Genomic DNA, 133,077 nt, shown 5'->3' on the forward strand with positions numbered 1-133,077 from the left:
CAGTGCAGTGTACAGGGGCAGAATGACCTCCCTGCTCCTGCTGGCCACACTGTTCTTGATGCAGGCCAGGATGCCATTGGCCCTCTTGGCTGCCTGGGCACACTGCTGGCTCATGTTCAGCCTACCATCGACCAGTACCAGTTGCTTGGTAAGAGAATTCACATGCAAGCAGATGCTTATTTTTTTCTTCTGCTGAATAGGATCCTAATTTATGTAACATTTTAGCCCACAGAAATTCCCTAGTATTGTTGTATTATGTTATCAACTGTTAAAACAAAATTGGAATCTTTTCAGTCCAATAGCTTTCCTTAAAAGACCCTTATAAGCAGGTTTGCTCTTTACATTATGAATTAAATTGTAAGCACCTACATTTATGTTACTGTTAACATGAATTCTCACTGAAATATGACCTGACAACTTCTACCTATATACTTAATCATGCTAACATATCTGCTTAACAACCAGATTGGTACTTCAAAGGCAAAAGCCCTGCACTAAGCTTGAGTGTTGTACAGTTACTGTAGGAATAATATTTCCTGCTATTTCAGACAATGAAGGTCACACCAGCTTGACATAAAGGAAATATAATTTTTCATGTTTTTCAACTGTCACATATATTTTAAATTCCTTGCTATAATCACTTGTAATAGAGCAGATCTATAATTTACTTTTAGTATTGCTTCACCTACAGGTTAAACCTCTCAAATACACAGATTCAAAACTTACTGAGCAGCACAGCTGGAAAACCCCCAACCAACAAGTCTCAGGCCTGTGTCACAGTTTTATTCAAACAACCCTGCCCTATTAGCAAAATAACTTTACATTTCTGGAGTACAAATTCAAAGAAATTATCACAAACACAGCTATAAGCTGTTAGGAGTCATGTTCTTATTCAACCAGATTGATAAGAGTAACTGCACAAGACTACTTTCATGATGAAAGATAGGCTCAGTTTATGATTCAGTTTTCCCTGCACACTACCGACTCAGTTCCTACTTGGTCATCAGTACCCAGTACCCACAGCTACTGTGCCAACTTCTGTGCATTACTAATTTGTGCATTGCAGTTCCAAAGTTACTGGAAGTGTCCAAGTAACAGATGCTATGACCATGAGAAAACAGCTATTAAACTTTCAAGTGCATTTTTCTAGTTAAAAATATCCATTGTCTTTTTCTTCAGGCAGATAAATGCACTCTGTAAGTATACCTCCATGCTCACAGAAACTTCTCTTCTGTAGGATTTAAATTTAAAAATGCAATTTCAATAGGTGGTAAAACATTACAAATATTTACAGGATAGTTCTTAGAAAACAAATTCACAGTAGGATAATTACATGAGACACCCACTGAATATTCACAGAGCATCACATTTACAACAATGTTACATATTGAACACAAGATCAGTAATTGGGCTGGGGTTTTGTGTGTGCATTTTTGGGGTCTTTTTTTTTTATGTTGCACATTTTAGCTACAAAATGGAGAATGTTCTGAAGCACTTATTCCATCACTAGTTACAATTCCTTATGAAGATATTTTATTAGGAAATAACTAATGATTTCAGCTACACAGGAAATTGTCAAATGTCAACTCTGTGTGACAACATTGCAGCACAGCTGAAATAAAGAGTAATGTTATTTGTGTGTCCACACAAGTGGTACAAAAGTATAGGGTAAAGCATAGTACTTACAGCCCACAGTCAAATTTTGAGCCTTTAACTGTTGCTAAAGTCTCTCAAAAGTTGCATCTAAAAACCTGGTAGCATACTCACTGTGGAACCCACTCCTAACTTTGGATGTTATACATACACAACAAGGATATTCACTAGTTTATATGTAGACTTCAATATTGAGAAGCAGTGTGCAATTTGACAGGACTAGACAAACAGCCACATGATAAAACAGTTTGGCTGCTACTGATACGCTTCTAGGCAAGGCTGCATTCTGCCCCATGGGACAAATTTAACACAGGAATTAGTGTAATGACTCCTCTCCCTCCAAAATGTTTTGACTCTAGAAAAATGCAGACCACTGAGTTCTATGTCTGATCATTTGCATGAATAACCTTGTGGGGAAGGCACATTATGCCCAGATACTGAATCTTGTCCCAGCATGTGGGCAAGTTCCCCTTCCCCCTGGAGGAAGACAAAAGCCAAGTCATTAGCCAGGCTTGCACGCACCCAGCGCATGCAGCGCTCGTGCTGACACCTAGTATGGGCATAACTCTCGCTTCACGCTTTCTATAGGCTGAAGCCAGTTGCTTATGAGAGTGCCCATTGGTCAAGCCCAGCCTCGAGGAATCTAGAAGTATCACCCCAGTTGGTAAACAAGTTGCCCCGTCATTCACTTTGTCTCTGTGCTTGCTCGAGAGAGTAACTCTCGAGCTGCAGCTTTTGCCATTGAGCTTATCGTTGTTAGCTTCGGTTATACATGCACGCATACTGGAAGCGTCTGCATGGTGAGAAGCCCAGAGGGAGGACCTTCACTGTTTCTGAGGCGCTCAGCGTCGCCACCGCCAGTACCCACCAGGAGAGCCCACCGTGCCACCGGAGGACTGGACCAACCCCTGAGGGTAAGATCTGCCCAGTTGCCAGGGAGAAGGGACTTGATCAATACCGAGTCCACGTATGCCTAGCCCCGCCGTAGCGGGAGAGGAGCCGCCGAGTGCCGCTCTGAGGAGCCGCCGAGTACCGCTCTGAGCCCTGTGAATCTCAGGGAAAACCAAAGCATTGTTCGTGCCTATACTGCACCGAAGCCGGGACCACTCTGAGAGTCCTGTTGCTCCTTTAAGCTCATTAAACGAGAATCCGCCGCCTAACGCAGCTGCATTCTCTCCCCGAGGCTGTTTGCATCAGCCCCGAAAACCGCCGTGATCGGGCCGACCCCCGTAGCTTTGCCTGCTTCCGTCGTTCGAGCCCACCTACTGGCCACCGTCGTCCCGCCCTGCCGTGCGAGCCGGCTTTAGAGGGCCGATCCCACAGACCGACCCCGACCAGGACCGATCCCTGTTGTCTGAAGGGGACTGAATATCGTCCACGTGCTTTCCACCCTCTAGCACTCAGTTCAAAGTATCCGCGTCTAGCAGAGTAAGCGCTGACGCATAGAAAGATTGTAATATTGCTGTGTATAGCCAGAAGCCGCCCGCGTCCCGCCGAGTCTCCATCTAGTGGCCAAGCGGCGGAACTGCACCCTTCGTTATATAAATATAGAAAGGGTTTATAGATAGTTCAATTACGTTATAATCATAACACTAAGCCAGTTGTGGAATGTATTTCACGAACGTGCACTAGAACATGTATATAAGTTGGTGATTAATCGGTTATTAATAGTTTGATAATTAATAAAAATTATATTTTCATAATTCATATTTCATATTAATAAACTTAATAACCTCTTCACCACAAACCTGCTAGATAGCAATTGCAACATGAAATCCAGTATAAGGGTGATGTAATTTAATATGTTTCTGTATTAAGAATATAGCAGTTATATATGACTTTTAGAACACCTTCCACACCAGCTGTTCCAGTTGCAGGGATCACATTTTTTTAGTTTGCAAATAACTCATCCAAGTTTATTTCCAGTAAGCATACTTAAAAGAAAACCTTTGCAGCCAAAAGGCTGAATAAAATTATCTTCTTGGGAATGCAAAATTACCCATCACTAGGAATCATTCTAAAATGGCTGGATTTTAAAATAGGTCCAGAAAATACAGTATTGAACTGTCTTAATTTTCTGGGTGATTAAAATGAACATTGCAAAATACCAAGTTGGGGGTTTTTAGCTAGATGCATGAAGATTGGAATTATTTTGCTGCTTTTAAAATTTTCAAAGTCTAACCCACTGCCTCTTAATTTTTCCCCTCATACACCTTTACACACTGTGTGCTTAACAAGTTTTATATAGCAGTTACACTCAAGCTTAGTGCAGGGCTTTTGCCTTTGAAGTGTCAAGAGCTGTTTGTGCTGTGTGTATGACTCGTGAATTTTGAAACCTGGCTTCAATCACAAAACAAAACTTGTTTCATACACTCATCTCTGAAGTATTACAGCAATTAATTACCTTCTTGTATCACAGTCTACAGTATAAACTCATGAATTTCTAAGGTACTGAAAGTATGAAATATAATTCAGATCTCAGAACTGACACATGATGGCTACCAAATCATCTGCTATGCAGACAATATGCACATCTTAATTCAGTACAATTTTCAGATAGAAATTTTGTATGTTTATGATTAATACAAATTTTGAACTATCAGATTCCCTTAAAGGATCCTAATGCATCATTGAATATTCTCAGCCTGAAGTTAAGACTGTACTTTCAACTGTCATTTTGTGTGGGGCATGCAGACTATCTAAAAAATACACTTGTAGTAACTACTAATTCAAGAATATGATTTCCTCACAGAGACTCCACTCTTACTTAGAATGCTGTCTTGAATAGGAAACAGTCTTTAGACTAATCTGTGTAGTCTACAATTTTGATTTTGTAAATAATTTTCTTCATATAAGGTGAGGAGTGCATGTCTCTGGTAGGAGAAAGAGTCTAACAATCTAGCAAACTTACAAATAAAAGCACTAATCCAAGTTTCTCTAACAGCAGGACAAACAGGTCTAAAAAGGTCCATCATATTTATTATTCAGTCAGCTATTCATTACTGGTCTCTAGCAGCTCAACGATTAAGTGATTCACTCATTTTCTCAAAAAAAAAAAAATTAGTTTTTTTTTCTTTAATATGGACATAAGCAATTCAAAGTAACAGGGAAATAAAATAACCACACATCTTTTAAGTTATGTCAAAAGGTGATAAAACTTGTTCAAGTATCAATGCTGAATATGCGTTTTTGGTACTAGCCTGCCTTAGAATTATTTTACATCAGGTCAGATAAGCCTACTGGTGGTCTCCTGTGTAAAATATATTTGTGCTACTCAGAAATAGTTTCATGTTTAAGTTATTTTGTAAGAACATTGTATATACAATGGCCATTTTAGCAAACTAGAAGTTTACAGCAAGAATTAATATCAACAGCTACATTTATGTTTTTGGAAGTTCTAGATTGTTAGTTCATACACTGAGACCCATTACTTTGTATCATCCCTGTAACACATCAGATTCATAAAGATTGAAAGAAAACTTCCACAAATTGAGTGCCTTGTAGTCAAAATAAAACATGGTTTGAATCCAGCCTCCATGACACTAAAGAAAAAGCTTTGGATTGCCCATCTGCACAGCTAGTTTCACCCTGTGTGAATACATCTGCTAAAAGGAGCTATCGAGTATATTGACAGTTTCCTCAAATTTGGCAGCTGTTTTTCTAAAAAGCAGTTGGTAACTGCACTGTAAAACAATATGGCTTTTACAAAATCTGAAATCTCAACTGTCATTTTGATGTCAAAATAGTTTTTCTCAATAGCTATTGCAATTGTTTCAAAGTTATGCCACATATTCCTAAAAGGTGAACTAAAGCACCAAATGACACAAAAGGGAAAAGCATCAAGAAAATAAAAGGAAACTATATACATAGCTTCTAAAAGAAAAATTACAATCGTGAAAATACGATATCTAAAATTAGTTTATTATAAACACAAACTTTCCCTTTTCCTGAAAGACCTAGCTAACTGTTACTGTAAATTGAAAAGGAAGAATTTCAGCAGCATAGAGGTTGAGCTGCCATTAGCTGTGAATCAGACATTTCACCTCTAAGTTTCATAGGACTACAGAATGGTTTGGGTTGGAAAGAGCCATTAAGAATATCTAGTCCAACTCCCATGCCAAGGGCAGGGACATGTTGCACTAGATCAGGTTGCTCAAAGCCCCATCCAGCCTGACTTCAAACACTTCCAAAGATGGGGCATGCACAACTCCTCCGGGCAAATCGCTCCAGGGTCTCACCGCCCAAATCATGAACAAATGTCTTCATTTTATCTAATATGAACCTACCTTCTTTCATTTTAAAAGAATGGTCCCTTTCCCCATCACTAGAGGCTCTGATGAAATGCCTCTCAGTTTCTTTCCAAACTTCCCATAGGTCCCCTTCAGGTACTGAAATATCACTAGGTCTCACCAGTGTCTTCTCTTCTCCAGGCTGATTAACCCCAGTTCCCTCAGCCTGTCCTCACAGGAGAGGTGTTCTAGCCCCTTGAACATTTTCATGGCCCTCCTGTGGAATCTGCTCCGTCAGGTCCACATCCTTGTGTTGAGGGCACCAGAGCTGGAGACAGTACCCAGGTGAGATCTTACCAGAGCAAAGTTACAGAATTGCCTCTCTCCATCTGCTGCCCACATTTCCAGTTCTGGAGTCCCTGTTTCAGGAAAGATACAGACGTGCTAGACAAGAGCCACAAAGATGATCAGAGGGCTGGAGAACCTCTCCTACAAAGACAGATGGAGAGAGTTGGGGCTGTTCAGTCTAGACAAGAGAAGGCTCTGAGGAGACTTTACTGAAAGTGGGTGAGGGACTTTTTAGGATGTCAGGTAGTAATGGGACTAGGGGATATGGAGCAAAACTAGAAATAGGTAGAATCAGATTGGATGTTAGGAAGTTCTTTACCATGAGCATGGTGAGACACTGAAACAGGTTGCCCAGGGAAGCGGTAGAAGCCCCATCCCTGGAAGCTTTTAAGGCCAGGCTGGATGGGACTCTGAGCAATCTGATCTAGTGTGAGGTGTCCCTGGATGATTTTTGCAGTCCCTTCCAACCCTGAGAGTTCTGTGATTCTTTTAATGCAGCCTAGGATGCAACTGGCCTTCTGGGCTACAAGTACCACTTCAGGTTCTAAGGTTAGTTCCAGATGTTGGACCTCTACCTATCCTACAGCTGGGACAGATATATTAGTCCTTGGGAGGTTTGTCTTGGTAGAGATGTCAGCACAGGTAGACTATAGTGCTTCTGTTCGGGTTTCAGCATCAAACCTTGCAGCTGCAACAGGTGGAGACCATTTTCATTCAGCAGGACAGAGTGTCCTCATGATGTCTCAGAGAAAGAAAAGGCCATTTACTTTTTAAAATTATTGTGCTTTTGAAAGATACCAAGCTCCTAATTCCCTAGAGATCTCAGACTTCTAGGTAGGCTAACACAACTACCAGCTACTTTGAGTGACCACAAAGAATTCAGCCTAAGCCTGCTGGTGAGGAAAGCACGTTCACCATCTGCTTCTGCTCCAGATGTTGTTCTTGGAGGCAGCAGACTCAACATCATCTGTCATTCCAGGACTGAACAGAAGAGCAGTTTGTGATACACAGTATCTATAAAGAATGGAAAGGCTTTCCAACCTTGCAGAAAAGATGGACCAGAGAAGATGTGTGGCAGCTGCTGTTCTACAAACGAGCTTCTAAGATACATGCAGAACAGATGGGATTATGAAACATTCCCTAGCTGAGGAATCACACACTGTGAAGAACAAAACAATAACATTCTGAGTGTGCCAAGAACAACATCCTGCACGAGCTCAACCTTTGGAAGTGTCTTTATAGGGAAATATTTTTAGTTTGTACACAGGGCTGTATTCTATTGGTTAAATGAGTAAGCGGGTCTTTGGCCATTATAAAGGCTCCATTCCACTCTCTCCAAAGGTTAGCAATGAACGCTTCCTTTAAGACCTCTTCTTTATGCTTCTTTTAAGACTGATGGACTTGGGGTTGTTCTCCACCTGGAGAAGGCCCCAGGGAAACCTTATTGAAGACTTTCAGTACTTTAAAGGTGCCTTCTGAGAAATAGAGGACAGTCTTTTCAGCAGAGCCTACTGCAACAAGACAAGGGGTAATGGTTTTAAACTAAACAAGGGGAGATTCATACTAGATAGAAAATCGAAATTTTACAATGAGTATGGTGAAACACTGAAACAGTGCATTTTCACCAGGCCTGGCTTTGAAAGATAACTTAAAAAAATCAGGGAGTACAACCCCTGTTGTCAAGCCTCACACCCCTCATTTTAGAACCACAGCACAGCCAGGCTTCACATGGCCCCCAGGTGCACCTGCTCCTTTACCAAGCCAGGGCATACCTTCCATAAGTAATTAGACATCTCCAGGGTTGGAGCTTACTGCCTTTCCATCACTGCGGATGCCCCAGGGCTGCCTCCTCCCCACCTTCTGGCACCATGGTTTCCTGTAGTTGTCTATGCTGGAAGCAAGCTCAGCTTTGGCCACCACCATATGCCCAAATTACAGCAACCCCTCAATGCCTGACTTGCACTTACAACTCAAACCCTGCCAGTGCAGTTGATGGACTTGGGGCCACTGCCCATTAGACAAAATCAAGCAGACACACTAGGTACCTAGTTAGTAGAGTGTTAGACTGCTGGGAATAAACTGGTCTCAATAAGAAACCCTTTCCAGTTGTCCGTCTTTACAGCCAAAGAGCAGGAACAACAGACTCATGACTAATTGCATGGTTCCCATGCTGAACTAAGTCTGATCACCTAGTTGTCCCTAACATGCCACATAACCTTCCCTGGCACTGAGGTCAGACTGACAGGCCTGTAGTTACTCAGATCCTCCTTTCCAGATCTTGGGTGTTACATTTGCTAACCTCCAGTCAACTAGGACATCTTTAGGTTAGCCAAGAATTGCTGGTAAATGATGGAAAGTGGATTGGTGAGCACTTCCAACAGCTTCCTGTGTACACTTGGGTGGATTTCACTCAGTACCACAAACCTGTGTGCATCAAAGCAGTCTAGCAAGTCATCATTCATTACCCTTCAGATTATGGGTGCTTCATTCTGCTCTTTGTCTTAATCCTCCAGTTCAATGTGCTAGGTGCAAGAACAACTGGTCTTACTGTTAAAGACTTAAGGGCAAAGAAAGCATTCGGTACCTCAAACTTTTCCTCATCCTTGTCCATTGTATTTCCCTCCACATCTGATAAAGGATATTCTCTATAGCCCTCCTTTTGTTGTTAATGTACTCACAGAAATACTTTTTATTGTCTTTTATGAAATTAGCTAAATTAAAGTGGGCTTTGGTCCTACTAATTTTCTCCCTGCCTAACCTCACCACATCCTTTTAGTCCTCCTGACTGGTCTGAGCCTCCTTCCAAAGGTCATAAACTATTTTCCTAAGTAATATCCTCAGGAAATATACTATTTAATTCAGTGAGACAATCAGTGAAGCTGTACAGGAGGGCTGAGTTCTCCTATAACTAATTCTGCAACTTCATTTGTGAAATATGCCTCAAAAAAGCTACTGTTACTGAAAAAAATAGATAGGGGTGTATTATTAACCAGTCAGGTGTTAAATTCCAGATCTTACAAGAAGTTCTGGTGAAACCTTTAGTTTTAGTAAAATGAAAACACAAAGCAAGATTTTTTTTCTCTGTAGATATGTCAGAGCACAAACGAATAAATTCAAGTATCTACTTATGAAGGCAAAAATGCTAGGAATCTGAACTAGAAGTCTAGCAAAAATTTTTGCCTATTTTGTTCTCAAGTAAATATGCCATTTACAATATCACATCAAATGCTCTAGAGCTAGGAACAATCATCTCTACCGAACAAAAACGTTGTGGCAGAAGAACTAATTGTAAGTCATCCTTTTCTACATATCTACTTGGCAAAATTAAGGATACATTGATTGAAGATGTCACAGAATCTGCAATGACTTTTATTCTATGTGGCACATACAGCACGGACTTTAATCCACGCAGATCCTGAGTAGATTTCTTAGTTGAAAACACATACATTGAAGTTCTTTCACTCCATTCCTTATCATTAGGCATATTAAAGCATGTAGAAGTAACAGCTGGTAGCTACAAGAACATAACTATGACTGCATTGGGGAGGTAGTATTTTCAGTAACACATTCAAATTCCTTGCTGTCCAAAAATGATTAAAACTGCCCAGCAATTCATGAAATAAAAGCTTTCATTATTTCATCTGAAACTGTAGGAAAGGGGGAAGAAAGGCAGATTTTAAAAAACTATCTTTATTTGTTTGTTTTACATTTAAACAGGGCTGCATTTCATTTTTAGACATCCAGCCAATGTTTACTGGTAAGTGGAAATATTGGCATAATTGGAACACACTTGCATTAGTACTGACCACTGTTTTACTAGAAGAAAGCCTTCTTCAGCAGTAAGATCAAACACTTTAAAAAAAAATCTTGATGAAAAGCAAGTGCTTAAATAGTGGTCATTTCAGCAAACAAACAGCTTTTATATTTTAAGTTCATAATATACACATTTCCTTATGTGTATGGAGTTCAGATCATACAAACACTGTACAGGTCAAAATCCTCTGAGAATAAAACTAATCTCAGGTGTGTGAGAAATACACATACCACACTTATGTACAAATCTTACAAAGCAGCAAATTTAGTCAAGTACTACAAAGAAGGATGTGTTTCCATATAAGAATGGTCAAGTAACTGAACTTCATAGCTCAAATGAAAAACAAAAGAAGTAACTACACAAGTTTGAGATAATCCGTAACAAACGGGGAGCAGAAATATACAACCTGTTACACAGCAGGTTTTCGTAGGCCAAATCCTGGTCTTTTAAAAACAAAAGTTTCAGATCATGAAGAGTAATAATGACAAAGATCAAAGTATACATACAAGCACATAAAAGAAAACAAAACAAAACACACATTTGGCTGTAGAGGTAAAATAAATTACAAAATACAATTAAAATTCTTGTAATAATGAATTCAAAGGTGTGCATTTCTTTCAGCACATATTTTAAAGGCTACCACAGAACAGGCTAAAAATAAATAAGTATGCCAAAAGGCATGTATGGGTAGAAAAAAAAAACTAATTAGCTCTAGAAGAACTGCAAAAGAAACAATCCGAGTTGGGGTCATTAAATCTGTCTAGTCATTTCCATTTCTCACACATTTTAAATAACTGGCAGGTAAACATGACAAACCCCTCTGCTGTTATGGCTTTAAAAGAAGCATATTTTCTGAAGAAAATATCAAATAGGCTGCCTTGTCCCTGACACCTCTTTGCCATTCTACTACTATAGCAGTGACACTACACTGAAAGACAAGTAATTTCCAAGAAAATTTTAAAATCTCAGGAAATTTTGGGTGCCACAGGCTAGTACGCAGAGAAGGAAGACACCAAACTTGCTTTCATTGCATTTGTTTTCTAAATTTAAAAGAATTCTCAGATAGATCCCCAACATTATATGGCACATCCATATTTTCAAGTTAAAAATAGTCAGTCATCAATTACCTTAGTGAGCACAAACGTTTTATTATCGACTCCACTTTAACCAGATTCACATTTATGTCTTCTTTTATAATTCTTCTGAGATCTTCATTGAAGGTATTTAAATCTCACTATAATTACTGAAGTAAATTATACAAAATTCTGCATTCTTTGTACACACACTCTTGTCATCTCTACTGTACTGTAATTTCATTGTAGGCATAACAAAACTAGATTTTCAAACCTAGAGGCTACTGGAAATACTTTCTGTTCATTAGAACAGCTGCCATTTAGACAACTGTCAAGAGTTAAATCAACCTCCTCAGTATCTCTAGGCAGGTTTAATGCTGACATACTTTGATTATAGGATCACCAGTAATAGTGGGACAAAAGAAAACAAAAAAGATAAAACAATGTAGGTGTCAAAAAAAAAATCTTAAGAGTTTATTATTTTTCTATCTGGTTGTGCATCTGTGATTTTCTTCCACATTTTTTGAAGAAAACTGCTGTTGATAAGCTGCTACCAATTCAACAGTTTTATGACACCTGTCTTCAGCTGATACTGCCAGCATTTCTTTATGACAGGAGAATGACTTCACAGGTTTGGTTTTGCTGAAGATGATGTCCATTTGTACCATTTCATTGGTCCAGTTGTTGACAGTCAAAGAGGACTCATATTTGACAAAACCTTAAAGCTTTCAGAATCGATGATTTAAAGAAATGATGGATTCAGGAGAACCAAAATCAAAGCATTGTTTCCACAACAGTCCGTGGAAAACTTGTGGTGATTACAGAGGTCTTGGGTTTTCTTAAGATCACAAGACAGCAGTTGAACAAACGGCAGTTTCCCACGTTCAGCATGGTTCTAGTCATTTGTGGCGCTGAATGGTTTTCTTTTTCCTTCGCTTGAAAAAACAGCAGCACCTGCAGGTGTGACATGAATTAGGTATGATATAAAAAGGAACTGCAAGCTAAACTGTTTACTGCATTTGTTACGCTTGAAGAATGTGGTTCAGGTACAGCCAACACCACAAGGAACGCATTAAGCTCTACTGCTTCTGACTGATTTATTAGTCAAAAATTTTACTAGTATAGTTTTGAAACATTTCACTTTTTTTTTGCAAAAAAATTATCAAATGAAAAGTTATAATAAAAATGGCTATTAAGCTTAGAGTATTGTGTGAGGGTATCAAAAGCATAGGCATCATAGGCTGACAACGTGTTTGTAAGAATTAGCAATGTTCCATTGTAGCTGAATACTCTTTCACGTTAACTTATATACAAAATAGAAGCATGGGCTTAAGATTGTGTCACCTGAACTGTGTACTTAAAACCCTGCTGTTGCCAGTACAAGGAAACAATTTGAGCTTCCTGTCAAGCAGAAATTGAAAAAGCCTTCTCCCAGGCTGCTCCCCCAAAAATTTTATAAGAAAATGTTCATTAATAATATAATTAAGATTTTGATTCAGTGCTGTGATGATACCACTACGAAAAACACACAGCAGTAAGTATATTGATGCATGCTGATGTTCACTCTTCTGTTTTATTGCATTCTACATGAAGGAAAGTAAAATTGACAAACAATGAATTTCACTTTGGAAATATTAGAAATCTGAGAGTAACAAAGAAAAAAAACCAAGCAAACCAAACAAAAAAAAAAAAAAAAAAAAAAAAAAGAGGGAAAAGGAGAAAACTATTGGAGTGAGTTAGAAACAGATAACAAAGAACTGCATAAATTCAGGAAGCAATAAAAATACACAAAGAAAACCCTTCATTTGCATGTGATGTTACCCTTACTTTAAGCAACTCCCAACTCCTGACCACTACTTTTAAAAATAAAGCTTCCAGTAGTGAAGTATTCACAATTTTTAACCAAAACTGAACATGCAACCTGTCTAACCTAACAGAGGTTGCCCCACAAAGTTCTGCAGTCATCATCACTTGCAGTGCTACATACTGAAGAGTCTTAGAACTACGATGAACAACAAAAATGAAAATATAAATGTACTGCATTAATAGCCCATCATTAAGTTTAAGTTCACCAAGTATTTTGTCACTAAAATTTAAAAATAATCCTGCCAATTGAGTTTGGAATATGGGAAATGGGGAAAACATTTGAAAACCAGGGAGAAGAAGGGTCTAAAAAACTAAGGTTCTAGAGGGAGTGAGAACAACATCCAAAGTAAGGGGAGACAGAAGTTACCTTCTCAAAATATCCAAGGGCACCCTGTAGTTCAGTCACTGAAAAAGTAGCAGTGGGCAGAGGCAGACCAGAGCTGCTCTGAGAATTACATAACTTTCAGCAGAAAAAACACATTGGTTATTGATGGAGAAGAAGTCCAAAATTAAAATTCAGTAGGGAAAACTACATATATAAGCATTTTTTACAGCTAGCCAAAATATCATACTGCATTTATTGACTTCAAAGTACTTCTAAAAGAGACAATTATTTTTGAATACTAGCAGATACCAACTGCAATTAAAATTCCCCTATATGCCCTAATCCCTTTTTAGCATCTGTTTACAATCACTAATGCCTGTGATTACTTAAGCTTTGAATTTATATGCAGATATACAGTGTTCAGTTTAGTTTAATCTTTCTTTCATCCCAATCTTCTACCAAATATTTTATATATGTATGAATAGCAAATGTCACATCAAAGCAATGCATTTTCCAATGTGGATTGTCCTGTGAAGAAATCCTACTCTGGACTGCTATGGCAAATCACTTTTGTACACACTTCAGATTAAGAGGCTTCAAAGAAAGCTTACAGAAAAAAAAAAAACCCCAAACCTGTTTCAATTCATAATTTAGGTATATATAGAACACAGGTTACATAATTAACTGTAAGAAGATGAAAGCGTGGCAGACAATTTATGTTCTTAAAAAAACCACAAATTAGAATTTTCACTCTTCACTGTTTAACTACTTTTTAAATAAGCTTATGATACGAAACATGTCTGAAGGAACATCAGATCACACTTCCTAAATGTTTAGGACTGCTTAGATCTTCTGTGTAAATCAAAGGCACTTTAAGGTTATCTTGCTTTTCTTCCCAGAAAATGTTAACCCATCCTCGCTGCAAATCATAATCTCATATAGTTCTTTATTCCTTCTCCATAATCTGTTTACTGCTTCTCTGTTAACCAGAGAAAAAGGGTCTCATGCAGAGAGGAACTGAAGAGTTCTATCTTTAACCAGTATAAACTACTGCTTTTTTAAATCTCCTACTCTTCTGAAGTTTGCATAATTCTGTTACAAATAATATAGCTTCTATTAACTTTCTTTGGTGGGTTTAATTGTTTTTTAATTATTCATCTGTATTCTAGTTCACAGGATTTTACTAAATGCTGAAGACTTGTTTGGTGTGGGGAAAATAAATAACTTACTAATATATACCAAGAAAGTGGTAAAGAAATGTAAATTCCATAGAGTATTGTAAACCACAGTACTAGCTTTGAATCTAATTGCAATTTATACTTATCAGCCTAAAAATGCCAGACCTGTCAAATTTTTCCATGAATGTATATTCTATTGCTTGAAGCCAGCTGTTTAATCTCTTTGTGGGTGACATGGACAGTAGGATCGAGTGCACCCTCAGCAAGTTTGCCAACACCACCAAGTTGTGTGGTGCAGTCAACATGCTGGAGGGAATGGATGTCATCCAGAGGGACCCTGACAGCCTAGACAGGTGGGCCCATGCCAATCTCATGAAATACACCCAGGCCCAGGGCAAGGTCCCACACCTGCGCTGTGGCAAGCACAAACAGGCTGGCTGATCAGTGGACCAAGAGCAGCCCTTCAGAGAAGGGCTTGTGGATTCTGGTGGAAAAGGCTCTTAACATGACCCAGCAATGTGTGCTGGCAGCCCAAAAGGCCAACTGTATCCCAGGCTTCATCAAGAGATGAGTGGCTAGCAGATAAAATCGGATGATTCTTCCCCTCTACTTTGCTCTTATGAGATCCCACCTAGAGTGGTGTGTCCAGCTCTGGAACCCCCAGCACAAGAAGGACATAGATGTGTTGAAAAGGGTCTAGAGGATGGCCATAAAGATGATCATAGGGCTAGAGACCTCTCCAAAAAGTGAGCCACCTGAGGGCGCTGAATGTGTTCAGCTTCAAGATGAGAAGGCTTCAGGGAAATATTATAGTAGCCTTCAAGTAAATGAAGGGGGCTTTCCAGGAAAGCTGAAGAGGGACTGTTTTTAAGGGCATGTGGTGACAGAACAAGGAGCAATGGTTTTAAACTAGAACAGGGTAGATTTAGATTGGATACCAGCAAGAAGTATTTTACTGTAAGGGTGGTGAGGAACTGGACCAGGATGCCCAGAGATGTTGTGGACACCTCATCCCTGGAAGTGTTTAAAACCTGGCTGGATGAGATGACAAGGCCTCAGATTTAGAACACATACTGCATGAAAGTACATAAACATATAAAAAATTAAAGTGTTGGATAAATGCCACAAAACAATAAAATGCTTACTGTAAAAAAAGTCCTTATTCTTTCCAATTTACAGCATCTTACTGAAATAGCAACAGAAGATCTAATAGTCATCTAAAAAAATTTGTGTTCAAAGGACACCCTTTCTTCAGCTCTTTTAAACAAAGACAATTACTTTCAGCTTCCAAACCAATGAAAACATTTGGAGAAAAAAATGCAATTTTTCAAAAAATATTTAATTTTGGCTCCTCAGATAAGGAAATGCTACAAACAGAAGGTATCAGCAGAAGAGGTTAAATTTGTTGATATTTTCATGTGGAGAAAAAATTAAGAGGTACAAAGAGAGTCTCCTTAAAAACAAAAATATCTGCATCACAGACATGAATGATCCCAATACTTGCATTTCAGCAGTGTAAAATCTATAAATGGGTGTTTAAATGTCTCAAAATACCTTTGATTAGGCTTGTAACTGTCATATTAAAACATAAAACATACATTGATGTCTGTGGCTATTCTGGGGAGGGGATGGGGAGAGGAGTGTGCATGCGTGCATTGCTTTAGTGCTCACTGCAACAAACCAATTTCTAGCCCCCCAAAATAGTGAATGAATAAAGCACAGTTTAAACAGACACTGATAGGAAACTAATTTGTGTGTTTTATATTAAAAAAAGATTCAAGAATAGGGCATTTAGACTAGATAGTATGTCTGCAACAACACCAGTGAAACATAGGCTAAAATGATCAAGGATAGAAATAACTGATGTACAGTATGCTACCAGAAGAAATTAATGTCCTGGCTTCAACTGAGGCAGAGTTAATTTTATTCCCATTAACTGGTATGGAGATTTGGGTTTAGTGTGAGAATAGCCTTGATAACACACTGATGTTCCAGTGTGTTTTTTATATATACACACACACACACATCTGAGTTAAAGTCTTTTCAGTTTCCCATGCTCTGCAAGCAAGCAAATGTACAAGAAGCTGCAAAGCAGCAGGGCCAGGACAAGTAACCTGCAAAAGGGATACTCCATATCACTGGAGGGAGCTGACTGGCGGGGAGGGGCAGATCAATGCTCAATCATTGGTCAGCAGGTGGTGAGTAACTGCATTGTGTATCACTTGCCTTTTCTTGGGTTTTATTTCTCTTTTTGGTGTATTCCTTCTCAACACAATTATTATTATTACTGCTATATTTTACTGTCATTATTATACTTCATTTTAGTTATGCAAATGTTCTTATCTCATGAGTTTCACCTTTTTCCACTAATTCTTTCCCCCATCCAAAAGGGAGAGGGAAGAAGTAATCAAGTGCCTGCAGGTGCTCAGTAGCTGGCTGGGGTTAAACATCAGCACTGAACTTCCACATTTTTAAAGCAGCTACAGCATCTTGACTTCCGAGATTTCTCTTACTTTCTGCAGATAACTAGCCATAGATTTAATCAGGTTAAACACTCCTTAAAACTCTAGAAATATAATCTTTTCCTGTGTGTATGTAAACTGCATATTGGGAAGGTTATCACTACACTTATGCAAAGGGAGGGTATAGGGAATTTCTCTATGTGCAGCTTATAAATATCCTTGCTCTTTGAGATCTTTTTGATTTAAAAGAAAACTGAATTATCAACAGAAAAAATAAAACAGTATTCTGCAAAGATGGCAAACAAAGAGTTGGTTTTCTCAGTGCTCAGGGAAAATTAATACACGTGACAAAACAGACACCTCCACTCACCAACTTTAACTACACATGCACATATATCTCACACACCAAAAGCAGAACCTGCAGAGCAATCACTCAGAGAAAAAATTTGTACTTTGAGAAATTTCCCCTTGTATAAAAGTTAGAAAACGGGCCCTTATTGCTATGAAGAAATGATTACTAGATTTTTCTGCTACTAATGTACTCTTCACACCTGAGTGCCCCTATTTTATGGCAAACTAAATCCATATCCTTGTAAAAACCTACTCTAACCAAAATTAATATAGAAAACTTTTTGAAAGGTACACTGTCTTTAGCTATCATAGATATTTTTCTGTATTATTTTACAAGTCTTTGTTTATTACTCAAATATGTGTAGATATATTATCCAACCCATGTTAAGAGGCCTTAGTATTTTTCCCTTTCATGGCATAGTAACTTTAAAGAATCCCAAAGTTACATTTTAATAATTAGTTAGCAGGTTGTCCAAGACCACTGCTCTTATACATACTATGTTTATAGAGATAACAGGTGAAGTTCAAACATCTGCTAGTGTTTTATTACTTGTTCATATAAATCAGCTAATTTCTAGCTGATAAAGTACTAGCTGAATGCTACAACATCTGAAGAGAATGTTTGCCCAGTGTAAAAGAGGACAGCAAGTAAGAAAATATATTCTACTACCCACTAAAAAGGAATAAAGCATATCACAGACTGCACAACTTAAAAGTAAGCAAGATTTGAAGCAGGAAGAACAGCTCTTGAGGTGGCTGTTTGTAAAAACACTTAATTGTTTCACAAGATTAAAACATGTTTTGTGATTTCCAAACAGACTTGTTACTTTAAACTTCTCTGAAATTGGTTTTAAATGAAGCAACAAAAATACAGCCTCTAGGGCAACTTCTGCCTGCTTGTGTTGTAGAACTCACCACATGTTCAACACTTTCTGGCAGCTATACAGAAAAAGAGTAAAGGGAAAAGAGAGAATCAGAATACCACATAGAGGAAGAATTTCACATCTTTCATATGTAACTTCTGGTAATCAGCAGACTATCTTAAAAGAAATATTTCCAAACTAGTTGAAATACAAAACATGCACACACTTATCTAGTACAGAAATGTGTTATTGAGGGCTTAGCCTAAAAAGCACAAGCTATAGAAAGTACATGATTTAAAGCCAAAATTAAGTATAGGACTATAGTTTTGCCCCTCACCAGTACCTATTCACTTTAGACAGCAATGTTTTAATAAATACCCAACAAAAATATCTAAGTAGCTGAGCAGACAAAATCCAAAGAACACAAAAAGATGGACATACTTAGTTTCATCCATTACTTCTACTTCTGCAGGAGCTGTGATGGGTGCATTTGAACAGGCTGCAGTTGGGTCATCTGTGTTCAGTTCTCCATTTGTTGAGCTTACTACCTGAAATGATGAAAATAACTGAAATTATGGTAGTGCCAGCCATCTATTTGTCAGCTCCTGCATTACAATATATCTTAAAAATATCAGTACTTTTGTTAAGTGAAAAACACTTCTTATTTCATTAACAGTTATCTTTTTCAAGGTTTTCTTCCTGCGTGCCTGCCATATTTCTTACATGTAATAGTGGAACTGACATTGACATGATCCATTCAAAGTAGGCATACTAAGCAAAGCAATTTGATCAGGTTTGCTGATGCCCCCAATGTCTCTTCAGCACCTTAAGGGATGGTACTAACTTCTTTCCTGATACACATTTGGTCAATCTTATACTATCTCCACTTTTCTAGGGTATTTAAGTGGTAGAATTTTCCTCTTTATGTGGCCTGAATCAGTTCTATTTCAAAGAACAGTCATCAGAAGAGTCAAGAAACTAAGATAAAAACGCAAGTGGTGTTTTTTCCACTCTTAAGAGTGAAATAACACTTACTGCCATTACAGAAAATTTAGAAGTAAAGATTCATCTTTATTCCCACTAATTATGAATTTACTCAAAAATTCCTCTGTAAAATCTTGAGCCACTGAGACAGATGTGTTTCCTCGGGAATATTTGTTCTGACTTTAAACTACATGGAATCCAATAGGGTCTCTCTTCAATTCCTGTCAGTTTTCTTGTATGACAGATGGAGTTATTCAAGAGGCCTCCCACTAATTTAACTCACAGAATCTGCCAGGAAAATGGTTAACTGGATACAGACAAGCAGGCATCTGGTCAGGGCATTTGATAGTGTAAACTGACCCATTCAAGTATCAAGAGGTCTAGTAGCTACATTGTAGTAACAAATGCTTGTCCAAGCAACATTACACAAACATGTCATTCTGGCTAAGTAACAAACACAGGAGTCTGCAGAAAACATCTGTAAAACAATCAGCTGCAGGAAGATGAGCACACAGTAATTCATAGTGCAAGATTCTTCCCAGTTGTTGCCTGAAAAGCAGAGATTAAGGTAGACGAAAATGGAAGGAAGGTAAGTCAGTCGTCATAATGTTACTACTCCCCTCACCCTCCCAATTCTCAATGCAGCAGATGCTTCATCTATTTATAACCAGAGTTAATAGCCCTGAGGTTTACATTGATACCTATTATAACTACAGAGCTTCAGAAGTCTGCTGAACTCAAGCCATTCTTCTGTGTCTACATCAGGCTGATTTTTCTTCCTCAAACCCCTGCCAAAAAAAAACCAAACCAAACCAAAAAACCAACACACCAACCCTTTGCAGCCTGATAAAAAAACTGAAAGATTTATGAGATAGAAGAGCGTAATTACTTAAATTCTGGTCAATGCAACAGGAGGAATTCAGAGAACTGGACTTTATTTCTGTGATGAAGTCAGCAGAGTTTCAACCATGCGGCTTCAGCTTAGTTTCATATCAGGGAAGGCAACAGGATTAAACACTTAGTGACAGAAATAGTAAGTACAGTTTGACAAGACATAAGATGGTGGGTCAGGCATCTTCAACAAAACATCCCTTCTCTAGACACAGTCCAGCATGTCCAGATCCTTCCTGTAATAGGGGCTGCAGAACTAGACACAGTACTCCAGGTGGGGTCTCACCAGAGCAGAGTAGAAAGGAAGAATCACCTCCCTTGACCTGCTGGCTATGCTTCTCCTGATGCAGCCCAGGATATGATTGGCTTTCTAGGCTGCAAGTGCACATTGGTTGCTCTTGTTGAGCTTCTCATCCACCAGCACCCCCAAGTCCTCTCCTTCAGGGCTGCTCTCAAGCCAGTCACTGCCCAGCCTATATCAATACTTGGGATTGTCCCAATCCAGATGCAGGACATTGCATTTGGTCTTATTGAACCTCATGAAGTTGGCTTGGGCCCACCTCTCCAGCCTGTCAAGGTCCCTCTGGATGGCATCTTTTCCCTCCAGCATGTCTGCTGCACCACACAGCTTGCTGTCGGCAGCAAACCCACTAAGGGTGCACTCAATGCCACTGCCCATGTCGCCAATGAAGATGTTAAACAGCATTAATCCCAGTACAGATCCCTGAGGGACTCCACTCATCACAGGACTCCACTCATCACGAACCCATTGACAGACACCCTCTGGGTGTGGCCATCAAGCCAGTTCTGATAATGCAGAGTAAATGAAGCAGTGTTAATACTTGTACACTCCTGATCATGGAGCACATGGGCTTAAATGAGACCAATCATTCGTTTTCTCTCAGACTACATGCCAATAATCTCAAAAATCCACACAACACAGTCAGGAAGATAGGGGACTATAACAAAATAAACCAAGAATGTGTCACTTGGAAGGCAGCATATACACTGAAGGTGTGGAACACCAAATTCTGTGGCCAGGATGTACCACTAACAAGGAACAAAAAAGATTCATCATAGACTATACACACAAAAAAAAGCTGCAACTTTAGGAAATGAGAAAGAATTAACACACAATGCTGACAGTGCGTGAAGAGAAACATTTCATTTATCTACTTAAGCCTGGAATAGGACTGGATTTTCTCAGTAGCATGATGAAAAATGGGAGGCACAGTTAAATTCTTCATAGATTTGCATACAGTCATAGTGAAAACACATTGAAACTCAAATTGTTTTTATGCCTAAACTTTGATAACAAAATGTACTTGAACATTTTGCCATGAACAGTCACAGGCTTATGAAAATAGTATTTTTAACTACATTTCAAATTAGAAGTGTTGCAATGTTGAAGATTAACTTAAGCTACACAAGTAGGAGATTAAGGGCTAAACTGAAAATATAAACCACTTTCAAAAAATTTGGTAACAGATTTTATCCTGGTTTAAATGTAGTTCCTTTAAATTTAATCAGTTCTTTAGGACTTGCACTTGAAGAGAACACAAAGACCCACAAGTCACACTGGGTGTTTCTTGCTACTCTCTATACCATATGGCAAACTTAAAATACTGGACTGACTACTTAGTGACACATATTGTGGAACAGATTTGTTTCTTAGGTATATGGTCCTTTAGAAGCCTGATAAGGGACAGGTATGATAAGATGAAGGTAAACCTGAATAAAAATTCCCCATACATTGTAACAGCCCCATGCTTTGTTTTGGATTACTAATCTTTTACTTGTTGATAATCGTAATAGGAAATCATAAATATTTTAAAAAGATGTAGAAAAGAACCCTTCATTTCATTACCAATCTCAGCATCCAAAGTCGTCATTCTTCAAAAATAGAGACAGCTCTCATGACTAAGAAACTCAGTGATACTACAGAAAGCTGTTATTTATCATCAAAAATCTTACAGTTAAGACAAAAGAATATTTAATTCACAGAATCTTAAGGAAATTATTTGTATCTTCTAATGCACTGCTTTCTCCACTTCTTAAAGTTGCATCTTGCAGCTCAAAACTATTTACTTCACACATTTAACTTTTCAAGCAGTTGCTGAGCACATTTTAAGGACTATGGCACTTTACTGGGGACTCTTATCTAATATTCTTTCAAAGGATATGCAAAAGAAAAAGAAAGGATAAGAGGAAGGAGACCAGCTAGCAAGTGATGAAAAAAAGGTAATGAACAGATTAGTACAGCCTTTGTGAGTACATAAGCAATTTGCAGTTTGAGCAGAGAAGGAAACAATTAGGTGCTGTACAACTGACATTTTTGGGAACTGCAGCAAGCAGCGATAAAGACACAGGAATTAATGACTGAACTAATTGCTGGGAGATAAAAGTTTGTTACTAATAAGGTTATACAAACTAGCAAAACTGTCTGTCACACTACAGGCTTTTTACTTGTAAGAAGAGCATAATAACACAAAGGAATACTACTGGTATTCTCTAGAAAAAATATTCTCCCTGCTCCAAAAAAGGATATTTAAGAGATATTATTGCTGGAATATAGTCTCTTGCAATTGTTATATTTTACCCAAGAAGGAATAAACATTCCTTGAGCACTACGATTGCCAAAATAGCGATAAAATCTAAAAGTTTGAGTAACTGGAATTTTTCAAGTTAAACAGGTGTTTTTCTAACAAAAAAAACAATTAAGAAACAAATACTAGAAGATAGAACTTCAAATCCTATTTTGATTCCACATTACTACACTGTTCTCAAAAGATAAAAATTACCTTTAAAACTGATGTTACTGAGAGCACCATTGCAATTTACAGGTAAAGGTTTACAATGTTGGTTAATGGGAAGCACAAAACAGTTTTTGAACTTTTCCTGATACACAGACGTATTTATAATCTAGCTTTTCTTTTGTGACATGTGGCAGTAGTTCTAAACCAGTAAAATTTAGAAAATATTGAGTTTCAAAGCACTTAAAGAAAATATGCAGTTATCAAACTGGGGAGACTAGAGCACTGTTTTCTTTACCCTGGGCTTCTTATTGTTTCCTCAATTGACAAATCTTTCCCCAAACAAAATTTCAAATCTAACATATATAACTTAAATTGTCAGCATCAAAAATGCAGCAGAATAAAGAAAAACCAACAGAAAAAAAAAACACTCAAACTTTCCCCCCACCCTAATAACTCTTTACCAAGCTGAACTGTTTTCATTTCAGACTGAAAGGTGAAAACATCACATGGACTTTGCAGCTGGTGTTTTGAATCCTTCTACATTACATTTCAATTTCCTTAAGTGTTACCACAACCATCTCACCTCTAAATATACTCAAAAGAGCAAGGTATCAGAAAGTAAAATTAAGAGCAAACCAGGAAAACAAGTTATTTGAAGATGAAATGAACTAATAAAGGAAAACATTTTGGTTTCTATTCATTTTTCCACTGATAAGCTTTAAGTACTGCCCTGGGGAACATTCTTCTAATCAACTATTGTTTGAACAACCTAAGTAAAATTTTAGCAAAAATCATTACCTAACACTTGTATTTGAATTTTTTTTAAGGAACTGTGTTAGTGATGGAAAAACTGTCTGTGGTGGGAAGAATCATCTTTGATCTGTAGTCTGTTTCCAATGGAACACAGGAGATTTCATTTCAACATGAGGAGAAACTTCTTCACAGTGAGGGTGATGGAGCACTGGAACAGGCTGCCCAGGGAGGTTTTGAAGTCTCTTTCTCTGGAGACTTTCAAAACCCATCTGGATGCATTCCTGTGTGGACTACCCTAAGTGATCCTGCTTTGGCAAGGGGGTTGGACCCCTTAATATACTGTGATACTGTCAATAAGATTTCGTTGTACATGACTCCATGTGCATGACCGCTAAACAAGACTATTATTTAACTCCATGTAATGTAGCAACTGAATGTTAAAGCATAACTGAAAGTTAAAGATTAGAGGAAGTGAGCAGCAAAATAGATCTCTACCCATGCTGTATGTCACTGAAACCACAAAGGACAATGTTGGGTGGGGAGAAGATCATTGGGGATGAAAAGGAGGGAGGATGAAGTTATGACCCTCATGGGTCCAGGATGCCCACCCTTCTGTTACAGCAGAAGTGCAGCGGTGCTTTTGCATTACATCATTAAGGGTATGCTTTGCCTGCCTCCTGGCACATACTGGTCCTATGTGACAGGATGCAGAGGGTATTTAACTAACCCAGAGCTACACCACAGTGCAGCAACCAATTTCAACCAATATTGTCATCTTGAAGACACTCGCTAAGTGTTGGTGTCTTGCCATCTGCAAGTCAAGACTATGCTCCACTGTGCTACCATACCTAGTGAGGGTGATAGCATGTGTCTAAGCATTATGCTTTTGCTATGCTAAGTAATAAATTGCTTTTGCTATTATAGTACACAAATTACTTTTAAACTACATAACAGCGTATACAGTTTTCCATTGTGCCTCATCCTTTATGAACTTTTAACTGCAACAGGAACAAAAATTGCAACTGGAACAACACTGTATTCCGTCAGCGGTTTAGTTGCTAATATAACTGAAATAACACATCAAAAGCCTAACAGTTGCCTGCACTGATGTAACTGTACATTCCCTCAGAAAGAGTTCTTTCTTTCTAGGCTTTCAGTAGGAAGTTTTTAGCAAAAATTCTACATACAAAAAGATCCATGTTTTTCTGCACCTCTCAATTTCAGTTTGCCAGTTGTGAAGTAGGGAACAATAGGAATATTCTAAACATTTTTGGAAAATGAATTTAATATGAAAACAGGAATCATGCCATGCACTGCAGGAAAAACTAGTATTATACAAAGCAAAATGACTGATTAAGTCATGTGAAGAGATAGGAAATACCTGTACTGAGCCACCATGTCTGTCAACTGCTAGATGAGCCCTCAAATGATGTGGATTGGCTTGTGAGACCCAAGCTGCCCTATGGTCTGCTGACTTTCATTTTTTAATTTATCAGGAATACATGCAAAAGAAGAAATATTAAAAGTTTAAACCATGCATTAATTATTATATATTAGTTTTTAAAAGCACAGAAGCAATACACACAATTCCTATAAAGACTGCACATCAGTATTATCTGTATAGTTATGCATGCCTACACACACAGTTTCATAAAGCAGCAGCTAAAATTCAAAATTCTGCTGGGAACAAAAGTCCACCAATAAAGCCTATAACAGCTTAGGTAACTGGACACATTTATATTCCAACATTTCTACCACCTTGCTCATTACCTGGTTTTAAAACAAAAGTGACAGTGCTATGTTAGAACCCAAACAGATGATACAGCACACGGGGAAGAGATGGTGATTAAAACTACAGAACTACAAAAACACAGGCTACAGTATATCATAGTAACAAACAAGCAATCTTTTAGGACAGAGTTACACTAACAAGGATCTACTTATATTAACAACAAACAAACAAAACTAAACAAAGAAAACCTGGAGCCAATTATATTTTGGAGTTCTAACAAAAGCAACAATGAAGCACAAACCACTAAACAGAAGATAAAGTAATTCTGGTAATACTACATGGACAGTTTACCTGATTTTTGGATTGTTGCACTTTATGCTGATATGCTTCTCTATTTGATGACTGTGCAGGGTCTGAATGTATTGAACCCATAAGAGTAGGCTACAAATACAAACAATATGTAGCAACTGTTAAAAAAATGCATTTCTAAGTCTTACCAAAATTTATTGGTTTTCAATAACCTTTAAATCAGATAGTTTCCCATAACTCAACATCAAATTAAAGCAAAAGCTTCATTAGATATTTACTAGTACAAAAGAGAAAAAAAATTGCAAACCAAGACTTTGAAAATTTAATGAAGTAGTAATTCTGATACCACCAGACATTATTTTTTCTGAGACTTTAGGCTGATGCAGTTAAGGTATTTTGATGAAAGACTGAAGAAAGGCTTAACTTCTAAATTCGAAATCCTGAAATGAGATTTAGCAAAACATACTGCAATTCTTTCAGAGACTCATATAGGACACTTCAGGGTAAAATGTATAATCTAAAATTGTCCAACTTACAAATATCACCCCTCTACTTATTAAAAAGGAAGGAAGGAAAAATTTGAGGTATTGAGGTTGGCACTGGTACCAATACTAATCAATATATTCAACAGTGACTTGGATGAGGGAACAGAGTGCACTGTCAGCAAGTTTGCTGATGACACAAAACTGGGTGGAGTGGGTGACACACCAGAAGGTTGTGCTGCCACTCAATGATATTTAGACAGGCTGGAACACTGGGCAAGGAGAAATTTAATGGAATTTAACCAGGGCAAATGTAGAGTCTTGCACCTGGGAAAGAATAACCCCATGGGTCAGTAGAGGCTGGGAAATGATCTGTTGGAGAGCAGTGAAGGGGAAAGGGACCTGGGGGTCCTGGTGAATGGAAGGATGACCATGAGCCAGCAATGTGCTCATGTGACCAAAAAGGCCAATGCCAATCTGGGATGTATCAGAAAGGGTGTGGTTAGTAGGTTGAGAATAGCTCTCCACTCTCTGCCCTGCTGAAGCTGCATCTGGAACACCGTGTTCAGTCTAAGGTCAGGGAAAGGCCTGAAAGAGACTAGCGCAGAGCCACAAAAATGATTAAGGGAGTGAAACATCATCCTTACGAAGAGACACTGAGTATGCTGGGTCTCTTTAGGTTGGAGAAGAGGAGACTAAAGGGTGACCTCATTATGCTTGTATGTAAAAGGTGAGTGCCAAGAGGATGTACTTAGGCTCTACTCAGTGGTGCCCAATGGCAGGACAAGGGGCAATCGCTGGAAGTTGAGGCACAGGAAGTTCCATGGAAACATGAGGGAAAAAATTTTCACTGTGAGGATGACAGAACACCAGAACAGCCTGGCCTTGGGGGTTGTAGAGTGTCCTTCTCTGGAGATATTCCAAACCTGCCTGGATGTATTTCTGTGTGATCTGGTATAGGTGATCCAGCTCTGGCAGGGGGTTGGACTAGATCTCTCAAGATCCCTTCCAGCACCTAACATCTTGAGAATGTGCTCTTTTCTTTAATGAATTTACACTGTATTTTCTGTAACTGTAACGTAAGCTGATATTCTAAATCATATCTCATTAAATCAATGCATATAAAGCACAGACAGTTTCTCAACAATGAACTGATAAATATCTCAAGTATACTTCTGATGCAGAGAAATGATTGCTCTAACATTTTAAAAATATTGGGAGAAAGCAAGCCCCCAAAGTAGGAATATGTGTGCAATAAAGACAATGTATCTGAAAGTTTTGAACCCCTCTTCCACCTTAAAAACTAGTCTGAATTCCCAAAACCTTGTTTTGGATTGAACAGAGATGGAGTGTCATATAAGGAGTATGTGTTTGAAAAAACACTCAATATGTAAACATCTCAAGCCAAAAGATAATATTTGAAAATGGGTTTGCAATTGCAGCCATGAGATGCATGTGTGTTGTGTGATCAGTTTCCAGCCAGTGTTAATCTGAATCTCTCAAGACCCTCAGTGTACTATTAATGGCTTAATTGTACTCACCAACTGTTTGCCAATCCAGTCATACTCATAATCAAACGTATAGCCTTTCCGATCAAGTAAGTCTGTGAAGAGCTTTCTTAAGTAGTCATAGTCTGGCTTTTCAAAAAAATCCAGCCTCCTTACGTAACGCAGATAGGTAGCCATTTCCTCTGTATAAATAAGAAATGCACACAATTGCCAAAGCTGGTTTAATGGCACTCAAAACACAGTACTTATTGCATTTTAAAGCATGTTCTACCTCATCAGAAAACATGAACAGTTGTTCACCATAAGTCTGTGAATTACCAGAATGATTCCAAGTATACCCTAAGAAGTCATCCCCCACTAACTTTCCCTTTGCATTACCTGTGAAGATCTTCCATTCAACCTTCTATTCCTGATGCACAGTGTACCAAGAAAGCAAGGAGAGAAATGCCTCTCAACTTTTTCTCTCCAATTAATTGTACAAATAAAAGCCTTAGGAAAGGTAAAGAAGGGGTCATGTGAATATGCAGGGTGGACTATGCCTCAAAAGAACAGCTATTACCAGAATGTAACCTTCCTTTAAGAGAAGATCCACATGTTATGTTCTACAGTGGACAACTTTCCTGACAAAACCCACTCAGATTATGTTGAGTTATAAATGCAGCAAGACTATGGAAGGCTGCAATAGCACTGAATGTTTCAAGCATCACATTATGTAAGGAAAAGTGGCAAATGTTTGGAACAGAAACACTGCAGAGAAGTACTAGGGTTACCTGAGCTCTTGGAGAATGACTTCTGACCAGTGTCAGTTTAATAGCGCTGTTTAAATACCATATCAGCATACAAATGGAGATTCATTTGGGTAGGTATTACATGGAAATTACAAAATTCTCCCAGTAGTGGAGACAAGCAGGGAGATTTCTGAAAGGGCCTGGACCTGTGAAGATAAAATGAAAGAGCTTTCCTACTTGCTAAAAGAGTATGAAGTGCAGATTGTGCAGTAGCAGCCAGAACCTTCTAGTTAAGCCAAGAGTTCCAGTACAAATGTCTTCAAAGGTGAGCAAAGCATACAGATCCCCTATTTTTGATAATGGGTTTAAACCATAAGAGACTTCTGAGAACAGCTCTAAGGAACAAGCACCTTTATGGACAGGAGATTACGAGAATCCAAGGGCTGAAAGGGAAGACCCATGAACACCTAAAGCACAAGCTTCAAATCCCATAAAGAAATTGCTTAGACATCTAACTACATTCGCAGTAAGGCCTTCAGGAATGAAATGAACAGCACGTGTAACTACAACAACCTGAGAAAAGAACTGATGGTGAGAAGAGAAATGTTAACAAGGTTTCACAAAAGACCAAGTCCTACAGGTCCTTCCAATCTAGCAGGTATTATACAGAAAAAATAATGTATTGGAAGAGTGAAGAGAATGACCACCTAAACATACCAAAATTCTGGTTCCTTTAGACTGCATCTGTCCATGCCTTCTGTTACAAAACCAAACCAAATCAAACAAAAAACCCCAAACAAACCAACCCACTCACCCCCCCCCAAAACAACAAAAGATCCCACAAAAAAGTAAACAAAACCAAAACAAGACAAAAATCTACACAACAAATCCCAAACTAAAACAGCCCCAACCCCAAAAACAAACAAAAAAAAAGAAAGTGAGAAAACCAAATCAACAACAATAAAAGCAACACCCCAAAACAAACAAAAAATGACCAAATGAAAGAAACAAAGACATTACAGTGGTTTGGAACAGAGTACTACCACAACTTCTTGCAGTTTATTATGGATCATGTGAAGCACTTGATCTGAGACCCAAATACCAGGTGAACACTGCTCTTAAAAACCTATCTTCTTTAGAAACCTTTGCAGATCACAAGAGTGGGAAAAACCCCACTGGCAAGCCATTCTGAGAGAAGCAATGATACCTTACAGCCAAGCCAAAAAGGCTGTCCTCATGGTTCCAACATACAAAAGAAGATACCTCTATGTGACTAGAAAGTCAGAGGATGAGTAAAGTTAAAAGTAGGTATCGACAACGTTTACTGATTCTGTGAAGAGGTATGTAAGTCAGAAGCAGCACAATGGTATCACTGCACATTCATCCTGTGAAAGTCTGGAGAAGATGACATTTTATGGTCCCAACAAGGTGCTCTAAAGACGACAATCTTTTGATAAAGAATGGCTGAGAAGTGCTAAGAATTAACTATGGTATGTTAAACTCTTTCAGAGATAGTGGGGTAGAAAGAGGGAGAAGTGAAGTTTTGAGATCAGTTTGATAAAAGGAAGTCTTGAGGTAGTATCATACTGGTGCTGTCAAGAACACAGAACAATCATATGGAAACATCCCAAATTACTCACTTTTGACAAATACAGAGTATTTTAGGCATAAACAGATGGAGACGTGAATAGGAGGAAATCCTTGGTACCTGAGATCCAACTCCAAAAACAAGCAAGACTTCAATAGTAGCAGAGGAGAGCAGTGCTTGAAGAAGGTGAAATGATGCTAGGGAACTCTTTAATCAATACTTTCTCAATGTAGACTGGAAATCAAATCATGCATGACATGTCTTCAGAGGTGTGAAAGCTGGAATTGCAGACGAACCTGTTACAATTATCTGACTCAAAAAATCAAGTACCTTGTAATGTACTTGAAGCAGGAACTCCTGAGTTTAAATCTCACTCATATTATATACAAGGCTTAACACATTCCAAAATGGTACAATTCCACAGAACAGGGAATGAAAAAGAAAAGTCTTTCACATGTCCAAGACCAAGTATCTTCCAATGATACTACAGTTATCTTGCCTTATGGAATATCAGTCAGCTAGCTCAGTGTGCTGGCTGCCTGAAAAGAGCTGAAATGATGGTGGGTACACTTCCCATTCTATTCTATTCAGTGTCAAAGGACAGGAGAAGGCAGAAAATCCATGGATATCTGACACACAAACTACCACATACAAGACTATTAATTCTTAATTTAGTCTTTTAAAAGATGTAAGAAAGAAACAAGTGTCAAGTGTCTTTTTCCTGTTCTATTTTAAGATTCATTCCTGTCAACAAGCATGTATCTGGTTAAATTTGGTGGAAACAGGCTACTACATCTATATTGCTACTTGCTTATTTCCAGGAACAGCACCATATATATCTTAAATGAGATATTTAGATGATTCTAGCAACTACATAAAAACTAAGATGCAAAACATGGATGCACTACTGGACGTAGAATTTCTATTTTGTCAATTCACCAGACTTTGTTTTTTAAAAAAGTACAAAGAGAAACATAAGAAAAATTGGTAACAAACTAATTTTTACCAGAGAGTGGGAAAAAACTTCAAAAGGTCACCTAGTACACCACCCTATCCCATTGAAAATTGGTTACAGCCTTTTCTAGTTTGTTTTCACACAACTCCCGTCAAAGAAGCTCCATAGTCTCCCTGGTAATGATCATCTCATTGTGTTCTTCACTATATTTGAAACACAGGAATTCAAGTTTAAACCTAATTGCTTTGTATTACATCCATTACTTTGTTCCAGCTGCTGTGGAAGTAGCAAACTTATTTCTTTGGTGTTTGTAGCAGCCAAAAGGCACAGAAGTTCTTACCCTCATAACCTTGACCAAACAAATCTTTATCTTTGGTGACAGGTATAGCAAATATGGCATGGAAACCCTCCCATTTCATTATGAGATACCCTTAAAACAGGATATATTTTCTTGAAATACAGTTCCCAAAATTTAACATACAGCTTGAGCTGAGGCTTTCAGAATTGAGTAGCATGAAAATGACAGTTCATGCATCTTTCAGGCTACATCCCATTTACACAATCCAATTTAGTATTTGTTCATTTAAAAAAGTAGCAGCATGACACAGTTCACTTGCATTACTTTGTGACTGACTGAGTCATTACTTAAGGAATATTTTCCTACTCAAAATTCTTAATTCAGATTTGGTCCTATATTCTTATACCACCTTGAACTATATCTTATCTTTCTAAGGCTGTATTTGAAATCTCTCAGAATGCTTTCATTCTAAGCCCACATAATTAAAACTTGATATTTGAAAGTTTAATAAATATACTCAATTACACAAAGCACCCAAAAATACTTCACAGATCCAACACAGATCTCTGTGGAGCACCATTTCAAGTTTTGAATTTGGCAACAATGTGCTTCCAATTGTTTTATACTCTTCTTCCTACAGCAGATCCCTTCAATACATTTTAAGATTGCTTATGAGGATATTTAAGGACAGCAGGAAAAGCACTAAGATTTTATGATGTAAAACACCTGTTCTCAAGGCCTGCTATGGACAGGATTTCTTTTCATAAGAGGAAGTCAAATTAGCTTGTTGTGAGCTATTCTCAAAAAATCCATTTTGCTTATCAATGATACTGTGACTACTTCTCAAAGTGTGTACTCCCTGCACAAGGTGATTAGTCCAACTTTAAGAAAATGTCATATTGGATTCTCTAGAATTTTCCAATACTCCATTGCTTCTCCATGCACTGAAGGAGAACTAGAAGTGACACTTGAAAACGCTTACAAATATTATTTCAAGCTGTTCCTAATGAAGCTTATTTTTAGAAGCAGAACAATACCAGATTTGAGTTGAAAAATTTACTACATTTTATGTAGAATAAAAGAATAACCCAGTTATCACCATATGAATGTATAACAACTTTTAAGTGTTTCCTTTAGAGGAATTTCCCTGAGGAACATCAGAATTAGCTTACTGCTACTTCAAAGGATAATTCATGCATCTACACCATATTACACAAGACACACTTGGAAGCATTTTTTAAACCAGATTTTAAACAATTAGCTATGCAAGCTTCATTTTGTACATCAATATACAACATTTTTATTAACAAGAGACAATACCTGGAAAGTTTTCACACAATACTTCCACAGGGGTTGCTCGTTTTATGTCTCCAATTTTCTGGTAACGTTCTTTTAATGTATCAGCCTATGACACAAAAAGAAAACAAAATTCTTAGGTCATACCGTTTGGAGACAAACTTCCTAAAAGAACAATCATGGCAAGAAAAGCTGATATGAAAATAGGACAAAGCAAGATATTAAAAACTACTACCTTTAAACCTTGCCATGGAAGGCTTCCTCTGAGAAAATACATAAACATGTGACCTAAAGCTTCCAAATCATCTCTTCTACTTTGCTCTGAAACAAAATTCAAATAATATTAGGATATTCAACCTGCATAATTTTACATTATATTTTATAAGTTAGCTTTCAAATTACATAAAAATAATCAGAATATATAAATAACTTGAAATCAAAATGAGCATTTTGGAAAGCTTCTTGTATAGTATGATCTCCATTGAGAATACAGCTAAAATTTTTTAAAGTGGGTGCTGCAGGTATACTCATCTCAGCAGTACTTCAAACAGATTCTCATTGTAAGAAATTGTTCTCATTTTAACTATATTTTTGACCCTTCACATACATAACCACATTTTACTTTCAGTATTTTTTGATCCATTAGTTGTGAACTTGAAACAATTTAAGCAAGATTTAATTGAACTGCATTTTCCTCTATTTTGTAAGCACAGTTCTACATTTGGCATAAAGTAATTGCATATAATCCTTATTTATATTTTCATAGAAAAAGCATGTCTGAAGTTAATTTAGTACTCAAGAAAGTAAGACAGGTTTTTCATCTCTATTTTGAGACTAAGGAAGGCACCAAGGGAAAAGCAGAGTTAAGAAGCCTCTTAAGCAAAAAACCACCTTGACTATAGACAAGGTAATTCAATTCCTTTCTGAAAAAGGCACATGCCTAAATATTGTCCTTTAGAAGAAATATATTATAACATTAGTATTAAAAAAATACTTAATATTTAACTACTTTTGAGGTGTGGGAAAACATCCAAAGAAGAGCAATGAAGCTGGTGGGAGATCTAGAGAACAAGTCCTGTCTGGAGCAGCTGAGGGAACTGGAGGTACTTACCCTGGAAAAATGGAGACTAACTAAAGCAGTAATAGCAAGGTGGTTTTGATTTGATATTAGGGAAAATGTCTTCATTGAAATGGCTGTTAAGCAGTGGAACAGACTGCCCAGTGAAGTATTTGAGTCACCATCCCTGATGTTGAAAAGACGTGATGCTTAAGGACATAGTTTAGCAATGGACTTGGCAGTGCTTGGTTTACAGCTGGACTCAAATGATCTTAATGGATGGTCTTTTCCAACCTAAATGATTCTATCATTGTAAATTTATTCATTTAGTAATAACAACTTACCTCTCTAGAGATATCCTATCCTATCATTTCTTTAGCTCATCATATATACAACACTAGCATAATATTTAACTAGTCTGACAAAGTTTCATTGAGAGTATAAGTATTAAAAAAGCTAAAATACAAGAAATCAGCATCAACTATAAGCTACTTTTATTCCACTATGTTTCAAAGATGTCAAAACAGAGAAGGCAACATGAAGATGTTATGAGACAAGAAAATACATCTTATCTTGTATAGGTAGATAAGGAAAAATAATGTAATTATTTGCTGAGACATGACCATGAGTATTAGAGACCTAGAGAACATTATCCAACTAAATAGTGTTTTCATACAAACTGATTTTGCACAGTACACAAAACATACAGTTCTTGTTACTACAGACCATGAAAAATTACAAACTGAAAATAAGAGGATTTCAGACAATGACAGCTGTTAATTCCTGTGTTTCTGCACTTGAAAACCACACATACCTTTTCCTAAATGTGTATTTATACTCATGTATCTAGCTGTTCCTGTAAGGCTCTTGTGTTCCCGATACGGTATGTGCTGCTTTGTTTCTGGATCTATATACTCCTTTGCCAACCCAAAATCTATAATGTGAATAATTTCCTGGGTTTTGTTTCCAGGTTGTCCTATTAAGAAGTTCTCAGGTTTTACATCTCTGTATATCAAGTTCTTTGAATGGACATACTCCATACGAGAAATCTTTAAAAGATAAAATACAAAACAAAACAGTGAGTTTAAGTTTGCCACATAACTTACATTGTTACGTAACTTATATTGACTTTGTATTTAGAACAAATCACCCACCTATCAGTTTAAACCCAAAGGCTATTGCTCTTTGTATGTGGGTATCTCCTAGTTAGTCAGTGAAAACTGTACACATCCCCCAGGAAGATACATGATGTGGTGTATTGGAAATGTTCATACATGACATGAAGCAGAATATAACCAAGTTACTTTTAAGAACAGCTGGCACCAATTACATTTTGTGTACATTAGAACTATAATCAGAAATAATGTCAAACACTGAGCAGCAAAGTTCCATATAGATTGATTATATATCAAAGGCATAAAAAAACAAACACTGGAAGTTCACCACTGCGCATATAAACCTTTATTCTAGATTAATTGTATGTTGAGAAAGGAACAAGAAGTATTAACAAAAGATGACCTGTGGACTTGTGATGATTTGAGCATTTAAAAAAAACCAAAAAAACACAACTTTACTGGTTTGCTTACAGATAAACTGAGTATGTCTACAGTTGCAGGCCTATTTTGCAATTATAGTTGTGTTTTAAACAGCTATTTTTGCACTTTGTGGGTACCTTATTTAGGAAAGTAGAGAAACAGCATCATTAATATTTTAGAAGGACTTGTTTAGAAATCACTGTATGAAGTTAAATATGCACAGCCTCATTTCTCTTTCCACTTCAACACTCCCTCGGGTGGGAACCAAATCAGTACAAGGCAAAAAAAATAATCCTCATTGAATAATTTTCTACTCTTTAATATTTCTGCAAAGGTTTGGGGGGATTTTGTTTGGTCTTTCTTTCTGACAATTCCCAGAAAATATATTTTTGCTATTTAGGCATCCCATCATCCAATTTTTTCCCCAGACTACAACTGTTTTTATTTCATGATGGTTTTTATGCATAGAGTATGTCAAACTAAAATTAACTATTTTGAGCTGTAACTAGGAATACTCAGAAGGAACAATGAAACTGCACTCATGCAATTATTCTTGCAAAACTAGAACAAAGTAAATGAAAGTTACCTAAACCAGTCTTTCTTCTAAAACAGTATCCCAGGTTCACTAGAAGCTACCAATATCAATTTAAAACACAGGAACTACAAATTGTGTAAGTGAAATAAGCATTAATCCCTTGAAGACTGACTTAGTTATTCCAACGAACACTCAGATTAACATCTTACTGACTTACCAACTGTATGGCTATCATAAGAACCGTTTTAAGGGAAAATGTCCTACCACACAGGTCAAATAAATCTTCCAAACTAGGTCCAAGTAGTTCTAGCACCATAGCATTATACTTGCCACATGGGCCAAAATAGTAAACCTGAGGTATTCCATCTGAAAAATGAAGGTACAAAGTCATTATAATGGGTAAATAACATTAATGAACATACCAATAACCTTTTTACCCAATTTCAAGTTGATCTGAAGTAAAAAAAAAAATGTATTTTTCATTAAAAAAAAAACAAACAATTAAAGCCTCCTAAAAAACTATAGGTAAAAGATGCAACAAGACAACTAGTTCCATTAAATATTTTGACTATTACATGTTTGACTTGTGAAAGACTTAAAGCTTTATATTAAAAAAAAGTCAGATAAAAATGTTAGGTTTCATAACAGCAAATTGGAACAGGGTTTTAAAATGAAGAGAGGCTTCATTAAGCTGCTTTTCAAATAAATACATATTTAAATTGAGGCTATGACTAACTTACATTCAGGAATAAGCCCACCTTAATATCAATAGAAATAATTTAAGTATCCCAAAGAAATTAATGAATAATCCTCAAGTTACTAGAAAGCACTTCCTGCAAGAGTATTTGACAAAATAAATGCAAGCATTAAAAAAACAAACTAGAAATGTTTTTTAATATTCTCAAGCACTGTATTCACAACTGCACTAGCAATAATGCCACAATCTGTCTTCATGTTCAAACATACCCATCTACACTATCAATGTAGCGATTAGAGTATATATATCACAAAAATTAATACAAAAATATCCTGCACTTCTGGAATTTCTAGCTTCAGATAAAGAGCTGACTTAAGAAACCAGGCAACTCAGTTTAAAATATTGTTCTTAAAGCTTTATAATCCAATTTTACTTTCATCTTTTTGTACATAAGCATTGTGTGACCATGTAATTAGAAAAGCGTGACATCGTTGCACTTCCTCATACACATAAGACTTCATCAGTTACAGAATCACAGAATGTTAGGGGTTGGAAGGGACCTCAGAAGATCACCTAGTCAAATCCCCCTGCCAGAGCAGGATCACCTAGAAGAGACCACACAGGAAGATGTCCAGAAAGTTCTTGAATGTCTCCAGAGAAGGAGACATTCACCAGAATGGCTTTCATTAAGGAAGCTAGTTACCTTGAAGTTTTTAGTTGTTGCTCTCTAGTATGTATGTCATTTTCTCTAAATAACCAGTTCCCCAAAACTGTACTTCTCGTTTCATGTGAGCTTCTTCTATGATGTCTATTATTACAATACTGTACTACTGAGAACTACAAGATCTATTTTCAGAATATTCTAATGATTAAACACTGGATTTTGCCTTCCTCCTCCACAGATCAAATGCAAGTATGAAAGTGACGACATCTGTGAATCTGGGTGTTGTTTAAGGGACATCAAGACTCAAGTTTCACACCTTACTACAGTGCTATTTGCACTCAGAGCAGCGATTTTTAATTGTATCCACTACAGCTTTGGGTAACAAACTCCAACTTACAATTTTACCAAAAAAGAAAATGGATGTAGCATTTGTTTTTTATCTTTCCCTACAAGTATCAAAGACAAAAACATAATGCCTAAAAAGTTTAACAGTTCCATTTTCTGAAAACTAAAGCTTCCATTTATGCATGATTACAGCCACACCTACACTAATACACTTATTCACATGCATAATCACAACCACTTCAGAGAGCTTATTGCTACTAATGAACACTGCACACTGCCTCAGAACACAGTAAAAGTTAAAAAAATTCATCACCCACAATCATCAGATAAAGGATCAGAAAATATATTTGTACACATAAGGGGATTTCATTAACTCTTAAGTTTCCTGTCTTGCCTCTACTTTGTAGTATTATGGAATTACACATGGAAATGTGGATCTATCTGCAGCAGCAAATGCAGCTCTGAAAAAGATGCACAAGAATGTAAGCCCCCATTAAAAAAACCAACAAAAAACAACACAGCCACACAAAAAAACCCATGCACCACAAAACACTACCACCATCTTATCTTTTGAAAAGAAACAAATTCACTGGAAGGAATGCCATTTGTAATGGTCTGCAACATATCCTAAGAATCTATTTTCATATTTCCACATTTGAAGACATTAACTTCAAAATATTTTAAAGAGAAGTTACTCTCCTCTATCACCACTGCATCCACTCTGCTTCTTAATAGCATTTTAATGTATTAGACATACTTCAAATATACACATGACAGAAGACATCTCAACTTTGTCTAGATTTACAGAATTAATTTGCATGACTATATGGTAGTAAAAGATGAAACACTTGTAGAAAGGCGTTTGTGACACTGAGACTTGTAGGCAGAGTTGCCAGTTTCAGAACTGTGCTTACAGAGATGCCAAAACCAACACTTAATATTTCATTCTGCCACACTGTATCATGAAAGCACTACAGCAACTCCTGTGAAGCATACATCCAGGGAAAGAAATATGCATTTCAGCTGTGATAAATCTCATTTTATTTCACATGGCAAGAACATTACTTATTCCATCCAGAACATTTGATCTTCTGATCAGAAGAAAACTTGAAAATATCCCCAAATTGTTTAGCATGTGGTTGCTGACATCTGCAAGGTAGATAAGGAATATTATATCTAAAATCTTCCATGTTTATGAAGATATTTCATATTAACAGTTCAAAGTAAGAGATGTTTGGGGGTTAATTTGGTTTAGGGCTTTTTTAGTCACAACAATTTTAATTTTGCTTAAAAACAATATCCCAACATCACTGTTGCCTGCATTTTCTCCACTCTCTAGATAGTCAGAAGAAAAAAAAGTCAGAAAGATACATGTTAGCAATAACAGGCATGAGGTTTTCCTGTAAGCTCTTATGTTTTTTATTTTCTTTTTAAAGGTTAAGTTAGAAAAAGAAACGTTATTTCTAGGAAATTAATATGTCACCCTATTGTTGACAAGACATTTCAATACATATTACCAGTTAAGAGCATCTGTTTTATTTCCATTAAGAATTAGTCTGGCTTCAACCACTGAGACCCTCTGGGGCAAGATTATAAGGAGGAAATACTGGGAACTTCTAAGACATCTCAGCCTTCTTTTTGTAAAAAAATAGAGAAATCAGTGTTCTTTAGTACCTTGCTCAATAATTACTCTGCTTACAATTCAAGCCTTCTCAAAAATCCCATTTAAAAGGTACACAAAAACCCCCAAAATTATGTGCAGAATTCAAAGTTTTGCACAGTGCTGTCATTATAAAGTTGTAAGTAACTTTTTATTCTTCCACTAATGAAGAAATTTACTTGTGGCCAGAAAACAGTATCTCACAGTCCTACTAAATTACATTAACACTAAAACACCTAATTCCTTTCTAAATTTACAACACTGAATACCGTAACCTTATTTTCACATGTGAACTGCAGTTGCTTATCCCCAAGTATTTAGACATGAATGGACAATGCTTTATGTGACTGCCCTGTAATAAGTCTGTAAATTCATTTTAACCTAGCATGATTTTCAACCCCATTTTACAAAAACAAGGATATGCTAACTTGGAAGTTCACTACTTGAATACTGCTTGGATTCCAGTTTCTTTCTCAAGAAAAGTTCATTTTCATTAGGCAACTAAAATACTTCTCCTGTTATATCACTGTTTTCAAAAACTGAGCACACAGACCCAACAAGTGTGCAAGAGTCTCTACTGAGGTGCTGGGGAAAAAAAAGCACTTATTTATCTAATAAAAACACAAATTAAGCTGTGCTAATATTAAATATCTGACTTGACACTGGAGCTCTCAGTCAGATGGTTGTCACATATGGTGTGCACAGTAGAGATTTTGGCATAAGAGCTGGAATGCCTAGATGACAGCACTGCACTCATTTATTCCCTCACTTTCAGCTTATTATAGTTCAGTGTGTGCACTGTTAAGCATATTTATGGATTATATTGTCCAGTTTTCACTAAACTACCCCTCACAAAAGGGGACAATTAGCATAAACTGATTCCTACAAAGACACTACAGAGTAAAGATAATACTACCAATGCTAAGATGAACAAGTAACAGAACAGCAGCTGACACTCCTACACCTGCATTAGGAATAGTGTGGCCAGCAGGAGCAGGGAGGTCATTGTGCCCCTGTACTCTGCATTGGTTAGGCAGCACCTTGAGTACTGTGTCCAGTTCTGGGACCCTCAGTTTAAGAAGGACATCGAAACACTTGAACGTGTCCAGAGAAGGGCAACAAGGCTGGTGAGAGGCCTTGAGCACAAGCCCTATGAGGAGTGGTTGTGGCCGGGAAGAGGTTGGTCTCTTCTCCCAGGCAACCAGCACCAGAACAAGGGGACACAGTCTCAAGCTGCGCCAGGGGAGGTTTAGACTCAAGGTGAGGAGAAAGTTCTTCACTGAGCGAGTCATTCGTCATTGGAACGGGTTGCCCAGGGAGGTGGTTGAGTCATCCTCCCTGGAGGCGTTCAAGAGGAGATTGGACGTGGCACTTGGTGCCATGGTCTAGTCATGGGGTCTGTGTTGATAGGTTGGACTCGATGATCCTCGAGGTCCTTTCCAACCTAAGTGATACTGTGAGATACCTTGTATGATCTCATTTTGAACAATAATGTCTTGAAAAGCTAACCACAGAAGGCTACTACCTTTCAGAAAACTGCACTAAGTATTCTGCATAATTATCCTGTTGCAATAAAAATTGTGCATCAAAATACCAGGAAAAAAAATAATCAAAAACTCAAATAAAGAGCACATGCCATCCAATTTTTTCCCTTTAATTCTATATACACAGACTTTATTTTGCTTCATCTACAGAGACTGCAAAAGGAAAACAAGTATTTTCTTTTTCCTAGTCCCAGTTTCTTAGTGTCAAGTAATGGGTCACTGACTAGAACAACTTGCACTTATTGCAGAGGAAAAAAATTACTTAAACAGTTAATTCTGAATAGTTCATTCAGCAAAATGCTAGAAAGGGCTGTCATAAACCAAGAAAGAGTCCCAGCAATACTTCTTAACAGTTTTTGTTGGACTATACTTAAAAAATGTTGTAAATATCATTAATTTAAACATAAATATTAGTATATTCACAAAAATGAGCAGCAAAACCTTCATGATATAGTATATCAGCAGCAACAGAACCAAAAACTGAGTCAGCTTTTCCCCCAACAGCACAGCAAAACCATAGCAGTCACTAGTACATAAAGAGTGCATATGAACAGACATCTCCCCTGGTACGGGATTATTTGATTCATTTTAAGTGCTTATAACTTTATAGCATTCTTTTCTATGCCCTATATCTTTTGTAGTAGATTTAAAAACACATCAACTAATGGCTTATCATTTATTCTCCTACATAACAGCAACAAACCAGAAAAATAAAAAGTAGGACAACACTAGCCCAAAAAAATTAAATGTATTAGCTTTCAGATGAACAGCAAAATTCACATTTTCACCTACCTACCTACCCACCCCAGGAGTATATAGCTCAAAGCAACATTCCTGTGAAGTTACTAAAAAAATTAATCTCGCATTTATACTGACTGTTAGCAAGTACATGGACAGGTTGGGAAATCAGACAACTCAGACATAAGAACTCATAAAACATTACTTATGCATGTAAAACTAAAGACTCCCCCTGAACTACTTGGCAGCTCTGTAGTTAACAACTAGGCACTTCATCTTCAAGTTTTATTGTTACTGACTGTTAAAAATGCACTTGGTTTAGAAGTCAAATTCTACTCTAAAATCTGAAGCTCCAGTAAAGTATAACTTTTTTAAAGTAAATTAGTATGTTTGCACATATATCACAGAGAGTACTCTTGGAAAAGCTTTAACTCCCTTAAAACCCTGGTATCTTTCATAATTTTTATCCTATAAACAACAGCAAATGCAGGATGCTAATCTCAAAATATTTTGAAAAAATATAGAATGGGGTAAGTTATATTGGTTTATGTTACATTGTTCATTTACTTTTAACACTACAATGAAGTGGACTTGTTATTGATATACAACTTCATGATACAGTACAATATCAATCTACTCAATAATTAAAATATACCAATTGAGATAGCAATTAAGAGATCATACAGTAATTTTGTCTTGGGAAGAGTTATAGCATAGCACAGGTGCTGACACACTAACAAAACCATGCTGAGTTGCATCTTCTTCCACAGGCTGAATTGCAAGCGGGATAGCTATAGCCACAGGGATGAGCTAGAGATGATCTCAATAGCAATCTGAAATCCCATTGTCTTCTCCCATATAAGAGCCAGAATTTTAGTGATTCACAGTGAAAGATAGAAGAAAAATATCACCCATCACTATCTTAAATAAATAAGGTAGCCTTCCTTTGTCTGAAGCTCATGCATTCTATATCCTGAATAGAGTTGCAGTTTAAAGAATAAAAAAAATAAATTAAAAGGTGTTAATTGAACATTCAAATCTCACATACACACTCAAGATGGTCTGAACTGAAGTTACATGAAGTAACACATATTCATTATGATAAATATTTGTGTTTACCTACAGGAAAGATTACTGAACGCTGAAGTACTGAACTTCATTCTTAGCCTTCAGCTCATGGCACACCTTTTCAGCACAGAAAACAAGGAAAAAAAAGACTATAAACAGCAATATCTACCAGTCAACATTAAATTGGTAGTAGTGTTCAATCTCAAGCCCTACGGCAGTCAGCCACCAGAAAATAAAATAAAATCAGACAAAGTATTTCAAACTAACTTTTCTCTGCCCAAACCAAAATAGCCATCTCTGAAACATTAATACAGTGGTTTAGAAGCAAGGTATTCCACAGCCAATCAGACCTTTGCCTCCTCTAAAAATCATCTGAAGTGAAAAATGAACCTCTAACAACGGGCATCCCTTGTTGATACCAACAGATACTTAAAAGCACTGCAGCATTGCAGGCACAAGCTCTCCTAAAGCAGGTTAAGCAGCAGGAGGCACCTGCCATTCTTTGGTTCAATTTGCCAGATGGGTAAGTACAAAACCAGTCCGCACTGACTTGTAAATGCTCCCAGACAGCATGATTAATGACCCATAGATTTATTAAGAAATGTTAGAAAAACCAGTAAACATTAAATAATTTACTCTCTTCACCACAATACACAATAATATGCAGATTCCTCATTGCAAAAGGAAACTGAACCACCCGGTACTTAACTGTCAAAGAATTAAACCATCTTCAAAGCTTTTCACTGGTAAGGATTTTAAATTAAAAACAAAAATCCAACTTTAAAAATAAACTTCAGCTTTTTTGCTCAGTACTCAAATTGAGCCAGTAATTATTGATTTCATACCCCCCCACCCAAAATCAGTTCTACTCCCACAGTTTATCTTCTTAGTATGAGAAAAAATGATAGTGTGAAATATTAATATAAAAATAATTTAAGTACAAAACTTGTCTATTAATTCCATAAATTTTAAATGCCACTTCCTCCAAGCCCAAGATAGATGCATTCCCTAGAGAAAAAAATCAGGTAGATATATTAGGAGACCTATATGGAGGAGCAAGGAGCTTGTGAAGGAAATCTCATGGAAGAAATTTACAGTTCATGGAAGAAGGGACTTGTCACTTCAGAGAACTATAGAGAAGTTGTCAGGGAATGTAAGAAGGCAAAAGAAAGGTCAAAGCCCTCTTACAACAACTGAAGCTGGCAAAGGAAGTACAAGAGAACAAGAAGGGCTTCTTCAAATATATCAGTAGGAAAAGGAAGAACAAGGAAGGTGTGAGCCCACTGCTGAACAAGGAGGCAGCCTTGATCCCTGAGGATTGAGAGAAGGCAGAGTTGCTAAATACCAGCCCCTGTGAACTCCAGACCTTGGATGAAGGAGAGAAAGCCTGGAGGAGGGAAGACTCCACTAGTCAATGAAGACTGGGTTAGAGATCATATTGGATATTCACAAGTCCATGGGGCCTGAGACCCACCCAAGAGTGTTGAGAGAGCAACCTGATGTTGTTGCTCTACCGTTCTCCATCATTTTTGCAAAATCCAGGCAGACAGAAGAGGTGCCTGAGGACTGGAGGAAAGCCAGTGTCACTCCAGTCCTCAAAAAGGGCAAGAAAGAGGTTCCAGGAAACTATAGACCATTGAGGCTCACCTCCATCCCTGGAAAAATGATGGAGCTAATCATTCTGGAGGTCATCTCTAAGCACTTGGAAGAGATGATGACGACCAGGAGTAGTTAGCACGGATTACCAAGGGGAAATCATACTTGATTAATCTGATAGCATTCTATAATGTCATAACCAAATGGGTATATGCAGTCTACCTTGAGCTTAGTAAGGCATTTGACACTGTCTCCCATAACATCCTTGTAAGCAAGCTCAGGAAGTGTGGGATAGAAGAACAGACAGCAAGATGGATTAGGAACTGGTTACAAAATAGAGTGCAAAGAGTGGAGCTCAATGGTGCCAAGTTCAGATGGAGAGTCATAACTAGTGGAGTCCCCCAGGAATCAGTGCTGGGTCTGGTCCTGTTCAACATCTTCATCAATGACACTGAGAGGACAGAATGTCTGCTCAGCAAGTTGCTGACAATACCAAACTGGGAGGCTTGGCTGATTTGCCTGAAGGCTGTGTGGCCATTCGGCAAGACCTGGACAGCCTGGAGAGCCAGGCAAAGAGCAACCTAATGAGGTTCAACAAGGATAAGTGCAGAGTTCTGCACCTGGGAAGGAATAATAAACTGCACCAGTACAGAATAGGAGGTAATCTGCTAGAAAGCAGCCCTGTGGAAAAGGACCCGGGAGTCCTGGTGGACAAGAAGTTATCCATGGGACACCAATGTGCCTTTGTGTCCAAGAGGGCTAATGGTATCATGGGGTGCATTAAGAGGAGTGTGTCCAGCAAATCAAGGGAGGTTCCCCTTCCCCTCTACTCCGCACTACTGATGCCCCACCTGGAATATTGCCTCCAGTTCTGGAATCCCCAGTTCAAGAGGACCAGGGATCTGCTTGATCCCTGGACACAGCGATTAAGGAGCTGTAGCATATACCTTATGAACAAAGGCTGAGAGACCTGAGTTTTTTCCAGTCTGGAGAGGGGAAGACTGAGAGGGACTCTATTACATGCATATAACTATGCAGGTTGCGTGTCAAGAAAGAAGGGACAGCCTCTTCTCATTTGTGCCCTGTGACAGGACAAGGGTCAATGGATAACTACAACACAGTAAATTCCACCACCAGTTAGAATAGAATAAACCACGTTGGAAGAGACCTTCAAGATCATCATGTCCAACCTATCATCCAACACCACCTAATCAACTCAACCATGCAACCAAGCACTCTATCAAGTCTCCTTCTGAACACCTCCAGTGATGGTGACTCCACCGCCTCCTCGGGCAGCTCATTCCAAAGGGCAATCACTCTCTCTGTTTAAAATTTCCTCCTAACCTCCAGCCTAAACCTCACCACAACATGAGGAAGAACTTTAAGGATCAGAGAGCACTGGAACAGGCTCCGCAGAGAGGTTGTGGACTCTCCTTCTCTGGAGACCTTCAAGACCCATCTGGATGCATTCCTGTGTGACCTATCCTAGATTACATGGTCCTGCTCTGGCAGGGGGCTTGAAGATCTCCAGAGGTTCCTTCCAACCCCTAACATCGTGTGATCCCATTTCCAGTGTTCATTAATGACTATGGAAATTCTCAAAACACATGGCAGTTCAGCCAGTGGCTGCTATCTTGTTACTTGGAGACTAAGGAATCACCTCATTAATGTTTGTAAACACATAAAAGGTGACTATCAAGAGGATGGAGTCAGGCTCTTCTTTGGGGATGCCCAATGACAGGTCAAGGGGTAATGGGTGGAAATTGAGGCAAAGGAACTTCCATGTAAACATGAGGAAAAATTTCCTCACTGTGAGGGTGATGGAACACTTAGAACAGGCTGCCCATGGGCATTGTGAAGTCTCCCTCTCTGGAGATATTCAAAACCTGTTTGGACGAATTCCCACATGACCTGGTATAGGTCATCCTTCTCTGGCAGGGGGACTGGACTAGATGATCTTTTGAGGTACCTTCCAACCCCTAACATTCTGTGATACTGTAATAAGTTCTTCATAAATACTGAGGATAGCTAGTAACTCACGAGCTTTATATTTCCATTTTCATCCCAAAAGTCACTATCTTCCTGCATGCATCATTCTCTTACAATACTTGAATAAAATTCATAACATTGGTACAACCAATAAATAGGGTTAAAGACTGATGGATAACTCAAGTAAAGCAGACATTGATTAGCCTACATTCTTACATTAAATGCTGTTCTGCAAACAAAATGGCAAAAAAAGTTACATTTGCAAATATGTTTTTCACAAGGAATATTCCCCTACCTCCACTACATAGCTCCACATCAATTTTAGATAGCTGGGTTTCACACAGCTGGCTACTATCCATAACTTGTAGGTTGTTTTGTCTCACTAGTTGAGCAATTCAGATCTGATTTCCACTTACAAGCTATTTCACAGTGCTACTCTATCATAGGTTGACTATTTACAACTACCTACACAAAAATTTAACTCTGCATCTAAGAACAGGAATAGACAATGTCATATCTTGCTAAAAGCCATTTCCAAAGATTCCTCTTCACAGAGTATTTGCTCTACAGCATTACGTTTCCCTAGAGACAGTCCTTAAGAAGCGAACAAAGCCTTGATAGCTACCTGAACAGAGAACCACTATCCAGTCTGTACATCAAAGAACACATGTCCTGAATTTTTGAGAGAGACAGTGTTTTAAAAGTATTAAAATTCATCATAACACACATGGAAGTGGTAGGGGCATATTCATTTTGTATTCCATGACTTTCAGAGATGACTTTTCAGCTTGAATAGCATTCCACTGTAGATTAAGTTCAAAATCACCATTATGAAATCCATGCTGCCTCTGATAGGAACAAAAGAGTGTGTATGTAGAAAACTACTTTATACAATAAACCTATACATTAATTAAAAATGGGAAAAGTAACTAACCACAAGAACCCTGAAAAAAATAATCTGGCAATTAAAGGACTGTTTTCAAAGAAAATATCTAAGCTTTCTTCCTAGGAAAGAACCAATTTAGGTAAGATTTGTACTCAACTTCCTAGTTTAAGAAGCTTCACACATTACAGAACAGAGTTCTGTGAAAAACACAAAAACCAGTAAGGATTTTCAGGTATCACTCACCTATAAAAGCAAAAAGTGACAAATGGATCACTGAATAGACCATAGTAAGAACAGTTATGGGTGTAAAACCACAGAGGGGGGCAAAATGAGAATTCAAATCTTAAACTGCATTTAAACTATATTTTTTAAGTATTTAAGAGGCTTAAAACTAGTAAGAAATTATATATCAATTGAAATAAAGTAGAATTGATACTGAGGCTATTGAAACATCATAGCAATTTTAAACAAAAATATGTGATTGGTAAATCAGCTGTTTGTCTCTGACTAAAGACCGTGAATGACCAATGCATTGGGACTAATCTAAGATTGTTTAGTTTAAGGTGTATCCATATGAAAGAGTTCTGTGACATTCGAGACATTAGGATTTGTCTAAAGATTGATTATTAAATAGATTTATACCTCTAAACCAGAAAAAGTCTGTGAAAAAGATGATCCTGGATTAAACCATGGTAAAATGTATCACACTGCTTTTTACCTCCAGATCCTAGCTGCTTGTAGAATCTGTATTCCAAATGTAGCTGTGGTGCTCTCGACTTCATTGGCTCCTGATTTAAAAACAAAAACAACATTTAAAACAAAGCCTCACTGCCAAAGCCTATGAACTAACACACTACCTGTCACACTAACCCAGCTGCTTCCAATATTACAGGTAATTAAGAGACTAAGAAACCTAAATCTCAATCAAGTGAGACTAGAGTACACTGGGACATTTACAACTTGTACTGCTCCACAGGACTGAGATTCAGTATGAAAACCCAATCACAGACCCACAATAGAACAGCTGAAAAATAGCCTGTCTATCCAGAGGATATGGGTGATGCATCTTGAAGCTCTTACAAGGTATCAGTGATACACAGATAAATTGACTCAAAAGATGTTCTCAAACAGTCAAACAAATCTACGTCACGACACCAGCCAAAGACTCAAGTTAAACCCTGTCTTACAGAAAAAAATAATTTTACTTCCTAAAGCAAGGGGGGGAAGTGTTAATATGTATTTACAGTCCATTTATTTCCTGTCAGTTTTCTGAAGCTGCCTTATTTTTGCAAGGATGCTTACTGTTGCTGACCAGTAACTCCAAACGTGCAAAGGAAATAAAACGTTTTATCCAATGAGTATTGTGAAAGGGCAAGCACAGTAAGCTCCTCACATAAAATGTGTTTTGTTTCTACACATCCCATTTTGCAATATGCAGTAATCAATAAGTGAGGAAAGAGACAGAGAGTGGTAAATTACATTAAATGTAATCTTCCATCTATTGGATGGGCTTTGTGCAAATCAGCACTGCCTCCCTTTGCAAGCTGAGGAAGCCAACCCATGCCCAAAGGGTATGAAATGACCACAGCCTCTTGGGCCCAGGTTGTTACGTGTAGCCCACAAGCCCTTCTTGGATATACACTCTCCACAGAAGAACTTGGACTAATCTTGTGAAGATGTCACTGGATCCTTGGATCAAATAAACAGACCTCATTTGCTGTCAGTTCACCTTAATTTACTCTACAAGAATTTTTTTAATCTAGCACAACCTCCCTGCTGCCCACAGCTAGCTTGGGAAATCAGGTAATGACAACTGTTAAATGAGAAGAGAGATAGGGATACATCAAGATAAGTCATGTTGAAATGTAATCCTCCATCACAATCCAAGACTGAAGAATATTCATTAAAATGTAGTTGCAGCATAAAGTCTAAAAAGCATACATGATTATTTTAACAAATAATCATGGTTCATTCTATTTGATTAGTGTTCCAGTACACTTCAACTAGAACACATGACTTGGGAACATGTAACCTCAAAGATCATGTTAACCCCAGAGAACTTTGAAGCCAAGTTCTCCTACTAATATCTTTTGTTTACTTGAAAAACCTCAGGTCTTTGCTAGAAGAACTGTTCCAGAATTACTAAGTGTTCTGTAAATGACCTTCACTACACTGCTTTTACATCTAATTCTAATGATTACTAATGACTTCTATATTAAAAACTAGATAGCTTCTCTTAGCTGTAAAAGAAATTTCACTCAATATAGATCTTGCTGCCAAAGAATTAAACATGCGGTTTACTAAGCACCAGATACTCTTTTCATGATATGCCACTTCTATTCTAAAGGGCTCTGACTAAACACCTTAGTCTAACCATAATGTTAGAAATTTTCAGGAACTCTAATGTTATCCCAAAGCACAATATTCAGATGCTATCTACTTCTCATAGATTTAGCAATCCAGTGCTAACTCCTAATCGTATCTTCCACATCTGCTTCATGATTTCTTAAGCAACAAACAAAAGCTATTTTCAGGAAACATTCGTTTGCAAGGTAAGACACTCGTTATAAGAAAAGATCAGTCTGTTTAGAGCTGCACTTTACAACTTTCTAGACAGGTTCTGAAATGGCATTGTTCTAGACCACAATAATTATTAAAAAAAAAAGGAAAAAAAATTATTCCAGCCTTGGAACCAACCACAACCCTTTTTCCACATATCCCACTCAAGATTTTTAAGGATTAAAATCTTAACAGTCAAATAATTCACCAATCAGTGAATTACAGATTAAAAGCAACAGCAACTACCTCATAACCTGCTATCTTTAATAAAAAGAGAAAGAAAAATGGACTTATTTTCAGAAGCAGCTCAAGAAATTCCTTTGTTGGTATCTGGTGAGTGGTTAAGCATCCTGCGAAGGAGATAACTTTGGGCAATGGAGAAAATTTGTCAAAGGGAAACAGAAGATGAGTATCAAAGGGAAGAAGAATGAGAGGAGGGGGATTATCTGAATAGGGAACAGGAGATTTAAGTGAAGTATATAGGCATGTAATAAGTAGTAAACCTAATGCTAAATGAAGAAGTGAGCAGAAAAGGTACAGTTCATGTATTTTAAATGATTGTTCCTGAAGAACTGCCCGATTCCAAGATACCAATTTACACACTAATAGATCTGCAGAAACATGCAAATTTCACTGGCAGTGCAAGACTCAAATCTCAATTCTTAAGAGTCTCACTGTTTAGAAGAGCTCATTCTAACCTCTCCAACTATCTGATCAACCAGAATAGGCCATATTTTTAAAAAAAAAAAAAGCCAGATTAAGAGTAAAATCCTGGAAGTATAGCTGCTTTATCAAAACAAACATAGTTTACATATAAACCACACAGATTAAAATGCATTCTATGACCCTAGGGCCTCACACAGGAAAATTAAGTGTTTTAACTCTTTCCTTACACAAGTCCTGAAGCTGCCATAAGCATCATAAAGAGAAACACACTTGTATAATTTTGTCCATGAGAGAAGTAAATGCAACATGAAGAAAAGTTTAGGTCAAAACAATAGCTATAAAACCCATTTACTCCTAACATCATAAGCACTTCTGCAAGCTGCTCTTTAAGTATAGACATAATTCATGCTCTTGAAAGAAACACATACAATCCTCCTGCATTAGAGTACACAGTTATACACAGAACGTCTGGCAAAGGAGATGCCTTGCTGCTCAAGAAAACAGTATGCCAACAATGGAATGCAAAAAAGGCTTCAGGATATTGCAGGAGAGATTACCACAACTATACCTTCCAAGGGTGACTGCTCAAATTATCACGCAATTCAAGTAATCCCATTCAGGAAGGCTAAACTTTGAAGTACAACAGGTGCAAAACCTAGAGAAAATCAGGAGTGCCTCATTTACAATGAAGACTGAGCACAGGCCTAAGGACTGCACATAACACACAAAGAATGTAAGTGCTAGAAAGAAAAATCTTTAAAAGGAAAAAAATGGTATACCATGAGCAATTGCAACCCACCTAACTGTTGAAATCCTGGACTGTGTACAATACAACACCACCAAAAAAAACAAAAAACCACACAAACCAAAAAAAAACCCAAAAAACTAAATACTACAACTTGATGCCTGCTGCTTTTAAGAGATCCAAATCTCTTCCAATTTCAAAACAACTTTTAACAAGCTGAAAGATATAAGAGAACCATATTAAAAGAATCCACTAGTTCTACATAGCAAATGTATTTTTGCCTTACAATGACAACCCAAGCACCATGTATGATTTCCACTGATCCCTTCCTTCCATGAGTTTACTGCATACCTTTTCATACTACTAATGTAAGAGGACAATGCAAGAAGTTCACTACATATTCAGAGTTCTTTAAGCACTGGTAATAAATTACGTACATACTTTACTACACTGGTTCTTTTGTAACTTCTAAGTAACTTATTTGATAATGACAGTTCAACTGTAAATGAACACCTCTAAGAGTGACTAATTCAAGAAAAAAAAAATACAGTAAAAGCTGCCACTGAACAGTATCTCTGGAAATTTATATAGGTTGAAATAATACCTGAGTTTATTAAGTTACACGTATAATAATGGTTTTACCACAACCCACTGATCAGATTTAAAAGTTATTTTGCTCTATACGATCAGTTAGCAAATTAGAAAGCAGTAACCACTATCTTGCAAACTATTTCTGAAAGACCTTTACAATAAACCACCATTAAGTTGAAGAATTTTCAGAACTTTTTCAAGTTTTAAACGCACAGAGTTAAGTTCACGATATTTTAAAAGAAAATTAATTTACATCTGGTATAACACATATGATAACCTTGAACACTGCAGTCAGTGTTGCTCTTTCAAACTACCACATGGACGTTTTTAAATCTGTAACAACTTCTGAAATCTGTTTTTCTAAGCAAGGAAAGTGACATAAGTATTTTTCAGAAGTTTATTATATACACTTACAATGCTTTTTAGATTCTTCATCTACAGCAATGTGTTTCTGTTTTCATAGTTTTCTCTTTATGCAACCAGTAATCACTATAGCACACTACAAAAAAAACCCCATTCTCAACTACTGCAGCAACAAGGAATTGATACAAATCCTAAAATATGTTCAATGCCAAAAAGTAAAGAGAATTTAATCTTTAAATACTCTGGTTATGAACACAATCATTTCCCCAAGAAGTTAAAAGTATCCAGAAACAAACACTAAGTAAACTGAGTAATAATAATAAACCAGGTTGGAAGAGACCTTCAAGATCATTGCGTCCAACCCATCAACCAATCCAACCCATCAAAACAACTAAACCACGGCACCAAGCACCCTATCAAGTCTCCTCCTGAACACCTCCAGTGATGGTGACTCCATCACCTCCCCAGGCAGCCCATTCCAACGGGCAATCACTCTCTCTCTCTGTAGAACTTTTTCCTAACATCCAACCTAAACCTTCCCTGGTGCAGCCTAGGACTGTGTCCTCTTGTTCTGGTACTGGCTGCCTGGGAGAAGAGACCAACATCTGCCTGTCTACAACTTCCGTTCAGGTAGTTGTAGAAATCAATAAGGTCACCCCTGAGCCTCCTCTTCTCCAGGCTAAGCGACGCCAGCTCCCTCAGTCTCTCCTCATAGGGCTTCTGCTCCAAACCCCTCACCAACTTTGTTGCCCTTCTCTGGACTAGTTCCAGCAAGTCAACATCCTCCCTAAACTGAGTGGCCCAGAACTGGACACAGTACTCGAGGTGTGGCCTAACCAGTGCAGTGTACCGGGGCAGAATGACCTCCCTGCTCCTGCTGGCCACACTGTTCCTGATGCAGGCTAGGATGCCATTGGCCCTCCTGGCTCCCTGGGCACACTGGAGGCTCATGTTCAGCCTACCATCGACCAGTACTCCCAGGTCCCTCTCTACCTGGCCGCTCTCCAGCCACTCTGACCCCAGCCTGTAGCACTGCATGGGGTTGTTGTGGCCAATGTGCAGAACCCGGCACTTGGATGTGTTCAAACTCATGCCCTTGGATTCTGCCCATCTGTCCAGCCTGTTGAGGTCCCTCTGCAAGAGCCTCTCTACCCTCCAGCAGATCAACTCCTGCACCCAGCTTGGTGTCATCAGCAAATTTACTGATGATGGACTCAATGCCCTCATCCAGATCATCAATAAAGATGTTAAAGAGCACAGGGCCCAGCACTGATCCCTGGGGCACACCACTAGTGACTGGCTGCCAGCTGGATGTGGCACCATTCACCACCACTCTCTGGGCTCGGCCATCCAGCCAGTTCCTAACCCATCACAGTGTGCTCCCGTCCAAGCCATGGGCTGACAGCTTGGCCAGGAGTTTGCTATTGGGGCCTGTGTCAAAGGCCTTGCTGAGGTCCAGGTAGACTACATCCACCAGCCTCCCCACGTCCACCAGGCGGGTCACCTGATCATAGAAGGAGATCAGGTTGGTCAGGCAGGACCTGCCCTTCCTAAATCCATGCTGACTGGGCCTGATCCCTTGGCCATCCTGTAAGTGCTATGTGATTGCATTCAGGATGACCTGTTCCATGATCTTGCCTGGCACTTGAGGTCAGGCTGACAGGCCTATAATTCCCTGGTTCATCCAACCAGTGCTTCTTGTGGATGGGCACAACGTTGGCCAGCTTCCAGTATTTCTTTTAAAAAACAGTACAATGACACAGGAACAAAATACCCACATTTACCAAGTTCATTAGTGAGGGAAACATGTACATTGCAAATGGAATATGTATCACAATACCAGTGACTACATTACAATGATCAAAAAAGTTTGTTGTAGGAATATGCATGTTTGTAGAGCTCTTCCTTAGTCACCTGATGTCAGATGCCCATTAAACTTGTTGTTCCAGCATTTGTTGCACAGAAAATCAATCTACTAAGAAGTCTTAAGGGAGCAATCAATCACCATCAGCTTTACCAACAGATTTAGCCTTTCAAACAGTGACAACATCAACACTGCTTTTATTCAATATGGCCAGAGTACATAATTATATCTATCACTCACTGCTTTCATCTGAAAATGTATTAGGGATTTCAATTAAGGAAATCAAACTACTATATATGAAAGGAAAATTCTGATTAGATATTTTTAATCCCAAATCCTAAAAAAAAAAAAAGACAAAAACCCAACTTACCAGTTTAATCGCCACATACTCATTTGTGTATAAATTTTTTCCTTGAAAAAAAGAGAACAAAAAATAACAATGTGAGACATGGGCTTCTGTGCCATTAAAATCTGAAGATAGCCTTTGAAATAGTTTTTATGTAAGATGTTTGGCTTTGTTAGGCTTATAGTATACCCTAAAGAAAGCTCAGTTCTTGAATAGTGTTAAGTACTAGAAGTTTCACCTGGAGTTTCAGCTATTTCACCAAGTTTGTATAATTTTTATACATCAGAAAAGCTTGAAAATGGGTAAATTAAAGTAAGTTGGATGTGATATTCTACATTTCTGTATTTATTACATAAAACTATTTAAAATTTATTTTTAAATTGTCCTATGATTTTGGAAAAATCAGACACTAAGCAAAGTTGGAATTAATTAGGCCTCTTTTTCCTCTATTCTGCAATGTACTAAGCTTAAAGTTAGGACAAATAAGGCAACAATATTACTGATTTAAATGTTTACACCTTTTAGAAAAATGCATCTGCTGCTTTAGAAGTGATGTTATAACTGGATTAGCATACTTCCACATGCATTACTTCAAACTGTACACAATCACTGAAATATTAAACAACTCGTATGTATAAAAGTAAAAAACAAATAGCAGATGAAGGACAAAGTAGTAGCAGTTACTTCCAACACTTTTGTCTGTAGTCTACACATGACACTGTATTAATGAAACCTATTTTTCCCCTCTGTGCTCAGGACTGAATTTCCCATGTTTATCTCACTTCTGCACAAACAGGGAAAAGTCAATATGAAAAGGTTACCAGTGAAGACAGTTATAGTTAAAGACTATAATCTCAGCTCTAATTCTGATTTTTTAAAAATAGGCTACTCTTACAAAAATGGGGGGAAAAAAAAAGAAGAAGGCACTATTAAAATGTTTCACCTGTTAAGGGATCAACTTTATAAAAAGTCACCAAAGGTCACATGATAATAAACAAAATCTGTATGGGTAGCATACCCAAATCTATGCACCAAAAAATTGGATAATTCCAAGACCTTTCCAAGGACCAGAGCAGAAATCCAGACACATTCAATAGCTACTTCTTCTTATGATCATTTAGGTTACATTTTTAACAAACAACATACTTTGTTTCAAGTTGCTTCTACACCTTTTCATGCCACTACAATCTAGAATAAATTAAAATAATGTCTGGCAGCAGCTCTAGTCATTCAGTCTAGATACATAAATCAGTCATTGGAGTAGCTAACAAATTCAGTTACATTTATGTGACTTGACTTTGGGTTCCAGTAACTAAATGCAGTAATGACAAGCTTATTCTGAAGAAAAATCAGAAAGGACATTAGAACTGCCCATGAGGTAATTCAATTAATTCCTCAAAATATGGCATATTTGACACCACTGTTGATCTAAATAGATATCAGGCATTGTGTAATGCAGCATGAACAAGCTTTCTTTGTTGCCCATCAGTAACTCAGAAAACCCTTAGTCTTAACAGCTTAATATTAAAAACAGTTTAGTCCCTTGCAAATCAGTAAGGCAGTCACTTGCCACATACAGCCAATCTATCATTTGATCCACAAGACACTACAGAAGTTTGGCCCTTCCTTTCTTCTCAGGGGGAAGAACTGCAATGGCTACTAATTTGTAACTGAACTTGTATATCCTGAAGTGCAACTTCACTGCTTTTAAACAACTTTATTCCTCCTTTAAGTCTCTAAGATCTGACACGTGTTCAAAATACATTCCAGTTTGCACAATTACATAAAACAAATTATGTGCTTCATGGAAGGATGCCAACTTTTAAGTTACTTGCAACTGTACCACTATAAATGCAAAAATATTCAATTTAGATCAGAATTTGCAATATCAAACTAAATCCCTGTTTTCAGTAACAGAAGGATTTGAAACATCTTCCATATAGGCAAAAAAGCAGACGCTAGGAAGAAAAAGCCTGCACTTGTCCTGGTGTGGCTGTGGCAGGCCAGTACACTACACTACCTTCCTCCAATTTTTTACTTGTTTGTCCAGTTCAAATACTATCAGACTTAAGTCTTAACTACTTTATTCTTTTTAGAATAAAATAGATTTTACTCTGCATATGCCACAAGCAAATGAGTTAATCTTATATTGATCTGAATGAGAGAAACTGAATTGTGAACACACCAAGATAACAAACAGAAAAAAATGTAACTTCACTACTTTACAGTTGCCTTCAGCAGTAAATGCAACATTTAGTTTAAAATAAAAACTATCACTCAGAGACAGTTTAGGAAAGCTTAGGAAAAAAATGAAGGCAGACTTTCAGCTTGACTCCTGAACTGCAGAGGCATACATAAAACTGCAAAGGTCAAAATATATCAATCTTGTTTAACTATTAACAGGAATAACAAGAGTACCTCTTATTGAGACTGTACTGAACACAGTATCCTCAGAGCTCCAGCAATATTGTTTACATTCTAATTCAGACTAGATGTACAGCCCCCACAGAGCACTACATTAAAGCCTATTTTATGCATGTTATAAACATGCACATGCATACATCATACATTTTCTGCAACCACTATATTAAAAATAGTGTTTGAAGTGTAAAGATTAGTAGTTGTACCAGAGGAAAATCAACAGAAACTCAACACCTACACAGAAACACAGAATCATTTTGGTTGGAAAAGTTCTTCAAGATCATAGACCCCAACAACTATCTAACTCTGAGTGTAGTGCTAAACTATGTCCCTTAGCACCACATCTATTTGTCTTTTAAACACCTCAAAGGATGATGATTAAACCACCTCCCTAGGCATGCTATTGCAGTGTTTGTTAACTCTATTGGTGAGGAAGTTTCTTCTAATATCCAAACCCAATTTCCCCCAGGTGCTACTTGAACCTATTTCCTCTCATCACTTGTTACTAGGGAGAAGAGACTGACACCTGCCTCACTACCCTACAACCTCTTTTCAGGTAGCTGTAGAGAACTACGTCTCCCCTCAGCCTCCTCTTCTCCAGACTAAACCTTACTTCCCTCAGCTGCTCTTCATAAGACTTGTTCTCCAGACCCATCACTGCCCTTCTCTGGACTCACTCCGGGATCTCAGCATCTTTCCTGTAGTGAGGGGTCCAAAATTACACAGTATTGAAGGCACGGCTTCACCAGCACCAAGTACATGTTTCCTCGGTCCTGCTGGCCACGCTACTCCTGATGCAGGCCAAAGTGCTCATGTTCAGCTAGCTGTTGACCAGCAAACCCAGACCTTTCCCAGCAGGCAGCTTTCCAGACACTGTTCCCCAATCCTGTACTGTTGCATGGAGTTTTTGTGACCCAAGTTCAGGACCTGGCACTTAGCCTGCTTGAATTTCATACAATTGGCCTCAGCCCATCAATCCAGCTTGTACAGGTTCCATTACAAAGCTTTTGTACCCTCAATGCTCCCATCCAGCTTGGTGTTATTGAGGGTGCAGTCAATTATAGCCCACCCCAGTCTCAAACACTCTTTTGAATCCATCTCTTTCAACCTTGAAGCAGTGCACAACCTCAAGACTTCCACAAATGCGGGAATAAATTCTTGCTATGAAGTGACAAATTTGTTAACACATACAGAATTCTCAGAGCTTGAAACCCCTGGCTAATCATACTGTCATAATGGACATTTAGGTCCCCAAACCTCATTTTATGTTCTTCCAAAAGCACGCCCCCATCATTTAATGTCTGGTTTAATAAATGGTAATATTTCCAGCTTTACTGCCCAAATTCTTGAAAATTCGACACATTCTTCTCAATCCATCCTTTCTTCACCATCTGACTTTCATCCATGTGTTCAGCAGGGACTGAACAGTGACTGAATTACCCATCTCCCAGATTCTCTCTACAGATGGATTCTGACTGCCCTAACAGCAGCTCACTGTTTAGCCTCACTACACTGCTGCAAGGAAACAAAGGAATCCAAAAGCATGCTTCTATTCAAAACATTGTAGTGCCCACTACACTTAGAACAAGAACTCTAAGGCCACAGTTCTATAAGGTGGACCTACAGGAGGACAATGCATTTCACATATACTTAGCCACAACTACACCTGAATAAACTGCTTCAGTAAGACATGAAAAGGTAACAAAACACAATAACCATGAAGTCACTTCAGCATCTTGGAAGACAAATAACTGAACTGCACAGAGTCCTGAAACATTTTTAGTCCCATAAAGCCTCCTGCTACAGAGACTCTTAACATGTGATAGAGCTTGCACTGGCAAGGGTCAAGCCACAAAAAATGTGTAAGGCAAATTTAAGTTATCTGAAGCCTGAAAGCAGTTTGAAAAGCTGTACGGTGTGTCCACAGACATTTTCATGCCTGGAATGCATACAATAGCCTTTGATAATGTAAACTGGAATACAGAAACAAGGATCTTACCTAACCGCAGTTCTCCAAAATTACCGCATCCGATTTTTTTGCCAACTCGGAAGTTTGGGCCAACCATTAACACTCCAGAACTTGAAGAACCAGTGCCACGTGGATTATGGCCTGACCTCCCACTAGGCCGTGTTGTTCTTTCATCCGGCTTGTCCCTGTATTTCTTTTTATGATCCATGTCAGGTTTACAACACTTCACTTAGATTTCTTCCTCTTTTTAAAATTCAGTGTAAGCAAATGCCAGCTGGACAGAGTGAGAACGGAAACATCACCAATGAAGTGTCCAGCTAGTTACCGTCAGTAAGCAGTCAACAGCAGCATGTTTGTTGCATTCACAAAGCCTTGGCAGCATCTGTAGTAAAAACAGATATCCAGAATGCACAACACCAGCAATATTCAGCAGTATTTCCAGGAATTCTGTCAAAGAAAACTGAAGTCATTCAATACAGTAGGATTCTTGTACAAAATTACCTTTCACTTCAACTGGCTTCACAGATGTTCTGTGAAAAGCACTACTGTAAGCTTAAAGCCTCGGATTCTAGCACATAATGACACGAGAGAATGTGTGCCTACAGTGAACTAAAAACAAAAACTAAAAAAATGTCAGGGCTTAATGCAACAGATGTCTTGAAATCTGAGCTAACTTGTAAGAAATCTTTTTTTGCCCTTTTTTAGATCATCTTCAAGGTGCCCACCCAGATGCTTTCTAATTCCTCCTCTCCAAAAGGAGAGGGGAAAGAAGGCAAAATGAAAAAGCTGATGTGTCAAGATCAAGACAGGAAAATCACTCACCAATGATGGTCACAGGCAGAGCAGATTTGACTTGGGCGAGATTATTATTGCCAATTAAAATAGAGTAAAATTATGAGAAACAAAGCTAGAAATACTTCCACCCCACAGCCCTTCTTCCCAAGAACTTCACTCCTGGACTTCTCATTCCTTTACCTCCTTCCCTCTCCCATGTAGCACAGAGGGGCAGGGAATAGGGGTGGGGTTTGGTCAGTCCACAACAGCTCTCTTCTGACACTTCTTCCTCAGGCTGTTACTCTGCTCCAGCATGGAGTTCATTCCAACAGCAGCAGGAAGTGTCCTTCACAGGTTCCTGAGTCCTGCCAGAAAACTGCCCCAGCGTGAGCTCCTCCATCTTTTCATTGTTCCTGCTTCAAGCCTACTCTGATGCAGGCCCTCCATGGGCTGCATCTTCTTTATGCTACATTGTGGGGTCCTCCATGGGCTGCAGCGTGAATATGTGCTCCCGCTGCCTCCACGGGCTGCAGGAGAATAATCGGCATCACCATGGTCTTCAAAGGCTGCAGGGGAACCTCTGCTCCTCTCCTTCACGGAGCATTGTAACTGCAAGGCGGTTCCTCTCACAGCTACCATGTAGCTTTCTTTTTAACCTTTTCTTAAATATGTTCTCCCACAGGCACCACTATCTTCAGTGCCAGGCTCAGCCATGCCCTGCAGTATGTCTGCCACAGCCCTGTCCTCTCCTCACAGAGACCCCTGCAGGCCCCCTGCCAGCACCTGGGCACAGATACCCAGTGCATTTACAAAATTAACTTTGGTAAACTGCAGACTACAGGTGAGTAAACTGTTTTTTCAAAGCAGCAAATACTTCCAAGAGAGCAGCCAAGCACAGACTTTTCTGTTTAAGAAACCACTGCTTCTGAAACTTTGTGTCTGCACACAGACCAGCAAGCTATTTGTCAGATATAATTTTAAAGCCTGAGAATGCACTAACAGAAGAGCTAAGTTACCATGTATTCAAGGTATAAAGATGAGTTCAAGTTTCAGAATTTATCAGGTGGATTTGTTTTGCAAATGGCATTACCATTTTGAAAGCAAATCAGACAGAAGGAAAACAATCTAATAAAATCCAATAAAGTACTTTGGAGTAAATAATAAATAAACTGATTATGACATTTTAAAAAGAAAGAATTCTGTAATATTTTACATAGTGCTTTCAGTGTTTTACTGAAACTTAAAGCAACAATGCATGAAACCAAATATATCACTAACTACATCTATGTCGGTTTCCAAAGCTGATCAGAGGGCTGAAGCACCTCCTCTATGGTGAGAAGCTGCAAGAGCTGGGGCAGCTCAGCCTAAAGAAAAGACAACACTGGGGAGATCTTATAGCAGCCTTCCAGTACCTGAAATGTGCCTACATGAAAAACAAAGGGTTTTTTACACAAGGGCTTGTAGTGATATCACAAGAATGAACAGACTGAAGCTTGAGAAGGGCAGATTTAGACTAGATACTAGAAAGAAATTTACCCTGAGGGATGTGATTCTCTGAACCTGTTCCAGTGTGTTTAGATAGCCGCTCTCTGGGGGTGTTCATGGCCAGGTTGGATGAGGCCTTGAGCAATCTGCCCCTATCTATGGCATAGGGGGCAGAAATAAGATCCTTTTCAACCCAAACCATTCTATCAGTCTATGAATTAGATAGTAACTTGTGCCCTTCCCTATTCTGCTGTTGAACCAACAGATATTCCAGCTACAATCAAGGTATGCTTTTTAGCATAAAATGAAATTAGCACCTTTTATCAGATTCCTGCTAAACAAATATCAGAAGCCTCATATTTTCCACACATTAGATGTCAGAAGGTAGACACACAAACATTCGTGTCAGTTTCTCAAGGACAAAATTGTTGTCTTTATTTGTTTATCTGCAGCTAATTTGAAATAGGGAGAGCACTTAGACTTCATATTGAACCTCCTGTATGACATTTTAGGATGTATTTATCTCAGAAATACAGAAGGCATTAATTTATTTATATGCACCTACCTATGACAGAGTTATACTCCAAAGGCAGTATCTTTTCTTCACCATGATGTTCACATTCTAGAGGAAAACACTAAAAGGCAAAGACAAATACAAGTATTTGCAATTACTCAGACATGCCAAAAGTTCTGATACCGAATGCTAGTAAATTACAAATTATAGGAATTGCATTGATTTTCCCTTAAATGATAAGGAAGATACAGAATATTTTTTCAGTGGCTTAGCAGAATTTGTGGGGCTCAGAAGTCAGGCACCATTGAAAAGTGTGCATCATCTGAAGTAGAAAAAAAAACCCACCATACAGTGTGAGCATTCTAAATTATTTGCATAAACTTTTCTTGTTATGTGCTAGTTAGGCTATTCTCCTCACACGCAGTCTGTCTGGAAAATGTGCCATCCTCATTTCACAGCTTCATTTCCCCTTTAATTTTCATTTTTCATCTCTGCCTACATAAATGAGCACACTTAACCCATAAGCTTCAGCCAGACATTGGAGAATATTGTTAGCATTTAAATAAGCACAGTTATTAAAAATGTGATTAAGTATTAGTATAATGGCAAACACCCCACCAAAGCCAACTCAAAGCAATGTCATGGCAGTGAAATTACTATTTAAGTTGGAAGTATAAAAAGGAAACTGAAAAAACTAAAAATGGTATTACACAGAAAAAGTAATCACATAAGTTGAAATTAAATCTTCAATTCATATAGAAGATAGAAGGTGAAACAGAAGACCTTTAATGAAGCAGAAGAACTGAGATGCAAAATTAACAGCAGCTAATAGAGGTTTTATTTATTTGGTGGAATCTAACAGACAAATTTAATAGACATTTCCAAAGCATTGCAGAGTGAATGCCAGAAGTTCAAGAGGAGGTGTGATGAAGGCAAGCAAGACGACAATATCTAGATAGTAGTTTCAACTGACTGACAGTAGTAATACACAACACCTGCAGAAAAGTAAAAGGAACCTCAGACTCAGTTTTACAACTGACTGCAAGACAACCAAGCTACTGATCTGTGTCAACACAAAACTTAAACACAGAACATGCAGTCAAATTAAGCAAATAAATGTAAACTTAGCATTAAGAATAGTCTCTGCTCCATGAAATGAACATGCTGTAATTCACCTATAGGCATTGTCATTTCCAAAATGCAGTGCACGTTCTTTCTGCATAACAATAGGTGATAAATACTTCAACAAATCCAAAACAAGGACTGAAGCGATCATTACCTTTAGGTAAAGATCTCTACACTCTACAGCTCAGATGAGCAATTTTGCCGTATTTGAACAGGACAGACGAGCAATTATTTCCCTGAAGGGATATTTTCACACTACAGACTATGTTCTCCAGGACACAATCATTGATGATTTGCACACAAAGCTTGCTTACTTAATAGACAAAGAGATTCCAACTCAGAAAATCCAGCCTGTTTGGAATGTTCGGTTTGCACTCCCTCTGCTGCATAAAATTCTACACAGGAAATAACTCATTGGGGTTTTAATGGAACAACACAAGTTCCATAAACAAAAATGGCACCTCAACTCACCATTACACTTAAACTTTTTTTAATTTAAATTCATGTTCTACATTTGTATAACCCTGAAGAACTCAAGACACTAGTAATTCCTTAAGAATACATACAGAACTAGACAGATAGAAAACTAAAATTAAGCAAATAATTCACTTCCAAATGAATTCAGCAAGGGAAAATTTTCAGCATTTGATTGGTTTTGCTTGGGCTTTGTTTGTTGCATTATGATCTCTGACCAAGTAAAAGAAAACTGTTTACAGGTATCGTGGTTTGGGCTGGGTGCCCTCTGCTACAGGGGTGTTTCCTGTGTCCAGAAGTCCAGCCCAGTGGGTGGACACAGGAAATTAGGTTATTTCCTACCATGATCCCTTGCACCACTATAAGTTTTACGGCGGGGTCTGGCACTTCCTCTTTCCTTCCTCTCCAACACCTGGTAACTGGGGGAGGGATCTCCCGGTCATGGGCCTGATTAGGCCCAAGGTCACAGGGGGATGGGCAGTCTCAGATCTGGCCAGCTGAGACTAGCCTAGTAGTGGGGGGGAAGGAGGAGCCCTGGGGGTTTTGGGTGCACCCTCAGGTGGGGATGGAATCTTTCTGGGTCTGTTTTGGGGTGGTTCTTTGTCATTGTGTTTCTAGTTCTCTGCACACACTCACTGTTCTCTATTTAAACTTCCCATCACTTTTGCAATCTGTTTGTCTGAGTCGTTATCTCTGCGCGTGGTGGGGAGGGGGTCTGCCCCAACCCATTACAATAGGCATTGAAGAAAAACACTAATAGTATAAACACTGTAAATAAATGGGTGAGTTAGGAAAAAATATTCAGGCTCTATTTTGTCTCCTGTTCCATTGTATATAGAGTATACTCAACAGCTTTGCTGCTATTGTTCCAAGTTCATATATCATCCAAAAGAACACATTATAAATTAAGCAAGCATATGCTGCTACAGAAAATCTGTGAAGCAAAACAATCTTTACCTAAACCTACACTGAAGAAATTTTCCTTTAAATCCTTTAAATCTTTTCCTTCTCAATTCAATATCCAAGAACCAACAGAGCACTGTAACACCAGATATAAGAAAAAAGGATAATTACAGAAAGCCACAAAAAAATTGATCAAATCATCTGATCATATTCATATTGAAGTTCTCCTTTTTCAAGTACCCAGGAAACATCTGCCAGTTCTTTTTGTTGCACCATTACCAAATATCACACACACACACTCAAGCACAATTTCTTTCATAACTACCAATTAAAATATCTAAAAGCCCCAGTTAAACTCAGTGATAATTTAAAATTGCTAGCCTTATTATAACAAAAGCATATCTAATTTCTTGCACAGCCACACTTACCTAGGAACATCACATTCAAAGTTTGCTTTATTTGGTCAATGTCAAATTATTGCCAAAAACTGGCAGGCTTCTAAAATTCAAATTCCAATACAAGGACTAACACACAAGGAGAAGTGACAATTAGAAAACACTTCAGACATCACCAACTTACAAAGATATATATAAAAACATCGCTCAATGTCAGCTGAAAACATTCAAATTAACACTACCAAAGTCTATACACCACATACGTAACAATAACCTCCTAAGGCCCTACATAAGGCAGAGCAAAAGACTAACTCATTTAACTGTGTTTAAGCATCTCAAATGGTTGTGTCTGCAGCAGAGTTCATCCAAGTTCACATATTTCAAAGTGTATGTCATAATGTTCACATTCAAATGTGCAAGTCACCTTTAAAACAAAAACTTACTAGTTACTTCCTTTCTTATGTTCCAGATTTACTCTTAAATAAATCTATTAAGAGAACATTAAACCTGCTAAATAAACACTGTCTGGAAGTGACAAAGTTATATGAAACAAGAAACCATAACTGCTCCCTTAGGTATCATACACATTTTCTTTGAGTTCAATTACAGTATCCTGTATCACTGCTAGTATACCAACGTTTTTATCTAGTTTTAGAAGGAAAAAAAAAAACCTTACAACAGCACATGAACTAGGGAGGAAATAAAAGATTCCACAAAACAAAAAGATAGCAAAGACAGATCTTGGGTTTAAGCACAAGGGTTCCACCATTTTCATACATCCCAAGTTTTCTTTATCTGTCAAGCTTCTTTGTTAATGTACCTCTACTTCCAAGGTATCTTGGGCTTTACCAGTAATATTAATCTAGGAAAAAAACTTATTCTCTCACCTTCTAGAGGATTCCAGAGAATGTTTATAGTGCCTCTGCTACAGATTTTCAAGAGCTTTCCTGCAACAGAACACAGGTTTTTATGGAATAATTCACCTATTAAGTAGCTCTTATTTCAGACAGAGATCAGTCATATTCAATTTCTAATATTCACTTGAATGTTAAAAATAAGTTTAGACAGAGTAATACATAATTCTATTCAGCAAAACTCTTAAAGTTTTAACTAGAAAAAAAAGCAATTCATGCTACAAACCTGAAATCAAGCTCAGAGTGAGAGCTTCATTGTGAACTAATCAATACACAATTCTAATATCTAATCAACTCTTTCTGGTATTATTAATATGCTTCATTAAAAGATTAAGATGTTCTTTCTGGCCTAGCTCTAACATGCATAATTTTAATTCATTCTTACATATGTCTTCATGCAACAACAGGACGTCTGTGCAATTTCAGTTTCCCAGCAAAAAGGTTCACAATCAAAGAGTCCTTGAAAGTTGAGGATGGAAGTTTCTAACCTCAAAAAAATCTTGGGATAGAATTTGAATGAGAAAATCTCCAAATTTATACACAATTTTGTAAGACTCATTGCTAACATAAAATGAAAAGTAAATCCACTTTTTAATCAGAAAGTACTTAATATTTAGTCCAATGAGAGAAATTCAAAACTAGACATATAAAAAGTCCAACATAAAAACAGATGTTGAAAAGTTCATTGCATAACTCAAACCAGCAACCCCAGCAAGTTTGCTGATGACACCAAGCTGTGTGGTGCAGCAGACACGCTGGAGGGAAGGGAGGCCATCCAGAGGGACCTTGACAGGCTGGAGAGGTGGGCACAGGCCAACCTCATGAAGTTCAATAAGAGCAAGTGCAGGGTCCTGCATCTGGGTCGAGGCAATCCCAGGCACAAATCCAGGCTGGGCAGTGACTGGCTGGAGGGTAGCCCTGAGGAGAGAGACTTGGGGGTGCTGGTGGACAAAAAGCTCAACATGAGCTCTCAGTGTGCACTTGCAGCCCGCAAAGCCAATCAGATCCTGGGCTGCATCAGGAGAAGTGTGGCTAGCAGGTCGAGGGAGGTGATCCTCCCCCTCTACTCAGCCCTGGTGAGACCCCACCTGGAGTACTGTGTCCAGTTCTGGAGCCCCTATTACAAGAGGGATGTGGAGGTGCTGGAACGTGTCCAGAGAAGGGCCACGAGGATGATCAGAGGGCTGGAGCACCTCTCCTATGAGGACAGACTGAAGGAGTTGGGGCTGTACAGTCTGCAGAAGAGAAGGCTCCGAGGAGACCTAATTGTCGCCTTCCAGTATCTGAAGGGGGCCTACAGGAAGGCTGGGGAAGGACTTCTCAGGATCTCAGGTAGTGATAGGACTAGGGGGAATGGAATGAAGCTGGAGGTGGGGAGATTCAGGCTGGATGTGAGGAGGAGGTTCTTCACCATGAGAGTGGTGAAATCCTGGAATGGGTTGTCCAGGGAGGTGGTCGAGGCCCCGTCCCTGGGGGTGTTTAAGAGCAGGCTGGATGAGGCTCTGTCCAGCCTGATCTAGTGTGGGGTGTCCCTGCCCATGGCAGGGGGGTTGGAACTAGATGATCCTTGTGGTCCCTTCCAACCCTGAATGAAACCATGAAACTATGAAATGTAACCAATCTGATTTTGACTTATTTCATCACTTTCTAGACAACAGGAGGAAAAAAACCAAAAACATTAGCATCTGTCAAAACTAAAGACAAAACGAGAATGCTTTAGAACTTCCACATAAATTACAAACTCCTTACATGAGCTTTGAAATGCAAAACACAACCCTTCCAATGTCTCCTGACAATTTCTCTCTCCAGCTATCAATAGCCCGTACAGAAATTGTTCCATTACTGTATCACTTCATATTTCTTAGAAGATGGTATCTAAATAATGAACTCATTTTGTTACCAGCAATGTCCTCCACTTGATAAATACGGAAATCTGAGTCTAACTTCTGCAAGCTAAAGCAGCCTAGGTTTTTTTAATATTTTTAACAAAACAAAAGAAATACTGCTTGCCATGTTCTGCCTTTTAGCTTTCTACCACTTCCAGTACAGCTCAAGATTCATCCTATTTTTAGATGCTAATTGATTTATCTAAGTATGTTTTATTCTCCCATTTCTTAGGTACTTACCATTCATGCTCACTATTCTACCTTCAGTCAGACAAGCATCTACCCCAGAAGCACTGTAAAAATGCAAATCCTCTGAAGCAACACTATTCTTCCCCCAAAACATTCCAATCATTTGCAGCAAATATGAACTAATCCAAGAAACAAGGATGAACTTTTTCAGTTCTAAAGGTCTAGTGCCTCTACATGGATAAGATGAGGAACACATAAGTGTAGATGGACTTGAATCAGACCACTGGCAGCCATGAACATTCAGACCATCAAAAACCATTGGTCACATTCTTTCCCAACTAACTTGCCTTTCAGAATACTGAGGAGCAGATCCCATATTTGCTATATGTATTCCACAAATATATTAACTAGTTGGAAATCCTTGGAGTTTCAGCAGCAAAGAGAAAAATAAGCAAAGCAGCTACTACTTATATATTTATATATGGGCACATTTCTGGAGCCCCTGTCACAGGAAGGACCTGGAGGTACTGGAGCATGTCCAGAGAAGGGCCACGAGGATGATCAGAGAGCTGAAGCACCACTCCTATGAGGACAGACAGAGAGTTTGGGCTATTAAGTCTAAAGAGAAGGCTCCAAGGAGCCAGTGGCATTCCAGTATTTTAAGGGGGCCTGCAAGAAAGCTGCTGAGGGACTTTTTAGGATGTCAGGTTGTGAAGGGACTAGGGGGAAATGGAGAAAAACTAGAAGTAAGTAGATTCAGACCAGATGTTAGAAAGAAGTTTTTCAACATGAGTATGGTGAGATACTGGAAGAGGTCGCCCAGAGAGGTGGTAGAAGCCCCATCCCTGGAGGTTTTCAAGGCCAGGCTACACGTGGCTCTGAGCAACCTGATCTAGTGTGAGGTGTCCCTGCCCATGGCAGGAGGGTTGGAACTAGATGATCCTTGAGGTTCCTTCCAAAATCCTAACAGTTCTATGATACTATTTCTTGGTCATATGCAGATCAAACTCTTCACACTTCAGAAGATTCACATTTTATAAAGTAAGCATAACACCATAATTTCAAATGCAAATGAAATCTCTTTACAAGAGACAACGCACAAGTGCAAACGTGTAGTTTGTTTTCAGAATACACAGTCTCAAAACATCTTTATTTCTATTTGTGCTCTTCAACACTGCAACTAACACATCACAAGTGTGCTTAAAATTGTTTGCATCACCAGTACTTCCAACAATTAGGTGTTTCTGTCTGAAATACTTTCTACATTACCACTTGTCTTTTTTACTTAAACACCTAAGTTTTGCAGAGATTCTTCTGTTCACTTTCTATGACTATTTCAGACAAATGTACTGTTCAGGCAGTACCCAGCTTTTTTTCCTGTTTTCTGTAATATCAACCAATCTTAGATTAACAGAACAGTTTTACAAAACAAAAGAACAGAATGTATAAATTCTGGAATGAAAATTCGATTTTCAACATTTCAATTGAAAAAAGAAAACAAAACACTGTTTACAGGTTTGTAAGATTCTCCCCATACAACATTAAGTTTTATGTAATTGAACCCAAGTCTACATAATCTTTGATCACAAACATGTACAGACAAGATTCACTTAAATAAGCAGCCTAACTGAAAATGTCAAGGTAAATCTGAGTGGATTTCTCATCAATAAAAATTTATAAAGCCAAACCTTCTAAAACATTAGGTTTGCCTATCAAGTTGTGTATATACATATATATGAATAATCAAAAACTGTATTTCCCATTTATCAACTGTCACATATTATTTTCAAACACAATTAGTTCAAGATTCCAGAATAATCTTTTAAATTTGCACCTGTAACTATTTCCTTACAGAAAGTTCTTCAGCAAGCCACATAATTATTCTTTAGTATGTAAAAATCAAACTTTATCCAAACTTTAGTACCTGACCTATATTTTTAACTTGAAAGACTACTGCCTAACCAAAAATAATGCAATTTTCTCCACATCCAACTGCAACTTCTGGTCAAAATACTGTCACATCAGAAGATATGCACAGTACTCAGGGTTACCCTAAATCAATGTAACTTTTCCCCAAGTGGCAGACTGGACTAACTATATAGTTAGTCCCCAAGCAACCCCTTTATCTCTGTAAAGTTAAAATGAATATCAACTGAAAACTGCTATTTCCTCTTCAGTGCAGAAACATTTATACTTTCCCACTGGCCTAGAAGAAAAGTTTAGCCCTAATCCACAAATCACACTTCATTGTAGTCTTTCACTGCAAAACCCAACCAGCTTCCCTTTATGATTCCACACAAGTGAATGCATTTACTTGATTAAAAGTTCCAGGCATGCATTTTCCTCAAAGGATCTTATTACAGTAAGAGCTGAAAGTGAATTTTCTGAAAGGAGAGAAAGCAGGTAACTGACAGGTAAGCAGTATTCCAGTAATGTTTCTTCACTTTTACAACACCATCCCTGACACACACTTAAATGCACTGATGGAAAGCTAATGCTGAGATAGCTAATGCTGCATAATGGGTGTTTCCATTTTCTGCATCAAGCATTGTAACATCAGCACTCAACTGTCATAGCAGAACTACTGAAAGATACAGATTAGCTTAAATATAGGATAAAGAAACTGTAAAGTTAGAAAGCAAAGCAAGGATTGCCTTTCATCTAATGCCACAACTACATCTGGAGACAGAAGTTAGCATTGTGAAGCACTCTAGTGTTGTGTTAAAAAAAAAAACCACACCAACACATTTTCTGAGAATCCAAAAGATTAATTCTGTTTTCAGGTTAGAATTTGGACAGGAGAAAGTACATATCATGATCTCAGTATTCCATAGTTATTGGGAAGAGCAGTTTTCAAACTAAGAAGTATATTTAATTCACTGAGACCAATTTCTCATTGCCTTATCTTTAATTACATAGTCACATTCTACTGTAAGAACCTGGGGGGGGGAGGGTGGGTGGTGCAAATTCATATTATTTTAACTCTGAAATGTTTCAGCTTGAGACCAGAATCATATCAGACATTAACTGAAAAACAAGCACACAGCTTGCTTACTTCAGTCCAGCTACAACTACACTGAATGTCAGCTTAAAGCATGCTATTCTATACATGGACAGTATAGGCACACTGGGATCCAAGAAGTGGGGAATAATCCTTTGTCCTCCAGAAAAAGCCCAAGTCACAGCACTCGTCACTCACTCACTGTCTAAGTCATGTGTTTCATCCTTTTCCTGGGTAGAAACAAAGAAAAAGCATGCAACAAACTGGAAAGTTACTCCATGCTAAATTCCAGGGTTAAACAGGTTCCACCTGACACAGCAAGTTCCAGAAAAATTTTGTTCCATTCATGCAGCCCAGACTTGAGCAGTCACAACAACTTTTAGAATTTCCTCCAAAGTGTCAGTTCTGTTGGACTGCAATAAACAGCATTTGCAAAAGCCTTACATCTCAGCAAAACTTAAGTAACAACAAAGAGACAGATAAACCACCATATGAAAACTCTAGCACATGCTTTAATTTAACAGCATCAGAACTTACCAACAAATTGGTTAGTTATGTGAGAGTTCTTATTTGGCTTTGTTTTCTCCTCTCTTATTGGCAGGTTCTTTCCTATGCTTATTTTCCAAATCAGACAAGTGGTTTAATTAAAACTATTTCTCTTTGAGCAGAAACTAGTAGGAAAGTTAACCACAGATGTTCCTGCCAGCCATTCACATAAAAAAAAAAAAAAAAAAAAAAAAAAAGGTAACACTTTCCAAGAAAGCATCCCCAAAGTTTTCTGACAATAGCAAACTACATGGCAAACTATTCTGTTCTTTTAATAGTCTTTAAATATTGGACAGGTATCTCCTAGAACACTGAATTCCAGGTGCTTTACTATCAGCTACACCTACAGCTCTCCTCTCACATGCAAGGCTTTCATTACCAAGTCCACCTAAATTTTCTTTCATTTTAATAAGCTACATCATTATGTACTCACAAAACACTTTTATAAAATCTTCTTTGTAAGTTTAAGAATAAACTGTTATATGGAAAACAGCCTTTAATACCACAAACCAGAATGATGGTTGCCACCTTCATATTGAACCCATAAGAGGCATTGTAACATGAATTTAAAGAAAAAAATAGCCACAGTTAAGATGTGAACGTCATCATTACTCATCTAATGAAAAGCATACTTAAACCAATGACTTCCTATGAAACTTGATTCTCCCAAAAACACTGGTTACACAAACCCACTGAATTTTAAATCACCTGGTGGAAATCAGAAGTTCTGAGAACAAATTAACCTGTATGCCACTGATAACCAGTTTTGCTAAGGTCTGAGGGCAATTAATTTTTATAACAAAATTCTCATGCACTGAAATGAGAAAACATGAGTATTTCATGCTGACACTGGGTAGCAAACTCTTAATTTACTACTCAGGGAGACTGAAATAGATTCAGAGGAAGCAAATTGTTCTTCAAAAGCAACAATGTAGTTGATCTCTACTGCTTAGTGTTCACACCCACACAGCCTCGCTGCCACAGCCTGTTGGGCACCTTCCATGTTTCCATAGTATTCCCATCCTCCCTCTGTTACATCTTGAGGTCCGTTTTTTTACAAAATCGTTAGTTTATTACCACAATAAAACTAACCTTCACTTCCTAGTCAGCTAAAAGAGATACTGCTGCTTGCTCAGTACTACACATTGCAGGCTGAACAGCTTTTAAGCATCTGCTACACACAACAGATAACAGCATCCTTTGCTCACTGTGGATAGCTAGCAAACACCTACTCTGCCTACACTGTTTTATTTGAAGCTTAATGGAACGTATTTTCAGAGGTATAAAAAGATGTAAGGTAGGTTTAAAACTGCCCATCAAGTTCCACATTTGTACAGAAAGCAGGTAAGAAAGCTACAGATCAAAACCACTCATTTCCTGAAAACACGGAACTCTTTTTTTCAGAAGAAAATTCCAAACACAATCAACAGGACCTACTTAAAACTCAAAGTCAAAAAATTAAAAGCAAACACTAAAAGAGCATTCCTGGAACGCAAAGACATTTATCTACTCAGTTTTGCAAGACCTGAAGAGTAAATTTAGCCATTCTATCTTCCTGTTGTTGATAAAATTGTTCCCTGCCTGTTTACTGGTATTTGCAAATCGAAGTTTCACCACTTTTCTCTCCAGATTTAAGGACGCCTCAGTCTACTGGCAGCCAATGTTAAGCAAAAGTGAAAACTGACAAAATTTGATACATTGAGCCACCTGCTTCTATTAGAAATTACTGAGTAGCAATTGTTTGAGACAATCTTCCACAGAAAGTGAATGGAAGAACATTTTGTATTACACGTCTAGGTTTTCAGAAACCAGTATTTGCAAGGCACAAGTAGAAATTACTGGACAAGGTCAGAATGAACCATGGCTCCCATGACCCTTAGAGTATGTCCCTAACTGAAATCTCTACACTATTTCAGCTTCCCAAGATCACTGCGGAATAGAAAATATCTGTATTTATATGGGTATTATCTATGTTTACACTGATATCAACAATATATAGAATATCCTAAATTATGTATTTCATTTTAAGCCAATGGAACGTCTCTAAAGTAACACTATATACAGAAATGCAAGCTGTTTCATTTAAGTCTGTATATAAAAACCTAAAATGGAAAGCATTTAATGCCTCAAATATAGAAGTCCATTCAAGAGATCTCTCTACACAGAACAAAACAATTTTTAAACAGTAATTTCCACTAGGATGCAAAGGTGTGTCCTATTCTGGATTAAGTCACAAGTACCAGCATCACAAAGGTAATTTGCCAAGAATCTGTACTTCTGAAGTACAACAGTATTTTTGTACAAAAAACACAGCACATGCAGCCTTCCAAACAAAGGGATAATAATTTGCTAGGTAATTTTAGGATTCTGTGAAGATTCTAATTAGCACTGTGAGTCCAAAGATAAACTGAACCAAAAAGAACAGTTTTCAGTCTACAACACAATCCAAGTCTGAACTTTTGTTTTGAAAAATGCAATTAGACAATATAACAGGTCAGCACAAGGGCTCTCCTTTTCTGCTGCTTCTGGTCAGAGGTACCTGCCGATTACTCTAGACCAGGATCAATGCTCAAGCACCTCTATACAGCCATTAGACTCACCAGCCTATCAGAAAGTTCACATGCTCAACAGTAACTTGACACTGAACATAAGCTTAATCAACTCCTTGGAGGATATAGAAGACACATGCAGAGCAAGAGTGGAAGTGGAAATCTGCACAGCCAGGAACCTGGCAAGGGAAGAAATACCCAATATTGGAGAGGATGATGTTCTTGGCCTGAAACAGTATCTGTGGCTGTCATTTGACAGCAAATTAAGTATATCTCTTAAAATACACTATACTTGTTCTCAATGATCTCCACAGGCTAACTGCCATCCAATCACTATTAACTAAGCTTCTGATTAAAACTGTTTCATCTACTTTGTGCCATTGTACACAATTTGCTGACAAAACAACATGGCACCTCAAGAATTAGTTAGTGAATAAACAGAGAAACTAACAGTGGCAAACCACTTATTTAAACTGGAATTTAGGCCTTGTTTGTCATAAACCATCTCTGTAATTTTGTACTACTGAAGACATAATCCTCCATTGCCATAATATACCGTAATTCAAACATCTGATTGATGAAGAGTAGAAATGCCCACAGAGACAATTACATCCGTGTAATGTGGAATTTAAAAGAAAAAAAAAAATCCTTTCTAGAAAAATTACTTCAAATTCCTGACAGGTTTTAAGTAAGTAGAAGAGTTATTAATAAAGCCTTAGTATGTTAAAAGTTAAACAGGCTAGTAGTAGGGAAGATCATACAATGTATGAAAACACTTGCAATTACATTAGTGATTTTCTGCAGCAATGCATCTACTTGTACACAAATTTTACCTCCATGTGTGTCATGGACTTCTGTAACCTACAGTTATCTGAGTAAACATTTTTTCAAAGACAGTTCTGACTGATCAATGTCTCCTCCCATTCCTAACTCCAGTGCACAAGGCAGCAATAGGGTTCTAAACACACAAATAAGAAAGTCTAATCTTCATATAGAATAGAATAAACCAGGTTGGAAGAGACCTTCAAGATCATCACATCCAACCTATCATCCAACACCACCTAATCAACTAACCCATGCAACCAAGCACCCTGTCAAGTACAGGTTACATTTATTTTACATAAAATATTCCTCTTTGAACAGCCAAAGGTATTACCTATCTTTTATTAAAACGCTTTCCTAAAATGTATGCTGAGTTTTTTACACGCAGACATACTTTAAAACACCAGATAAGGAATAAGCAAGAGAGAGAAGAATCAATAAGTGGTTACTATAGTGAAATGTGTTCAAACAAGAATATTCTACACAACAGGTGAAGGACAATGCAGTTGAATAGTCATCCCAGGAGAATGCACTGGTAAACACACTTGTCAAAGTGTTGCATATTTAATACTTTAAAATATTATCAGCGCCTTTTCTTAGAAATAATCCTCCCCCTCATTCAAGGCAATGAACACATTGTATGAAGACTAGAACTGAATATTACAGGTGAGCTAAATCTGATGAAAATTACTACTTGTTTTGTTTTAAACAGATGAACACTATACTAAGAGTTTTAAAACTTCCTTTCAAAGTACTGCTTTCAGAAAGCTCTCTATGTAATCAGAATTCAAACTGACTCTACAGCACAGACTGGTGTGTAACGTTTCCTATTCCACATTCTCCCTTTGCTGAAGAACAGATATTAATTGTAAGTGGCTTACCTAAGGTCACAGGGAGGGACAGATGTTCCAGTCACTGTCTTTACCCGTGGTCATAATTTTAACTACTTTCTTAATCTGCTTTTACTTATGCAGCTATTTAGCTTAAACATACACATTTTTCTTCACTGAACTATTCCAGCTGTGACACCAAAGAACCCCTAGAACTCAGTGACAATTTCTAGAAAGCTACTACATTCACAATAAAAAGATCAGCAGCAGAGCCGCTTTCACTGCATTAGTTCTGCAGCATCATTGAGGAAGCATTAAAATACCTGCATTGCCAAAAAGAAAAATAAATTCAAATTAAGGATTGTCTGAAAGTATGCAACAATAAATGTTACTTCTTTATCTTTCAGAAGATTAAGAAAAACAATTAAAGAGCAATCTCAAAACAATTCTGAAAACATTAAAGGCCCAGAAACAAAGCAAACAATTCTTACATTTTGCCTGCTCTTCCAGGGCTACACTAGGTGCTCCTTGGTAATACACCATCCCTGTCTTAATGATACACTCAGGTATCACAATCAGTTAAAGATCATCTAACCACAGATCACTGCTGAAAGTCATTGTTTCACTCTTCCCCTAAGCACAGTCAGCACTTTTGCTCACACTTTTGCAGGTAGGGTACATGGGACTGACTGAAACCTCTTGTAGTTAGCTTCCAGTTGAACCAGTCATCTTAAACTGTGAAGCAGCAGCACCACAAACACCTTTACAACTTCATTCTTCCTTTACTGGTGTAAAGATGTTACAGATATACCTAACTTCAGTACTTCCAATCACAGAACAACTTTGCAAGTTACTACTGAATCATAAACATTCTTATTTTCAGATTACACACTTTGCAGATGAAGCTAGGATGCTAAGGATGCTAAGTACTCTGCATCAGCTTTAAAAATTTATTGAATCTAATTATGAAACTATTAAAAAGTGAAAAATTGCTATAGGGATCCAGTGTTGTTTATTGTACATAAGTAAACTGGCTCAGGAAAAAGTCTTTTACAGGTTCAGTGACTTTAAGGAAGAACCACATCAGAAAGGTTAAGACAGGACCTGCAAGTCTTCCAAATAACCAGGCTCTAACTAACCATGAATATCTTCATCTTGATCACCTACAGAAAACGTGATGTAACACTGCATTAGAACTGGTATTCTAGATTCCAAAATTCATTTACATGTTATAACCAAATACATCCATTTGATTCAATAGTACAGTAGCATGACAAAAATATTAACTTAATCAGCTGAAAATCATTCTCAGATGATTAACTAGTCTGGTGTTTGCCAGGTAATTTCTCTATTTCAGACCAGCACAAAACGGTACCACTTACTTCCACTGCAAATACTGTTTCACTTGTTGAAACTTCCTCATTCAATAGAATTTTCCAAAAGGATGCTGAGACCAGTAGAAGACATTCATAAAACATACTTTGCAAAGAAACCTTTACCTCATCTTTTCCCTCTACTAGGAAAATTGCATTATTTGCACCCTGGAGTTTAACATCACAACATAATTCAGGATAAAATGCATCTGCTAGACATTAACTGGTGTTCAAAAAAGATTTAAGTCTACAGTGCTGGTAAGCTGTTTATCCCTACAAGTAGTCATAAACCAGGCAGCAATACTTAGTACGCTTAACAGTGCTTACACACTTACGAATATCCTTGAGCACACACAAAATAAAGCAGCTTTGTAAAAGTTTCACAGCAAACATCACTCTCACAGATATTAATTAATAAAGTGGTAAAGTGGGGTTTAAACCACTATACTCACAGTGTGTTTGTAAATCACTTTTTAAATTAATTAATTCTTCTTTTTTTTTTTTTTTTCCTAAATCAACAACACTGGCATCTTAGTTTGCTTCTGATATGGTAATACAAACGCAGTCCAGCAGCCGGCTTCTACAGAACAGGAAAACGCATTTACTCACTTGTTCCTACAAAAACAGCTCAGCTCCAACTAACCACCGTCAGCAGCACCGAAATCGACGATTAGTCAGGAAACCTAACTCCTCTTCAGAGAGGACAGCCGGAGATCTCAAGGCGACAGCTTTTACCACCCAGAAGAAAAGCGAGGGGCCCTTCCACCTCCCACTGTGGATCGCGTCCCCCCGATGCGCGCTGCCGGTACCGCCACAGTCCGCACCTCGAGGCGTAACCTCCCGTCCCGCTTACCCGGCGAAGGAGCACGCAGTTTCCCCGGCGTCCTTCCAACAGGAAGAAGGAGCCCAGTGCAGCTCCAGGACAGACGGTGTCTCTCCCTCGACCCCAGGCGGCCCCGCCACCTGCAGCCGCCGCGCTCCGCCCTGCTCCACCCCCCAGGGGCTACTGGAGGCACAGGGAGGGAGCCGATTAAAGGCCTTGGCCGAAGAAGGTGCTGCAGTTGTAACGATCAACGTCTGTGGAAAGACAGCCGGGGAACAACTACCTACCGGCTCCGCAGAGCTGCAGGAGCCGCTGTGTGGGGTGGTGAGAGGAGCCGGCTGCGCCGTGCGAGGAGGAAGAGGCTCGGCGTTCAGCGTGAGGCCAGCAGAGTCAGCGGCGAGCCTTTTACTTCTGGGCACAGCTCCCTGCCCTGCCGCAGGAGGTCCGAGACGGGACCAGTGGAGGAGAGAGCAGGCGGAGAGGTGTTCCAAAGCATAGGACAAGCAGCAGCTCACCAGAGAAGAGCCTGGGGCGGGCGAGCCGCGCCTCAGCCGAGATGAGCGGAGAGAGCGCGCGTAGGCGGGGCCCGTCGGAGAACGGGGAGGGAGACGCTGGGGCCAAGGGCCTCTTGCCCTTCGCGCCGGAGATTGACAGACGCGCAGGCCACTCGAGAGAGGAGAAGCCAACACCAGGCCCTGGGTAGGGCGGGGCTGGCAGGGGGGCAGAGGAGGTAGCCAATGAGGGAGGTACGGGCGGGATGTCTCGTCGGATAACATTTAGGGAGTGCTGGGGTGCTGTGATCGGTTGGGTCCGAAGGGGTCCGGTCTGAGGACGACTCTTCGGTGCTCTTTGGGCTCTTAGAGGCCTCTAATGAGCGATCCCCGGCCGCGCCAGTGTCGTAGCATCCCTTCAAAACTTCGAGAGGGAGAGGAGGGGCGCCAGCCGCTGTCCGGCGAGCTGTGAGCCCCTCCGGGTCAGCTCGTCTGCGCTTTGCCTCTCGCCTCAGTACGGACCAGTGTGTTTGCTTAAAATGGGAAGAGGCTGGCTGCCCTCAGCCTGGGAGCATCTGAGTCATTTGCAGACCATGACCACAACTCTCCTGGAAATAGAGCTTTACGTAATCCTTTGTCCGAAAATGCCAATATGCATGGACGTCGGACTGCTTACATTTGGTAGTTTCGCATAAAGGCAGTAGTCCATCTTGCAGTCATCACATGCGATAGGGGTAGCACCTGTTGTTTGTCAGTGTAGTTTACGGTGGGTGAGAGTCTAGTGTGTAGCTGCTAGATTCACTTGGGCCGTGTGCACTTCTTGTGCATCCGAGAACCCCAGTCTTGCTTGACGGCTGTGAGAACTGCCGTGTAAGTGTTAAAAAACAAGCTTAAAAAAGCTATATAATAGACATTCTGCTGGCACTTGTACAAAAAAGAAAACATCTTTAAGCCCTTGTTCTCCCGTGAGGGGAGAGTCGATACCCACACAGAGAGCATGCTTTAAGTAAAAGACATGTCCTTTGAGGTTATCAGACATTCTTCTGTATACAGAATGGGATGACCCCTTTCAAGCAAATCACACTCTTCTACATGGACAAAATGTGCGTGAGCAAAGCAATTCAGTTTCTTCAAAGAGGAGTTAATGTATATTTAGTTCCAATTAGTACTGCAGGTTGCTGTCAAACAGTTAAGCATTCCACTCTTACAAGAAACTAAGCAGGGATTTAAACAAGTCTTGCATTACTGTGGTCACAGATTTGCTTTGTAGAATTTGTCCTCAAATTTTCTATCAACTTTAATCAGAAATTGATACATTCTCACTGATACTGATACTGCCTTTCTCAACCTTTTCTAAACATGGTGCTGTAACCTAACAAATAGAGACTTTCTGTTATGTGAAAGCTCCAAGATATTTTTCCAGATAAGTTACAGTTTCTGTCTTCAAAAACAAAAACAAACAAACAAACAAACAAAACATCATTGTCCTTTAGGTCAGCTCAAGAGATTACTAATAAACTGTAATTCCAGGATTTAGGTGAAGAGCATAAGGCAAAAGGAAAAGATGTCTTCCACACCTCAAAATTTTAAACAAAAAGTGCACAAAAGCACATCTGCTTGCAGTGGTGAAGAAAGTGAGTAATGTTTCTAGTTTAAAATATTAAGAACACAGCCATATTTGGCATATGTCAAGTACATAGAACAGGAAATTAATGCTGTGGCTTCAGCTTTACAGTGTGATGTACCTTGCAATGTACAGTCATAAGTGCTGTTCCAAGTGAAGAAAAAAATATTTCCAGTGTTTAATCTTAGGCTAAACATTATTGCCTTCATCTTTTGAAAATTCCTGTACACACAGCAAAATACCAGAGACACCATGCCTCTTAACTTTCCACAGCTTTTTATTTTACAAAAGCACTTTGTCACAAAGTTGACAAGATATTTAATTGCCAGTAAAATTTTAATTTTCATATTCAGCATTTTGTACTAAGATTTCAACAGTTGTTTCCAGAAGACTACACAATTTCATTTATGCAGTGTTTTCTTTCTAATGAGCCACTGCATAAATGTTAAAATTTAAAACAATGCCATGTTAAATTATTTAACTGCTAGTTATTAGTAAATTAAGGATTTGCACTAAAAAAGAACTCAAAGGCACAACTTCTGGCATTTACATATTAAAGTTTGTATTTCCCTTAATATTTCTTTCAGTTTGTAAAGATCTTTGGTTTTTTGTTTTTTTTTTTTCCACATGTGGAAGAAACAATCATATGCTCATAATCCAATTATTTTAATTCTTATTCAGTTCTAAATATTGGTCTTTTTTCCACCATCATATGAGTTCAGCCAGTCAAGCCCATGTAGAATGATTGCTCTCTGTGGTATCTCTGTCACAGTCCCCTGCAATTTAACCCATGTACCTAAGATCTCAACACCTAAACCCAGAGCTAAACAGAAAGTGATATAAGCTATTGCAGCAAATTAATTCTTTATTTTGGATCATCCAAATTTTGCTTAAGTAACCTTTAGCTTAAGTGGTTTTGTTCTAGACAAAAGGGTTACTAGTGTGTGATACAGAAATTACGGCACCAGAGTGAACTAGAGTCATGATCCAATGGGTAGCCAACTTTTAGCCCTATATGAAGAGACTGAGTAGAGAATCAGTTCCTGGCTGCTGGAATTGTGCACCTACAAAGAAAACAAACAACACTTGGTACTTTTTATTTCAAAGTTCTTGCAGTTTGGCAGCACGCAGTGTTTGTGAAGAGAAAGAAGGCCGTATATGACAGCATGCATTGCAGATTGGGGTTGAGACACAGTTGTAGGTTCCAAAATTTCAGGACCACAAGCAGCCTTTTATAGTAATCATCTGAATGTAGAAGGCATCGCAAGGAACATAATCTTGTTAACATCTTGTGAGAGAAACATGGGAGTTGCCTTTTGTAGTGTGTGACTGGTGTCCAGCAATGAAGCAAGAAGTCATGTGATTACTGGTGCAGTGCTGTCATTGATAATAGTGATGGCAAAAAGCATGTTCAGTTTGAAAATCATTACTTTAAAAAAACCCAAAATACCGAAAAAAACCCACCACAACCAACAACAACAGGCTTTAGCTCTTTATGTCATCTGACCCATGTACAAATGCTAGACTACTTTCTCTCCATAATCCTGAAGTTGTTGGTTGAATTGACTTCTCAGCAATTTGCTGTTCTCAATTTTACTTCAGAATAGCTCCATACAATCTGGGAGGTTTACCCTCACACAAAGGAGAGATGTGAAAAAGTACCGTGATTGGGCAGGTCCCTTCTACACCAATAGACAACAATTAGCTTTTAAAATCATGTGGAAATCAGAATACAACAAAAAAGGATGTGGCTTTTCACTGATGCTGTGCCTCAACTGTATCAAAATCTGCTTCAGTACAACTGGGGAATTAGCCTGTTAAACAGTAAAATGGAAACATTTCCATGTCAAGTGAAAGGACTGAACAGGCTGGATGCATGTGAACCATGTAATGATGTACAGAAACACAGGCACTTTGACAAAATGCTGGAATTCTCAAATTTGAGATGCAGATAAGTGATCTAAGTGTGCTTCAAGTACAGAGAGAATTTTGTTTGTTTTAAACATAAACACTTAACTGTAGACCACCTAGGCCAATGATAATTACTTTGTCAGTTATCCAAGAGGTTGAACATAAGTTTTGTATTTTTTCATTCACATTAAGGTATGTTCCCACCCAACATTAAATTTGCCAGACCAGCTCAGTTTGAAGCAAATGAAGCTGCATTTACAAGCAAAACTACAATCTACAATGGAATGCAATGAATATGTACAAAATATATAATATTTACAATATTTACAGGTATTTAAAATAGAATAGAATAAGCCAGGTTGGAAGAGACCTTCAAGATCGTGTCCAGCCTATCATCCAACACCACCTAATCAACTAAATCATGCAGCCAAGCACCCTATCAAATCTCTTCCTGAACACCTCCAATGATGGTGACTCCACCACCTCCCTGGGCAGCCCATTCCAACGGGCAATCACTCTCTCTGTGTTGAACTTCTTCCTAACCTCCAGTCTAAACCTTCCCTGGGACAGCTTGAGACTGTGTCCTCTTGTTCTGGTGCTGGTTGCCTGGGAGAAGAGACCAATCTCTGCCTGTCTACAGCCTCCCTTAAGGTAGTTGTAGAGAGCAATAAGGTCACCCCTGAGCATTCTCCTCTCCAGGCTAAGCAACCCCAGCTCCCTCAGCCTCTCCTCATAGGGCTTGTATTCCAAACCCCTCACCAATCTTGTTGCCCTTCTCTGCACACATTCCAGCAAGTCAACATCCTTCCTAAACTGAGGGGCCCAGAAATGGACACAGTACTCAAGGTGTGGCCTGACCAGTGCGGTGTACAGAGGCATAATGACCTCCCTGCTCCTGCTGGCCACATTGTTCCTGATGCAGGCCAGGATGCCATTGGCCCTCTTTACAATTAATAAACAGCATAAGAACCCCCTTGGCAAAAGTCCAGGGGAGCTGCAACAGCTTCTCCCTCCCTGCCTCCTCCTTACTCCCTGTAGACAAAGGGACAAGAGAAAAGTGCAGCGAGAAGCTGTTGTTAATACCAGTCACAACAAAGTAGCACAACCAAGGTCAAGCAGAAGCAAGTTAGTCTCTCCCAGAGTGAAGATGCTAAAAAGAGAGAAATTGTTTTCGTACAACTAGTTTAAGTCTGTTGTCTTTTCCGATGGGATTATTTAGAACTACAATTATTTTCCTTTTTATACCTAATGGTGATTTATTTACATTTTGCTGCTTTCTGTTCAAGATCTGTGGAAAATTTTTAAAGGCATAGCTTAAAACTACCACAAAGTAATAGCCAAACTTGAAGTTTTTCTGCAAAATTTTAAGAGCCATTTAAAAAGGATTTCTGTCCCATAATCACTTTCAAAGCTATGTTTCCTAATAACAGTTAGAAATAAAACTTGATCCTGGTATTAAAATATTTAGAAATTAATTCATTAGTTTTTACTCTAAAGCTACTTCTTTATTTTAATTCTGTGATTCCAAGTGTAATTAATTTAATATAAGCTGATACAGACTTTTAAACAGGGAGCTTGCTTTTACTTTTAGTAATATAAAATTTCTTTTTTTTTTTAGGATAACTTTTTTTTTTCCCAGTAATATAAACTTCTTTATATTCTCGTTACTCAGTTTTCAGTTTCCAATAAGTTGTAGAAATGTCTGTATCACAAACTACACTATACTACACTACACTACTGCTATACTACACTATAACTTGTACTTTTTTTTTTTTTTTTTTATGCCAGATGCATTCAAAATCTGTCTTGTACGTCCTAATAATCCATTCCCTTGAAGAGAGACAATTAATAGTCCAATTAATAGTCCTTTGAGAGATTCTAGATTTATCCCCTTTTTATCCCAAATACCCTGCCCTTAAATCCTGTTCTCTAGTTTATGACTTGAATTCTACCTTAGAAAATCAATAGCGAATTAGTCACAAAGCACTATTTTTTTAGCACCAAAAGACTACTAATAGGGCAACTTTTCTGTAATGCAAAATTTAAACTTTTCAACCAGTTGTTCTGACTGCTGTTTTTCAGTAATTGACCCATCCACTCTGCCTCTTAATCATTCGCATAATACATTATGTGACCAACAAAGCAAAAAAAAAGGAATGTCTATTGGAAACAGCTGGTAAAAATGTAGTATCAACCTTTTTTTTTTTTTTCTGTAGACACTTCTGTACTCTTCCCCACATCAGTATACCCTTGTCTGTGTTATATCAGGACCACTCAGCATGGATTCACAAAGAGCAGGACCTTCTTGATGAACCTGATCTACGACAAGGTGACCCGCTTAGTGAGTGAGAGAAAGGCTGTGGATGTTGTCAGCCTGGACTTTAGCAAAGCATTTGACACTGTCTCCCAAAGCATCATCCTGAAGAGACTGGCTGCTAGTGGAGTGGATGTGTAGATGCTTCACTGGGTAAAAAAATTGGCTGGATGGTTGAGCACAAAGAGTGGTTAAATCTGGTTGATGGCTAGTCACAAGTGGTGTTCCCCAGGGCTCAGTATTTGGGACAATTATCTTCAATATCTTTATCAGTGATCTAGACAATGGGATTGAGTGGACCCTCAGTAATTTTGCAAATAACATTAAAGTGGGAGGGACTGTTGAATTGCTTATGTGTATGAAGCTTCTGCAAAGGGATCTGGAAAGGATGGACTGATGTGGTGAGGCCAGTTGTATGAGATTCAATGAGGCCAAGTGCTGAGTTCTGACTTTGGTGACAACAGCCCCAAGCAACACTACAGCTTGAGAAAGAGCACAAATGTAGGCTGGGTGGTTTATAGCTTGAGATCAATCCTAAGGAGAAGGACTTGGTGATGTCAGTTGTCAAAAAATGGAACATGACTATGACAGTTTAGGCTGTGCCTTTAAGAAATGATAGCAGCAAAATTCTCTAGTTGAACATTTGGGTGTAAAAAGGAAAACAAAGATTAATTCTAAATGAATTTCATTGGTCATATGTGAGATGTACCATAGCAACTCTCTCTCACATTCCTTTCTCTCACTCACTCCATCTTGTGTCTCTTGGGTGGAATGCATGCATGCTGCCCTTGGACAGAGGCCTATTATCTAGCGAACCTTCAGATAAGCATTACTAGCTTTTTCTAACAAAGCAACTGAAATTCCCCTAACATCCTTTTTTCTACTCTTCTTCTAATTAACTAGAGGGAAAGGGGAGGGAGTGAGGTTGGGAGGAACCCGAGGTGGAATCCTCCTCCCAAGGAGGATTTCTATGTTGTCTCCTTTTTGTAAATTCTTGTATGATATTGTAAATACTGTACCTTTGGTATATATTCATTGCATTCCATTATTGCTTGTAAAATACAGCTTCATTCGCTTCTCCGACTCAGTTCAGCTGAGCTTTTAGTTGATGTCAGTGGGTTAAACCATCACACTACAACAATGACCTGGCAATGTCTGCTTGCATCCCAGAATGCCAACTATATCCTGGGCTTCATCAAAAGAGGACTGACCAGATGGTCAAGGGAGTTTATTCTCACCTTTTGCTCTCATGAGACCCCACCCAGAGTACTGTGTCCAGTTCAGGGGACTCCAACACAAGAAGGACATCAAACTGTTAGAGCAGGTCCAGAGGAGAGCCACAAAGATGATCAGAGGCTGGAGCACATTTCCTGTGTGGGCTGGCTGTGCAAGTTGGGGCTATTCCACCTGGAGAAGAGAAGGCTCCAGGGACACCTTATAGTAGCCTTGCAGTACCTGAAGGGGACTTACAAGAAAGCTGGGGAGGGACTTTTTCACAAGGGTTTGTAGTGATAGAACAAAGGTTACAGGTTTTAAGCTGTAAGAGGGTAGATTTAGACTAAATATTAGGAAGAATTTCTCTACAGTGAGGGTGGTGAAACACTGGAACCAGTTGCTCAGGGAAGCTGTGGAGGCCCCCTTTCTGGAAGTATTCAAGGCCAGGCTGGATGTGACCTTGAGGAACCTGGTCTGGTGGAAGGTGTCCTTGCCTATGGCAGCAGGGGTTGGAACTAGATGACCTTTAAGGTCCTTTCCAATGCAAACCATTCCATGATTCTATGAAGAGTGGCTGGAAGAGTTCCCAGCAGAGAAAGACCTAGGGGTGTTGACCAGCAGCTGGCAGAACAGGAGCCAGCAGTGTGCTCGGGTGGCCAAGAAGGCCAGCAGCATCCTGGTCTGTATTAGGGGCAGTGTAATGAGCAGGACCAGGAAAGTGATGGTTCTCTTGAACTCACCGCTGAGGAGGTCACACCTTGAGTATTATGTTCAACTTTGGGAACCTCACTACAACAAAGACACTTCAATGTGCTGGAAAGAGTCTGGGGAAGGTGGAAAATAGTGTTGAAGGAGCGGAAGAAAGGATCTATGAGGAGGGGCTGAGGGAACTGGAGAAAATGAGGCTTAGGGGATACCCTCTCAATCCCTACAACTCCTGAAAGGAGGCTCTAGTGTGGTGGGTGTTAGTCTCCCTAGTAACAAGTGATAGGATGAGAGGAAATAACCTGAAGTTACATCAGGGGAGGTTTAGATTGGATAGTAAAAGAAAATTCTTCATTGAAAGTGTTACCAGACACTGGAATGGGCTCCCCAGGGAGGTGGTTGAATCCTCATCCCTGGAGGTGGTTAAAAGAGCATAGACATGATACTGTGTATATGGTATACCATAGAATCATGGAATTGTTAGGGTTGGAAGGGCCTTCAAGGATCATCTAGTTCAAATCCCCCTGCCATGGGCAGGACACCTCACACCAGATCAGGTTGCCCAGAGCAACTCCAGCCTGGTCTCAAAATCCTCCAGGGATGGGGCCTCTACGACTTCCCTGGGCAACCTGTTCCAGCATCTCTCCACCCTCATGGTGAAGAAATTCTTCCTAACATCTGATCTGAATCTACCCATTTCTATTTTTGTTCCATTCCCCCTAGTCCTATCATAACCTGACACCCTAAAAAGTCCATCACCAGCTTTCTTGCCGGCCCCCTTCAGATACTGGAAGGCCACAATTAGGTCTCCTCGGGGCCTTCTCTTCTCCAGACTGAACAGCCCCAACTCCCTCAGTCTGTCCTCATAGGAGAGGTCCAGACCTCTAATCATCCTCGTGGCCCTTCTCCAGCACCTCCAGATCCTTTCTGTAATAGCAGCTCCAGAACTGGACACAGTACTCAGGTGGGGTCTCACCAGAGCAGAGTAGAGGGGGAGAATCAGCTCCTTTGACCTGCTGGCTATGCTTCTCCTGATGCAGTCCAGGATGTGATTTGCTTTCTGGGCTGCAAGTGCACACTGCTGGCTCATGTTGAGCTTCTCATCCACCAGCAGCCCCCAGGTCCTTTTCTTCAGGGCTACTCTCAAGCCAGTCACTGCCCAGCCTATATCAGTGCCTGGGGTTGCCCCAACCCAGATGCAGGACCCTGCACTTGCTCTTATTGAACTTCATGAGGTTGGCTTGTGCCCACCTCTCCAGCCTGTCAAGGTCCCTCTGGATGCTATCCACTCCCTCCAGCGTGTCTACTGCACCACACAGCTTGGTGTCATCAGCAAACTTGCTGAGGGTGCACTCAATGCCACTGTCCATGTCACCAACAAAGATCTTAAACAAGACTCATCCCAGTACTGATCCCGAAGGGACTCCACTTGTCACTGGTCTCCACTTGGACATGGACCCACTGACAGCACCCTTTGGGTGTGGCCATCAAGCCAGTTCTTTATCCACTGAATAGTCCATCCATCAAACCCATACTGCACCAGCTTGGAGACCAGGATGTGGTGTGGGACATTGTTGAAGGCTTTGCTCAGGTCCAGGTAAATGATGTCAGTTGCTCAGCCTTCATCTGTTAATATTGTGACCTTGTCATAGAAAGCCACCAGGTTTGTCAGGCAGGATTTGTCCTTGGTGAAGCCATGCTGATTGTACCCAATCACCTCTTTGTTATTCTTCTGCCTCAGCAGTGCCTCCAGGAGGATCTGCTCCATGATCATACTGGGCACAGAGTCAAGGCTGACTGGCCTATAGTTCCCTGGGTCATCCCTCTTTCCCTTTCTGAAAATGGGAGTTATGTTTCCCTTTTCCAGTCAGGGGGGACCTCCCCAGACAGCCATGACTTTTGAAATATAATAGAGAGTGATTTAGCAATCTCATCTGCCAGTTCCCTCAGCACTTATGGGTGCATCCCAGAAGGTCCCATGGACTTGAACACTTTGAGGTTCTTAGATGGTCACAAACCTGATCTTCACCCACCATGGGCAGTTCCTTCTTCCAGTGCCTGTCATTATCTTCCATTATTCTGGGAGTGTGGCTGGAGCCCTTGTTAGTGAAGACTGAGGTAAAGAAGTCATTGAGAACCTCAGCCTTCTCCATGTCACTGGTCACCAGCTCACCTGTTTCCTTTCTGAAGGGGGCCACACCTTCCCTAGTCTTCTTTTAACCATTAATATACCTATAGACATTTTTACTGTTCCCCTTGATCTCCCTGGCTAGATTTAATTCTAATTGAGTTTCAGCTTTTCTACCTAGGTCTCTTGCTGATCAGGTAGCTTCCTTATATGCCCCCCATTCCAGCTGTCCTTTCTTCCACTTCTTGTAGAGTTTCTTTTTATGTGCCAGCATGTCCAGGACCTCTTTGCTCATCCAGACAGGTCTCTTAGCATTCTTTCCTGCTTTCCTCCTTGTGGGTATACTTTGCTTCTGGGCATATGGTATATGGTTAAGCACCAGACCTGGTAGAGTTATATAATGGTTGAACTCAATGATCTTAAAAGTCTTTTCCCACCAAAGCAATTCTGTAATGATATTATTCTATTCTGTCTGCTTCTTATGAAAGTCTCTTGGTCTGAGAGATGGAACAAAGTTAAAATGGCACCAAGTTAGCCTGTGTGCTGTTGTACTGAGTATAGTTAAAAGTCATCAAATATATAGCAGGAGATCAATTACATGGAAAGCATGTGGGGGTGTAGAACTGTACTTGTGTGAGGGAACTCATTAATTGGTTTGCTGAATCACCTCACCTATTTCCAAAGCCAATTATTTTTCTTTCAATGTCACGTAACATTACTTATTAGGAGAACACATATTCTGTAATCTCTGTAAAACAGATTTCCTTCACACATTAAGGGCTCCCTCTGTTTAAACACAAATTCCTCCTGTGTGCCACCTTTCCTTAGAAATCTTTTGGACTCTGTGTCTGCCATTAATTCTGTGTATACCCTAATTTTGACTATTCAAAATCACAATCCAAAATCCTCTTGTCCTTTACCTTCATGTAAGAAAAACAATGTCACTTATGTTCCTTATTTACATTCTAGGAGCCATTTTCCAGCCTTGCTATACAGAATATGACTGTATTTCCATTTTTCCCTTTCTATAAAACTGGTTGTTTGATTAATGGAAAATTATGAACATTTTTTTAGTCTATTACTCTATTAAAAAAAACAGAACAGATTGTGGTAGTGAGAAAAGTTCGATTCTCCCCACACACACAAACCACAGCTAATTCAGTTGGAGAAGCAAAATGGAAAAGAGCTGTGTTTTACAAGCAGAATGAAATGCAATGAATATATACACAATATACAGTATTTACAGTATATACAAAAATATACAGGAAAGAATGTAACGTCTAGTCATGGGTCTGTGGTGACAGGTTGGACTCGATGATCCTTGAGGTCTCTTCCAACCTTGGCGATACTGTGATATAGAAAACTCCCCCCCCCCCTTCCTCCTTTTTTCCCAAAAAGGATTACAGAGAAAAGTAATTATTAAGGGAAATTGCTAGTTCAAAGCCATTGTTAAGGGAAGAAAAGAATTTGTTTCTTATGTCATTAGTCAAAGGTCAGAACTGCCAGGAACAGAAGAAAAACAGCAGCTGTCCAGGCTGACTGCACAGACTGAACTAAAACTAAAAATCCTGAAGTTACATTCCCACTGATGTACCAATGAAATTCATTTAGAATTATCTTTGTTTTCCTTTTTACACCAAAACATTCAGCTAGAGTGTTTCATTAGCTGTCCTTTCCCTTAAAGACACAGCCTAAAACTGTCACACAGATTTACCAGGTTTCCCATTTTCCCCTTTTAGGCTTTTTAGTTGTCCAACAATCAATAACACCCTGCCCATTGACACATTTTTTTTTTTTCCTGAAACTGAGGAGCTGATCAGATATAGATCTACATGCCAGAATTATGGCTGTGCTATCTAGACCAAGTAGGGTTAGTATAGCAGAAGTTAGAGAATTCACTTAAGATTTTTATGTCCTTATACTGGCTCTTATGAAAATTGATAGGAATACATATTTCTCATTAACATTTTAAAGAGAAGCAAATTGTATGTGTCATCACATAAGTCTTGCTTTCCCGTTGGAAATAACTATTTTTTTCCTAGTAAAATTTGTATTCTGCCCCAGTATCCAGATATAAATGCTGCACTGAATTGATCACTGTATTTTATGTTTTATCTGAAAGCTAAATCAATGAACTATATTTCACACACTAAATCACACTCAAAAGGGGATTCTTGTGGCTTTATTTATGTTTCTGTCTACTCTGGTGATTTCTTAGGAGTTTCTTCCACTGGCTGTGACTTAGAAAACCTTGACATTTCATTTTATTTGAGCGTTAACACTACAGAAGTTCTATGTATCTTTTAAAGACATGATTATTAAATGTCTAGATTTGAAATGACTGGATTTGAAGGGCAAATCAAGATTTCCTGCTCCACCTAGAAATAGAAACCATTTATATTGTCAGGTGGAACAAAAAGGTTGAGATTCTAATTGTTCAGTTTCATTAACACCATTGTCTTTCAATTAATTCAAAAAAAGTGTTCACTAATCATGTGCTGAAAACTTGTCTATTTCCCCAGAACTTGTCATCTTTCTTCAGGAAAACTGATAGTATAGCCAGTAAGATTATAAGCTCGGGTAATAGTGATTACTGTGGCAATTTCTGTGAACTACTTTCTTCTGAAAATCAAATCCTTGCATTTGTAATGCAATACAAAATCTGTCATCTGCTAAATATATATTAAAACCAAAAACAATCTGGGAAAAGTAGAAAGAGAAATACAATCTGAGGTGTTTTTTTCAAAAATAGGTTGTCAAGTATTAGATTTAGGTGTACCAGGTGTACAAGGAATTTATATATTACTTCAACCAATTAAATTTGAGATAGAATTTTTGTCTATAGGAAATCACATAAGCAAATTTCTAGCTCTATGGTTCACATTTTATCCTCAGTTTTATCTTCTTCATTTTCCCTCCTTTGCTTCTTGACACACATATCACTGCCCAGAGGTATCATCACATGCTTCCCATTTTTATGTGAAAAAAACACCAGCTTTTAGCTCCTCTGAAAAATCACAGTGATACACATTGCCAAAATACATTTAAAATACAGATTGAGATTGAGTTTGTAGTTAGCCTTTGGTTTAAAAAAATGAAGTGGCACTATAATAAGAAAAACTTAATGGCAAGACCTTTACCTTAAGAAAAATGCAAATTCCTTCATATTAAGTTCAATACAGATAATGTAGCACTGAAGCATCTCTGTGCATCTACCTCAAAAAAAATTACTCTTTTCCAAGCGTAAGCAGTTTAGTCTTTCAAAAATACTGCATTTATGTTTGGGTTTTTTTTTCCCTATTCAAATTAGCCATCAAATCCATATCTTTATTTTTCCAGGTGGCAGAACAATACCCTGCAGTTTTAGGTAGAATCCACACTGCACAGTCATTTAATCCCAGTTTCACTATATACCTTAAGTTGAAAGCAGAAGTATGAATGTCCACTTCATGGTCAGAGGAACATAAAAGCTGGCTAGAAGGATGTGGCTCTCTACGTTTTGTGAAGTTACTGAACTTGAGGAATAGTGAACGTGCTAGAACCAAAAAAATATAGTAAGCATTTTCTGATGGAGGAGAGAGAAGGCACGAAGAAATGCTTTAAGAGGTGTGAACCAACATACATTTGTTGTGAGAAAAGTGTGGCTCATCTATTGTTAGACTAGCTAATAAAACATCTGTCAGTATGAAATGCATGCATCTCTACTTCATTCTCCCAGAATGGGAAATGCCAGAAGATGTGTGGAAAAAAAACTGTAAAGATTCATAGATTCATAAAATACCAGGTTGGAAGAGACTTCATGGATCATCTAGTCCAACCTTTCAGGGTAATAGTATAATTTAAATGAGATGGCCCAACACTGTGTCCAGCTGGGCCTTGAAACTGTGTAATGTAGGGAAATCCACCACCTTCCTTGGTTGTTTATCCTAATGTCCAATAGTTCGAATGGTGATTTTTTTTTCCTGGCGTCCAGTCCAAATCTCCTCATGTGCTGGTTTACACCCATCCTGGCTACAGGGCTGAGAGTGCCTTGTTTCCACCTGGAGGATAAAAGAAACCTGATCCAGGTGAACAAAAAAGGACTTGGTTTCCCCCTCCCAGGAGGAGGGGTCCCCTGGGTCAAAGGTGGTCTATTCTACTCCCCCTCCTGTCCAGCAGGCCTATAAAAAGGAGGACACTACTGCCATTTGCTCTTTTTCTCCTGCCTTGCCTGCTTGAGAGCACAACAGCTGCAGCAGTTTTTCCTGATTCTTCCATGTGGTCGGGCCTGGCCTCTCCAAGCTACTCCCACACTCTCTAAAGGACTAAATCCACCTATATCCAAGGAAACACAAGGTCATCTAGGCTTGGCTGTGTATATTTTCCTATTTATCCTTATTCCCTACACTTGTAAACCCTCCCTGTTACTGCTATATATAATTTTTGTTTAAAAAATGTACTTCGCCTACTTCCACACCAACTCCAGATTACTTCCTTTTTGTAGATTCACCTCCATACCTTTTCCCTACCCCTTTTTTAATCTTATTTCCTTTGCATTTTATCAGGGAAAGGGTGGGAGGCTGGGGGAGGAATTCTCAAATTGCTATCATCTCAGCTCTTAAAACTCCAGTTAAGGCTCAAACACAGTAGCAACTGTGTTTGTACCCATTATCCCTTGTCTTTATTGTGCAACTCTTAGTAAAAACAGGAGTCTCCCCTCCTCGTGATAGCTGCCCTTTAGGTATTTGTACATGGTTATGAGATCTCCCCTAAGCCTTCTCTTCCAAAGGCTGAACAAACCCAGTTCTCTTAGCCTTTCTTCATACGAGAGGTCTTCCAGTCCATTGATCATTCTTGTGGCCCTACTCTGGACCCTTTCCATCCTGTCTGCATCCTTGTACAGCAAGGACTACAACTGTACACAGTACTCAAGGTGCAGCCTTAACAGGCTGAGTAGAGTGGGAGAATGACATCTTTATTCCTGTTTGTGATAACATTATTAATGCAACTCAGCATCCTAATGGCTTTCTTTACCACTGCAGCACACTATTCACTCATGTTGAGCCTTTTGTCCACCAAGACCCCCAGGTCCCTCTCCACAGTGCTGCTCTCAAGTCAGGTGGCTCCCAACCTGAGCTGTATTCTTGGCTTATGTGTTCCCAGGTGCAAGATTCTGCACTTGGCCTCATTAAAATTCATACAGTTCCTCCTTGCCTGCTCGACCAGACTGTCAAGATCTTCCTGGATAGTGGCTCTCCATTCTGGGTTGTCAATTTCCACAGTTATTTTTGTGCCATCAGAAAGCTTCATCAGGGTGCTCTTAATTCCAATATCTAAATCATTAATGAAGATACTAAACAGAATTGGGCCAAATATTGATCCCTGGGGGACCCCACTAGTGACAAGTTGCCAGTCTGAGAAAGAGCTACTTATTACCTACCTCTGGGTATAGCATGTTAGCCAGATCCCCACACACCACACAGACCACTTGTCTAGGTCATAATGTGTTAGTTTCTCAAAGAGGAGGCTGTGGCAGACTGTGTGGAAAGCCTCGGAGAGATACAGACAGACAATGTTCACCACTTGCCCCACATAAACTCCAGTCTTCAGGCACATCTCCTGACATCCACAATTTCTCATATATTATAGAGAGTGGCCTCACAACAGCATCAGCCAGTTCCTTTAACATCCTCAGGTGGAAGGCATCTGCATCCATCAATTTGTACAGGTCAAGCTCTTGTAATAGTTGACACACCAACTCTTCCTTCATTGCTCCATCCTTCACTGATGATCAATCTATGTCTGTATCAGTGTGGTTTTGTTCCTATGACCTGGGGCTCAACAGTCCTGGAAAAGATGAAGGTGACAAAGGTGTTGAGGACCTCTGCCTTTTCAGTGTTGGTGACTGGTTCACCTCTCCTGTTTAAGAGTGAGCCAATACTCTCCTCTTTTTGCTTGCTTTTAGCATAACTGAAGAAGACATCCCAAGCCAATATTAATTCAAGTTGAGCTTTTGCTTTCCTAACTGCATCTGTGCACACCCTGGCAATGCCCCTGTGGTTTTCAGCAGGCAATGATCCACTGTTCCATCTTTTGTGTATTTCCTTTCTGGTTCTGAGCAGACCCAGAATCTTGCAGTTAAGGCAAGGGAGTCTCTTATACTGCTTACTTCCCTTGCTTCTGGAGGGGATGAGCAGGTTTTTTATGTATAGGAGCATGTTCTTGAAGAATTCCCAACACTCACTGGCTCCTTTATTCTCCATGGAAACTCCTCATGGGATCCCTTCAAGTTGATTCCTGAGTGAGCTGAAGTTTGCTCTTCTAAAGTCTAAAACCTTTGTCTTGGATCTAACCTTCAGTGTACTCATCTATATCCCAAACTCCACAATATTATGAGCACTGCAGCCAAGCCTGTCACCAACCAGAATATTACAGGGCCTGTTTTCTTGGTTAGTGAGCAGCAAGTCTAGCAGTGCCATGTTTCTGGCTGGCATAGCTAACATTTGTATAAGGAAGGAGTCCTCTAAGCATTCCAGGAATTTGATGGATGACAGGTGAACCGCGGTGTTGTTCTTACAGCAAATGTCTGGGTAGTTGAAGTTTCCCATAAGACCCAGGTTTTGCTGACCTAAAGCTTTCCTGATTGACCAAAGTATCACTCCATTAGTCTTGGTTAGGAGATCTATAGCATGTACCTGCTGTGGAGCCCTAGACTGTGGAGTCCACTGTGGAGATGACACCCTTGATTTTGACTGGGAGGTATTTGATAGGGTTTCCACAATTACCATAGTTGACTTCTATACATTCAAGGTTCTCCTTGATGTAGAGCATGACTCCTCTTCTTCTTCTGTCGTGCCTGACTTTACAATTAGCCTATATCCATAATCACAATTCCCAAGTTGTGTGAGTTGGCCCACCATGTTTCAGTTATTCCTTTGGTATCATAACTTTCTGACTGGGCACAGAGCTCTAGTTCCTCCTGCTTGTTTCCCAAACTGTGTGCATTAGTATACATGCACTTTAGATGTCTGGTCTTTTTATTCTCATTTAGGGAAACAGCTGATGCTCACGTAATACTACTCAGGCTAGCCAATGAAGCTGACTGTTATGGTTTAGTGCAAGAGTAAAATAATCTCCCCCACTTCTCCCCCTTCCTCCTCCTGCCTCCTCCCTCCCCTCTTACCAAAAGATAAGACAGGGAGGGGGAAGGGGAGGAAGGGGGGCAGTTTTTTTTCACTCTCACACTTTTTTTACTCTTGCCTAGTGGATAAGGCATTAGCCTCCTAAACCATGCATTGTGGGTTTGGGTCCCACCTGGGGTGCCAATCTGCCTTGGAAAGAGAGGAAAAGGAAAAATTAACTATCTTGTCTGGTCTTTCAAAGGGCCCCTTCATGGTGGGGTTGTTAAACACCAATAAATACCAGTTGCCCACCAGTATCCTTTTGGATTCTTGAAGTATCCTTGTGTTATGGTTTAGTGTGAGAGTTAGAAAAACTCCCCCATTTCCCCTCCTTCCCCCTCCCACTTCCTCCCTCCCCTCTTACGAAGAGATAAGACAATGAGGGAAAAAAAAAGAAAAGAAGCAGATAGATTTTTCTTAGTTGATTTACAAAGAATATTTTACTCCTCCACTAGAAGTATCAGATTGCATCAGTATACATATGAAATGGAAAGAAAGGGAAAGGAGAAATACCATCTGGATCCCAAAAACAAGCAAAGATACACCCGCACACTCAAGACCCAGAAAAGGGAGAGAGCCACCAAGAACATCCTGTCCAGAAAAGTAACACCCTGAAGTCATAAAATGTCATAAATTCATGATTTCTGATAATGAGGAGTATTAACATGTTTCAAACCACTACACTGACTATTGTCTGGTATGGCCTTCATTTCCCCCTGTTCATTGCTCATGCCAGGCACATTAGTATTCTCTCTGTACAGCCCTGTTCTGTCCCCATATCCCTTCACAGTATCACAGTATCACAGTATCACTTAGGTTGGAAAGGACCTCGGGGATCATCGAGTCCAACCTATCAACACAGACCCCATGACTAGACCATGGCACCAAGTGCCACGTCCAATCTCCCCTTGAACGCCTCCAGGGTCGATGACTCAACCACCTCCCTGGGCAACTGGTTCCAATGCCGAATGACTCACTCAGTGAAGAATTTGCTCCTCACCTCGAGTCTGAACCTCCCCTGGCGCAGCTTGAGACTGTGTCCCCTTGTTCTGGTGCTGGTTGCCTGGGAGAAGAGGCCAACCCCCTCCTGGCTACAACCACCCTTCAGGTAGTTGTAGAGGGCAATGAGGTCACCCCTGAGCCTCCTCTTCTCCAGGCTAAACAATCCCAGCTCCCTCAGCCTCTCCTCATAGGGCTTGTGTTCAAGGCCTCTCACCAGCCTTGTTGCCCTTCTCTGGACACACTCAAGTGTTTCGATGTCCTTCTTAAACTGAGGAGCCCAGAACGGGACACAGTACTCAAGGTGCAGCCTAACCAGAGCAGAGTACAGGGGCACTATGACCTCCCTGCTTCTGCTGGCCACACTATTCCTAATGCAGGTCAGGATGCTATTGGCCCTCCTGGCCACCTGGGCACACTGTTGGCTCATATTCAGGTGGCTGTCGATCAGCACACCCAGGTCCCTCTCTGTTTGGGAGCTCTCCAGCCACTCCGACCCCAGCCTATAGCTCTGCATGAGATTGCCGTAGCCAAAGTGCAGCACTCGGCACTTGGACTTGTTGAAAGCCATCCCATTGGACTCTGCCCATCTGTCCAGTCGGTCAAGGTCCCTCTGCAGAGCCTTTCTACCCTCTAACTGACTAACATCTGCCCCTAACTTTGTGTCATCTGCAAACTTGCTGATGACTGACTCTACCCCTTCATCCAGATCATCAACGAATATGTTGAAGAGGATGGGGCCCAGCACTGATCCCTGGGGGACACCACTGGTGACTGGCCTCCAGCTGGATGTGGCACCGTTCACTACCACTCTCTGGGCCCGGCCCTCCAGCCAGTTCCTAACCCAGCACAGAGTGTAATGGTCCAATCCACAGGCTGACAGCTTAGTCAGCAGTTTGCTGTGGGGGACGGTGTCAAAGGCCTTGCTGAAGTCTAGGTAGACCACATCCACATATCTTGTTTAAAGACCTTTCAACCAGACCTGCTAGTTCCTGCCCCAAGATTCTTTTTCCCATTTGAGACAAGCATTTCCTACCTGTAGTCAGCAGGCCCAGAGTCTTGTAAAGTAGCCTATGATAAAAGAACCCAAAATTCTGCTGATGACACCAATGCTGTAGCCAGGCATTAATCTGCTGGCTTTTCCTGTTTGTGCCCTCATCAAAGATAGCTAATGGTGGGATAGAGGTAAATGCTACTACTGCTCCTGATCCCTTCACCATTCATCCCAGGGCCCTGAAGTATTTATTCATTGCTCTCAGGTTTCTTGTCGAGATTCCATCATTGCCTACTTGGAAAATCGTTAAAGGGTGGATGGACCAGGGTAGGAAGTTTTCTCAGTACATCCTTAACCCTGGCCCTAGGGAGGTAGCATCCATCTCTAGGAAGTGGATCAGGTCCACAGGTAGGACCTTCTACACCCTCAGAAGTGAGTCCCTAATGACAAGGACCTGTCTTTTCTTAACTGCAGATGATCTGATGTTGGGCTTGCTCCATCCTAGCCTCTGTGAATAGTGCAAACTAGGCAAGCTACCGTAGCTGCCATTATTTGGTTTCCCTTGCAGAACATTGTTTGTTGAGATCACATACACCCAGATCAGTGAATCCATTTCGCAGGGGCACCTGGAGCATTTCAGTGGCTACTGGCATGCCATGTTTCTGGCAGATCTGGGTTTCCAAGGTGCCACTGAAGTTCACAAAACCTAAACAAAGAACTGTATGAATAACCATGTAAGCTAGACAGAGTACTGCATGCTCCTAAATTAAACATAATGAACTATCTTTATACCTGAACAATCCTTCCAGATTCCAGAAGAAAGGTAATGAAAAATACATCTTGGATTCTATCAGGACATATCTGTAGCTGAAAATACATGTCAAAGGAAAAAGGAGTGGAATTACTTTCAAGGACCACCCCTAACCTTAAAAAGAATGTTAGAATTAATTGATATTCCCTAATCTTTCAAGTATGTATATAGAATAGAATAGAATAGAATAGAATAGAATAGAATAGAATAGAATAGAATAGAATAGAATAGAATAGAATAGAATAGAATAGAATAGAATAGAATAGAATAGAATAGAATAGAATAGAATAATAGCATAGCATAGCATAGCATAGCATAGCATAGCATAGCATAGCATAGCATAGCATAGCATAGCATAGAATAGAATAGAATAGAATTAACCAGGTTGGAAAAGACCTTCGAGATCAATGTGTCCAACCTATCATCCAACACCATCTAATCAACTAAACCATGGCACCAAGCACCCCATCAAGTCTCCTCCTAAACACCTCCGGTGGTGGTGACTCTACCACCTACCTGGGCAGCCCATTCCAATGGCCAATCACTCTCTGTATGAAGAATTTCTTCCTAACATGCAACCTAAACCTCCCGTGGCACAGCTTGAGACTATGTTTTCTTGTTCTGATGCTGGTTGCCTGGGAGAAGACAACAGCACTCACCTGTCTACAACCTCCCTTCAGGTAGTTGTAGACAGCAAGGTCTCCCCTGAGCCTTCTTTCCTCCAGGCTAAGCAACCCCAGCCCCCTCAGCCTCTCCTCACAGGACTTGCGCTCCAGACCCCTCCCCAGCTTTGTTGCCCTCCTCTAGACACATTCCAGCAACTCAACATCTTTCCTAAACTGAGGGGCCCAGAACTGGACACAGGACTCAAGATGTGGCCTAATCAGTGCTGAGTACAAGGGGAGAATGACCTCCCTGCTCCTGCTGGCCACACTGTTCCTGATCCAGGCTATGATGCCATTGGCCTTCTTGGTCACCTGGACACACTGATGGCTGATGTTCAACCTACTATCAACCAGTACCCCCAGGTCCCTTTCTGCCTGGCCACTCTCCACTCTCCAGCCACTCTGACCCCAGTGTGTAGCACTGCATGGGTTTGTTGTGGCCAATGTGTAGAACCCAGCACTTGGATGTGTTAAATCTCATGCTGTTGGACTCTGCCCATCTGTCCAGCCTGTCGAGGTCACTCTGCAGAGCTCTCCTACCCTTTAACAGATCAAATCCTGTCCCCAGCTTGATGTCATTTGCAAACTTACTGATGATGGACTCAATTCCCTCTTCTAGATCATCTATAAAGATATTAAAGAGCATGGGTCCCAGTACTGATCCCTGGGGGACACCACTAGTGACTGGCTGCCCGCTGGATGTGGCACCATTCACCACAACTCTCTGGGCTCAGCCCTCCACCTAGTTCCTAACCCAGCACAGAGTGCTCCTGTCCAAGCCATGGGCTGACAGCTTGGCTGTGGGGGACAGTGTCAAAGGCCTTGCTGAAGTCCAGGTAGACTACGTTCACAGCCTTCCCGAAATCCACCAGGCAGGTCACCTGATCATAGAAGGAGATCGGGTTGGTCAGGCAGGACCTGCCCTTCCTAAATCCATGCTGGCTGGGCCTGATCCCTTGGCCATCCTGTAAGTGCTGTGTGATTGCACTCAAGATGGCCTGTTCCATAATCTTGCCTGACACTGAGGTCAGGCTGACAGGTCTGTAACTCCCTGGCTTGTCCAACCAGCCCTTCTTGTGAATGGGCATCACGTTGTCCAGCTTCCAGTCATCTGGGACCTCTCCAGTGAGCCAGGACTGTTGGAAAATGATGGAGAGCAGCTTGGCCAGCTCATCTGTCAGCTCTCTCAGCTCCCTAGGATGGATCCCATCCAGTCTCATGGATTTGTGGGGATCCAAGTGGCTAAGGAGGTCTCTAACTACTTCCTCCTGGATCACAGGTGAACTATACTGCTCCCTGCCTCCATCTGCCAGCTCAGGATTTTTGGTTCTCTCCTGGGGTGAGACATCTTTCGAGTTTTATGATCTGATCCACTCTACAGCAGTAAATCCTGCAGAAATAATTCCACAATTTTCCTTCTTGTTGTAGTTTCAGTAGCATTTATAACTATCTGTCAATAATACTGTCTTTTTCAGCAACTTCAATGTAAATGTGCTGAGTTATCTTCACACTGTAATTTTTTTACTGTTGCTTCTATTACAGTAATTTCAGGTTTGTAGATCATTGTGGCAAAAGAGATTTCACAAACAAACAAAATGAAACAAAACAAAATCCCCAAAACTAACCAAGCAAATAAACAAACAAACAAAAAAGGCAAACCAGAAATTTCATTAATTCCATAAATAAAGACCTACCCCAACATCTAAGTAATTACAGTATGAACAATACTGCCAAAGTTGAATAGTGTTGCTCACCCAGTGTATTTTTTATATTCAGGCAAAGGATATAAGAACTGAACTTTTATTCTCCATCTGAACAGTATCCTATTCAAAAGAATCACTTAACTCCTTCCAACTTTTTAGAAAAAAATACACCAGTATTTTATTCAACTTTATTTAAGGCTGATTTTAATTTCTGAGAGCTTTGCTCCGTGTTTTTGTAACCTGTACTCATATAATTTGTTGAAATCATAAACTAATTAAATCTTGAAATCATCAGTTTTAAATTACCAATACATGTATTGTAGAAACCTGACAGCTAGAGTTAAAAAAGTAAATCACTAAGAAGCCCTTAGAGATCATAATTTCCATCTCACTGTTTCAAGACTGTACTACATTAGTTCAAACATATGCTTGTCTAATCTTTTCTTAAAAGATTCCCAATGGCCATGTTATTGGGAATAGAGGCCAAAAGTTACTCCTGCCTTTTGTACTGTCAGTCTTTAAATTTGATACTATAGAAAAACCAGAGATAATTAAAAAAAAGCTTCACATTTTCTTTGGGGATGATATTGATGTTACGTTGCTTTCCTGCTCTTCCAGAAAGGATAGGCCTAGATGTGTAGAAAAAAGCATGTAATCAATAGTAGCAACTGGCCTTGCATAGTCAACAACAGGCAGATGGAACTGAGTAAGATAACCCTTGATCTGAAAGGAACTAATTAAGTTCCTAATCTAAAACTCTTTTAAAGTCAGTGGAGAAACTGTTGAAAGTTGAAATGTTGTCAAGCATTGGAGTATACAGAAATTTAGTAATATCGTATTTAGATGTAAGCACCCAAGAGATATAGATTCACAGAATATTTTGATCCATTATCTTAGCTCTACCAATTCTTGTGCTAAACCACATGCCTTAGCATCACATCTACGTGTCTTTTAAACACCTCCAGGGACAGAGATTCAAAAACTTCTCTGGGAAGCCTATTCCAGTGTTTGACAGTGCTTTCACTGAAGAAGTTTCCATCCAATCTAAACCTCTCATGGTACAACTTGAGGTGATTTCCTTCATCTTATCACTTGTTACTAGGCAGAAGAGACCAACACCAACTGTCCTGGTTTTGCTGAGCCAGAGACGTAGATCAGTCATGGGCTGCAGGCCATTAGCAGTTCTGAGTCCGCCAGAACAGCTGAGTGAAGTTGGCTCACAGGTGTATCCCATACCATAAATATAAAATTTAGTATAGAGGAGGAAGTTTGTTGTGAAACAGAGGGTCTTTTGCCAAAGTAGCCTGTTTGAGCTCATGTCATCCTTCTGAGGACTGCCTTTTTGTATAATGTGCTTGCTGTACCTTTGCTGGGCTGGGTATAGCTTTTTTATACTTTGTATTGACATTGGTATTGGCTCATTAAATTTGTTTTCATATCAACCTGTGCATCTACTCTTGCTTTTCTTATTATTCTCTGCTGGTGAGGGGGTCAGCAGGTGATAGTGCAACTGCTATAGTTTAGACACACATACAAGCAAACATAAGATATAACTGTGTGGTTGTAAAAACCTAATTACAAAAGCACATACAACCCAAGATACTCCAGAAGAGTAAGTAATAGAAGCACACAAGTATGTGTAAACTCGGCAATCCAGAAGACACACAAAAGGATGAGACAAAGTGCTGCCTATCAACTTCTTTTTACCTTGCTGTGGTTAAAAAAAACAAATGGCATGTTTGGGGTTAATATCCAGGGAAAATCAGAAAAAATAATTATGGTCAATTCCCTAATAATTTAATCTACCTCCCAGCTGAAAAATAATTTTATTCATGTAAAATTATTTGGGGGGCTGGGGAGGGTGTGGGTGGGAAGGAGAGAATATATATGGTCGTTTTGTTCTGAAATGGAATGAAAATGTGAAATTGTCATCAGGTATGATTTACTCTCTCGATATATCAGTTTTTGTGATCTAAAGAACATATATTTCTCTACTGTGTAGAATGACCAAGAGCCAATTGTGAAATTATATGCATTCTCACTGTTGAGAAGAAGTCATGCAAAAAAATTTAAGACCTGAACACTCTCAAGCATAAGAATAACTTTTCTTCCACATGAATTATCCTTTTGACTTTGCTAGGACTGCTTATATTTTTCAGGCTCAGCAGGATGAGGATTATAATTTTTATCAAATTTTAAAATTCACTGAAGATAAAACCAAGGCAGAAATTTCTAAGTGTCAAGAAATAGCAACAGCTTGTCAAATTATCCCCAGAATACAATACAGTGAAAACCCACTGAAAATAAACCAGTATCCAGTAAAATGAAGCATACTTAAATTACTGCATTTTCAGTTTTAGTATCATAAGTCAACATTTTCCAGTTTATGTTTTGTTGTCACAGCATGCTTCTCATTAACATACAGTTCAGCCTTTGATTCTGAGGCATGCAAGCGATCTTGCATAACAATTTAAGCGGAGTTCACCACCCATCAGTGCCAATGGGATATGTATCATTGACTTCTGTCCCAAGACCTATGTGGAGTCCTGACTACATGTAAATGAAAGGCAAGTTATCCTATCCAAGAGATCCATTCTTAATGTGAGGGTGATTCACTTTTTAAAACCGTTAAAGCAAAGGTACATAGTGCTGGCACTCTGTAATCCTGCATGCTTCTCTCGATAATAAACACGATCAGTAAGAGAGTTTTCTTGACATTCCTTGGGTGAATAAAGTAGGAAAGAATAAATCAGTCTGCAAGATTTTTGCTTTTCAAAAAAAGTATTCACAGTACCTTTTTAGTATTTTCTGTGAATTTCTGTATATCTAAAACCGCTAATCAAAGTAAAATAATAAAAAAAAAAAAAATAGGAAAGAGATCTGTTTCTATGATTTAACACTCTTATTTCAGCAGTACAAGTTGTCAGTCACATTGGAACTTGACTTTAGGTGTTTTAATTTACACTGCTATACCATTGCCATGGGTTGAGTTGAATCTGCTGCTGATATTCAATACCATGCTGCGGTCATGCCAGCTTCAAAATGAAAGTGCTGGCTGGAGCAAACTATTATAGGGCTTGAAGTTCAGATTGTAACCTAGAGGCTTCATGTTCTGGTTACTGCTTTTGGTTTCTGGGTTTGGGGTTTGGGGCTTTTCCAGTGTGTGGGTTGTGGGCTGGGAGGTGAGGGAAGCCACCGGCTTCTGCTGCTTCTGCATTTTGGTGCACTTTTCTGAGAGTAGTCTAAGATAATTGTGCATTTTATCATTTCCTCAAACTGTCTTTTTATCTCAACCCAGTGGGTTGTTTTTCTGTGCTACTTTCCCTCACTTCTGTATTGGGGGGTGGGGGGACAACAATGGGCAGGGAGGGGAGGAGGGTAGGTGAGAGTGGGCTGTGTTAACCTAGGGCAGTCCATATTTGGCATCCCAATGTACACCTCAAAAAGCAGTCTGTCTAAGCTATGACAGGCAATTTTGGCAGGAGACAAAAAGGTTGAGATAACAAGAAGCAAGAAGTGATGTGCTGGGGTCCTGCATGTACTCACTGTGGGGAATGGCTCATGCTCACTTAGGGGAATGGCTTAGAGCTGTGCTGTTGCTGTGTTGGTTACTAGTGTGCCAGGGTTTATTCAGAGCACTACAGCACTCTCCCAATAATACCACTAAGAGATCTGCCCCAAGCCTGTATAATTGTGAGTGGCAGGGTGTGTGGGAGAGTATGGACAAGTGCCTAAGCTGGTGGTCACCTCCAGTGTTTTGGAATTTCACCACTGAGCAAGTGCAAATCCTGACAAACTGGTGAAATGTTTGGACAAAGTCTGTTGCCAGCTCAGAAGTTCCGAAGAGACAGAAATCACTATAACATGTTGTGTCCTGGCCCATGCCTATGGAGCCTCATCACTGTTCAGAGTGGTCAGGGGCAAGAGAAGATCTCTGAGCCTACAGAGAAACCAAAAGGCATGGCAGTTGCACCAGAGAACCAGCCTGTGCCAATATCAGCTGCCTCTATACAGAAAAAGAAGCATACAAGGAAAGCAGTGTGTCTTGCAAAGGATGAGTATGAATGAAGATCACCACAGGAAAAAGAGAAAGACCCTGGGGTGCTTGCTCAATCTTCATCTTTGGCTGTGGAATATGACCAAGGAGAAATGCTGGATGAAATTACTAGCAGGCCCCAGCAATGTGAGGGAAGCCTCTCTTCCTCCATACAAGCCTGTGTTTCACCTTTGGAGGAACTGTCTTAGGAGCACCATCAACTCAGAAAGAGCATGTTCTATTCCCCATCTGTATGGTCCCATGTTTCAGCCATGAGGACCAGGTGCTCTCCTGTCCAAGGGAAAGAATCTGGGAACTACACACCATGGTGTACCCTGTGGTTTTACTTATGTGACCATGGGGAGAAAATGAGGAAGTGGCATGGAAATTCCACTTCAGTCCTAGCTACACAAGTACATGAATTTCAAGGAAATTCTCTCCTGAAGAACATTACCCAGTTTCCAGTGGAAAGTCACCCAATAAAAGCAGAAGAACTGATACTACTTCTGCTCCTCCTGAAGGGAGTCCCAAATCATCTTCAGAAGATGCAAGTGAGTTCAGTCAGAACTAGAGATGCCCGACCTCCAACCAGATGGAGGAGAGTGACAACTGGGTGTATTGGACCATACGGATCCAATGGCTTGGCAAGTTGAACCCACAAGAGTATAAAGCTTTAGTAGATACAGGTGCACAGTGCACTCTCATGCCATCGAACCACAGATGGAACCCATCTGTGTTCTGGTGTGACAGGGATACCAACACCTGGATGTATTGGAAGGAGAGCACTGGAATGCAAGCCAGAGTTTGCTTTCACTTAGAGAGGTGGAAGGAGTCACTGGAATCAACTGCCCCAGGGGTGGACACAGCCCCACCATTTGGATCCAGACTGTACTGGAACAGGGTGGATCTCCAGAGCATTTGCAGTGAGAAGTCTTCTGTATACTGCAAAGTGATCTCATTTTGAGTGAGAATGGACAGTGACTGATGTATGATGTCTGTTCTGTGATGTTAATTGCTGCTGGGCGTGATGTAGGTGGTATAGAATAAGGGGTGGGTTAGGTCTAAATCTGCTGCTGTTATTCAAAACCATCCTGCTTCATACCAGGTTCAAAATGAAAGTGCTGTCTGGAGCAAAGTATTATGGGGCTTGAAGTTCAGATTGTAACATGAGAGGCTTTGTGTTCTCCTTGCTGCTTTTGGAGTGTTGGGCTTTTCTGCTGGGCAGGCTGGGGCTTGGGGAGTGGGAGAGGTCACTGGCTTGTGATGCTGCTTTTGCTTTGCACTGCACTTTTATGCAAACAGGCTAAGGTGATTTGTGCATCTTACAATCTCATTAAACTCTCTTTTTATCTCAGCTCATAGGTGTTACGGGGTTACTTTCCCTCACTTCTGTGTTGGAGGAGGGCAGGTGTGAGAGTTGGCTGCACTAACCTAGAACAATCATTCACTTAACATTTTACCGTTAAACACTTAGTCCAAGAAAAAGACAAGCACCATAATATCCTAGAAACTTTCAGATTATCTAGTAATGGAAGCTTCTAGAATTTGAAATAAATATATTAAATTCCAAGATACATACTTTTTACAAACTGAGGCCTTATTGATTTTCTGCAGAGATATTTTTGGTGCTTGGAAGTATTAACAATACAGCAGAAGGTATTAACTTGAGAATTCAGACAGTATATTTATACATCCCTGAGGTGGAATAATATGGAAGTCATCTCACAACTCGGTATATAACTAAAAATATATGTCTTGGGAGCTGTGCCCTTTACAATCTAGTTATTGTGGTTGCATTCCAGTATAATCCAAATTGATTCATTCTATTTTTTTTCAAGGTTACTTAGAGGATGCAAACAAAACAAAACAACAAAAAAACAACCAAGCACTGCTAAATTTTCCTTATTCAGAAGAGTAAGTAAATCTTATTGATTTTTACATGCCACTTTTAAAACCTAGTACCATTTAGATTTAAGGCAGTGGTGAAACTAAAATCTCTCATGTCAGTAGTGTGCTAAAGAGATGGGGGGCAAAACCAAAAAAAGTAAATATTCCAAAATAAATCATTAGGTCTTTGGATATAGCCCAACTTAGACAAATTAAAAATGTTTCTCTGATACTGCAATAAAAAGAAGAGCAGAAACATAAAAACATAGAATCATAGAATTGTTTAGGTTGGAAAAGACCTTTAAGATCATATAGTCCAATCATGAGCCTAGCACTGCCAGGTCCACCCCTTAGACATGCCACTTAACACATCTATATGTCTTTTAAATACCTCCGGGTATGGTGACTCAACCACTTCCCTAGGCATCGTGTTCCAATGCTTTACAACCCTTTCAGTGAAGAAATTGTTCTGAGTATCAAATCCAAACCTCCCCTTGTGCAACTTGGAATGATATCCTCTGGTTCTGTCACTTATAACTTAGGAGAAAAGGCCAACATCCACCTCACTACTGTACAACAACAACAACTTTCAGGTAGTATTAAAGAGAGATACGGTCTCCCCTCAGCCTCCTTTAATCCAGTTCCTTCAGCCCTTCCTGACAGGGCTTGTTCTCTAGACCCTCTACCAGCTTCATTGCCCATCTCTGGACTTACTCCAATATGTCTTCCTTGTAGTGTGAGCCCCGAAACATAGCATGGTACTCAAGGTGTGGTCTCACTAGTGCTCAGTACAGGGGGACCCCCATATCTTAGTCCTTCCGGCCATACTTTCTGATAGAGGCCAAGATGCTTTTGGCCTTCTTGGCCACCTGAGCACACTGCTGGCTCATGTTCAGCTGGCTGTCTACCAACACCCCCAGGTCCTTTCCCAGCAGGCAGCTTTCCAGCCATTCTTCCCCAAGTCAATAGTGTTGCAGCGGTTGTTGTGACCTAAGTGCAGAGATCCAGCACTTGACTTAGTTGAACTTCATTCCATCAGGCCTGTACAAGTACCTTTGTAGAGCCTTCCTAGCCACAAGACCAACACTTCCTCCAAACTAGGTATCATCTGTAAGTATACTGAGGGTGCACTTGATCCCGTCATCTGTGTCATACCACAGAAAACATCCTGTTGAAAGACACCTCAAAGATCATCCAGTCCAACCTTTGACCCAGGCCACTGCTGACTCATATTTAATCAACTGTCAACCAGAACCCCCAGGTCCCTCTCAGAGTTGCAGCTTTCCAACCACACATCCCCAATTCTGTAGCTTGCTATGGGGTTGTTGTGAGGTGGAGGGCCTAGCATTTGGCCTTGTTAAACATCCTACAATTAGCCTTAGCCCATTGGTCTAACCTGTTCAAGTCCTGCTGCAAAGCCTCACTACCCTCCAGCAAATCAACACAGCCACCCAGCTTGGTGTCATCTGCAAATTTCCTGAGGATACATTCAATCCCATTATCCAGATCATTGATAAAGATATTAAAGAGGACAAGCCCCAGTATTGTATTGTATCATATTGATTCATATCATACATTCCATACCATATCATATCATATGCTTACTGCAGAAGGGGTTGGACTAGATGACCTTCGGCAGTCCCTTCCAAACCAAACCATTCTATGATTCTGTGATATCATATATTTGATATGATAAAGGTGTTAAAGATATCATGCCCCATTACTGAGCCCTGGGGAACGCAACTTGTGATCAGCTGCCAACTGGATTTTACTCCATTCACTACCACTCTTTGGGCCCAGCTACCAAACCATTTTTTACCCAGCAAAGAGAATGTTCAAAGTCATGATCAGCCAGTTTTTCCAAGAAAATAACATGGGAAATGCTGTCAAAGACTTTATTAAAATCTGGGTACACAACATCCACAGCCTTTCTGTAATTCTTCTCCTCTCTTTGTCATACAAGGAGGTCAGGCTAATCAAGCAGGCCTGTATCCACTGGAGTGTCACGGTCCAATTAAGGGTGATTTGGCAGAAGTTACACCCCCTTGCATTCCGGCAGGGGCTGGTTGCGGCTGAGCTTAACTTCTGATTGATGCCCAATTGGACCTTTAATGTGACTAACTTCAGTATCCTCAGGAACAGAATTAAGTGTCAGGAACAGAGTCAAGTGTCTAAAAGGGTTTATTAACAGGCTGCAAAATGGATACCACAGTGGTCAAGTGGTGATGATGCAGTCAGGGAAGGGAGCGGGGCCAGGTGGGACGGCAGCTCTCTCTCAGGTGCACACAAGGGCAGGGAGGTAGGGCATGCTGGCAGGCACAGGTAACCAACTCCTTGGGGACAAGCAGGCACACAGGGACGGCAGGCAGCAGTCCCTCCAGGCAGTCTTCCAAGCAGCCAGACACAGCAGTCCCCAGGTAGTCTCTTTTATCCTTCCACATCTTGCCACCAAGCAGTTGCCACCTGTCCTGAGTGGCCAGCAGAGTGCATGCCTAAACTGTCTCCATGGCCCTCAAACCTTCCTGTCGCCTGGGCTTCAACACCTACCCCAGGTGTTTCTGCTGCCTTCACTGCCAGGGAGTCCTAGGGTCCTAAGTCCCACCCAGGAGTCTCCCGAGTTCAAAGCCTCCCACTTGACCCCAGGGGTCAAGTGCCAAGCTCCCCCATGCCAAAACATCCCCAAAGACTTCCCCGACAATGTTGAGCTGTATACGTATTTTGGTCCCTTACATGGAGTCCCTCAGGAGTCAGTACTAGGACCAGTGCTGTTCACCAATGACCTGGATGAGGGCACCAAGTGCACTGTCAGCAAGTTTGCTGATGATACCAATCTGGGTGGAGTGGCTAATACACCAGAAGGTGGTGCTACCATTCAGCAAGACTTGGACAGGCTGGAGTTCTGGGCAGGGAGAAATATAATGAAATTCAACAAGGGCAAGGGTGGAGTCTTGTATCTGGGAAAGAGCAACCACGTGGATCAGTATAGGTTGGGGACTGACCTGCTGGAGAGCAGTGAAGGGGAAAAGGACCAGAGAGTCCTAGTGGATGGAAGGTTGACCATGAGCCAGCAATGTGGTCTTGCGTCCAAGAAGGCCAATGGTATCGTGGGCTGTATTCAAAGGCATGTGGTCAGTGGGTTGACAGAGGTTCTCCTTCCTCTCTACTCTGCCCTGGTGAGGCCACATCTGGAATATTGTGTCCAGTTCTGGTCTGCTTAGTTCAGGAAGGACAGGGAACTGCTTGAATGAGTTCAGCGCAGAGCCACAAAAATGATTAAGGGAGTGGAACATCTCCCTTATGAGGAGAGACTGAGAGAACTGTGGCTCTTCAGCTTGGAGGAGACTAAGGGGTGACCTCATTAATGTTTATAAATACTTAAACGGTGAGTGCCAAGAGGATGGAGCCAGGCTCTTCTTTATGATGTCCAATGACAGAACAAGGGGTAGTGGGTGGAAGCTGAGGCATGGGAAGTTCCATGGAAACATGTAGGAAAATTTTTTCACTGTGAGGGGGACAGAACACTGGAACAGGCTGCCCAAGGGGGTTGTGGAGTCTCCCTCTCTGGAGATGTTCAAGACCTGCCTAGATGAGTTCCTGTGTAATCTGGTGATCCCGCTCTGGCAGGGGGAGTTGGACTAGATGATCTCTCGAAGTCCCATCCAGTCCCTAACATTCTGTGATTGTGTGACTCTGTGATTTGCCCTTCATGAACCTGTGCTGATTTGTCCTCATTACCTTTACATGCCATACAATAGCATTGAAGATTATCTCCACAACTTTCCCTGGCACCAAAGTCAAACTAATGGGCCTGTAGTTTCCTGAATTTGCTTTCCAGAATTTCTTACGGATGGGCATCACATTTGGTAGCTTTCAGTCAACGGGAACCTCTTTAGGGTATCCAGTACTGCTGATAAATGACGGAAAGTGGCTTGGTGAGCACTTCTGCCAGCTCTCTCAGTAAACCTGGCTGGATTCCATCCAGCCCCACAGACTTGCGAGCATCTAAGGGGTGTAGTAAATGGGTCATCATTTCTCCTTGGGTTATGGCGATATAGCTTTCTACCAAATTGATAACCCAGAAATACTATAAAATATAAATATGATTTATTAGATTTTAAAACATTATTTTTCCAAGCCAATTTGATCCAGGTTCATTTGCCCAGTCAATGATAGGTTGATTACACACAATAGGATGATAATAAACAGTGGAATAACAGTGTAGGAAAATCAGAAACTTGGAATACAGAGAAACAAACTGGAAACTCTTATAAACACGAAAACAAATGACAATGCCACTTCTGGTGGCAATATCGACCACAACAGAGTTAAGCAACAAGTAAACAGTCTATAAACCTTAGAAATAACCAGGTAAATTAGTGTAAATTACTTACTGGATGAAGCAATACTCTGAGTTCATATTTGTTATCCAAAAGGCAGGAATAATCCAAGTTAGAATCCAAAATTAGAGGAAGTGAGAAAGAGGGAGAGCACCGCTGCTGTGGCAAAGATCTGTGACTCACGCACGATGCTGCCAGGACAAAAGAAGCTAATTGCCCTGAATGCAGGAGCACAAAGTAAGTGCTTGTTGCCACCTAAAATCTCATTAACAAACAGGAGGGAGAGAAGAGAGAGATGTGGGCTCTGAAATCATAGCCTATAAATTCCCTTTTTGAAAACTGAATGGACCAATGGCATATTACCCATTCAAATTCTGCCAATTTGTTCAAAATGTTGTCTGGTGGGCAAGACTGCACGCGCCTTCTCAAATAGCCTCTGACACGTGCAGCTGCCTCTCTGAAACGTGAGGCTCGACGTCCCGCTTCCACCCCCTCCAGGCAGCCTTAACAACGCCAGCCTATTGGCCCCTTGACCTCCAACCTGGACTCTGGGGCGGGAAGGGGTGGGAGGAGAAAGGACAGTGGCCAAACAGGTTTAGCTGGCTTGTTAATGCCTCTTTCAGGACATATGGGTGCATCTTCATCCGGCTGCCTTTTTTCCAACTCAAGGGGCTAAGTATCCCGAAAATAGCTTGCCTTACTATTGAAGACTTGTTATTAAAGACTAGTAAAAAAGTGATCAGTCCAGATCACTTTAAAAACATTAGAATGTACTACCAAGACAAAGGACTTTAGAATTTAAAGTATAAATTCTTTGGAGTAGTAAAAATACGCAATGTAATATTCTATAATCTATAATAACATAAAATTAAACACTTTTGCATTAATTAGTCTTCAATACTTATGACAAGCTTATAGTTAAGTGAATATTCTTGTCAGAATAATGCTATGCCTGACAGACAATTGGTAAGTGATTTACCTTGATAGTGAAGAAGAGAGCAAGAGATTTTTTTTTCCTTTATGTCAATATTTCATACAGAGGAGCCTTGATCCCTCTTTGGAGCATCTACAAATCAGTGTCAGTAAAAAATAACTACAATTGATTTACAATAGTCCTACAGTATGTCCGAGTCTGTGCATCCCTATGTTATATTAGATACTGTTCAACACTCTAAATATTTAAATAGTTAATACTAATGGTATCTTTATCATAAATAATTATTACAACAGCCACAATTTACACTTCTATCTCATGCACTTCCAATAATAATGATATATGCTTTCTAACAATCATGAAATAAGGAGGCCTCAGGAAAAAAAGTAGTTGAACAAAAATCTCTGTAAAAGAGAGTAGGCAGAAAATTAAAACCTTGGATAAATTGTATTATACCTATACAAACATTCTGTATGTTTAGACTAGGCATGTCATCTAAGCAAGTTATTGGTATTTTATTTTTCTCATTAAAAACCTGTTTAGCAGAAGTCATTGTAGTATGGTGTAGTATGGTAGTAATATGTATGTAGTATGTAGTATGGTATAGTATGGTGTAGTATATTACAAAAGTTGATTTTGTTTTCCTGGTATTTAGGAGGTACAGCTTTTACTATTTCTATTTAACAACTATGGTGTAATATTTATTTACATTCCCTCTCTTATCCTTTAGCCCAGATGTAAACCTAGATTCATCCAGGTCCCTTATGAAGTCCTAAACTATCAATAGAATTAAAACAATTGAACTTATACCTACACAATCTCGTGGACATATACACACTACAGATGTAGTAGTTGGTATCATATTTATAAAAACTAAGCTTTCACTTAAAAATATATTTTGGTTTTATATTAATTATATGGTTAGTAACACATTTGACAGATACTAAGAGATACTGTAGATGCTTATTTTATGATTGCATGAAGATCACTGAAAATAAAGAGCATTGTGGTTATGTCCTTTAGTTTCAGTTTTCTGTAAGATTTCTTGAAGACTGAGTGGATGCTGAAATTCTAATAACTAGTATCAGAAAAAAATGTTAAAAAAAAAAACAAATTCCATTTTTTTCCCCTCTAAGGAGTATTGTAATCCATTGTCAGGAATGCTAAGGACAGTTGGAAATTTTTTCACAGAGAGTACTGATAAGCTCCTTGGAGCTGATGAGCGGAAAAATCTTTTAAAATAATTACTAAGTTTAACAAGACAACAGAGTTGATAAAGAAATACCCAATTTAATGAAATGACAAAATTGATGAAGAACTCCCCTTATTACAATTGGCTGGAATGCAGGAAGGGGCAGATGGACCATGAAAAAAGGAAGATCAAACAGGAACTGGGACTTTTTGTGAAATAATTCTGTCATTCTTAGATAGATAACCTATGTATAGGTAGGAAGCACTGGGACTTTCTGTGAAATATCAACATACCTCTGTCATTTTAGATAGGTAACTTTTTGCATGTAAACATGTACTGAAACCTCCATTGGTACGCAGGCCTTTGGGAAAGATCCCCATGTCCAGCACTGTAATAAATGCATAATATGTGAAACTTACTGAGTTTCTTATCCTTCTCTAAATCAGTACTACTGAGCATAACTCCAGGAAGAATCAAAGCAGAAGGCTATACATGGCACATTTACCAAAGCAAATCCTAAGCTGCTAGCTCATAAAGGACAGCTATGTTTTTTTTCCAAAATACTGTTTCTCACCAAAAAAAGTGAATCTTTTTATAATACAACTAGGAGGGAAAAAAATATGCCAGATTGTGTGTTGTCTGCAGTCATTTTTAACAATCACTATAAATGTGAATAGCACTTCTAGCACTGTCAGGCTAATAAACTTTCCAGTGGCATAAAAGAAACATACGCTTGCATACAGTGTACAAGTTAATTTGCAGCTAGCTTTGAACCAGTATACCAGTAGCTGATGTCATGGTAGAGCCAAACAGGCCCAGCACAAACCCAGACAGACCCTGATGTGTTTAGGCATGATCCCCCTCCTCTCCTCCTTCCTGCAGAAAGGCAGGGTTATGCAGGACAAAGAACACAGGGACAGGATCATGCATGTCTGGTAAACAACTCTCCTTCTGGGGTAAGGACTTGTGTACTGGCCACTGCTCTTCCCTGACCTCTTTCCACCTTTTATGGCCACAGGCTGGTAGAGCCCCTTTTCATTGGATATGTGCTGGCCCACTACAGTTGCTCTATTGGCCCAATTGAATCTTGGGCTAAATATATATACAGGCTGATTTCTAGTCACTTTGCCTTGCTTAAGCCTTGCCTTCCCTGAACCTGTTTGGACCTATCTGGCTTGAAGTTGCCTCGAGTTGCATTGCCTCAAGTGCCCAGACTAGAGCCTGGGATAAAGCCATGAGCTTACACACTGCAAACTATGAGAGAAGTCATGAGCTTGGGAGCCAGAGCCAAGCCTGTTTCCCCTTGTGACCAGAATTCTGCTGTGCCTCAGTTTACACAGGACAAAGCAAACACCTGTCGCGTTGAAAACAGCCCACTGTCTGCTGAAACCAGACTAACCTCAGGATCGCATGGCCTTCCTGCTGGCAACCAGCCAAGCACCCCAAAGCCTCAACAGCTAATAACAGCAGCACTCCCCACTTGGGTGGAACCAGCTGTGAGTAACTAATTCATTGCCTCTTTGGCTTAAAGGTTCTTATCAAGTCTCCCCCCATTGTGGTCAAGCGCCATTTCACTCCTGACTCCTGAGGGTGTTCTCTCTCTCTGATATTCCTATTGATTTGCATAAAATTGTTAAAATTGTTATAGTTGCATGTACATCCCATTGTAAATACATATTCTAACTGTACACTGAACCTATTTAATAAGTTTTGGCAATTTTCAATGTTAATAAAGCTATTAATATTTTTATTAATATTTGCCATATTGTTTCTAAATTAAAACTATATTCCTTAACAGTTGATAAAAGGCTAATCATGTAATGCAGCAAATAATTTTACTATTCCTGCATTTAATTTTTATATACCGCACAAAATTTCAAAAGTGATTTAGCTTGTTAAAAAGAAGGCAGTTGTTTCATTGCTGTATATTCTGTTGCGCTACACTCTTCCTCTAATGCACACAGCTATAGTAAGAAGTCTTTGAGAGATGTCAAAGTGAGTAACTAAGTCAGGCTTCTGGTTTCTGTGTCTTAATAGACTGGTTTCATTGAACACAAATGTCTTTAGTTCCAAAGGAAGGCCAAGGAGGCCATTCCAAAACAGATCAAACCAAAACAGAAAATAGAGGCAATCACGTGGGAGTATCTGGATAAATCTGTGTGAACAGTTTGGTGAGAGCATGAACAGATGGGATGGTCAACCATCTTCTGATCTTTTCAGGAGATTAAGGGAACTGCAGAGTGGCAGAGCCTGAGGTAGCAATACCAGAAGGGTGTCTGTTACTTCCTCAGTTTCCCAGAACAACTCTAATAGCTCCAACAGTGATTCCAACTCTGACACTAGACGCTGTGCTCACTGCACATGTGGAAGTATTCCCTATAATTAGGGGTGCTCTGCTTCCTGCCGGGGGAGGAGAGGGATAATGGAGATAACAGAATCTATTGGGATGTGTACATCCAGTGGCCTGGCACTCCAAAATTTCAGAAGTACAGGGCCTTGGTTAACATAGGATCTCAGTGCACCAGGATACCATCAAATTATTAGGGATCAGAGCCGATAACTATTCTGAGAGTCACTGGTGGATCTCAAGAGTTAACTAACGCAGAAGTTGATATAAGTTTAACTGGTAAAGAGTGGAAGAAGCATACAGTTCTGACAGGAAATGCTGCACCTTGTATTTTGGGAAGTGATTTTCTGAGAGAAGGGCATTTCAAAGACCCTAAGTGTTATAAATGGGCTTTTGGAGTAGCATCTCTAGAAACTGATGGAGAAAAATTGAAGCTGTCTATTAGACCTGAGTTTTCAGATGAAACTGCAGTTGTGGGACAACTTGAGATAGAGGGCATAAAGTTGGTGTTTGCTGCTCAGGCTGTGCATCACAGCCAATACAGAATCAACTGTGACTCTTTGTTGCCCATTCAGAATCTGATTTGCCAGTTGGAAAATCAGAATGACATCATCAAAACTCATTCACCTTTCAACAGTCCAGTGTGGCCTGTGTGAAAGCAGAACAGAAACTGGCGTCTGACAGTCGACTTTCATGCCCTGAATGAAGTAACTCCACCTATGAGTACAGCAGTACCAGACATGATGGAACTTCAGTATGAGCTGGAATCCAAAGAGGCCAAATGGTATACTCCATAGACATTGCTAATGCTTTCTTCTCTATTCCCATAGTAGAGGAATGCAGAACTCAGTCTGCCTTCACCTGGAGAGGAGTCCAGTACACTTTCAACAGATTGCCAATGGTCTGGATCCACAGCTCAAGCTTTGGCGAAAGGTAGAGCTCCAAAACACATCCAGTTCATCAATGATATCATTGTCTGGGGTAAAACTGCTGAAGAAGTCTTTGAGAAAGGTAACAAAATCATTGACATTCTCCAGAAAGCAGATTTCGCCATCAAGCGAGACAAAGTGGTGACAGGTTGGACTCAATGATCTTTGAAGTCTCTTCCAACCTAGGAATACTGAATACTGAAATTTTTCTCTTTGGGTATCTCATGGAGGATTTCACTCCGTGTCCATCAGTGGAGTGAAAGTCTTTGATTCTGCCATACTGGTGATGGAGGATGTGCAAAACTTATGAGGATGACGGTGAAATATGCACATAAGGGATTGAAATCTGTGGACACTCCATGTAGCAATATAAAAAAAGCTCAATTAATGAGGCAAACAATAATACTATTTTCTCCATAACTTTGAGTTTCAATGCACCATATAGCCTCCAGTGGCCCACACAGAAATGTTTTCAGCCTCAGGCAGGATCATATTGTGAGACTTCTTTTTAATGCAAATTCAAGATGAAATCACAGAATCACAGAAAACATTCAGTTAAACAATACCTCAAAGATCATCCAGTCCAGCCTTCAACCCAGCCTTGAAGGGCCAATACTAAACCATGTCCCTAAGCACCAGGTCCACATGCTCCTTAAATACCTCCAGGGACAGTGACAGTGAGGGGCGCAGAACTGAACACAATACTTGAGGTGTGGCCTCACCAGTGCTGAGTACAGGGGGATGATTACCTTCTTGTTTCTGCCGGCCACAGAGTTTTAATACAAGTCAGGATGTCACTGGATTTGTTGGCTACCTGGGCATTCTGCTTACTCATATTTAATTGTCAACCAGAACCCTCAGCTCCCTCTCAGAGTTGCCACTTTCCAACCATACATCCCCAAGTCTGTAGCTTGCCATGAGATTGTTGCAACCCAAGTGGAGGACTTGCCTTTGTTAAATGTCATACAATTAGCCTTGGCCCATCAGTCTAACCTGTCCAGGTCCCACTGCAAAGCCTCACTGCCCTCTAGCAGGTAAATACAGCCACCCAGCTTGGTGGCATCTGCAAATTCACTGAGTGTGCACTCAATCCCATCATCCAGATCATTGATAAAGATATCAAAGAGGACAGGCCCCAGTACTGAATGCTGGGGGATGCCACTAGTAACTGGGCACCAGCCAGACATAACTCCATTCACCAGCACTCTTTGGGCCTGGCCATGCAGCCAGTTTTTTTTCATTCAGTGCAGAGTGCACTTATCCAAGCTTTGTGCCATGAGTTTCTGAAGGTGGATGCTGTAGGAGACAGTGTCAAAGGCTTTACTAAAGTCCAGGTAGAAAGTGTACATGTTACTTCCCTCATCCACTAGGTCAGTCACCTTTTTGTAGAAGCAGATAGAACTAGTCGGACAGGACCTGCTTTTCGTAAACCCATGCTGACTGGGCCTGATCATCTGGTTGTCTTGTCAGTGCAGTGTGGTGGCACTCAGGATGACTGGCTCCATAACTTTCCTGGCACTGAGGTCAGACTGACCAGCCTGTAGTTCCCTGGATCATGCTTCTGGCCTTTCTTGTAGATGGGCATCACATTTGCCAGTCTCCAATCAACCAGGACCCTCCCCAGTTAACCAGGACTGTTGACAGATAATGGTGAGTAGCTTGATGAGCATACTTGCCAGTTCCTTAAGTACCCTTGGCTGGATTCCATCTGGTCCCATAGACTTGTGAACATCTAAGTGGCACAACAGGCCATTGATCATCTCCTCCTGGATTGTGTGGGCTGCTTTCTGCTCTCTATCCCTATCTTCCAGTTCCAGGAGCTGAACCATCATGAAGCCAGTGATGTCATTGACAAATACTGAGGCAAAGTAGCTGTTCAGCAGCTCAGCCTCCTTAATCCAACAGTAGGTGTAGGTTCTCCCTAGCTCTTCTTTTATTGTTAATGTATTTATAAAAGCTCTTTTTATTATCTTGCACTGGCCAGATTGAGTTCTACTTGAACTTTTGCCTTTCTAATTTTCTCCTTACATATCCTTGCAAGGGTCTTGTACTCTTCTTGAGTTGCCTACCGCTCCTTCCATAGATAGTAGACTTCCCTTTTCTTCATGAATTCTACCCAAAGCTCTCTGCTTATGCAGGCCAGTCTTCTGCCCTGCAGACTCATCTTCTGATCCGCAGGACAGCTTGTTCCTGCACCTTAATGATTTCTCTCTTGTGGGATGTGCAGCCTTCCTGAACTCTCCTGTCCTTTAGGACTGCCTCCCAAGTGATACCATCAACCAGTCTCCTAAACAAAGTCAGCCCTCCAGAAATCCTATCATTCTATTGTCTCTTCTCTACACTCAGAACTGTAAATATTAATAATTATTCATTATGGCATATTCTCTCCCCTCTGAATCAGTTATAACTGGTGCTATAATGTGTTATTATTGTAAGGCGGCTACTAATATTCAATAGGTTGAACAATTAATAAAAATATTAATAACTTTATTAATAAAACAAAACATGGCACACATGGGGATTTAAACAAAACCAAAATGGCATAGACCACGTGGAAGCTACAGGACCACAGTTTCACTTTCTGTTGGTGTCTGCAGCTGATCGCTGAAGTACATTCAGGCTTTATCTCTGATGGCTTTGTAGCTGAAAGCCTTGTAGAAAAGAGGTTCTTCTGCAATTCTTCGCAGTGGCACTTGTCGCTTCTTCCAGTAAAATGAAACTGTCCCAGGGATTCAGATCCTCCTGGGTTTCGTCTCTCCACGCCACAAGATGTGTCCGTTCTACCCTGGGGCCTTACAACGCTCTACAGCAAGGGGTCTTTGCAGTCCTGTCTGGGTAAACTGAAACACAGCTCAGATTCCAAGCAAGGCTTGTGATTCCTCCCAGAGCTTGGGCAATTGCAAGGCAAGGCTCTGACTCTTTGTGAGAAAATAATGGCCAGTGACAACAAAGATTTAGAGATAAAAGCCTGACACTGTAACCTATAGAATGAGTCCTCTCCAAACATGGCCAAAGACACACACACCTGGACTCCAGGGCATGTTCAGACAAGGCTGGGCAATGTGGGCATTTTTATGAAAAAACAGACCTGCTGGCTCCTGCCCCACCATCTGGCTCAGAGCATTTTTGAGGCTTTTTGTCCCTTCAGGACATAATTGTAACACTTAACATGGGTGATGTGTAAAATATTTTGAATACTATCACAGAATGACAGAATCCCCAAGGCTGGATGTTGTGTTACGTTTTCAGAATAACATATGCAATTCAATGAAGCCCATTAACAGTCACCAGTAGTATTTCATAAAGTCTGTAAAGCTAATAGGGAATTTGTAAAAATGCCCCTTTGCTGAAAATCAAAGATTATTTCCCAAAAAACCTATGAAAAATATGTTTCTCTGCATAAATGCATTTTTTAAAATATTTATAATATACTACTTAATATGTCATTTGCATTGCATATTTTCTGGCTAAGTAAAATTCCATCTACAGTGCTAATCAGGAAGGTATTCATTTCACATTCCACATTGTTTCGTAATATTTATGCACGTTGTTGAATTGCCTCTCGTTTTCACAATGACAGCACTTGGTGAAAGTTTCTGAATGCAAATTTTGAGTTACATTGTAATGTACTGACAGATGCAATAATTTATGTAAGGCCTATTGAAAAAGACGATCATACACACAAGCCATAGACTGATCTTTTAAAATCTGTCTCACATGTATCTGAAGACAGTCTGTGCTGTATTGCTTTATGCCATCTGCAACAAATAAAAGAATAACAACAGACGTCATGGTTCCCCCCTGTGACTGTTTAAGGCTGTTCCTTTGAGAAAGGGACAGTGCTGGAACACTCTGGCTGAGTGTTTTGAAAACGTTCAGGTATTCTAAACGAATTTCATTGGTAGATAGGTAGAATGCAACTTTAAGTTTTAGTTCAGTTTGAGTCTCTCTCAGTTCCAGTCTGTTCTGTCTTTTCAGCTTCTCTGCTTCTGCCTCTGAGCAACAGCACACTGGAGCTAACCTTGAGAGATAACAGATAAGGAAAAAAACTAATTCTTGCATGCACTTGTGAGCCTAACAAGAATTCCCTCCTTAATAATTACCTTTCCTCTCTCTCTAACCCTTTTTGGAAAAAAAGGGAGGTGGGGGGAGAGAGGGGAGCGAGCACCGGGTTGGGGGAGGGGACGGACCCTGCTCTGTCCAGAGGAGGGAGTTTTGTTCTGTATTACTTTCTTTGCTGTATATTTCTGTATATATTGTAAATGCTGTATATAATGTGTATACATTCACTGCATTTCATCCTGCTTGTAAATATAGCTTTAATTCATCTTTGCTCCTCCGACTGAGTTAGCTGTGGTTTCTTTCTTTGTGGGGGAGGGAGAACTGAACTTTCTCTCACCCCCACACCCCCACCAGTATCAATACAGGGAGAAGGGATTGAAAGGACCCCTGTGCAGAAGGACCTGGGGGTATCGGTGGGTGAAAAGTTGGACGTGACCCAGCAATGCGTGCTTGCAGCCCAGAAGGCCAACTATGCCCTGGGTTGCGTGAAAAGAAGTGCGGGCAGCAGGTCAAAGGAGGTGAATCTGCCCTTTAACTCTGCTCTGATGATGCCAGGAGACACTGGAAGAGTGGAAACTGCATAAGAGCCTAACAGAAAAAATAGTTCCAGCATGAAAAATAGTACTATAAAACTGTTTGGGTGACTTCAGGGCAAAATATACATTTTATAATTCCATATAAATAAAACACCGAATTTACATATAGTCATGTATTAATGCAAAATGAACAATTTTTTAAATTCTCTTTAAAATAATTCACCTGTAGCATCTGTTACTGCCCAAGATTTATCGTGAACTCAAATTGCTGATCCCAAATACATCAAAACTCTGTCAGAACCACTGGGACTGCAGTATATTTTATCATTTGCTCAATCATTAGCAAGCTGCACGGTAATTAACTTCATATTGTTCTTCAAAATCAAAGACTAAGAAATTAGTTATATACTGTAAAATATGTTAGTTAATAATCTTTATAACCTTTATGCCAAAGATGCCAAATCCAGTTGAAATTTCACACTACTTTTAGATTTCTTTAATACCTAAACTAGTAAATTAAAGATATCCATATTGACAATTTTCTCTTAGTTGTCTACTTTTTATGCAATAAACTTTATATTTAATTTTAAAGTATCACTGTTGAGAAATTTTCTTAAGTGTATTCTTTCCTGAGTGATTCAGACATTTTATATCACAAACCTGAGAACCAAAGTACAGGTTCTTGTAGATGTGGAATGCTTCTTTAGAATTCTAATTTGGAGACTATCCAACATGGTAGAAAGAAATCAATTAAAATAGTGAACACTAACCTAGGTTAGTGTTCACTAAATTCCTCTGCCTTTTGAAGTGAAATTCACAGCTTGGAGCAGTGCAGGGCTTCTTCATCTGAGTGATAGTTCATGCTGTGGACTGTAGGAAATTTTCCTGCCAATCTGGAGTTAGAGGTGGGCAAATCTGCTGTTCTCACAATGGGCAATCAGCTCCAGTACATCTACATTATAACAACATAGAAACAGGAATATACCTGTGAGCCACTGTGGCTACATGCCTGCTTGCTGCTCTTGTGACACCCATGGGTTACGTGGGTCTGGTGTCAAGGAGGAAATTCTTCCCCTCAGGAGAGACAGGTATTGGCAAGGCTGGACAGGATGTTTCCTATGCTCCCTGGTCTAGCCACTATGCCATTTGAAGAGGATGAGCAGAACAAGGGCTCATGGTTGTAGCAAGCCTTTGGATAATGTTGACACCAGCTCTGGTAAGGGAGCATCGCTTGCAGAAGGAGTGCTTGAGCCTTGTGGTGAAGGGCATCTCTCTGGCTCCTATCAGGGAAGGGCTCAACTAGACTCCTCCAGCCTGAAATAACAGGCGATGTTGTTTTCAGTAAACGAGCTACCTGGGTACTTGTGGCAGAGCAGAAGGCGGCCCTGGACAAAGTCAGGCTGTGACCCGCCTCTTGACCCTGCTGTGGTGACATAGGGACACTGCTGCACAGAGTCACAGGGAGAGAACTCAGCAGCATGTCCCAGCTGTGTCCAGTGCATAGCCACCAAGCACAAGGAACAGTCCCTTGCCTCTGGGCACAGGGACCACCTCGAGGCAAATCCCTAAGTCCTTCCTCCTGTGTGGCACATGTCACAGCATTGCCACTGAGCAACACAGCACCACCACACCCAGGCAGGATAAAAGGGACATGTTCCTATGCTTCATTGTCAATCTGTCAGGCTGAGCCATGAGGACAGAGCTGTCCAGGGCCACCACACAGCATGGAAGAGTGGGATTTAATTGAGGGTCTGAGTAGGGAAGACTTAAGGCAGGATGAGGCTGTTGGAAGTTCTCTGCTACAGCATCAGCTCTTGGCAGGGCCATGTTCAAAGCTGTGTCTGCTGGATGGAAATCCTGCTTCATCCTTCTGTCAGGGGATGGAGACAAGCTACTGGGGAGATGAGAAGTGCCAGGAACATCAGGAGGTGCTCATGGCTGGCAGGCCTTTTCAGATGGATAGTAGTGGCAAAGGTTGCCTCAGTGGAGTGCCAAGACCATGGGAATGCATTCTTGGGGCTTCAGGAGTACTGCAGATGTCACTGTCTCCTTTTCTTGTGGAGCGAGTGACACTGGCCCTAAACAATGGTCTGCAAATGTGTTGCCAGAGGTCTCAGAGCCAGCTTCTTCTGCCATGGCTTTGCAGCACCACTAGTGACCTGCCAGGCATGGGAAGGATTCTTGCACCCATGGCCAATCTATCTGAGTGCTTTTGCCATTCTTGAAGCCCCTGTGATGAATCCAAGTTGCAGGAGGGAAGGGACCGGGCAGTGGTGGCATCCCCAATAGATGTGTGTTATAACTTAACAATGTTTAATAATTGCAGCACAGATGCATTCAAAATGGCATTTTGCAGCAAAAAGATCAGCTCCACTCTGAATCATCTGGGTCTTGGGCGTGATTAAATCGCTTGAAAACAGGATGCATGTGCATCACTGGAACTGGAATACACTGCTGAAGAGTATTTCTCTGTTTTGAAATTTGGGGGCTTCCTCCATGCTTTGCCTTTCAGGTTGCTGCACGTGGATGTGCTCCCTCCACAGCAGGCTGCGGGCAGATTTGCTGGAGCTTCTGTCATGTTCTGTAAGGCCGAATCTGAGTTTGCCTTTTGAAGTGAAATTCACAGCTTGGAGCAGTGCAGGGCTTCTTCATCTGAGTGACAGTTCGTGCTGTGGACTGTAGGAAATTTTCCTGCCAATCTGGAGTTAGAGGTGGGCAAATATGCTGTTCTCACAATGGGCAATCAGCTCCAGTACAGCTGGAAGAATGGCGTTTTGCTCCACAGCTACAGTGCCCAGGATAGCCAGTTTAAAGTCTCTTTCCCCAGCAAGGTCCCTTTTGTGTGGCTCGCCAGTAGAAATGAGTGATGAAGTGGAGGACAAAGCAGTTTCATCCAGCTTGGCTTTGCTGCTGCTTTTGCTTTTGGACAATGAAAGTTTGGGGCAACCAGCAGTTACTTGCAGGCTGCAGTGGCAGGCTGCACAGTCTGGGACTTGTTGAAGGTGCTGCAGACATGCATGGCAGGGCAGCTGAATAAAAATCGACTTGCTGCTGTGGCTCTGTGCCTGGAGTGGTCAGTGGAACAGCTTAAAATCTATTTCCCATGGTGACTGCTCCACTGGGGAAGATGGTTCACGTCTGAGCGGTGCAGGAAATGCACTTTCCCATGGGTTGGGAACAGAATTGTTTTCTGGTTCTGTGAATCCTCTTAAGGAGGCATTCGATTTAATGTGCAGCACTAATAAATCAAAAAGTCTCCTGTTCTGTGCCTCTGTCATGTCTAATTGTCTTTCCAGATGAAAAACCTTTTCATCATGATTTTTAAATTCCTCTAGCATCTGCACAATGCAGGTTCCCATAATAACAGCATGTATGCTGCTCAGTTCACTAGCATTCTTGGCTAACTTCTCAAGAATGAGTTCCAGATTTCTGCAATTCTCTTTTGCCCAGTCCAAACATAAGTCTGTAATTACATATCCAAATTTCTGTAAAACATACATGATTAAACACCCTGTTGCTTGCTGAACCATTGTTATTATTAATATTTAATACTTGGCAGACCAAGTAAAAAAATATTAATAACTTTATTAATGCAACCCCCCTGAAAAAATATTAATAAATATTTACAGATTTGTAGTGTTCGATTGTGGTTGGTTATTTACACAGGGAACAGACAATTTAAACTGTTTGATTAAAACCAGAAATTCAACAGTAATTTAAATTAGGAAACAGACTACTTGGCAAAATGCCTGCTCACCCATAAGGGGACTCTATGCAACAGAACCTTTCAAGCAGAGACTCAAAAGAAAACTAAATCTGCCAGATTTACTCACAGCTGTGCTGCTTTTAGTACACTATCTGCCTGGGCTGATTTGAAATAGCGCAGGAAAATAAAGCAAAAATGACGTCCACTGTGCTAGATGCTGTTGCCAGGGAAAAACCTCCCAACTTTGTAGCTTTGCTTCTGAGAGGGATGCACTGCTAGGAGGGTCATTGCCACTGGGGCTTCTCTGGGCAGCTCCTTCTGTGAGGGGAAGGTCCCTTCTGCGTGGTGGATGCAGGCAGCTGGTGAGCCTGGAGGTGAGCTGCAGCTTAGGGTCATTTGCCAATTTGCAGGCTGAGACTCATGGGTCTTCACCAGCTCTTGTCCCTGCAGCTTTTGGCTATAAGAGGCTTTTTTTAGCTGTAACCTTGACAGCAGCTTTTGTTGACTTTTCAGATACAGAGCAAGGCCTTGTAGCTTATTTTAATGAAGTCCAAAGATAATCAATAACCAATGGTAAAAAAGATTGGAAGATAAAAACACAATACCTTAATCTATGCAATTGAGTTTTGCCAAACATGGTCATACACACAGACAGGCCAATATGTGTGTCACAAGGTCAGACCCATGTGCAACACGTGCACTTAGCTTTCCAGGACCCCAGGGTAAGTCCAGGCAAGTCTGGGCCATGTGGAGATCACAGGACTACAGACTCCTAGCCCCATTGTCTATCTCAAGCCAAAAAATCCCCCAGAGGGAAGGGTAAGAGGGCGCCTGAGGCTTGACCTACTGGGACATGTTCTGTGACTGTCCTGGGCCTGTTTGGCCCTACCACCACAGTGTGACAACCCAGTGAGCCTGGCAGGCAAGTCTTTCTCACGTGCTCAAGTAACAGCCCAGCTTTGGTGTCAGGAAATTTTTCCCCCCACACAGATGTGCCTGGTCCCTGGACTTTTTCCCCTTCTTCTGTAGCACTAAGCACTGCCCCTTGCCAGGGCTCCTCTGGGGCATTTTGGTTAAGTTCCTGCCTGGTGTTCTTGCAGCGCCAAGATATCACTAGTGTCCTGGGGCTGCAGTCAGGAAGAATTTCTCCTCCCCCTGGCCCAGGGCGCATTAGTCTCTAGGGTGTTTTTTTTCCCTTCCTCTGCATCATTGGGCACAGCCCCTTGCCAGGGCCCCTCTGGGACATTTTGGCTGAGTTCCAGCCTGCTAATCTTGCAAGAACAAAGACACCACAGGTACCTTGCATCTCTCAAGAGATGCCACTTTTCAGCTGTCCCTGGATGCAATAAAATGTGGTCTTCTTAATGTGTTTGTGTCCTGTGTGTGCTGGCCTCAGCCAAGGAGCCTTATCCCTCTAGGAGAGGCTGGCTGATTACCTGAGCCTGTCCTGCAACAAGGTGTCTCAGCAGCCAGAGTGCAAAGCATGCTAAACCACTGTCTCCTAGCTATTCAACCTCAGGGATGCACCAAGAGCTGCCTTCAGCACCTGATGCTCCACACACCTGTGTTTCTTTCCATCCAAGTCTGCTCATGAACTTGCATGATTCACTGGGGATGGGGGCAAAGCGTCTCTCACATCATTGTGAGACACTCCCCTTCTGTGCCACTTGCTGCTTGCAGTAGGGCAGGAGATAGGGGAACAAAGAGGCCATGATGGAAGCAACGACTTTTCCACCCTGGAGCACTCATGATTGTCTTGTGCAATGGAGACAAGGAGCAGCCCCCATGAACATGAGCCTTAACCCCATCTTTGCAGCTCAGTGCAAGGCAGCAGCTGATGAAGGGGCTGCCCTGCTTCTCAGACCAGCTTTTCTTTCCAAGGAACTAGGTCCCAGCTGGATCTACAGCATGGAGCATCAATACAGTAGCATCTGCTGTGGTTTGTTGCTTGAAGCTTTGCACTGAAGTGTAGCAGCCCTTTGTGTGCCAGAGGCACTGTTTCCTCTCTCCAGCAGCAGCCCAGGCCTTCACCATTTCTCGGGAAGGTGACTCTGCAGAGGTGTGAGGCTGAACATGGTTACTAGTGATAAGCTATGAGAGAGCAAGACGAGGTTAGAGAGACAGCATGCTAGTGAGGGATTTCACTCTGCTCCACGATGTACCATATACTATGAAGCATATTTTGAATATTTGTGCACGAATACCTGCAGTCTGAGGAATAAGCAAGAGGAGCTGGAAGCTTAGTTTCAGAGCTACAACAACACTGGCTTAAGCAAGGCTTGCTGGGCAGAGTCCTAGAACTGGACTGTGGTCATGGACGGTTACAGGACTTTCAGAAAAGACAAGCAAGGCATACAAGGAGTGTGTAGCACACCATATAAAGGTGGAGTTGGATTGTACAGGGCTTGCAGCTGAGGATGACATGGTTGAGAACCTCTGGATAAGGATTAGGGGAAAAACAGATGTTGTGGGAGTCTGCTACAGGTAACCCAGCCAGGATGATGACACTGATATATTAGTCTACCAGAAACAACACACACCCCCTAATCAGTTGTTCTTGCCCTTATGGGTGACTTCAGCTTCCCAGATGCTCAGTGATAGTGTCATACTGCAGACAGAAAGAGATCCAGGAAATTCCCACATCATGGTGAAGACAACTTTTTGGTATATTTGGTTATATATTACCTTAGCAGGCAGCAGAAAGCTATGTCTTTTCTTTGGTGTCCGGTGATGCAAGGGAATGGCTTAATGTTAAGGGAAGGTCAGGCTGGATATTAGGAAAAAAGGTTCTTCACAGACAGGGTAGTCAGACACTGGAACAAACTCCTGAAGGAAATGGTCATGGCCCCAAGCCTGTTGGTGTTCAAAAAGCACATCTTTTGTTTTCCTGTCAGGAGCTGAATTCAATCCTCACGGTTCCAACTCAGGATATTCTATGATTCTATATCCTTTAACTACCTTGTAAGCCACTGGAAACAGTTATTTACATAAACTTTATGAGAGAGGAGGAGTGACTCTATTTCTTTATATAACAGTTGCAGTTTTTTTACAACATTTTAGTGATTTAGAAATTTGAAAAGCAGTTACCTTGCAACTTGCACAACAATTAGAGAGAAAAACAGTATCAATATGTGATGGAGAATATGCTGTCTAGTATCTAATGAACTTCACAATACATTAAAATTATCTCAAAACCTAACTTTTCAGATACAATACTATGTTCTGTATAGGACAGCATAGTGGAATGTGGTGAAGAGTTTGAAATTCATGGCTTTATCATTTCTATGCAGCCCTGAGTAAGTAATCTCTAACCATAATGTGATTACAAATCCTATCTCTAAATCTCTATTTATCTGGCCCATCTGAGACTGAATGCTAATTCACCCTGGCTGAGCTACAAGTTACAGACACAGTTCATGTAAACAAATGCAACTATAGATTACTACTCACTGGTTACATTATCAAAGGGGAATTTTAGCCTACTCCCTGACTGCAAATAAGTAAAATAAATTACCATTTGTGATAAACAGAGATATGGAAAGTAATTTTGCTTTAGCTAATTAGGGTATAGGCAAGCAGCGAGAATGCAAGGCTCCACCCCCGGGGTGGAAGCCAAGGACATTTTGTGCATAGCAGCACTCAAGGTCAAGAGTTCAAGCCTGAGGCTTCATCCTCTGATCACTGCAAAGACCACTACCTGACATGCCGTGGTGGGAACTGAGGTTGCAGTGGCAGAAACTCATGTTGTGGGGGGTATGGGTTCTTTGTTCTTGGATCCAATCAAGATGCTGCACAGGAAGGGATCCTGTAACATGGGCAGGTTATAAAAGCCCCCAGTGGGGGAAGAAGAGGTGTACGTGTGGGAAGGCATGTACCCAGCACTGCAAATAAACCTTCTTTAACACACTTTGTCCCTCAACAAAATTTTTAGGAGAGTGAGGTTGTTTGCCACAATTGGGTGCTTGTCCAGGAGCTCAAAGCCTTCGTCAAGAAGAACTCCATGAGGAAAGGTGCACCCCACCTGTTTTGGCGGTTCCTTAAGATTTTCTCTCTGATCAGGAACAGGTGGAGGGCAGTATCCCTAGGAAAAAGGCTCTGGACTAAAGAAGGTGGGGCTTCCACATTTCTCCACAGCAGTCGGTAATATCTCTGCACAGGATGTGGGTAAGAAAAGATTGTAAAGTATTACTTGGGGTGGCTGGGAAGGGGGGGAATTGAAAGGTGTATGTGACATGGCAGAGCTTCTGCAAAGTGAGTACGGAGTTCGTCTAACTATGGTTTTGCTGCCCCCGAGGGGTGAGGCTAATTTAGAGAAGGATGAGAAACTCAGCAAGTTTCACGTATTATGCTTTCATTATAGCGCTGGACACAGGGGGACCTTTCCTAAAGGCCTGTGTAACAACAGAGATATCAGTACGGGCTTCTATGTGAAAAGTTATCTATCTAAAATGACAGAGGTATGTTGATATTTCACAGAAAATCCAGACGCTTGCTATCAATACAAAGATTATCTATCTAAGAATGACAAAAGTATTTAAAAGAAAGTCCCAGTTCCTGTTTGATCCTCCCCTCTTCAAGATCCATCTGCCTCCTCCTGTATTCCAACCAACCATAATAAGGGGAGTTCTTCATCAATTTTGTTATTTCATTAAACTGGGTATCTCCTCATCAACTCTTGTTACTCTGTTGCCTTGTTAAACTCGGTAATTATTTTTAAAGAATTTTCCACTCATCTACTCCAAGGATCTTCTACTTATCAATTCCCCTCTTTCTTACATCCAATAGTATATTCCTACACTGTATTTTCTTAAAATAATTTCCTGTTTCCAGCTCATGCCCAAGTTTAGCATTTTTATACTTCTGGTATGATTCCACACCACTTTTTCCAGTACACATAACTAACTTACTAAAAACAAATATTAATACTATTAATATGATAATCATTACAGTTCCAAGAACTGTTTAAGACAGAAAATGCTGGCCATCCATGAGTTTAATTCTTTCCAGAGGTTTGAAAATCCATATGATGCATCATCCTTGCTCACCTCAAGTAGTACTCTCCCTTGATCCCGTATTTTTTGTACATCAGTTTTAATTTGTCCTGACTTATCCATGTAAGTGCAACAAATGGTGTTAATCAAGGTACACATCCCTCCCATTTCAGGTGTAGTAATATCCATAGCCAGCCTATTTTGTGTTGACACACCACTCGCAGACTTGACTTCCTCCTGCAGATTCTGCACCACATCAGCTACTGAGCAATCATTTCTGAATCATCTTTTCCATGCTGACAATTTTGGAAACCACTATCAGATGTGGTCATCCAGACTAGTGGTTCTCAAGTCCAACAGTTGGAAAGATTAGTTTGCAAAGCCAATTCTTGACTAACATTTAGATACATATTTCCTTCCCATCCCTCAATAGTATTAACCAACAAACATGCCACAATTATCAATATAGCTTGAGCTTTAGGGGTCCCTGGGATTCGAGATTCCATTCTCCTGCTGAAGTCTTCTTGACTTGGGTGTGGTGGATCCAGGCAGCTTGTTCCTTGATTTAAATGGCTGTGAAGGTTGTCAGTAACACCTGATATAGTCTGGTCCACTTGGGCTCCAGAGGGTTCTCTGAAAGAGATCTGACATAGACATAGTCTCCAGGTTCCACATCATGGACTGGTCTGTCTAACCCTCTCACATTGGCTCTAATCACCTGTTTGCTAATAATGCTCAGATTTTAATAAATCTGCTGAACATACTTGTTCAACATTTCTTCTCTGAATTGCCCTGGTTTGGAAGGGTCAATTGTTCTGACTACATAAGGTTTTCCAAACAGGATTTCAAAGAGGCTCAACCCTTTCTTTGGCCTTCACTTAGTTCGAATTCACAACAGGGCAATTGGTAATGCTTGTGGCCAAGGAAGGTTTGCTTCCTGTCCAATTTTGACTATCTGATTTTTGATTAAATGGTTCATTTTCTCCACTTGCCCACTTGAATTTGGATTATAGGGGGTGTGGAGTTGCAAATCAATCCCTAAGATTTTACTTACTTGTTGTACCACCTTGGCTACAAAATTAGGTCCTCTGTCTGAGGAAATAGCAGCAGGTACCCCAAAATGAGGTATTATTTCTTGTAACACTGTTTCAGTAACCTCCTGTGCTTTGTTTGTGCAACAGGGATGTGCTTCCGGCCAACCAGAGAAGGCATCAGTGAGCATCAACAGGTACTCGTATTCCCCCTTTCTTGGGAGCTCAGTAAAATTGATTTGCCATTGTTGTCCTGGATAATTTCCTTTGCTCTTATGTCCCAACCTAACTCCTCTCATTACCGTGGGGTTAGCCTTAAGACACACCTCACATTGTCAGGTTACCTTTCTACTATGGTGTATAACTTTCGTGCTATACACTCCTGAACCAATTTTCCATACAGAACTTCTGTTCCCCAATGAGTCTTTGCATGTTCCATCTGAACAAAGGCCCAGAGAAGGTTAGTAGGTATGATTAACTTCCCATCTGGTGTTCTTCCCATCCAGTGTTCTGGCCCATCCCTTTCCTATCCTAATCTCTAAGAGGTCTTTGATTAATTCCTGATCCTCTGTGCTATACAGAGATACTGGCTCTTTTTGCGCAATTGAGTTTACCATCTGGGATCAAAACAAACTCTGCCACCTTCCTCCCATCCCTGGCCACCCTTTTAGCTGTTTCATCTGCCAGTCAATTGCCTCTTTCTTGACTGGTAAACCCTTTTTGGTGTGCTTTGCAGTGCATTATGGCTACCTTACTTGGCTTTTGCACTACTTCCAGCAGCCGCAGTATTTCTTCTGTATGTTTAATACCTTTTCCTTGAGATGACAGCAGTCCTCTTTCTTTCCAAATGGCTCCATGAGCAGGTACCACCCCAAAGGCATACTTGGGAGTCAGTCCATATGTTTACACATTTCCCTTGGGAAGGCTCAAGGGCTCTTATTAGTGCTATTATCTCTGCCTCTTGAGCAGAGGTGTTACTTAGTAGGGCTTCTGCCTCGATTACCTCTCTCCTGTAGTTATAGCACACCCAGCTTTTCTTTCTCCCTGGATCACAAAACAGCTTCCATCAGTGTACCAGTTATGGTCTGCCTTTTCCAGGGGTTCTTTCTTCAGGTCAGGTCTGCTGGAGTAAGTAAACATCCAAACAATCCTGGATAACTGGTTCTCCATCACCTCCCTGAAGGAAAGAGGCTGGATTGACAACATTAGTAACTTTGATTTCTACATCATCCTGTTCTACTAGGATGGCTTGATATTTGAGAAATCATTGTGGAGACAACCAATGTTCCCCCTTGGCTTCTAGAACAGCAGAGACAGTATGTGATACTAGGACTGTGATCTTCTGTCCCATTGTGAATTTGTGAGATTCCTGAATGTTAATTGCAACTGCTGCCACAGCCCTCAGGCATCCTGGCCATCCCTTGCTTACCACTAGCTAACAGCCAGTGAAGGACCACAGAGAGCATAAGGGGTGGCTGTGATCCCCACTAGGAAAATGGGACAGGGTGGGAGTTACCCAAGTCCCGGGAACTGGACCAAAGGGGGAGTAAGAACATATTCCTGGACATTCCTCCAAAACCAGTCTGTTAGGGAGGACGTTGTCAAAATGGGCAGGAGAGACTTTCCTGCACCCGGGGGAAAGGACTCACCCGTACAGAGATGAAGGAATTCTAAAACGAAGGTAAGGAGGCTGCCATATCAGCCTCCGAAGCTGCTCCGCCCTCGTGGCAACTCATGAACCCCGCGTGGGGCGGCGGGGTGGCTTCCGGGGATCGGAGAGCAGGCAGCACGTGCGCGGGAGCAGCGTTCCTTCCTGCAGCGGATGAGTGGCGATTTGGCAGATTCGCTGCATTCAGCAGGGTGTCCGCTTTAGGCCAGGGAGGGTTGTTTTCTTCCTTGGGCTTTCAGTTTTGGTTCCACATTTATACATGTTCCTGCGGGCGGGGGACTTTAACCGGGAGGGGGATCTTTTCCTTGGTGCTGGAGGTGCTGCTAGGAAGAGGCATTGCGGATTATTGGCTGGCTGGACGAGCTGAAGAGAGACGAGGCATGATCAGAGACGGAGGCGCGGGAAAGGGCATGTGCCTGCAGATAGTGCGTCTGCTGCCATTGCCCGGTTCCAACCTACAGACGGGTTCACCTCACCCCTCTTCTCAGGTGGCGTGTAGGGTGTGGGAGCACGGGCAGCGTCAGTCCCGCGGGACGGGCCCAGGCCGGGATGTTCCGCCGGGGGAACTGCGGCGGGGGGGAGGGGCTTTGGTTGTTACCGTAGGCCGCTGTATGCTGCGATGGGCCCTTGCGTGTGGGCACAGCGGCCCGAGGGTTGCCGTGAGAAGGAGGGGGAATGCGAGGCCGAGACTGCAGCAGAGGGTCTGTCTGACTTTCGGGCAAGCCTCGGCGACCACTTGCTTCCCTGGCTCGACGCCCTGCACCGGTCCCCCAGCCTCCTCTCGGCTGCAGTGAAGATGGGGTTTTCTTGTAGTTGGGCTGCATCGCACTTAGGATGCTCCATCTGCTGCTGTGTGGCAGGTAATCCTTCCTTGCATGGGAGAACTAGGGAAGGCCTGGGGTCCTGGACTGTGGGAGTTCAGGGACCATTGGGTTAGAAGGGCAGAGCTGTCTGTCTGCTTCTTTAAGAAGTCCCAGTATTCTGATACAAGCTGGCTTGTATTCTCTGGGAGGTAGCTTTGGTAATCAGATGATGGTACTTTATGATTGATTATAAAAACTGTATAATAAAGGGAATTAGAGAGGTTGTCCCAAGGGGACTGAATAGAAGTAAAGCATTTGACAATAAACAGGGTGAAGAGGAAACACCAACAGAGTGGCTACAGAGGCTGAGGTAAAATATTCAGCTGGCCAGCAGGTGTTAAAGGCAAATTTTGTTATGCATGCATGTCCAGACATATGAAAGAAATTTAAAAAGATGGAGGACTGGAATGGCTGGGGAATGAATAAATTATGATTGTGGACAGAAAGCAGGTCATTCTAAGAGGGATATCCTAAACAAGTATTCAAGGTTAGCGCAGGAGAAAGACAGTTACCCTGAATAGGGGTGTTGGGGGCTCTACCTCCTGGGGTCAGAACAGAAAAATACTACAGTATTAGGGGCAAAAGGGGAGGGCTGGACAATACGCTGTATTTAAAGAAGGGAGGCAGGGACTGAAGCCCATAATTGAGTTATGAATTGTTTGAACCCTGTATGTCACCATGTAATATCTTCATTTTACCTTTCAAGAAGGGTACTGACAAGGTTTTGAGAAAGTTGGGAAGGATTTGATGGGTCCTCACAGTTTGTGGATGGTAAAAGGTTTAGTGGATATGTGTTAATTGATGGGATAAAAGGGAGACATGCATTTGGAAAATCTGAAGGGAAAGAGGAATGATCAAGTGTAGGGCAAAAGGGTTGGTTCATGAACAATTAATATTACAAGTATTTGAGGCACTAATAGAATCAAAAGAAGTGGCAATAGTACATCTGAATGG

At 40.2% G+C, this 133,077-nt stretch overlaps 1 protein-coding gene across 6 annotated transcripts; it reads right to left on the reverse strand.

Annotated features, from left to right (window-relative positions):
* Positions 1-11,561: 11,561 nt before the first annotated feature.
* Positions 11,562-77,433, reverse strand: CSNK1G3 (casein kinase 1 gamma 3). 6 transcript variants are annotated; one of them, XM_068168962.1, is made up of 17 exons: positions 77,171-77,433; positions 64,838-64,897; positions 61,105-61,174; positions 58,311-58,662; positions 53,915-53,955; positions 47,475-47,544; positions 35,787-35,935; positions 34,314-34,548; positions 32,678-32,763; positions 32,467-32,551; positions 27,611-27,759; positions 25,630-25,719; positions 24,928-25,020; positions 18,604-18,710; positions 18,215-18,238; positions 13,351-13,443; positions 11,562-12,071 (listed from the first exon to the last, which is right to left on the reverse strand). In XM_068168962.1, exons 4-16 carry the CDS (start codon positions 58,486-58,488, stop codon positions 13,386-13,388), a joined length of 1,365 nt encoding a protein of 454 aa, XP_068025063.1. In that variant the 5' UTR covers positions 58,489-58,662; positions 61,105-61,174; positions 64,838-64,897; positions 77,171-77,433; the 3' UTR covers positions 11,562-12,071; positions 13,351-13,385. The 6 variants fall into 6 exon arrangements, with proteins under 6 accessions (XP_068025063.1, XP_068025062.1, XP_068025064.1 ...); XM_068168961.1 differs by having other exon boundaries at positions 76,914-77,433; XM_068168963.1 differs by lacking the exon at positions 64,838-64,897.
* Between the last annotated feature and the right edge of the window lie 55,644 nt (positions 77,434-133,077).

This window comes from Melanerpes formicivorus, unplaced genomic scaffold (genome assembly GCF_026170545.1).
Source record: "Melanerpes formicivorus ecotype bairdi unplaced genomic scaffold, bMelFor1.0.p_v2 SCAF_161, whole genome shotgun sequence".
Lineage (NCBI taxonomy): Eukaryota > Metazoa > Chordata > Aves > Piciformes > Picidae > Melanerpes > Melanerpes formicivorus.

What these genes read in the sequence shown, in the direction of transcription:
- CSNK1G3 (XM_068168963.1), bottom strand. Translation starts at nt 58,488, where the DNA reads ATGGATCATAAAAAGAAATACAGGGACAAGCCGGATGAAAGAACAACA. An exon ending in ATTGTGTGAAAACTTTCCAG is followed by an intron (nt 27,760 to 32,466) that starts GTATTGTCTCTT and finishes TTATTTATACAG; the next exon opens with AGGAAATGGCTACCTATCTG. An exon ending in TGCAACAATCCAAAAATCAG is followed by an intron (nt 25,021 to 25,629) that starts GTAAACTGTCCA and finishes AAAAAATGAAAG; the next exon opens with TCAGCAGACCATAGGGCAGC.